Source organism: Oryza glaberrima, chromosome 6 (genome assembly GCF_000147395.1).
Source record: "Oryza glaberrima chromosome 6, OglaRS2, whole genome shotgun sequence".
Lineage (NCBI taxonomy): Eukaryota > Viridiplantae > Streptophyta > Magnoliopsida > Poales > Poaceae > Oryza > Oryza glaberrima.
The window spans coordinates 21,414,906-21,523,378 of record NC_068331.1 but is presented as its reverse complement, the minus strand read 5'-3'; the positions used below and the strand labels follow the sequence as shown (position 1 = coordinate 21,523,378).

The 108,473-nt window shown below is 41.2% G+C and overlaps 11 protein-coding genes across 13 annotated transcripts; 5 read left to right on the top strand and 6 right to left on the bottom strand.

Annotated features, from left to right (window-relative positions):
* Nucleotides 1-5,161: 5,161 nt before the first annotated feature.
* Nucleotides 5,162-7,960, bottom strand: LOC127777206 (putative receptor protein kinase ZmPK1). The gene has a single exon (XM_052303754.1). The coding sequence runs from the start codon at nucleotides 7,884-7,886 to the stop codon at nucleotides 5,409-5,411; it is 2,478 nt and encodes an 825-aa protein (XP_052159714.1). The 5' UTR covers nucleotides 7,887-7,960; the 3' UTR covers nucleotides 5,162-5,408.
* Nucleotides 7,961-9,777: 1,817 nt separating this feature from the next.
* LOC127776624 (serine/threonine-protein phosphatase PP2A-1 catalytic subunit) lies at nucleotides 9,778-15,918 on the bottom strand. The gene is made up of 6 exons (XM_052303106.1): nucleotides 15,433-15,918; nucleotides 14,381-14,495; nucleotides 12,327-12,435; nucleotides 12,146-12,223; nucleotides 10,847-11,038; nucleotides 9,778-10,242 (listed from the first exon to the last, which is right to left on the bottom strand). Exons 1-6 carry the CDS (start codon nucleotides 15,683-15,685, stop codon nucleotides 10,069-10,071), a joined length of 921 nt encoding a protein of 306 aa, XP_052159066.1. The 5' UTR covers nucleotides 15,686-15,918; the 3' UTR covers nucleotides 9,778-10,068.
* Nucleotides 15,919-21,144: 5,226 nt separating this feature from the next.
* Nucleotides 21,145-29,996, top strand: LOC127776548 (transcriptional elongation regulator MINIYO). The gene is made up of 10 exons (XM_052302960.1): nucleotides 21,145-21,608; nucleotides 21,703-22,528; nucleotides 22,617-22,729; nucleotides 22,999-23,186; nucleotides 24,909-25,014; nucleotides 25,092-25,352; nucleotides 26,037-26,225; nucleotides 26,638-28,920; nucleotides 29,216-29,419; nucleotides 29,532-29,996. Exons 1-10 carry the CDS (start codon nucleotides 21,351-21,353, stop codon nucleotides 29,685-29,687), a joined length of 4,584 nt encoding a protein of 1,527 aa, XP_052158920.1. The 5' UTR covers nucleotides 21,145-21,350; the 3' UTR covers nucleotides 29,688-29,996.
* A 14,167-nt stretch (nucleotides 29,997-44,163) lies between these two features.
* On the top strand, nucleotides 44,164-48,308 carry LOC127776581 (U-box domain-containing protein 34-like). 2 transcript variants are annotated; one of them, XM_052303006.1, is made up of 9 exons: nucleotides 44,164-44,563; nucleotides 44,658-44,782; nucleotides 44,881-44,996; nucleotides 45,650-45,771; nucleotides 45,861-46,186; nucleotides 46,278-46,391; nucleotides 46,577-47,005; nucleotides 47,124-47,873; nucleotides 47,955-48,308. In XM_052303006.1, exons 1-9 carry the CDS (start codon nucleotides 44,305-44,307, stop codon nucleotides 48,135-48,137), a joined length of 2,424 nt encoding a protein of 807 aa, XP_052158966.1. In that variant the 5' UTR covers nucleotides 44,164-44,304; the 3' UTR covers nucleotides 48,138-48,308. The 2 variants fall into 2 exon arrangements, with proteins under 2 accessions (XP_052158966.1, XP_052158967.1); XM_052303007.1 differs by having other exon boundaries at nucleotides 44,169-44,563; nucleotides 46,281-46,391.
* A 426-nt stretch (nucleotides 48,309-48,734) lies between these two features.
* On the bottom strand, nucleotides 48,735-52,851 carry LOC127776583 ((S)-coclaurine N-methyltransferase-like). Of its 2 annotated transcripts, XM_052303010.1 has the most exons (8): nucleotides 52,569-52,851; nucleotides 52,314-52,422; nucleotides 51,075-51,299; nucleotides 50,654-50,753; nucleotides 50,462-50,572; nucleotides 50,033-50,116; nucleotides 49,841-49,899; nucleotides 48,735-49,322 (listed from the first exon to the last, which is right to left on the bottom strand). In XM_052303010.1, exons 1-8 carry the CDS (start codon nucleotides 52,765-52,767, stop codon nucleotides 49,130-49,132), a joined length of 1,080 nt encoding a protein of 359 aa, XP_052158970.1. In that variant the 5' UTR covers nucleotides 52,768-52,851; the 3' UTR covers nucleotides 48,735-49,129. The 2 variants fall into 2 exon arrangements, with proteins under 2 accessions (XP_052158970.1, XP_052158971.1); XM_052303011.1 differs by lacking the exon at nucleotides 51,075-51,299.
* Nucleotides 52,852-57,665: 4,814 nt separating this feature from the next.
* On the bottom strand, nucleotides 57,666-59,321 carry LOC127776585 (uncharacterized). The gene has a single exon (XM_052303013.1). It carries the CDS (start codon nucleotides 58,716-58,718, stop codon nucleotides 57,666-57,668), a length of 1,053 nt encoding a protein of 350 aa, XP_052158973.1. The 5' UTR covers nucleotides 58,719-59,321.
* Nucleotides 59,322-60,542: 1,221 nt separating this feature from the next.
* LOC127776586 (1-aminocyclopropane-1-carboxylate oxidase 1) lies at nucleotides 60,543-64,000 on the top strand. Its single transcript, XM_052303014.1, has 3 exons — nucleotides 60,543-60,644; nucleotides 60,727-60,941; nucleotides 61,079-64,000. Exons 1-3 carry the CDS (start codon nucleotides 60,543-60,545, stop codon nucleotides 61,641-61,643), a joined length of 882 nt encoding a protein of 293 aa, XP_052158974.1. The 3' UTR covers nucleotides 61,644-64,000.
* On the bottom strand, nucleotides 60,809-65,473 carry LOC127776584 (uncharacterized). Its single transcript, XM_052303012.1, has 2 exons — nucleotides 63,933-65,473; nucleotides 60,809-60,952 (listed from the first exon to the last, which is right to left on the bottom strand). Exon 1 carries the CDS (start codon nucleotides 65,420-65,422, stop codon nucleotides 63,968-63,970), a length of 1,455 nt encoding a protein of 484 aa, XP_052158972.1. The 5' UTR covers nucleotides 65,423-65,473; the 3' UTR covers nucleotides 60,809-60,952; nucleotides 63,933-63,967.
* A 1,939-nt stretch (nucleotides 65,474-67,412) lies between these two features.
* On the bottom strand, nucleotides 67,413-74,193 carry LOC127776582 (beta-galactosidase 9). Its single transcript, XM_052303008.1, has 16 exons — nucleotides 73,715-74,193; nucleotides 73,530-73,625; nucleotides 73,306-73,418; nucleotides 73,125-73,191; nucleotides 72,946-73,038; nucleotides 72,699-72,842; nucleotides 71,865-71,953; nucleotides 71,452-71,557; nucleotides 71,261-71,348; nucleotides 71,045-71,163; nucleotides 70,229-70,563; nucleotides 69,410-69,519; nucleotides 69,164-69,273; nucleotides 68,930-69,040; nucleotides 68,139-68,443; nucleotides 67,413-68,046 (listed from the first exon to the last, which is right to left on the bottom strand). The coding sequence occupies exons 1-16, from the start codon at nucleotides 73,865-73,867 to the stop codon at nucleotides 67,938-67,940; spliced, it is 2,148 nt and encodes a 715-aa protein (XP_052158968.1). The 5' UTR covers nucleotides 73,868-74,193; the 3' UTR covers nucleotides 67,413-67,937.
* Nucleotides 74,194-95,063: 20,870 nt separating this feature from the next.
* LOC127775696 (tetraspanin-2-like) lies at nucleotides 95,064-97,843 on the top strand. The gene is made up of 2 exons (XM_052301981.1): nucleotides 95,064-95,785; nucleotides 97,158-97,843. The coding sequence occupies exons 1-2, from the start codon at nucleotides 95,276-95,278 to the stop codon at nucleotides 97,464-97,466; spliced, it is 819 nt and encodes a 272-aa protein (XP_052157941.1). The 5' UTR covers nucleotides 95,064-95,275; the 3' UTR covers nucleotides 97,467-97,843.
* A 2,324-nt stretch (nucleotides 97,844-100,167) lies between these two features.
* On the top strand, nucleotides 100,168-102,907 carry LOC127777676 (cytokinin dehydrogenase 10). The gene is made up of 4 exons (XM_052304286.1): nucleotides 100,168-100,859; nucleotides 101,018-101,424; nucleotides 101,820-102,085; nucleotides 102,544-102,907. Exons 1-4 carry the CDS (start codon nucleotides 100,178-100,180, stop codon nucleotides 102,905-102,907), a joined length of 1,719 nt encoding a protein of 572 aa, XP_052160246.1. The 5' UTR covers nucleotides 100,168-100,177.
* Nucleotides 102,908-108,473: the final 5,566 nt, after the last annotated feature.

The following is a 108,473-nucleotide window of genomic DNA, read 5'->3' as shown; positions in this document are numbered from 1 at the left end:
TCAGTTCATCACCCAGTCAGCCATTCAGCGAGCCAGTGTGCTCAGTCCAAGTCAGTGTGCAAGCTTCTTTGAAACCAGGAATACGACTTTAGAGCATCACCAACAGATTATCTATAATTTTCTCCTAAAAATTTATTTTTGGGTTTCCTAAATTGAAAATAGGAAGTGAAAAAACTCCTCCCTCCAACAGATAGCCTAAATTCAATCCCCAAAACTTAAAAGTGGGCCCTTCTGTTAAACTACCAAGAGAAAATTCCCTTTTTTTTCTTTCACGTGCAGAAAGATCGCTATCTCCCATGCGCGGGAACGAAGAAGAGAGGCGAGATTGGGTGATTGGGAGCGACTTTCGAGCCCACATATAAACGGAGCGAGGAACCGGGGGAAGGGAACTCCAAAACTCGGGTAGGAGAGTAGGGGATTTGTTGAAGCTGATTTTTGGACTAAAATCTCTCAAAATTAGTTTTGGGAATCATATAGGTAGACTGTTGGTGATGCTAGGAGTATGGAAGATTTCAAGTTGCACAGCAATGCCATGTTGCAAGTAATTTATGCATACATTTCCAACCTGCTTGGCATACACTGTATATGGCAAATGTGGCATGACCTGTCCTTGTCGATCAGGATCCGTTAATTTAGGCAGTAAGGTAACATCTGCAACATGGTGATGAATTCTGTACTACTACCATCATACCATGCTTCGTGGCTGCAAATGCACATATCGATCTCGCTTTTTCAAAGAAACTGACTTGTAAGTAAACAAGATAATTTTGCTTTCTTTTTTAAGGTTTGCTCCCAATGATTGGATTCAGAGGGAGTGCAAATTCAGCAGGTGAGGTCACCACGCCTGGTCACTCGTCAGCAATCTAACACATACTGTCAACGAAATATCGGTGCAGCCGACAGGTCACACATCTCCAGGAAACCAAAATGTACTACTGCGGTCAACCAAAAAAAAAATACTACTTCAGGAGTAGTGGATTACAGTGTATTGAGCGATGCATTGGTTTTCAACAAGCAGTTGTGACTTGTGATTCAATTTTTTGGTAGGTACCATTTTTTTTAAACCAATATTGAAGTTTTTATAGGAAGAACCTATGTAACTTTTGTTGTCCATAGGGATATGGTGTTGTCTCAGGTATATGATGGTGTTCTTTTCTCCTGAAGATGAAGATTAAGTTTTTCAACAAGAAGATTAAGTTTTTTAAGGTGGCGGCACGGCACGGTGGTGCAAGGCGGCGGCACGGCAACAACGGCGCAAGGCGGCAACGTGGCAGCGGTGGCGCACTCGGCTCGCCCAGCGGCGGCGGCGGCACGGCAATGACGTGGTGACAACTCGACTAAACTACGACACACTAAAAGAAAACCCTAAAAATAGGAGGGATTCCTCACCGGGAAGCAAAAACTGGGGAGGGGCGACGACGGTGGCGGCGGCGGTTCCAGCGGCAACACCCGGGATCGGCGACGACGCTAGAAGGAAACAAAAACGGGAACAACTTAGGTTGCTAGATTGATGATTGCAGAAGCAAATACATAAAAAAAACAGGGAGACGGAGTATCGGCGGCACTTGGCGGCGACTGGCGGTGGCCGGCAGCGGTGCGGCAGCGGGCTAGGGCGGCGCAGCAGCTAGGAGAGGAAAAAGAAAGAAAAACGGGGGGGAACACTTATATAGGGGAGGACTAGATTAGGAAAGGAGTAGTCCTAGAGGGAGTAGGACTAGGAGGGAGGGGAGGGTGTCGGACTCGGCAAAGGGAGGAGGCCACGCGCGCTGGAGAGGGGGAGGGGGAAGGCGCGGCCGGCTGGGGAGAAGGGGAGGGAAAAAAGGAAAAGGAGGAGACAAGGACTTCCTCAAAAAGGAAAAACAATGCGGTGTCGTTTTAGGAAAAGAACGGAAACGGCCCCTCGAACTGACACGGATATGGTTCGTCATGCAAAATGAAACCGTGGACTAAGAGGGGAATGAATTGGGCATAATTCACGACCAAAGGCAAAGGAAGGAGATTAATTTGACACTTTTTAACTTAGCAACATTGCCTCCGGTGATATGATATTTATTCTTTAAGTCTTGTTAATGATTTTCAGAGCAAAGAGAATTCGAAAAAAAATTCTCCCTGACAATTCCGATTATTAAATGCATAGTTAACTGCGGTTTTCTCCTAGTTAACCAAAGCAAATTCTTGAAGCCATTTATTAGTGATTTGAAACCTAAGGGAAGGGAAAACTCTAGGTGTGACACTTGTCGAGATCATCCCTAACCTCTGGCCATGTCGTGATCCCTTGTCACACCTTCCCACCCACGACTGCTCATTCAAACTTACGAGGACGTGATCACCGCCCACATCCCCTACCTTCTTAACCCACTCGCTCGCAACAGCTAGCCTTTCCACCCACTATCCTCACATCACCGCCATGTCACCTTATCCACCGCCTGCCTAACCTAGCCTTAACCCTGCCTCCCAAGGCTATGAAAGGGGCCCCTAGCCTCCTCTACTTTTTTCCACCCTCACCTCCTAAAACCAAGCTTCTAGACCTCTCCATCACTATGAAAGGTAAGCGCCGCTACCTCTTCCATTCTTTGACGACGTTTTGACGCCGTTAGGGATTGTAGCAACCGCCTTTATCCTCTCCATGTCCTTCATAGGTTCAGGTGTCCTCGACCATGGCTTTCCAAAGCCGACGACTGGTGGATGGAGCGTTGTCTTCGCCGGTGTCCCATGAGTCTTCTCTCCCCACTGAATTTTGACCGTCATTTCTCGCATTTCATGGCATCGCGGACCTCCTTAACCACCCTCCCCCCCCCCCCCCCCCCCACACCACCTTCACCTGGTCAAGGAGATTCTTGGGCACCCCTTCATTTTCACCAACCGCCAGCGAATCATTGTCAACGTCGCTTACCCGAAGCCCCTTGCCGCTTCGCGCCTCAACTGTTGGTTTCCTCTCTACGCACGTCGTTGTCTTCACCATTGTGCACTCAGCGAGGACACCATCCTATTCTGCTTCCTTTTTGCCACTCCCATCAGGCCATCACCATGTCGTATGGTCGCTACCGGCAATCATCAAGTCACACGTCGGCATTGCCAGATCCCGTTGGCTGGCGAGCCGACTCCTCCTCACCCCATCTGTCTGATCTGCCGTCCTCGTGGCTCATCCATGGCTGCCTATGTCAGTGCCATGGTGACACCACCTCAATGCACCTGACCACCATGCCCGCCATGTGCACTTTCGCATGGCAAGGACACATGACCATGCTGCACTGGTGATCTCGGGCTTCGATATGTGCTGGCAAATCCTGGTCACCGACCTCTCGTGGAATTTTTTTCGTATTTACATTTTTATTTTTTAATATTTACAGAAATATTATACCGGCGAAAATATTTACAAAAGTAGACCCTGCCGTCCTTGGGAGGGCGGCAGGGTGACGTGAGGGACGGACAAAGTGAAATAAAACACTAAAAAAATACAATTTTGGCCGGGTAAAAATTACATTTACCGCCTTGCAGCCCTTACAGAGGGCGGCAAGGGACCTCAGTGCAAAATGCGCACACCTTGCCGCCCTCCACTTGGGCGGCAGGGGACATTTTTGTAAATATTTTAGATGGTATAATATTTCTGTAAATATTAAAAAATAAAAAATAAAAAATGAAAGAAATTCCCTCTCGTGGACCACCTCGCAGGATTTGGTCCACGAGAACTGGCCTCCCTTCCTCGCTGACCGTGAGGCCCGCCTGTTGACGTCGTGTTCCCCACTACTGACATAGTAACCTTGTTATAATGCGTCATAAATCAGTTTATAACTTCAAATGATTACAATGGTTAAAATTTCTAAAATTTATAAATAATTCATTTTAACTCGGTATTGAACATTCAACATGCACATTTGCTCTAAAATTTTAAAGAATTCATTACAAATGTTCGATGTATTGTTTTATGTTGTCTTATGTACTGTTTTGTCTATGGGAGTATCTAAAAGTAAAAAAAACTTTCCGATGTAACTATAATATAATTGAAATGTAATTACATTGTAACCGTACTGTAACAATACTGTAACTACGATATAGCTTATATAAAACTTGTATTCATCTATGGTTTTGTTGGTTAGTAACGGGATATGTGTGGAAATTTCTTTCTAGCAATTTTTTTTCCTTCATGCATGAATCTCAAGGCAATCAAATGGCTACAAATTTGAATGTTCTAGGAGAAAAAAAAACTTACGAAAGTTTTGTAGCAATTCCGTTTGCATTTTTGCTTTGTTTGTCGCTTCCAACGCTCCGATTTAGTACGAGATTATCGAAGAAGTCCCAGGAGGCCAGCAAGGCAAGTTATATGCTCTAACCTTGATCATGTAGATCCCTTTTTTTTTTGAAACGTTTTATCCTTTACAAATAAATTTTCATGTTTTATAATTACGTATGGATATATCATATATAGGGACACCTATGTATAATTTTGGTTGCCACAGCAAAGGAATGATTTATTATAGGTGTTAATTAGCTTTAGGTGTCTTTGTTCCGCGGCCGGCGGCGGCCCACCTCCAGCAGATGCAGCAGCTCGCACGGCGCACGCCATTGTGGTCCGGCCGCGGCGGCGCGCGGCGCAAGGGCGGCGTCCGGAGACCACCCGATCCGCAGCTTCACCGCCCAAACACCGATGCTCCGCCCGCCTCCGCGTCCACCACTCGACAGGTATGACCCGTACTAGAGGATGGGGAACAGTGGCTTGGCTATTTCGCACTACCGCTTCCGTTCTTCCAACTGAACAATCTATATATTGGCAAGTGTTTTGGGTGATAATCGTCCGATCTGGAAAATGCTAGTAGTAGTACATGATCTATTATTGTTCAATTTATTGCACACAGCCACCGTTTGTACGTACTAAATATTAGTTGCTGCATCAGTCAAGGTTGCTATAGACGTAGTATTGGGCATTTTCTTTCCAAGATATCGAGGGTTGTAGTACTTATTATCTTGTTAAAATGTTGATTGGTTCATCCATATGTTTGGGATGGACAGCTTCTCCTCTCTATCCTATTACATGATTGAGCCCAGAACTGCTTTGGACATTCAATTTGTGGTGGTGCTGCGTCTGTTAGTTATGTACTAGCACAGAAGTTGATCTTAAATCTGCCCGTAGAAATAAGTGTAATAGGTGAAATTTTAATACATGTAAAACAAGTAATTATAAAATTATCTCTCAATATCAGCATTACACTTTTCACTGAAAGAGGCATGTCTATAAACATGTCACTTACATTCCCTTGTTCTGGGGCACATTTTCCAGCCTTCCAGTTATTGCTGGAGTTTTTACAACAGATATAACATGATTATTGTGTAAATATTACTAGTTACAGTAGTAGTTAGCTATTGCACAAATATAACTGCTTCTTTATCTGGACCTTCTTCTTGCATAGTCTTTAGTAACTTAGTGACGAAGGTCCGGTTGAATCCAGTTCCTCACTTCCTTCTATTGCAGGTGTGCTACTGATTTCGTCAACTGATACAAGCTTCTGCACCACATATTCCATGGTAGGTCTTCTGACTCTATCTTCTTCAAGGCATGAAACAGCTAGTTCCATCACCATTCTTGCTTGTGCGCTATTGAACTGGCCATTCAATCGGGTGTCAATGAAGTCGGCAATCCAAAACTCATCGTCGCCATCTGACTTAAGTTGCTCTGAGCATAGCCTGATTACCCTTCCCAGGGCCATTTTCACGTCCTCATCATCATTCTTTTCCAATTCTGAAACACGAACTCCTTTCAGCAATTCGAGAAGCACGACTCCGAAGCTGTACACATCTACCTTCGCTGTTATTGGCAGACTGTAAACCCATTCAGGTGCCAAATAACCTCTTGTTCCTCGGATCCGTGATATGTCTATGTTAGATCCATCTCTGTTCAGGAGCTTTGCAAGGCCAAAGTCGGCGATCTTCGGCTCCATATTCTCGCCCAACAATATATTTTCAGGTTTCATGTCGCAGTGGATGACCCACTCGGAACATTCATGATGAAGGTATGCCAATCCTTTTGCCACCCCAAGAGCAATATTAAATCTTTGCTTCCATCCAAGTAAGTTCTGTGAGCCCTCACTGCCAAACAAGATTTTGTCCAACGAACCATTCTCCACAAATTCTGAAACCAATATCCTGTGTGGACCGTCAGAACAGAATCCCCAAACCCTCACTAGATTTGTATGGTAAATCCTGCTGATCACACTCAATTCATGCTGGAATTCTTCTTCGCCTTCGTTTACGTCTACCAACTTTTTCACGGCCACTACCCTATTGTCTTTCAAGACTCCCTTGTATACGACGCCTGATGCTCCCCTTCCAAGCCCATCCTTAAATTTTCTAGTGGCCAACACCAACTCTCTGTAGGTGTACCTGCGAAAATGGTTAGCTATCATTTCGTATCCGGCCTCATCTGGCCATACTCCTCTGAGTTGTTTGGCCTCCCTCCTCAAAATAAACCATCCTAATATAACAAATAATACCTCCGCCAGAAATATCGCTGATAAGAACCCGTAGAAATACAAAAACTTCGATATGCTCTGCCCACTGTTAAGTGTATCCAAAAAATCTGCTATGGAAATGTTGTTTGTTGTATTACAGTTAGGGCCATATTTAGGACCAAGAGGCTGTGAATGGGGAAATGAGGACCTTGACACGTTTACTCCCTCAGGAAGCTTGAGATACATGGTACCAGTGCTGCCAAAGTTACTTAGTGTTACACCACCAAGAAGAACAGACTTTGGATAGCAATCACCAGTTCCTTCCCAGTAGGCGAAACCCTTACACCTGCAGTCATTCAAGCATATGTTCTTGCAGAATCCAAGAGGAACAAAACGATAAACACTTAGATCATACCCCAAGAAATCAGTATTGCGGAGTGCAACAAATTTCACCTTCTGTCCATCACAACTGAGGTTGACCTTTGGGCTGCAACCTTTGCTCCGGTCACTTGGGTCGATGATCTCGTAACCAGGGGCACAAGCACAGGCAGGAACAGGTGTATACACACATATTCCATTCTGACCACACAAACCGCGTACTTTGCAGAGCTGAGGAAATGCCATCCATGTCACTGACCATGTTCTGTCTACCTTATCAAGACTGTACAGCCTGAGATTGCCATCATAATCCAGTGTTAGTCTCCTCACTGTGCCAGGACCCCAATCGGCAGCTATGAATGTTGCATTATCACTTCCAAGGAAATGTCCCCAGCTGTCAAGAACCCCATTTGTGCTGCTGTTGAATGGACTTCTTAGCTTTGCCCAAATAGTCATACTAGGGTTTGGCCAGTAGATAAAAGATATGTTCTTCTCATCATCAAACAGTGAAAGTAAGTACTGATCATCGAAACGGAAACTGTAATGGCCAGGAACAAGTAACCTATTTGTAGACACAAGCTTTGTAGCAGCAGTGATGCTCTGAGTGGGTAACAATGTATCAGTAGGAGAATCAAAGCTTTGCCACAGAGTGTTACCACTTTCGCCCTTCACAACGAGGTTCCCGGTGTCCAAGAGCTGAGCTTGAGCATACTGGGTATCTGAAGAGCTAACGTTGTTAGCCCACACAATCTGGCCAGCATAATCTTTCAAAAACATACCACCATCGAATTTCAACTCAACTTTGGATCCCCAGGTGTACACAGGGTGGAGAGGATTTGCGCTCCAGACGACGGGGTTTTCGGTCAAGTTGGAGAACCAGATAGAGAAGGTGGAGGCATTGGGGGAGATTTTGTAGAAGCCACAGGTGAAAGTGCCATCCGGTGAATGGAGCACATCCTGTACAGACAGGGAGGAGCCTGGCTTGAGGAAATCTTGAGCTGAGATGCACAAAAGCAGGTGGATCAGAGTGAAGAGAAGGAGCAGAGAGGCAGAGCTTGCAACCATTTTTGGTGGAGATGCAGCTTTGGAGTTGATCTTTCAAGAGTTCTAAGAAACCACTGGCTAGTGGCCGCCAAGGGAAGTGCGCATCTTGGACCTGCAGGTTTGAACTTTAGTGGAAGATGCAGCCATTGAACAAGTATGCATATGTATTGCTTAAAGTTAGGGTGTGGGCCGTGTTACTGTCAGATGATCAGTTGATTATTGGAACCACTTGTGCTATATACTTCATAGAGTACTAGAATGGGGAAAAATATTTATTTAATTTTTGTGGTGATGCAATATGTGCGAGAGAGACTGTTGTTGTTACTTAAACCCCAATCATAAATATTTATTTACTCCCTCCGTTCCAAAATATATAAATTTCAAGGTTGTTTAACAAATACTACGGTTGAGTGTTGTTACTTAAACCCCAATCATGAATATTTATTTACTCCATCCATTCTAAAAAAAATATGAATTTCAAGGTTGTTTAACAAATACTACAGTTGAGGAAAATATTTCAGTGGTAGGCGACGTACCCGTCGACAGCGAGGCGCCTGTGGTAACTTCGTCAATCTCTCCAGGATTTGCCGGCCTAGTCTTCGAAGATGCTCATTGGGGTAGGGTTTGCGTGCGTGTGTTTATAGGGGTGAGTGCGCGTGCGTTGTGAGTGTCTGCGTTGTACTGTGTAATTCTCAAAAAAAAAGATTTAAATTCTATAAATGTTTATATGTCGGAATGGAGTGGGTATTAAAACTTTTTCTATCAACAGTTCGCATACCACAAATAAATAGGCATGCGTAGATTTAATATTATAAATCTGTTACTCCCTGTATCCCAGAATATAAGAATTTTTTGGGATGAACACGGTTATTAATAAAATATGTAAAATTAAATGTGAGAAGGGTGTGATTGGATGAGAAGTGAAGATAGGTGGAAAAATTGAATGGTCGAAGGTTATGATTGGTTGGGAAGAGAATGTCAGTGAAAAAGTTATTATATTTTAAGAAAAATTCTAAAAACTAAAAAATCGTTATATTTTCAAATGGAGGGAGTAGATTTTATGAACTTATTTTATATTTATGGTCAATGTTTGAATATTGTAACCGGAGTGTAATATATTGTGCAATTAGATGTTGAGGGAACGAGCATTTGTACTGTACTAGCGTTTTAAACAAATTATTCACCGAATTATTATCGCGGATTATATATTTTATTATTACAAGGATAAATTAAATATTTTAAAAATAAATTTCACAGAACAGAACTTTTTAAGAAGTACCCAGAGGTCCAGAGCTGCTGCTGCGAGGATCCTCTCAGTGACTCGATTCAGCGGGAGGGAGTGCAGGGCTTGTTTGGTTTGAGGCCTAAATTAGGCTTACCAATATTTGGCAATTTTTAGCAATTTCAATAGTGTTTAGTGTCTTTTTTTTTTTTTGAAGCCAAATTTTGGCATGCCTAAGAAAATAGACCATTTCAATAGTAAACTTAGACTATTTTGGCTTCAATCCAAATACAAATTTGTCTTACCAAAATTAATCATGCCAAAACTTGTCAAAATTTGGCACTGACGAAATTTGGTAAGACCTATTTATGCCACAAACCAAACCAACCCGCAGTGTTCTCAGCAGGTCAACACGCCAGGTCATCGGTCAGCCACCTAACATATTTTTGGGGGGTGGAGTTCAAAGATGCGAATGGTAAGCCAGCTGCATAATTCCTTGTAATAATGTACCTAATCCTCATCCGTATTCGCCTAACTCCTGTCGGGTGCCCCCACTGAAATGCCGCAGCAGCAGATCCACCACACAAACGACACTGGGATCTATTCCTTAATCATGAACTTCCAACAGCAGCTTCCCATATACAGCACATATACACCACCAGGCCATGCATCTTTTCGGGAGACCAAAAATTTATGTCACGAGACAACTCTATTGCAGCTTCCCATCTCTCTTGTCTCAGAATAATACAAAATGGAGGTACATAAAAAAAGAAAAAGGAAAAAAACAACGCCATGTACGTTTTAACATGTTCTATGGAAGTTCTGAGGAGCTGCAACAAAATTTCCAAACAAAGAATGAGAGGTACAGCTTGGCTCGAGGAGGGAACCCATTTTCTAAGGACGAAGATCTACATAAAACCAGACGCAGCAGAGAGGAACATCAACAGCGGGAGTCAAAAAAAAAAAAGATCAACGCCGCGATTACAAAAAGTAGTCGGGGGTCTTGCGCGTTGTGTCCGGCTCTATTTGCCGTGGGGCTGGATCGAACTGCAGGAAGTTCTGATCCATGTTCTCCCCGATTTCTAGAATTGCTGCCATGTTACCACAACGGTAACAGTAGTTTGGGGCGCTGAACACCGTGACAACGTTCTTATCCTGCATAACAATCATTGTCATTAAGTATCAAGCTTTTTGTTAGAATTTTCCAATTTGGTGCTCAAGTGCAGGTCACTGATGGTAAGGTAAGGTTCTATGTACATGCTCCTATGTGATGATACATAAAAACCAAACATATAGTAATAATACTAGGATCAACAACAAACCACATACTATACATCCAAACCAAGAAAAGTTCTGCTCATCTTATAGAACTGTATCAAGCATTGCATTCTTTATGTCCGCCATAGATTGTAAATATGTTATGCCTCCTAGATAATAATCATGCAATCACTATACAGCATAAACTATGCGGGGGAAGGGCCGAAGGGGTTGTCATTGTTTAACAGATCACTGAAGGGTTGAACAAGCTACTAAAACTTATATAATGCTAAGTTCAGGTACCATAACATCATAATGATTACTAGATTCAGCAATCAGCATCAGCATGCAACTATGAGTCTATAACTTAGCTAAAGCACCAGAAATTATTATGAATACCAAAATGGATTAGCCTAACATAGTAAGACCAATAATAATTATGTGAACAGAGCTCTCAGAGTGGGACGAATGAAAACAAGCAAATGGAACATTTTATACCAACCTGGCACCAATTGAAGCCTTCCATCACAAGTTGATGGGCCCTTGAAATAAGGGTAAGGCCATTAGTATGGTTGAATTGTTGTGCAATATCTTGCCCAAACGTGTATCCTGCCCCTCTTGGAGAAATTCCCCACCCACATCGATCGTCTGGGTCAGACCACAAAAGATCACACATGGGCCCTTCATGAGGGACCTATAACCATTAAAGAGAACAGGGTGCATAAGTCAAAAGATATGATTTCCATAAACTATAAATTATCAAGACAAAGTGTGCAAATACAGCACATATGTTCTACACAAAGATGGTCACTATTACGCACAATTGCTCAATGAGGGCCACCTTTAGTTACTAGTTTAAGCTATGTACCAACAATGGCACGAACCAACAAATTTGATATATAGGCATAGCAGGTACTAACACTAAACCAGCAAGCATAATATTATTTGTGAATGGTCATGGCGAGTGAGGTCCTGTTTAGTCTTACCAAATGCTTGGCCAACAATAAACTAAGAAATATCTGTAACTACTTAAAGCAAATTGTACAGGAATATTGATCTTTTAGTTTGTTTAATTTCTGAGCTCTTCTCCCATATCCCATTGCATCTTGTAAAAAATAACACACCATGGTACATCAGAAAATCGCGTAACTGTAACCTATTATTCCCTCCAGGTTGATAATAGTTATCGTTCTAGACAAGGCTGATGTCAAACTTTAAAATCTGACTATGAATAATTTCCAAAATATCTGTCTCAGAAATATGCAGACCATATGTATAGATTAGTCTTAAAAGGTACTTCAATAGAATCATATATTTGTTGATATTTCTATATATATTATAATAGAAAATAGTGGTCAAAGTTGTTTTTTCGAGACCATGTACTCGTCCAGAACTACAAGTATTATCAACCTGGAGGGGGTATATCAACCTTTGTATATCATTTGATCCTCACCCAGAACATTTTATGTATATTAATATAAAGTTATTGTGTGAGATCAACATATATGTGAAGAATGCCATTCGAGCCAAACGATGCAGATAAATTATTAGAGCACACCAAATCATCCAATGGCAAAGAATGGTATATGCTATCCTCTAATATGGGTTCAATTATTTAACACTCCTGGACCTGTTCTCGAGCTATCATGAATCTTCGAAGGAAGAAAAAGAACATGAGCATTACCTCCAGTTCAAAAGGAGGGTGCCTATGGACTATGGAGACATGGCAAGTAAAGATGATGGTGCAAAATGATGCATAATTAGATCACTAGCTCAAAGGTATGGGTGAAGTGTTGCATACCTCTTGTATGCGATCGAGGGCACGAATATTATCCAATGTATCCAGTGACGGCGAGAGACCGCCATGGAGGCAAAAGACCTACAAAATGAAATTTTTCCTCTTGTCAGGTATGCCATATACATGGACAAGCTGAGTTCAATGTCCATATTAATAGAACAAACATTTGGCAAAAAGAGCTAACCTGGTTTTCTACAAGAGCTGTGAGAGGCAAATAATCAAACAAGTCCGTGAAGTACTTCCAAACATTTGCATTTCCATACTTCCGTAAGCATTCGTCATAGAAGCCATACCTGTATCCAAACACTGCATGTCAAGAACACCCTAGCACAGTGGGTGTGCTTGCATTTTACAAAGTAGAATGCAGCAGAAGAAATTGGCAAAAGTTTATGTCATGACAAGAACATTATAAAGTAGGATTCTTGCTACATCAATCTTCAGACCCAGAGCAATCATAACTTTTTTACTTTAAGAAAGTTCATGGCAGCAAGTCAGCATAAAGTTGAGATCTATTCATCATATTCTAGGAATTTGGCTTAAACCTCCAGTAGATCATTGGCTGCCAATACCTAAACTTCTATGTGGGGTTGTTAGATCAGATTAGGGAGTCAGAAGCTGGGAGCCCTTGTAAATTATTTCTAAATAACTCTGCAACGCATAACCCAACTTACAAAGTCCCAAAACATACTTACGCAGCTAATTATTTCAAAATATAAATTGATGATCTTTATTACTAATTTGCATTATTTCTTTCTTTAGGTTTCTAACCAAAAAAAAGTCATGTAATTTACCAAACTTTATGATTTATAAAGCGACATCAACATTACATGATCTAATTCTTATGATATCATGCTAGCTAAAAACTACAGTACCAGATACCGTGTTGAGTCCAAGAAAAATAAATGTGTTTTGTTCCATGACCTCTTAATCAAGAGTGGTTAGGAGGGATGCCTTTGGCCATTTTGGATCACCAGTTCAGATAACAAATCACCTTTTGTTGTTTTCTCCATGAAATGGAATATTCAGAGTTCAGTTGGTGTCGTAGCCTGGAGCCCGAGTCAACCGAATAAGCCAGCAATTGGTGATTACTTTCCATGCCTTTTAAGAACAAGGAATTTGTTTCTTAAATGATTGTTTATTGTCATTGATATATCTGTTGAAATGCAAATCGTTGTTTAAATAGACTGCCTGCATAATAAGCAACCAGGTTGTTTTTTACGGGTGTTACGTTGCAAGAAATTATTTTAACTTTGTAAGTCTTTCTAAAAGTTTTTGCTGTTGAGGGTTGTCAGGCTCCTACAAAGTATAACGTTTTCATAGTCATGTGCACACATAACCACTAAAATAGGCGATCCGTGACTCTGCCACTGCATAATTTTAACAATTCATCAATGTTTGAATTCCTCTTTATAATCAACTTCAGATTACTATTTTAACTCAATCCACAATTCCATATCTAATAAGATGTAGACTGAGAATAGTGTTGAATTACATGGCATGAATTTCCATACCAAAACAAGAGACAGATTCCTTATTCAGCTTATAGGATTTCTGACGTTTGGCATGACACCATGCAGCCATTATGTTACCCCTATTAGAGGGTATTCAACCATATGGAAGAGTATCATCTATGAAAACTAGAAACAGGATGCAATCCTCCTGATTCTAAAATCGAACAAGTTGACTAACAAAATACCCAGGGGATAGGCCATGGGGTACAAGGAAACAATTGAATAACCAAATATTATAATGCCTGTGTCAGAATTTGCATCTTGCAGATATTATGTGGCCACAAAATCTAGTTCAACAAATATGCTAGTTTACCTTTGCAAGGATATTGCTATGCTCAATATCAAAACAATGTATTTATATAAGACAAGCTTTTGAATACAACTAATCAAGGAAGTTAAAGCTACTAAGGTCACAATGTTTTTCTTGCATGTTAACTAGTATTGCAAATAAAAAAGCGCACAAACCAAAAGATATCGAGACAATGTAATCGTGATCTTCCAACAGAAAAAAAAACTTTCACTCTAATTCATGCCCAACAAAAATATATTCTTTGTCTAAGGAGGCAGAAAAGATCAATTTCAAGCATAATCATTTGGTAAGATTTGCAGCATGGTCATATATGTTTTGCAAAAAATTGCAATATAGAGATACTGTGCTGAAAATTGGCAATTGGCAACTATTGAAGACAGTTCAGAGTTTTTTCATATCAGAGGAATAGAAACTCACACTTGGGTGATTTGTCTGCTCTCGTGATTTCCTCTCAATATTGTGATTCTGTCTCTATAACGGACTTTAAGAGCCACTAGTAATGTAACAGTCTCCACTGAATAGTAACCACGGTCTGCAGCAAGCGACAACAAAATCAATTCAACTACAAATAGAAGAAACAAATAAACACAATACAGGAAAAAGTAATTGTGATAGAAAAAAAGGCATATCATTCAATTGCTTATCTGAAAAGGCATTCCGTACAAATTGTCTAATCCTTAACTGAATGGTGCCCTGTTTGTCTGACATGTTGTATTGCATACAGATTTCAGATCAATACACATCATGAGCATGCAATGAATACACATAGACAACCATAGTCATGATGACCTCAAGTTTAAGAATGCTTGGCATGTACGATTAGCAAAACCAACACGGCAGCAGTGTAGCGGAACCAAGCGACAAGATCCTTGTATGTTAGTGTACCGGTGGCAACAAGCTATACATGCCATTTATGTTAAAAGTACATGCAAGCTCTCCGTTTCCATGCAACCTTGAAACATTTAAAATGAAGCAAACCAAAACCTTGGCTAACAGACATCTCATCAGTTCCCTAAGACAGTAAGACTCCATATAATCCAAGGAATAAACACTCCAAAGCCCAAGGACGTTCATCCCATCAAGAAAAAAAAAATCCGACATGCCTAATATGTCCAATAGCAATAAATACTCACATAAATTTCTACTTGATTAATATACCTAATCCAGACGAACAACATAAGAAAGGCTAGCACCAAAATTCTAGCGATCCATCGGACAACATAACAAGAACATGATCATCAATTCAGCACATTAATCAGACCAAAGCACTGCCTCAAAGCTCCCAAATCCGAACACCTCAGCACCTCAACACTGCATCAGGATCTAACGAATTCACCCCCTACCTCACACGCCCCATTTATACCAGATCGATTGGTCGAACCACCACGCCAAACCCGCAGATCGGCCCAAAAGGGGAACACACGCGTCCGAGGCCGGAGGCGAAGAGAGAGACGTAGCTAGAACTTTACCGACGTAGTCGCCCATGAAGAGGTAGTTGGTGTCGGGGGAGTTCCCGCCGATGCGGAAGAGCTCGATGAGGTCGTAGAACTGGCCGTGGATGTCGCCGCAGACGGTGACGGGGCACCGCACCGGCTGCACGTTCCACTCCTCCATGAGGATCGCCTTCGCCTGCTCGCACAGCGCCCTCACCTCCGCCTCCCCGAGGAACTTGCACTCCCGCAGCTGCGAGATCTGCCGGTCCAGATCCGCGTGCGACGGCATCGTCGCCTCCCCCCCTCCTCCCTCCTCCTCACCAGGGCGCCGCCGGCGAGCCCGCCGCAGGGGAGGTGGTGGCGGGGGGCGCGGCCGCTAGGGTTTGCGGGGGATCGGGGGAGGTGGCGATGCAGGGGGAGGTGCTCATGCCGCCATTTCTCTCTCTTTCTTCTGCGTCCGCGTGGTTGCTCGCGTCGCCTGTATAGGATGGGGGAAGGAAAATTGTTTCGTTTTTTTTTTTTTGGGGTGTTTGTTTTGGTTTTGGCTTTGATGGGGGTTCGGTGATTTGGATTGGGGCGAAAAGTATAAATAAATTTTTGCGAGTTGTTTAATTAATTCGGGGGGAAAGGTGGATTGGGGAGTACTTTCCAGGTGTGTAGAGATTAGAGAAAGACAGGATGTTTCGTGGAGGGGATGTCTGCGGGTGCTTTTCGTATATAGGCTGAGTTCGGAGGGGGCTCCTACGCACGAAAAATAGAGCAGTCCATCAACATGTGATTAATTAAGTATTAGCTAATTTTTTTAAAAATAGATTAATATGATTTTTTTAAGCAACTTTCGTATAGAAACTTTTAAAAAAACATACCGTTTAGCAGTTTGAAAAACGTGCGTGCGAAAAACGAGAGAGAGGGGATGGGAAAAGGTGCATGCGAACCATAATTGCTCAATTACCAGGGTTTGTTGGTTATTATGCTTTTATCATTTGCTATATGAAATCAGCCGCTATCAAAATTTAAATTTTATATTGATTTTAATGTTGTTTATTAAAGTTGTTCTTACATTTACTTTTAAATCGTTAAAGATATGTATATAAAAGTTTTACATGTTAATTATTTTTTATTCATAATTTTTTTCTAATACATCATGTGATATATTATCAGCATATGGCCAACTGATGCGATCATAGGCTCTAATTGTAGCTTACGGCATCTGCAAAGCTTTTGAAAGAAATTTAAGATAAGTGTTTTGATTTGTGGGAAATAAAAGTATATGTCAATATGTCATATGTCACTATATTTGTTGTGTTATAAATCTCTAGCTATAATTAGTGATTGGAAATTAGCCATGAGTCATGGCATATGGCTTGTACTAGTTTTCTTTCATTGTCTAATTGGGCATTGTTCACCAGGAATTTTTTGTAGGAAAATAATTTGTGGCTTTGAATATATTGCCTGGTCATTAGGCTAGTAGCTAATAGCATATTTGCATTAATAACTAGATTGAGACACATCAATTATAATGTTGGTTCAATACATTCAACAAATCATCGAGATAAAAAAATATCACAACATTTTCACATCATCATATAGAAAGTGTTGTGATATTAGCTAGTGGCAGTGTGGCACCAAATTACCAAAATTATAAAAGTGTTTCAGCCAAACCGCTTCTTCCTTATAACAATATAGAGCGGCCAAAAGAAACTCTATATTTTCTTCCACTACTCTAGTCCCTCTTGTCTCTTTCTTCGACCAACCGCTAGCATTGAGAAGGGTGTCAAAATCATATACAATGAAGCAACAATAATCTTTCTTTAGGGGAGCTCAAACACATGTTTAGGTGTGATGCCTTTTCTCAGGTTATTGATTATTTGCCATAGCTATTGCTCAACTAATCAATTTCACTACCAAGTACAAATGGTTGTTGTTTATTGGTTGAGTCAACATGCAAACAAGGAGATTGCGATATCAAATAGGCATTTCAATGCGATATCAAATAGGCATTTCAATTTGCTACATGACACTCAAAATTTGTGTAATTTGCTGAAAGACATCGTAAAAATGTGTCACAGCTAAAAAACACTCTTAAAAACTGGTAATTTACTGTATGACACTTTCGACTCGATTAGAGAGAGAAATTTTTCAAAAAGACAAGAATGCCTATAGGGTCTAAAGCTCTTGAGCTAAGATTGAAGTGAAAATGGAATATGATGTATGCTAGTGATGTACTTGGGGTGATGATAAATTTAGGGTGTGTTTGGATGAGAGGGTTTGGGTGGATAGGAGATGGCGGCCCATTTTTTGTGGCTGTTTGGTTGGTGGGCGGAAATGGGATAGGTCGGCCCGAAGAGGAATGTTCTTGTTAGATGCCGGATGGTGGGATTCGGGCGATTTGCCCGGATGCAGCCGCCCGAGCGCCCGCGCGAGCAGGGCGACGGGTCGCTTCACCCCCCTCACCGAGAGTTAGCAACGACCATGCGAGCGAATCGATGGTTGACGCAAGAGGAGAGGGCGGCAGCCAGCGTGAGTGGCGACAGCCGCGGTGGCGGAAGGCGAGGCCAGCGGCAGCGGGAGGGGAGGTTGATGGCGGCACGAGATGCGAACGCCGTGGGGCGGGAGGTGAGGTCGGCGACGGCACGAGATGCGAACGCGGCGGCGACGGCGGCAAGCGAGGTAGGCGGTGGCGTGAGATGAACGCGGCGGCAGCGGCGGCGGCGCGAGATGCGAGAGCCATGGTAGAGGAAGGCGAGGTCACGGCGGTGCCGAGAGGTGAGGTCGGCGACCAGGGCGGAAAAGGAGGCGATGGCGAGATGCGAGGCCCTTTTTTTTTCCTTTTTGTCCTTTTTATTTTTTTTTCTTTTTTTTCTCTATGTGGATTTGTAGTATATATATGAATTTGTGATTTGTTGGGTATTTTGTTGTTTGTAGTATATATGAATTTGATGGGGGTATACTCACCCTCTCTAAGTGAGAGGTGACCACACCTGCTCATCCACCTTACTCCTTTCAACCAAACAAAAAATTGGATCACCAAAACCACCTTCATTCCTCCAACCAAACAAGAAATTGAATCGTCATATCCATCCAACCAAATAAAAAACTGGATCGCCATATCCCACAAAATATGGACCGCCGCATCCCATCCACTCTTGACCATGAACCAAACACACCCTTAGAGTTGCATAATTTCTAAATTTTTACTCTCACGCGCATGTGTTGAAGCATGTGGTCCTAGGGGCATTATCGTCTTATTTTCAGTTTCTCTAGCAAATTTTCAGTTTCCTATAATGTCTTTTAGCCGTGATACGCCTTTTCGATGTGTATCAGTAAATTACACAAAATTGGATGTCCTATAGCAAAATTTGTCATAGTTTTATCACGTACAAAAACACAAGCTTCATCCTCAATAGAGTCACTATGTGAAAATAAGGTATGTTATGGTCCTTGTGATGTCCCAAAATGATGGTTCTTGTGAAAGAAAACAATGATTGGATGTCGATTGCCACTGCCACAATAACCTCACTAATCTTTCAGCCTAATCACATCATTACATGGTTCTTTAAATTCTCTTCATTTCTCAAGGCTTTAGCCTAGAGGAGATCCAACATTAAGGTAGGTTGCATCTCCTTTAACATGAGCTTCACCAATAAGTTATAATATACCACTATAATCCGTCCATTGTAACTATCACAAAACATGTGATGATCAACAACTTGGAGGTATGGCTAAATGGCTTGAGTCATTTGTTTGCTAATGGACACACAAGAATATTATTTCATGAGTTCGCAATCCCATTTCCTCTTGCACAGAATACTCCTTAGTACTTAATTTTTATTATTGATTGCTCGTCTTATTTTTGTTACATAGCCACCAAATTCCTAGCATAGATTGAGTTTTGGTCTAATATTAAAAGATGAGAGCTAAATAAGACTATTTCCCAATGACTTAAAAGGTTTTAAAAGTTGATAAAATTGCTAGGGTATAGTTTGTCAATATAATGTGAAAGGTATTGTGAAATGTACCATCACAGATCTATTTGACTAACATATCCTTATGTTTTTCCCTTTCTATTTTCTTCTTCATCACACTACTTATGTATCTAACTCTTTGCCTACTACTTGTTTTTCTTATCCTAGGATTCGTGGTCAGCTCCTCTTCTCGTTTTCCCTTCAACCCCCTCCCCCTTGTTTTTTTTATTCGTGGGGTCAACCACGTGCATAGATAAACTTGATCCGACAATTGGAGGTGGATAAGGTGGTGTTAGGAAGGCAAGTCACAACATTGATACCTGTGGTTAGCTCGAGTTGCGTCATAGGAGTCTTGAAGAGGTTGCTACGATACTAGAGCCTAGGAAAGAGGACAAGAAAGAAGACACAATTCGGTCAAATAAAGGCCACAACATATATCCGAAAATGTCATATTTGAATAACATGCATGAATGCTAAAACTTTATGATTACATATTATATACCTTCGTTTTCCAAGGTACAAGTCTAAACTTGTTTACTTACCAAACAAGTTTAGTTTATGCAATAGAAAAGTATCACATGCTGCTCAATTGTAACATGTTCCTACGCTACCAACTAACATAATAAACCAAAAATACAAAAAAAATCAGTTAAAGATTATAATACTATTTCCTCTGTTACAGATTATAAGGCATTATATCCCATCATGTGTTTTTTTATTATAAGATGTCCTATTCCAATTAAAATCACGCCAAATATCTTTATTCTAGAACTACCCTCCTGATTAAGATAGGAGCCAAAACATCTCTCATCTACCCAAGACTTATGTTGCGTCTTCCCAACTCATGTCTGTGTCTCCAAGACTCCCATCCTAGCTCCAACGTCCTTCAATCTTCTCCAAATCGCAGTACCAACTAGGGCACAACTAATTTGCCTCCTTTGCTAGGGACTCTTTGTCACGGTCAAGGAGTCCTGACGACAAGATCGTGTCTTTTCCTTCGTGACCGCATGACTGGTCAACTCCATCGCTTCGTCAAGGAGGTACCAACATGGGACGTCGTTTGATAGCGTGGCCCTCATTCCGCACGTAGGAGAACTCCCTCCATTTATCCGAGAGGACAGTACGTTGGTGGAGTATGCGGGCGCAACCCATCTCCGATGACGCTCAGGGAAGACATAGTGCTAGCGAAGTGTGTGGGGACAATCTGCGTGGGCTGTGGTGGCGCGTGAGCTGCTTTGCCAATGCCCCCGCAATGCGCGAACCGCTCTGTCCCCCATGACGTGTGTACTTCACAGCTCTGCCCCCCATGACGTGTGTACTTCACAACTCTGCCCCGCAATGCCTGTATTCTATCCTCTCACCGCAATGCATGTTTTCTATCCCCTCACCTACGTACTTCCTGCTTCCTCCGCGCCGTGTAGAGGATGAGAAATGACACATAATCATGGGCAGAGAGGGAAATTTAAGACCTTTCTTAATCCTTAATTTAAATTTCAATGCTCATAACAACTTATAATCTATAACCAATGAAAATAGTATACAATATAATATAATAACATATACAAAACTTAACGCACACAATAATAGGGTATGCTGTCTGTTTTCGAATCTATATGAAAAAATAATTTTGTACAACACGAGCTATCAGTATCAAACAAAAAGAAATATATACATGACAATTAAAATACATAAATCTAAAAGAAACAATTGAAATTCATATCGGCCTTGTTTTAAGCGGAGGCGGTGAAACGAGAAGATAGAAATTCAGAGCTCTTCTCACCTTTTCCTGCTTGACGGTTCGACCTCGCTTGCTTCACGCTTTCAGCCAAAAACACACTACAGCGGTGGCGGCGCGACTGCCGACTTGGCGATCATCGGCAAAAGCACCAAACCCAAATCAACCCCCCTCCTGCCCTCCTCCCCTTAAACCCTACCGTACTCCTCTCCTTCCCCATCGGCGAGCTCCCCTAACCAAAAACCCCACCGCGAATGGACGACGCGGCGGAGCGGAGGCGGCGGCAGCAGCAGCAGCCAGGCGCCGCCCACCCCGCGCGCCGCAAGGTCGTGGAGGAGCCCTTCGACCCCTCCCCTCCCCCCGCCGCTGCCGTGGCGCCGCCTTCCTCCCGCCTCGTCGGCGCCATCGTCGAGAAGGGCTTCTCCTCCGGCGCGGCCGCCGCCGCGCCCTCCTCCGCCCCGAGTCCCACCGTCCTCCCCTTCCCCGTCGCCCGCCACCGCTCCCACGGCCCCGTAAGCCGCCTCCGCCGTCCTCTATCTCGGAACCCTAGGTTTGATGTGGTGCTTTGGTTTTGTACTCCCTGACTGACTATCTGCTCTTCCGCAGCACTGGAAACCGGCGGCGAGGGATGCTGCCAAGGCGGAGGGTGAGGGCGAGGAGGAGGAAGGGATGGATGTGGACGAGACGGACTACCAGCCCGTGGCCGCGGCAGCTGGGCCCGTGAAGAGGAAGGAGAAGAAGGGCATGGATTTCAGCAGGTGGCGGGAGTTCGTCGCAGACGATGCGCCCCCGAAGCGAAGGCAGGCAAAGCCGTTGCAGCCGAAGAAACAGACTGCACAGAAAATTGACGCCGGGGTCGTGGCTGCAACGGCTGGTGGCGGCGCACAGGAGAAGCGCTCCAGGGGAATTGGTATGCAGCTGGAAATTGGAAATGGTAAGGAAGAATTGGGTGGAGCTGGTTTGATGTCTGATGTGGTGCCAAGGAAGCCGATGAAACATGTTGATGCTAGAGATGATGTGAGAAATGTGGAATTGCAAGGAGAGGGTATGGAATTGGATAGCGGGGAACCATCTCTTACCGCAGAGATTAATGCAGAGAACATGGCTAGGCTGGCAGGGATGTCAGCTGGGGAGATTGCAGAGGCACAGGCAGAGATCCTGAATAGGATGGACCCGGCATTGGTGGAGATGCTGAAACGACGGGGAAAGGAGAAGTCTGGGAGAAGGAAAGATGGGGGAAAGGGCAAGGGTGGGGAGATTTCAGGCCCAGGGAAGATCTCGAAGGCTATGCCTGGAGAATGGTTGTCAGCTGGTGAGCATAGTGGACACTCTTGGAAGGCATGGAGTGAGAGAGTAGAGCGGATCAGGTCTTGTAGGTTCACATTGGAAGGAGATATTTTGGGGTTTCAATCTTGTCAGGAGCAACAACATGGTAAATCATTTTTCTTTGCTCTTGTGTTGCTTTTAGCTTCTAGTGTTCTGGTACCCGTTACATGTCAACCTGGCTTTCCCACTTACAGGCAAGAAAGTACATGTGGAAACTGTAGGTGAGCGTGATTTTCTTCGAACGGAGGGAGATCCCACAGCTGTTGGGTACACAATTAATGAAGCAGTGGCACTTAGCAGGAGCATGGTTTGTTACTTTCTTTTGTTGTTCAGGGTGAAAAATGGACTTTACCCAATGCAATACAACATCTAGTTTCTCTTTAGTATTTTTAGAGATATTAACCTTTGCATGTGAATGGATTTTGTTGTGTTTTATTTTTTTTAAATCTCATATCATACATAACTGAGATACACCATCATCGCTTAATGTTTTTCTTACATCATTTCTAAAGTGCGCCTCCAAAATATTACAAGATAAATAAATGTAATGATTCAGTTTTTACGTTCAAACCATAGGTTCCTGGACAGCGCGTGCTTGCGCTTCAGCTCCTTGCTTCGATTCTTAATAGGGCCTTGCAGAACCTACATAAGACGGATCTAATTGATAACATTAAAGAATCGAATGGTGATGACAAGTTTAATGACTGGCAAGCGGTTTGGGCGTATGCCATCGGACCTGAACCTGAGTTGGTTCTCTCTCTAAGGTAAACTGGTTGTTTTCAAACTATAATAATAATTTTAATTTGGATTTGCTTATTCCATGCAAGAGTTTATTAGTTACCAAAGTGAAGAGTACTTAACTGAAATATACTGGACAATTCTATCAAGACTAAATAATCAAGTAACCTTAACACATGCTTTAGTGTCTGCACCTATGCTTAAAATTGTATGCCTGAAAATTTGGGCTGCCACATCTTGTATTTTAGTCATGAATTCATGACAGCAGGCAAGCATTAACAGCATAAGGTCATCTTGTCCATTAGCTATCAGTTAGCACTTGTAAGAAGATGTATCCAGTTAACTTAGGCCATGTCTTCCCCGCAAAAAAAAAAAATCTTAGGCCATGTCTACTGTAGGTGAAGCTAAGCTTGTCACATCACAGCCATGTGATACACAGGGTGGATAATTTTTCTTCTCTAGTGTGCTAGCATCGATTTTAGTTTTTGAGTGGACCCCACTAGAAATTTTAAAAACTGGCTTTCCTAGTGTATGCAAATAAAACATTTTGCTTCGCATCAAACCATCTATATGCATCGATTTTGTTCCTAGCATCTCCTCTTCTAGTGCCTAGAATCAATACTAAGCCTTCAAATCCGCTTGCTAGCATCGGTCATGGCGTGCACTAGACATGTCCTTATTGTCTTTCTTTTTGCAGTCACGTTGGCTGTTTCATGTATAATAAGTTAGGAAAATTCCATCTATAGCACAAAGTTTTCATAGGTACCAATAAATACCACAAATTTTTCAACCCTTCCAGAAATACCACACTGTGACACCACACATGCCAAAAATACCACAAAATTTTACAGAACTGAACGTATGACAAATTGAGCTATTACCATGGACAAAATTGCCCCTGGCCTTTCTTCAATCTGCATTCAGTAGTCTCCCTGTGATTCCACTCGTCTCCTCTCTCTCTCTCTCTCTCTCTCTCTCTCGGCGAGATGAAGTGAAGCTGGTGGCCACGAATTCTGGCGATGAAGCATGGTTCTACCTACAGTCCGTCCTCGAGGACTAGCGACCGCCGCCAGCCGCGGAGGCCGCCAGCACCGAGGCCGCTTAGGCGTTGGCTCTCGAGGTGAAGTCTTCCGCACTCCTCCCGTAACCGATGAAGGTCTGGCAACCATGGCCATGCCTCTGACCTGCTCTAGCGGGATCCAATCACTTGGTCTCACGGGTCTCGCTGATGCTCTTATTGCCGGCGGCCATTGCAACATCCACACATGCATCCGAATCATATGTCCCCAAATCCGAACGCCTAAATCCATTTCCTCCTTGTGTTATTCTCTTGGCCACAGAAAACACCTCGTTTTGGCAGGATTTGCTGCGAATCAAGCCAAATAATCCATTGCCTTAGTGGCAATCTGGGCATTTTCCTTGTAAAATGGCACTGTTCATCCCCGTCTTGTTCTGTTCTGAGTTGTGGTATTTCTGAATGGGTGGAAAAATCCGTGGTATTTTTAGGTACCAGTGAAAACTTTGTGCTATAGATGGAATTTTCCCTAATAAGTTATATTCTAAGAAAACTGCGATGCGACCTAATTAACTGTTTTCTATAGTTTTTTTTATTTAGTTCACTCATATGCCATCTAATTAGTCTCTTTGCTTATATGAGTTAATTGCACCAGTGTTAGACCTTAAAATGGCCTATGCTTTTTTCATTGTTTATTCTACTTATGTGTCATCACTAACTGGAATATCTGCAGGATGTCATTGGATGATAACCATGATTCTGTAGTTTTGAATTGTGCTAAAGTTATCAATGCTATGCTGAGCTATGAAATGAATGAGATGTATTTCGATGTTTTAGAGGTAACTTTACTAATTTATCTTCTAATTTATTTTCATTGAGAACTTTATCCTTAAATGGCTGATTTTCAACATTACAGAAAGTAGTATATCAAGGGAAGGATATCTGTACAGCTCCTGTTTTCCGTAGCAAACCTGATCAGAATGGGGGTTTTCTTGAAGGAGGTTTCTGGAAATACAACACAAAACCATCCAATATACTCCCACATTATGGTGAGAATGATGAGGAAGAAGGTGATGAGAAACATACCATTCAAGATGATGTGGTTGTGTCAGGTCAAGATGTTGCTGCTGGTCTTGTTAGAATGGGAATACTTCCACGGATCTGCTTCCTTTTGGAGGTGAGGGTCTGACCATCTGCTCTCCCTCATCCCCTATCTGCCATGTTTCTTCCAGAATCCCATTGCCATGCATGCACAATATGGGTGCATTAGGTCATCTTTTGGTTACTATATCCGTGAATTGTCTGGTTCCTAGATGTTCAATCCTGTCTAGTACTTGCCATCCATCCTTGAAATGGCAGTGAAATGCCTCCTTACCTGGTTGCCACATCACTTGTTTTCACCAGGAAATCTGGTTTGCAGCAGAATTTGTGGCTGGCTTTGATTGTTCTTTTACCATCGGAAAATTACAATTTTGATATTCAACAACCAAACTATGATAAATTGTGTATAACCTTTCATTCTTAGCAATATTATTTATTTCCTGAAGCTATGGGCCTTATCCATTTGCAGTTTTAAGTATTTTGTAGTTCTATGATATCATGTCATCTGATACCCGTAATCTTTCAAACTTCTTATCTGGTTATTGGACTATCTCGTAGATTGTTCTGTTCATCCTTGGTGCTCTTGCTTGTTGACTCTTTGTTTTATAGTGATAGCTTTATATTGCAGTTCTATTACTTCACTAGTAAACATCATTTGAGCTAGTTGGCTCTTCTTTTTATTTATGTTTTCATTTCCTATTCTACGAGAAAGTGATGGTCATGATTACGGATCTTAATGGTCAAGTTTTTGTTGATTCAGATGGACCCACATCCAATTCTAGAAGATAATCTTGTTTCAATTCTTTTGGGATTAGCGAGACACTCTCCACAATCTGCTGATGCTATCTTGAACTGTCCAAGGCTCGTTCAAAGTGTTGTTAAGTTGTTAGTCAAGCAAGGATCAATGGAAATTCACTCCTCGCAAATTAAAGGAGTCAATCTCTTGAAGGTAACTTCTGGTGATATAAACAATCTTTTATTATAGGAGTATGCTGATTTTGTGTAGTTTTTGAAGCTGCAGATTATTTATTATATAGTTTTTCTTCTATATCATTGGTTGATAATAACTTGATCTAGTTATCCTTCAGAAGGATTCCTTCTGCCAGTAATACCACTTGCAATTGCTGATTGTACATCTGAAATGGTTTCCTTTTGTTGGTAATTAGCTACCAACAGCATCATTATGAGTTTTTTTTTTGTTTGCTGCTTCTGATATCTTAACACATAGCAATTGTATTAGCACCATAGTCATAAGATTGAATGTTCAGATTATGCTAAAAAAATTCATTACTTCTATTTCTAAATTTGTCAAAGAATTTTTTTTTTTCACTAGCATCTAATTTCTTATTCCTTTTGCCTAGGTTTTGTCCAAGTACAACAGGCAAACATGCTTCAATTTTGTGAACAATGGAGTTTTTCATCAGGCTATGTGGCACTGGTACAGAAAAGCCTATACTCTCGAGGATTGGATAAGATCCGGAAAGGAACCCTGCAAGCTTACTTCAGCATTAATGGTTGAGCAGCTGCGGTTTTGGAGGACCTGTATCTCTTACGGGTTTTGTATAACGCATTTCACAGATTTCTTTCCTATTTTATGCCTGTGGCTTAGCCCTCCGATGTTTCAGAAGCTAAGTGAAAGCAATGTTGTAGCTGAATTTAGTTCCATTGCGACAGAGAGTTATCTTGTATTAGGAGCTCTGGCTCAAAGGCTTCCACTTCTTCATTCAGTTGAGCAGCTTAGCAAGCAAGACATGGGACTTTCTGGTATCCAAGTTGAGACATGGTCGTGGAGCCATGCAGTTCCAATGGTAGATTTGGCGCTGTCTTGGCTATGCCTGAATGATATTCCTTATGTGTGTTCGCTAATCAGTGGGCAAAGTAAGAATATACTAGAGGGAAGCTACTTTGCTTTGGTTATTTCTTCTGTGCTAGGCATGCTCGATTCAATACTAGAAAGGATATCTCCAGATAGTACACATGATGGTAAAAGTTACTGCTTGCCTTGGATACCTGACTTTGTACCCAAAATTGGCCTGGGAGTTATTACTAATGGATTTTTCAACTTCTTGGATGATAATGCTGTTGAACTTGAGCAACATACATCTTTCCATGGTTCATCGTTGGTGCAGGGCCTTTTTCATTTGAGATCCCAGGGTAATGTTGACACATCATTGTGTTCAATTAGCTGCTTCCAAAGGTTATTGCAGCTATCTTGCTCTATTGACAGAGTAATCCAGAACGCCACAACAAATTGTACAGAGCATCTCAAAGAATCAAAAACAGGGATAGCTGGCAGGATACTAGAACAAGGTATTTGCAGTTTCTGGCGTAATAACTTGTTGGACATGCTAACTTCATTGTTGCCAATGATTTCCTCACAGTGGTCCATATTACAAAACATAGAGATGTTTGGTAGAGGAGGACCAGCACCTGGTGTTGGTTTAGGTTGGGGAGCATATGGTGGAGGGTTTTGGTCTTTGAATTTCCTTCTTGCACAATTGGATTCACATTTTGTTCTAGAATTGATGAAAATTTTGTCCACGGGGCCAGAAGGCCTTGTCATTGTCAATAAAAGTGTGAATCCAATTGTGCAAGAAGGAAATAATGTGACTGATTCAGTTGCCATCACTTCAGAGAGAATCAGTTCTGTCCTCAGTGTATCTTTGATGGCAGGACCTGGGCAGATATCTACACTAGAGAAAGCCTTCGATATCCTCTTCCACCCTTCTGTTCTGAAGTTTCTCAAATCTTCAGTACTAGACTCACACATGAAATTAGCAAAAGCTTTTGAATGGGACATAACTGAAGATGAGTATCTCCATTTTAGCAGTGTACTGAATTCACATTTCAGATCCAGATGGTTGGTCATCAAGAAGAAGCATTCAGATGAATTTACAAGAAATAACAATGGCACAAATGTGCCAAAAATACCAGAGACATTGGAGACGATTCAAGAAGAAACAGAGTTAGCAGAAGCTGTAAATCCACCTTGCAGTGTGTTAGCTGTAGAGTGGGCACACCAGAGATTGCCCCTTCCTGTGCACTGGATTCTAAGTGCAGTCTGTTGCATTGATGATCCAAAAGCCAACCTATCAACCAGTTATGCTGTTGATGTTTCAAAAGCTGGTCTCTTCTTTCTTTTAGGTCTGGAAGCCATTTCAGCGGCTCCATGTCTTCATGCTCCTTTGGTTTGGAAGATGCATGCACTTTCTGCCTCTATCCGCAGTAGCATGGATTTGCTTCTAGAAGACAGAAGTAGGGATATTTTTCATGCTTTGCAAGAACTGTATGGCCTGCATTTGGATAGATTATGCCATAAATATGACAGTGCTCACTCTGTCAAGAAAGAAGGATCAGCCTCTGTGGACGAAGAAAAGGTGACCAGGACTGAAGTTCTCAGATTTCAGGAGAAAATCCATGCAAGCTATACTACTTTTGTTGAGAGCCTTATTGAGCAATTTGCAGCTGTCTCATATGGTGATGTTCTTTTTGGTCGACAAGTAGCCATTTATTTGCACCGGAGTGGTGAACCCACAATTCGGCTTGCGGCCTGGAACGCTCTGTCTAATGCTTATGTGCTTGAACTGTTACCTCCACCAGATAAATGCGTCGGTGATGTTCAAGGGTACTTGGAGCCTCTTGAGGTATTGTCTCTTTAGTTTCTTGTATGCTTGTCTTTTGGTTGGCATTTTGTAGTAACAATGTAAATTTGGGTCTAGAAGTTTGCTTTATACTACTGCTTTTGGGGTTGCACATTACATAGAGTATGCAAAGAATAAACAATGCATGCTATTTTTCTTAACTATTTGATTTCGGTACATACATGAGCACATGCCATGATTCTTTGTAAGCATGTTCCCACCTGCTTGTACTTTGTTGCATCTGTGTGATAAAACAGTTTCAAATTTTCTGATTATTATTTTCACAATAATTTTGTAGGATGACGAAGGAATTTTGGAGTCTTATGCCAAATCATGGACTTCTGGTGCCCTTGACAAAGCTTTTCAGCGGGATGCAATGTCTTTCACAGTAGCAAGGCATCACCTTTCTGGCTTCGTCTTCCAGTGCAGCGGTTCTGGCAAAGTGCGGAATAAGCTGGTTAAATCGCTTATCCGGTGCTATGCCCAGAAGCGCCATCACGAGGTAAATTCCCTCATGCTTTCCAGAATATTAGTGGTCTCTCCATGTGTTACTAGTATATATTTAATAATAAATCATGAGCCATCCTTGATGTTTGGAAAATTCTATACCACAGGATATGCTCAAGGGTTTTGTTCTACAAGGCATCGCGCAAGATTCACAACGTAATGATGAAGTTAGCCGACGATTTGAAATCATGAGGGATGCTTGTGAGATGAATTCTTCTCTTTTAGCTGAGGTTGAGAGACTGAAGACATCCATTGATAGATAAATGGCCCCAAAAGCATTTCACATGCACTCAGAGAAGGCACAATTTTTTTGGTGATTGTAAATAACATGTGTCAATGACAGATGGCTAGAGAATAGTTGCATTGTTCGAGTTTACTTTGCATTACAAACCAACCAAAGGAAAACATCAGTGTGTGTAGGCGTGCTCCCGGTTGTGGCTTGTGGGTTACACTTTAAAGGGCAATGAAACATAGACTGGTGTTACAGAGATGCTAACTCCAACCTTATGCTCCAGTATCCAACATTTCTTCCTCTCTTGTGTTCTTGAAAGAAGACATTTATTCATGGTGTTTATCTGTTAGCATGCCCATCTCATTTCATTCTGTTTGTATATACATGCTAACTCATTATCTAAAAAGAATTACACTCCCTCCGTTTCTAAATGTTTGACACTGTTGATTTTTTAGCACATATTTGACCGTTCGTCTTATTCAGAAATTTCGTGAAATATATAAAACTATATGTGTACATGAAAGTATATTTAACAATGAATCAAATGATAGGAAAAGAATTAATGATTACTTATTTTTTTTAAAAAAAAGATGAATCGTCAAACATGTTTAAAAAAGTCAATGACATCAAATAGGGAGTACATGCTAAATTGCATACATCGGTAACAGAATGCATCATACGTTTTTCTGTACAAGTTTATTCATGAGAGGAACGAGTTATGTGATGCAAGTTACGTAGAACTATCAAAGCATGGATACGTGCCAGCACTATACCTGTTTCTTTGCAAAAGAAAAGAAATAAATTGCCGTTATCACTTGCCGCATGTATCTCCGGCTGTCACTGCCAGTCTGCCCTGGAGCTTTACGAGCTGTTTAGTTGCTACCCTGAGCAACATGCCTGAAATTTCTGTGTGCCTGAGTGGCATATGAGAAGACAATGGATCTAGCCTGGTCAGGCAGCCGGAGTATATGCTTGTTGATTGGTTATTGCTGCCTGAGCAACAAATCTGCAGCCATTTTAAACCATACCATTGTTTGGTAAATTGATAAATATATTTAGATGTATTTAGTTTGTTATTAAATATTGGTCATGGCTACAGAATTTGATAACATCATATTTAGCCAATCTTACCAAAAACTTGTTAATGTTGCTAATTTACTAAATTTTTTTGGCAATGCCAAATTTTTGAAAAGGTTAAAGGTGGCTATAAAGTGAACAATCCCGCAACTACGGCTTTGATCATTGTACAGCTAAATGAAGTATTAATGGGACGTCACAAATCTTGGCACAAGTTGCATCTGAACCTCCAACTAAGATCCATATATTACTCTAACCTCCCATGCACAAGCACAAAATCTTGCGTACATAACGAGGATTGAAATCTTGAAAGAAAAAGCAGGAAAAAAAAAAGAGAACGCAACGGATGGAACGTATCCTATACACACAAGCTTTCCGTGCACACTCCATACACACCAACTAGAAAATATCACAAAAAATCTACAAACAATTGGACGCATACTTCCAATAATATTACATATATGTGTAAAATCTTATATCCAAATTCATTATATTTTAGCCGCAACAAAAAAGACAAAATTCTGACAGATTTTTGAATTTTGTCTTTTCCGTCACGACTAAAATATAATAAATTTGGATATGATACTTTGCATATATGTGTAATACTATTATAAGTAAATATTCAATTTTTTGTGACATTTGCTAATTGGTGTGCACGGAAAGCTTGTGTGCATAGGATATAGAGTCAAATAAATCCTAAATCCATGCATCCAGAAGCACAACCTTCTCGGGTAGCGACCAAACAGACCCTTACAAACCAATGTCCCAGTAAATACTTTTTTTTGGGGGGGGGGGGGGGGGGGGGGGGGGCAACCTAGATCTGCGGTTATCACCGTTCTAAGCTTTAGAGCAAGTACAATAGTACTTAACTACAAAATTATTTCTCCTAGGATACAAGCTCAAATAATGAAAGGAGGGGAGACTTTTTATTTTTAAGGGGATTTCTATTTGGTGCGCATGCAAGCTGGCACCCCTCCCGTGCCTTTTCATTTTTTTCGCGATTTTCTCCGATTTTGGCACCCTCTCCCGTAGATGCGTTTTTTCCTTTTTCTTTTTTTGTCTGATTTTTTTAATCTTCAGCACATGTTTTCAAATCTTGACTTGAAAGTTTTCAAATTTGGACTTGAAAGTATTCAATCTCGAGTTGAAAGTTTTTAAATCTGAATTGAAAGTTTTCAAAATTTGACTTCAAAGTCTAAATCTTGAGTCGAATGTTTTTAAATTTAACTTGAAAGTTCAAATTTCAAGTTGAAAATTTTTAAAAATATGAGTTTTGAAATTTTGAGTTGAAAGTTTAAAATTTTATGTATGGCTTTCAATTTTTCAATAGAAAGTTCTTTCACGTATAGATTTTTTTTAATCCGTTAGTAAAAAAAATCTTACGAAAAAAGGAAACTCTTACCTTAATTATCGTCATTATCTAAAACTAACTCGGTTAGTTATGCTAACTCCTCGCGGAAAACGCGTGGGCGAGCTATCTTTTCCGCCTAGCTAGACAGTGAGCTTAGACCCAATAGCGACTACTCCCTCGGTAAAAAATAAAACTCAATCTAGAATGGAATGTGTGTAATCCCTTCTAATACAACAAATCTAGATAAAGAGCTAGGGTTATTCAGATTCATTATACTAGGATAGGGTTATCCAGATTCGTTGTATTAGGAGGGGTCATATCCCCTTTTAGGTTGAGTTTTTCTGGACGGAGAAAGTACGTTCAATACTATCAACATGGAGGTAGACTTTGACGTCCAAGCTAAGGTACATATAACTATTGGTCGACTTTGTATAGGAGCCAACAAGTCAGACAATTACTTCCTCCGTGTTATATTATAAGACTTTCTAACATTGGCCATATTCATATAGATGTTGGTAAATCTAGACATATATATATATATATATATATATATATATATATATATATATATATATATATATATATATATATATATATATATATATATATATATATATATATATGTCTGTGTGTGTGTGTGTCTAGATTCATCAACATCTATATGAATATGAGCAATGCTAAAAAGTCTTATAAAATGAAACGGAGGGAGTAGTATATATAGTAGTATGTCCCAAGTCCCAACCGTAACGTATGCAGTACTAGGTAGGGGTGTAAGTGGGTAAACCGTGAACCCACTTATAGGTCAAAATAAACGGGTTCGCGGCTCATTTTGGTCTACAAGTGGATTTTATGGGTTAGCCACTTACACCCCTAGTAGTAGGCAGTAGCAGTAATTTATGCCCCCATTGGTTATGCTTATAAGCTAAACTTTAAAATTATAGTTAGTTTCGTAGTTTTTTCATCCAAATTTGTTTTACAATATTTGTTTTTTAGTAGCTAAAGATATGTATATAAAAATTTTGCCCAAACAAATATTTTTCATTGTTTAAAAAACTGTTCGGATAAGTAAATGAATCCGTGAAAAGCAGTGGCGGATCTAGAAATGTAGTTCGTTGGTGTCATAACGTGTCTATTGATGTCATAGCATACTAATCATATTTCGAATATAGTGTTATAATATATGGATAGGTAGTTTAAGCATAGGTTTTGTCAAAAGTTGTCGATGTCGCCTGACACCGATGGTATTACTATAGATCCCCTGGCGAAAAGATAGGACAATTAATCATCTCCAGTGGTGGATTGAAGAAATGATCGTGCCTGGAGCTGAGTAGGGCATAGTTGATGTGTTCTTAGCAAGTTTCTTTATAATATTATAGTTTCTTAAATATTATAGGTGCCCTTTTTTTAAGAAAACCAGCATCTATAATATATTATAGATGTTGGTTTCGTTAAAAAAACGGCACCTAAAAATTGAGCCAAACCGGCAAGAGGATGAGCCGAGCTAGCGGGGCCCACCACAAGGAGATAAGTCCACCAGCTCGACACCTCGATCCATCCAGATCGCTCTTCCTCTCGTGGTCGCTCGCTCTCCTTTCTCTCTTGGTCCCTCTCTCTCGCGTCTCTCTCCCTCCCCTCTCTCGCGGTGGCTGCCAGTGGAGGCGGCGGCGGCCGCGCCCTCCCCTCCGCTAGATCTGGCAGGAGGGGAGGCGGCGGGCTCCCGCGGCCAGCAGCTGCCCGATGGAGGCGGCACCCCTCGCCTCGTCTCCTTCTCCACCAGTGCCCCACCGCGGCTCTCCTCCTCTTCGCCATGGTGGGGTGCGGCCTCCTCTCCGCCACTGGCCGCCGTGACGGTGGGGACGGCTAGATTGACGACACGATGACGGGGAGGCCGGTGATTTCAGTGATTGTAATCTTTTTGTGATTGTGTTTGGACTTTTTTGTGATTATGTTTGGATTATTTTAATTGTGTTTAGTTCATTGGGACGATGTTGATATGTGATAATAATGATGGAAAGCTGGCTCGGTGCATCGACAAGCATCAAGCTCTTTTTTTTGGATTGTGGTGCCTCAAATGTACCGGTTCCTAAACCGGCACCTTAGAGAACACCACAAAAGTACTGACTAATAGGCGTCGGTTGAAAAAACTGGAATCTATGAGAGTTTCCGAACCGATACCTATAACTATTTCTGTAGTAGTTGCCCCACACTTATCTCCACCATGATCATCTTGATGAGACATGAGTTTACGTACGTGTGCTGTGCCAAGAAGAAACATCCTTAATTTTACATTTATCATGAGATTAAGAAATGTGAGCACACATGACTTGTTCTTTTCTTCTCGCCTGATACTGCGTGAAAAGAACTATTTCAAGCGAGACCGACCGATATCAGGGACCACCAGTTGTTTTGATCGCGAGTTGGACTCAAACCGGATAAATGCACGTCATCAGGGTCAAACGGACAATTAGGAAGATTATAGTATCCCTGAGCATGAACAACTATAGTAGAGCAGCGCACTTGTCTTTAATTTACCAGTTAGCCATACATTTCAGAGGGAAAAAGAACAATAATAATTTGGCTGTTCTAGAACAAACACTTGCAATAATTAGGTCGTCGGTCGATCTTTTCGGCACGTTCTCTGTCAGTCAGACAATATAATTTGTTCGTTAAGAACGAAAAGAAAAACAGCAGTCAATTTGACACGGAGAACAATCCTTTTTTTTTCCCTCTTTCCTTTAAACGAAAAACAGAAGAGGCTGAGACTGAGAGGGGACACGTAGTACGATCGAGCACGAAGCCACGAACAAGTTGCGAACGGAGTCAACAAAAAAAGTCAGAAACCACGAGTGATCTGGACTTGTGAAGGGGAAAGAGAGAGAGAGAGAGAGAAGGAGAGATGAAGATGATGCCTCAGACTCAAATACGTACGGGCGGTTTGAAGAAGATGCCGCCATCGCCAGGAGAGGAGAGGAGACATGCGCGTCTCAGCTAGCCTTGCCGGCTGTCAGCTGCCATGAACCACCGACACAAAGAGCAAGGAAACACACGCAGAGAAGCAGCATGTAGTTTCTCAAAAAAAAACAAAAAACAAAAAAAAACAGCTAGCATGCATTGGCACTAGTAATGTGGTGTTCGAAACCGATGAAAATAAAGACTAAGTTATCACTATTATTATCTTCGTCTCGTATAAACTGTAATTCTGGCTCTTAGGCTTTGTCTAACAAAAAATACAATTCTAATCACGTGAGACCTAGCAAATTGACTAATCTAAATATGTTTCCTTATGGTCTCCCAGCATTTCATTCCACAATCTTCCTTTTAATCTAAAAATGTTTCCTTAATTGTCTCAAACTTCCTTTAATCAATTTTATATATAGAATGTGTGCATCTATTGTGTTCATTAAATAAGATTATTGTGGTCATTTTCCAATCCTACTATTTTGTCCTAAATCAGATAGAAGTGTAATTTATATAGGACGAAGACAGTAGTAAATAATTAATTACTTTTAATTATTATAAACTTGAAAAATGAATATATTTGTATTTTAAAGCAACTTTCATATAGAAAATTTTTACACAAAACGTACAAAACGTACTATTCAATAGTTTGAAAAAAACGTGCGGTAGAATCTGCTAATCCTAAAGCTTCCCATAAGGAGAAGACAACTGCGCAGAGAGAGTATTCATTAGTCAATGTGCGTAACTTTCAGAATTCATTAGTACAAGACCTGGCAATTTTTTTTTTACCAGAAGACCTGGGAAATTCGCCCGCAGATCAATGGAAAGGGGGCCTCGTGGATTTTCCTCGTTTATCCCGAGGAAATGAAATACTCCCTTCGTCCCAAAATATAAGACGTCCTCCTTTCAAAAAAAATTAAACTTGATAACTTTTGACTAACAATCACACTAACCATATATATACTAAATATTATGCATGTTATATTACTAGATTCATATTTTAAAGTACTTTAATGTAATACTAATTTCATATTCGTTAGTAACATAATATGGAATAAATTAATGATCAAAGTATATCATTAAAGACTGTGTAAAAAATTGACTATCGATGTTTGGTTTTGTGGGGTCCTTTTTTATTTATTTAGAGAGTGTTTTAGATTCAGGGGTGTAAAGTTTTGGCGTGTCACATCGGATATTATGTAGGGTGTCACATGGGGTGTTCGGGCACTAATAAAAAAATTAATTATAGAATCCGTCAGTAAGCCGCGAGATGAATTTATTAAGCCTAATTAATCCTTCACTAGCAATGTTTAATATAGCATCACATTGTTAAATCATGGAGAAATTAGGATTAAAAGATTCGTCTCGCAAATTAGTTGCAATCTATTTAATTAGTTATTTTTTACCCTATATTTAATACTTCATGTAGGTGTTTAAACGTTCGATTTGATAAGGGTGTAAAATTTTGAGGTGGGATCTAAACAGAGCCTACAGGAACTCATATATACATGTTCCATCACCGTACATTTTATCACATGGCTAGCTTTTCATACCCCTGTCACGTATAACCATGGGTGTGTTTAGTTCACGCCAAATTTGGAGGTTTGATTGAAATTCGAATGATGTGACGGAAAAGTTGAAAGTTTGTGTGTGTAGAAAAGTTTTGATGTGATGGAAAAGTTGAAAACTAAACCAGGCCCATGTAAGAATATATAAGCTCTACCTCCTCCGTTTCATATTATAACTAGCTTTGACTTTTTTATCAAACTTTTTTAGTTTGACTAAATTTATAGAAAAATTTAACAACATCTATAATACCAAATTAGTTTCATTAAAACTATAATTTAATATATTTTGATAATATGTTTGCTTTATGTTGAAAATATTACGATATTTTTCTCAGATTTCAAGACAACATTCATGAAAGCTATACTACTTTTTGTTGATAGCCTTATTGAGCAATTTGCAGCTAGCTGTTCCCATATGGAGACATCAATTACTTGCATCGGAGTGTTGAATCCACAATTCGCCTTGTGGCTTGGAATGCACTACTGTCTAATGCTTATGTGCTTGAACTGTTATTAATTACCTCCTCTGGAAAAATGCATTGGTGACGTCCAAGGATACTTAACCTCTTGAGGTATTTGTTTCTTAAGTTTTTTCATTGCTTTGTCTTTTCGGTGGCGTTTTTGGTAGTATAATTAACTGCGTAAATTTCGGTTTAGAAGTTTGCTTGATTTATACCTCTTTTGGGCTTGCACATTACACACCTCTAGGATATACACACCTGCATGCTATTTTCCTGAACTGCATGCCTTGATTCTTTGTATGCTTGTTCCCATCTTCATGTGTGTACTTTCCTGCATGCGTCTGTGATAAAACAGTTTCATATTTTGCAATTCTTATTTTCACATTAAATTTGTAGGGCGACGAAGAAATTTTGGAGTCATATATATGCCAAATCATGGACTTCTGATGTCCTTGACAAAGCTTTTCAGCAGGATTCTATGTCATTCACAATAGCAAGTCATATGGCTTCGTTTTCCAGTGCAGCGGTTCTATCAAAGTGCGAAATAAGCTGGTTAAATCGCTTATCCCGGCGCTATGCCCAGAAGCGTCATCGATCATGAGGTAAATGCTCTCCTGCTTTCAGGAATATATTACTTGTATATCTTTGTGTTGTATTTCTTAAATCATGTGTCATCCTTGATGTTCGGAAAAAAAAAATCATACCGCAGGACGTGCTCAAAGGTTTTGTTCTGCAAATTGCACAAGATTCACAATGTAGTGATGAAGTTAGCTGAAGATTTGAAATCTTGAAGAATTCTAGCTTGCGAGATGCATGAATTCTTCTCTTTTAGGTGAGAATCCAGAGATTAAAGACATCGATTGATCGATCGATAAATGGCCCAATTAAAAACGTTTCACATGCGCTAAGGCGCAAAAGTCTTGGCGATCGTACATAACATAATATGTGCCAACGACAAATTAAACAACTAGAGAATCATAGTTGCGGTTGACGAGTACAAACCTGGCGCTACAAATAAAACTGACAACAACATGCTGAAGGCCTAGCTAGAACTGTTACATGGACGCTTGCCCATTTCGCCCCATCAGAATTATGGATTTGTGGATTACATTTTGAGGACAAGAACCATCAATTGGTGTCGCTGATGGTAATCCTGATGCAGTACCGAACACTTTTTCTTGTTTTTGAAAAATTGTCGTCTCGTCTGTTAGCATGCCTGTCTCATTTCATTCTGTTTATATAGTACGGAGTATATGTTGAATGCATCATCAGTTTTTTTTGCATGTTTATATTCATGAGATGATGAAAGAGTTATGTGATGTAACTTCACATCACATGATCACATCGAACTAGAGAATGAATGCGTGCCACCACTACACCATTTTTAATTTTGCAAAAGAAAACAAACAAGTTCTGCCATTATCATTTGTAGTATGAACTACGTACTAGTATAACTCCATATATAGGTACTACTCCACTATGCTCGGTTCTCGCCGGTCTGAAGCTTCACAGATCGATCAACGTCACAGTTGTCACCTTGGAAAGTTCAAGCAGAATGGGACCAAATTGGCAAGTAGATCAGCGAGAGGCATCGGGGAAGATGGCTGGGTACTTCTTCACCAACTTCCATGTGGACGATCACTACCAACTTCTTCTGCAAACACAAGCAGTTTCATCTCATATGCTGCTACTACTCCTCCAATGCAATGTCATGAACCCAATTTTTATGGCTATGGCCTGTGAGTCCTGACCAATCATGAGCCCGGGACATGATTGATTACTCCTAATTAATTCATGATTCACTACTCCAGCCCGGGAGTAGACCGTGAGCTAGACCCAGCAGCGACTAGTACGGGTACCACGTACTACGTTTTGAGCAGCGCGTCAACATGGAGACTGACTTTGACGTCAAACCAAGCTATACCTAACTACTGGTCGGCGTTGTCGCCATTAACCCCATGGAGCCAACCAGACAGCTAGCTAACTATGTACGAATCAATAGTAATCCATCCATCAAACATATTTCTAGGTTGTTTAACATCAATTGAGATTGCTGAAAAAAAAACTTATTAAATAAGAGATGAATATAGGTGAGTTTTGTTTTTGGGAGAGAGAGGTGGGAGTTTAGTTGGGAGAGAATAAATAGTAGTGTAGAAATGCTTACATTCTTGAGTAAAATTTAAATGCTTTAAATGTTTATATTGTTGGACGGAGGGACGTAATACTCTCTCCTTTCACAATATTTATATTACTGCGTAGAAAAGAACTACATATTTCATTCGAGACCGACTGGATACTGCTAGGACCATGTTGGACTCGGAACAGTTATTTTGATCGCGAGTTGGACTCAAACCGGACAATTGAGCCAAATGACTGCACTGCACTCTACTAGAGAGTTTCATATTGACTAGTAGATCAGCCCGTACATCGCCGCACTTGTCATTAATTAGCAACCGAGATGAGGAAAAAAAAAGAGTTTTCATTTCGCATTTCTAGAACATACCCTTCCAATAATTAAATCCATCGATCTTTTCGCGACATGCTCTCTGTCAGACAAAATACAATCTGTTCGTCAAGGGGAAATTTAAAAGAAAAAAAACACCAGTCATATTCAGTCAATTTGATCATATCAAAGAACAATCCTTAAGAAAAAAAAAAGAACCGAAGAAGAGGGGGACACACGAGCAGGAACAAGCTACGAACGGAGTCAGCAAAATTTTTTTTTTAAAAAAAATCAGAAGATCAAAGTCAGAAACCACGAGTGAGGCAAGGGCGATGCGCCGCCTTTACACACGTCGTAGCCTAAGGCTGTGTTTAGTTCACGGTGAAGTTGGAAGTTTGGTTGAAAATTAAAACGATGTGATTGAAAGTTTGTGTGTATGATAGGTTGATGTGATAGAAAAAGTTGAAAGTTTGAATACAAATTTTGGATCTAAACACAACCTAATTCCCTTGCCGGCCGTCTGCTGCCATGCGCCACCGCCACAAAGAGCAATGAGCACACATGCACACGGGTAGGGTGAAAAACGGCTTGAAAACCAGCTTACTGTTTCAAATTCGTTTCCGGAAAGTTTTTGACTAATTCCAGTTTCAAACGGATAGTAGTATTACCATACTCGTTTCCAAGAAGAAAAAAAATATTCTAAATTTGTTTCCGTTTTTGAAACTTTCTGAAAAAATATTCAGACCCGCACTTTTTGTTTCCGGAAAAAAAAAAGCCGAAAACTGAATACTATCCGAACCATTTTTATCCCTACACACATCGGAGCAAAGTGCAGCATGCATGGCACTGGTATGATCGAGCGGTCAATTCTGAAGCTTCCGATGAGGAGAAGACAACTGCAGATAGAGAGAATTCATTGGTCAATGCATATAGCTTTCAGAATTAATGTTCTTGTACACGCTACACGACACGGGGAAATTCGCCCGCAGATTGATCGAAATTAAGCCCTTTGTGGATTTTTCCAATGGAAATGAGACACTACTATTTTGCTTCCGATCTTGACTACGGATGTTTGGTTTTCGGGGGTCTTTGTTGTTTATACGAGAACGACCTATACACAAACTTGTTCGATCAACTGTCTTTTTACCATATGGCTTTTCATATATATACCCGCTGTCACGTATAACCATGTGAGAATTTATAGCTAGATTGGTCATGACCATATAATAAGGTCTATAAAGTGCTTCTAGTCATCTTATTCCCATAAATTTACTTGAGTATAGAGTATTATACATGCATGTAATAGGTTGAGACAAGCATATTTGATACTCCCTCCATCTTAAAATATAAGACTCAACCACTCATAACAAAAAAAACAAGAAAACATTTAATCACCTTCTTAATTGGATCACCTTGATGCATGCGAGTAATGTGATTGGGTGGTTTGATGGTATAGGATTTAAGACAAATCAATTCTATTGGACCAAGAGGTGCTAGTTAATGTATGCATGCATGCACGTCTTATATTAGAGATATGAGAGAAAAGTGGTTGAGCATTATATTTTGGAATGGAGGGAGTATATAGATCCCCACTTCGTATAGCCATTCCCATCATTGATATGAGAAATGTCGTTGTGCAAAAGATAGGATATATCATTTATGTGATGCATAATATTCAATCCATTAGAAAGATTACTAATGTTAACCACATGCTAAGGGAAGAGGAAAGTAAAGATGGACCTCCAACATCCAAAGTTTGATAAAAATTTAGGATGGGTTTTATTTACTAAAAGGAAAAAAAAGTCCAAATACACCCCTAAACTTTGATGGAAGTTCATTTATCACCTAAACTTTAAAACCGGACATTTTAAAACCGGACATTTAGATCCTTAAACTTTACAATACCATTTATATAGCCCTCTAATATAGCTTTGCATAGTATTTTTTTTCTAATTTGTATTATACAGTAGATGAGTTTGATCACATGACATGACATAGGCATTGGATATATGTGTTAAAATCTTCACTTAAATATTTCTTTTTACCTCATGTTCACTCTCACTTAGAAAGATGTAGGTAGGATTAGGATTCTTGTGATTGGTTGAGAAGAGGCAGTGAGGAAAATTGAATGGTGGAAGGTTATGATGCTGGAAAAATTGAATGCTGAAGAGAATGTTGATGGAAAAATTGTTATATTTTAGGATAAATTTTTACGCTATAAGTTGTTATATTTTGGGATAAAATTTGAACATTATAAGTGCTTATATTTTGGGGCGAAGGGAGTACTGTTGATTATATATAAAAACATTATATTAGTTATTCAAAGCCACCCATTTAAGCTTTCAAATACACAAACCACCAATCAAAACTATCTCAGGATAATATGTGCCGACGGGAGATACCACGGATCATAATCTGAGGGTATTGAGGTACGTTGGTACGAGGATCTACACAATAGGCCCCTTTCTAAGGTAATAGCCCTAATCCAGTTTATATGGTATTATAGAAGAAAACATTGTGGTACAAAAGAGAACAATTGAACTCCGAGATTACCGACGAGATCATTGGTGAATAGGCTTCAAGTCGTCCGGATTGCGTCTGTGATGGTGGGTGTCTTGCACTAAGATTCGATGCCTTGTATCTTCCTGGGGGTATGCATTTGTACCTCATATCACCTTTGTCTCCCAATAGAACTCGGAGACGTCGGACCTCGTACAATATGACACACTCCTTATCCTCTCTAAGTAGTACTCTAATACTTTCCACCCTTAAAGAATATTTCCATACGGACTCATTGATTTCCTTATCTTAAATACGAGTCCTTTCCGTATACTTGAGGATATATCGTATCCGTATATTTCATGATTTCTAGGAGAGAGGGTATGTCTTATCGGTAACCCTGACAGTATGAACGGTATTTTTAAGTTTAGTGCGTTAGATGTCTGGTTTTAATGTTAAAGGTGCTTGATGTACTTCCATCAAAAGTTTAGTGGTTGTTTGGACTTTTTTCCTTATGTATATATCCACACACTAACACCTGTTTACAACATGGATCTCTCTCTTTTTTTCTCTTAAAGGATGAAGATATCTTTTCTGTTAGTCAAGTGTAAGGCTATGCTTTCAATAAATATGAAGTTTTGCTCTGTATTAGCAACTTATATTTTAGGCATTTTTGAATGTTATAATTTTAATTATGAGATTTTCATATAAACTACTCCATCCGTTTTATAATGTAAGACTTTTTAGCATTGCTCACATTCATATAAATATTAATGAATCTATATATACATATATGTCTAGATTCATTAATATCTATATAAATATAGGTAATGCTAGAAAGACTTATATTATGAAGCAAAGGAAGTATTTCAATTCCTAAGAAGTTTTTTCTAATGTAAAGAATGTCTTACTATCCCCTTCACAGCACTTCCTATTTTTCTTAACGGCGGGCCTGGCAGAAAAGAAAAATACGACCTATACGAAACTCTCATATTGACGGGCCTAGCAGAAAAGAAAAATACAAGGCAACTATAATCAGATGTCGAATCATAATTAAAACCCCGAATGGTATTTTACCATATGTACAAAAATATTTAAGATGTTTTATCACCCAATAAAAATTATTTTAGCAAAAAAAAATGATTTAAGATGTCTCATACTCAGTAAAAAAATATTTCAGAAAAATGATTTAAAATGTTTCATTGCTCAATAAAAAATGTTTAATCACTTGGTGAACAATGAAAACCTGATTGCAACATCAGGAACCTAATACGTGCAATATCCAAGGAAACGTTAAAGTGCAACAGAGTGAAAAAAAAAAGAGAACAAAGAGTAAAACCTCTTTTTTTCATAAAAATATTACCATATGATATTTTGTTATAAAGATTTAAGAAATAAAAGTATAAACCACCTCAATTGTCACTCTTGTTTTCAAACCCCCAAAGGTTAATTTGTTGTAAATGCCCACTCACTCAAACTTGTCCACGTATGTGAATAGCCGAATCAGTCCATCTCCGTCAATGTGTATAAGCAGCATGGGGAACATAGCTCAATTGTAGTCGATTGTTGTTTTTGATCGCTGTCGTCCCTACACCCTCATGCTGTTCGTGATCATCTTCCCGCTTCGAGCTACGCCGAGAATCTAACTAGAGTAGGATGCATTGAAAACCAAGTGTGACCTTTTGACATGCCTTATGAAAGTTCTTTTTGAATGTGAAAATTTCACCAGGTTTTCATACATAAACTATTTCAATTCTCATGAAATTTATAAAAAAAATCTTCATTCTAAAGGCCTTACTAGCCTCTTCCTAATACTATCATTTTTATTTCTTTACTACTTTAAACACACAGAGTCGTTCTTCTCCCATCTCCTCCTATCTGTTTATATCAGCCTAGCCAGAAAAATCTGGCGAGCCTGATGGATAATAAAAGCATCATATATCCACACGTGGTTAAACATTCCAGTTCCAGTGAGCAGCGAGCCAGCGACTTCGCCGCCAGTCAAACAACAACAAGAGTGTGGGTCCCACCCCCACACAGCCGTTGAGCCGCCCCCGCCTCGCGCGCGAAAAAAAAAAAAAAAAAAACGAGCGTTAGTTTATCACTCGACTCGTCCTCGTCCTCGTCCCACCCGAAGAAAGCTGCGCGAAGCCGTTGCTTCGCTTGCTTCCCTTCCCCCGCGGTTTATTTATTTCGTCGCGGTTGACTCGCTCCCCTTCCCCCCCTCCCCCCTCGCCACCCACCTCCGCCTCCGCCGCCGTCGAGTGGTTGGCGCCGCCGACGAAGAGCATATGGCCTCGTCTTCCTCCTCCTCCTCGTCGTCGCTCGCCTCCTCCTCGGGTGGAGGCGACGCTGCTTCTGCTTCTGCTTCTGCCTCTGCTGCTGCGGCGGCGGGCGCGATCGTCGTGGCGGTGGCGGTGCGCGGGGACGGGCGCGCCAGCCGCCGCGCGGCGAGGTGGGCGGCCGCCAACCTCGCCGCCCACGGCGCCGGGGCCGGGCGCGTCGCGCTCGTCCACGTCATCCCCCCCGTCTCCTTCGTCCCCTCCCCCTGTAAGCCCTCTCCTCCTCCTTCCTCCTCCTCCTCGTCGTCGCCGTCGTCGATTCGGTTCGAGCTGATGGGTTTTTCTCTGCGTGGCGCGCGCAGCGGGGGAGAGGGTGCCGGTGGAGAAGATGGACGCGGAGACGGTGGAGATGTACGCGGAGGACCGCCGCGCGCGGGCGCAGGAGGAGGTCTTCCTCCCCCTGCGCCGCCTCTTCGCCCGCACAACCGTAAGTCTCCTCCTCCTCCTCCTCGAAAATCTCCGCCGATTTTGCTCGATCCGCGCCTCAAAATTCGAGCTCCCCCTCCTCCTCCTCCTCCCCTGCAGGTGGAGACGGTGATTCTGGAGGAGCCGAGCGTCACGGCGGCGCTGGTCAGGTACGCGGCGGACTCCGGCGTCCGCAACCTCGTGGTTGGATCCACCTCCCTCAACTGGTTCAAAAGGTATACTAGATTAATTGCTTTTTTTTTGAAAAATATAATCCTCTTCACTTTGTTTTGGGTGACAAATCTCCTTTCCCAACTACTAGTAAAGGTTAGAATTTCGCTTTTGAGAATTCAACTACCAATGATAGATTGATAGGGATAAGGGGGATTTTTGTTCTTACCTGTATAGCTTTATTCCCCCCAAAGTATAAAAATAACTGGAAAGTGCATACTAGATATGCTGTGTATATGGGACAAAAAAGTTTTTCAGAAAAAAAAAAGGAAGATTGAGCCCCTTTTTGGGATGGTGTCACTTGTTCTGAGTAAAGGTGATAGGTGTGTGCACGTACATATATCTTGATTAAACTTTCCTTTTTCTGTTGACATTCGTTTCTTTTTTTCTCGCATTTATGCCTTTTGAGTAATTAGGACCCAGGAAGCCACAGATATTGGTAAGAGCCAGCGCAACTAACATCAGTTTGTCTTCATGATGCTGATAAATAGATTAGTCACTTTAGCTGGTTAATGCGGGGAATTTTTATCTTCATTATTTGTCAACTTTAAACTCATAAGCAAAATTAATGAGCATCTCTGTAAATGTAAATCGATTTCTGGCCACTTTTGCCAAATCCACTGTTGTTGTTAAATGGTATTGCTGTTACCTTTTTCAGGATATTACGGCTCCGAGATGTGCCCTCTACTGTCCTGAAAGCTATGCCATGTTCGTGCAATGTATTTGTTGTGTCCAGGCACAGATTGACTATTAAGTTTGCAAATCAGGCTCGAACAAGCAGTATGTTTTGCCCATATTCTCTACTATTTCTTTTGGGAAATGCAATGGTGAGGCACTCATTTTGCCTTAAACCTTTCTATTTTTTGCAGAGTCAAGCGCTTGTGTAAGGACTCAGTCAATCAGTCATAAATCATTTTCCCGAATACAGAAGAACTGGCTGCTAGACAAACAATCTTTGCATGACCACCCTGAGGATGGAACACCAAAATCTTCTGGCGATACGAGTTATGCAGGCTCTCATACCTGCAGCTCTCGTAGCACTTCTACTAATGCTGGTAAAAGTTCAGGAAGTCATGGAAGAAGCCTTTTTGGAAGCTTAGGGCGAAAAACACCGGGCAGAGATGTGAACACGGATCCCGATGCTATTGGCCGATTGAAGGAAATCCCTTATGTTGCCTTGAGCTCAATTGATGAGGTCAGACCTGTTTCCAGCCTTGAAAATATTCTGACTAGTGTTGGCTTTCATAAGCTTCCATAAGTTGTATTAATTGTGATTCAATTCTTAGCAGGATCTGCAGTCTCAACCAGTAGATGAAGTAGCAAAACTGAGAAAGGAATTGCAGGATACGTTAGTGATGTATGATAAAGCTTGTGAAGATCTCGTCCATGCCAAGAAAAAGGTTAGTGATGTGTGATAAAGCTTGTGATGATCTAACCAAGATAAGGTTAAGTTCTTTTGGCTGCTGTTTGGCTTGAGTTACTGTGACCAGTTTTTTACATTACTAGGTACATGAAGATATCTATATTCATATATTAAAAGTGAATGTTTTAATTAGTTTTTTTCCATGTTACTCTGATGTTTCAGATTAAGGTTCTTTCTAGTGAGTGTACTGAGGAAGCGAAGAAGGTGCAAGATGCACTACATAGGGAGGAATTGTTGAAGCAGAAGGTTGCAGATGAGAAGACCAGACATCTAGAAGCTGTTACAGAAGTTGAGATGGCAAAAACTTTGTTCGCTCAGGAGGCTTTTTCCAAGCATAAGGCTGAAATAGTAGCTGATATGGTGACTGCTGAGAAGACAAAGGTTATGGATGCTCTTTTGTCAACTGGCAAAAGTTGCAGGCGGTACTCAAAACGTGAAATACAGCTTGCCACCGATAACTTCTCCGATGCAAAGAAGATTGGTGAGGGGGGCTATGGGAATGTGTACAGGTGTACCCTTGATCATACTGAAGTAGCTGTCAAGGTTATTCAGCAAGATTCCAGTGACAAGATTGATGAGTTCTTGAGAGAGGTATCCTAACCTATCTTTTTCTAATCTTCATCATAACTGATGGATGACTTTCTTGGCTAGGCAATAAAGTTGTTACTGGCGCTTAGAATTACTTATTTGGTTATCTGATATTATGTAGGTCGAGATCCTCAGCCAACTTCACCATCCCAACTTAGTTCTTCTGCTTGGTTTCTGCCCTGAAATTGGATGCCTCGTGTATGAATACATGGAGAATGGAAGTCTAGAAGATCAACTTATTAACAACAAAGGTCAGCAATCACTACATTGGTTCCTGCGCATCCAAATCATCTTTGAGGTGGCTTGTGGGCTTGCTTTCTTGCATGCAACGAAACCAGAGCCCATTGTCCATCGTGACCTGAAGCCTGGAAACATATTGCTCGACAAGAACTACGTCAGCAAAATTGGCGATGTAGGTCTTGCCAAGCTCATATCAGATATTGTGCCGGAAGGGCTCACAGAGTACAGAGATACTGCAGTTGCCGGCACACTGTATTACATGGATCCGGAATACCAGTTAACTGGGACAATTCGTCCGAAATCTGATGTTTATGCTCTGGGGATCATCATTCTTCAACTACTGACTGGCAAGCGCCCACACGGGCTGATACTTAGTGCAGAAGAAGCGATAAAAAAAGACTCAATTTCCGATGTTCTTGACAGTTCTCAGATTGATTGGCCAATCGCTGAGGCAGAGATCTTGGCAAAATTGGCGGTGCGGTGTACAGCTTTAAAATGTAGAGACAGGCCTAGCCTTGAATCGGAGGTGCTGCCAGAGATTGAGAGCATTCTGAGCAGAATTACTGCTTCTCCCACATTAAGAAGTCCAAACGCAGCTGTGCCGAGCCACTTCATCTGCCCAATATTGCAGGTAAAATTTGCTAACTAGTTGAGTGCGCCAGTTCTGATTATCTCCCTAGACTAAATAGAAACAATGACAATTTTGATGCAGGAGGTAATGGATGACCCTTATGTTGCTGCTGATGGGCACACCTACGAGCACAGGGCAATAAAAGCTTGGCTCAAGAAACACAAGACATCCCCTGTCACAAAACAAAGGCTCCAATATTTATCCATAATTCCCAACCATTCCTTGCGTGTGGCGATACAACAATGGAAATCGCAGTCATCTTGATGTAGTCATGGGATTTACTACTTTCTTTGTGGCTTATGCAGTTTGGGTTAGTTAGAATTTTTATGTTCCACTGAGATAGCTGTACATCATGGTAGCACAGGGACATGGTTTTGTTAGCTTAAGGGTTGGTCACGTTCAGAGAAGCCTAAAGCCTAACATGGCTTCTTGCTATTCAAAGACTTAAAACAGCTGCTGAATTCAATCCCCCCCCCCCCCCTAATGCTAGTGTGGTTTGGTGGCAACCAAAATCCTTTTCTTTTAGTTCTTTGTATGCTGTTAATTAATTGTTCAGCTCTGGTCTAAAAAATAATTGTTCAGTATCTTTGTTCCTCAGGAACACAATCAACAGTGGCAAAAATGAAGAAGTCCATGGGTCGCTGTTTCGCTGGAAATAGCACAGCAAAAGCATCTCACCACTAGATACCGTTGAATGCAAGAAAATTGAAATGTTCATAGAGGTATATAGAAAGCAAGATCCCTACAAATTGAATGCAAGAAAATGAAATGTTCGTAGGGGTACATGGAAAGCAAAGATTCTCTTGCTGTAACCCTGAAGTAGTCAGTGTCCAAGGTGTCGGCACGATCTGACAAAATCCGTAAATCACAACGATCTATATCCTTGTTCACTCAGGAAAACCATCAACATTGACCAAAAAAAAAATGAAGGAAAAGAACTACAGTTTATTGGAAACGAAACAACACAGCAAAGCATCTCACTACTTGCAATTTAACGCAATAAAAATGAAAATGTTCATAGAGGTCATGCAAAGCACGATTCCTGAATCATCAAGTGAGGTCTGAAAAGGGATTGAATGCTTCTGAATTACTCCCTTTGTCCTACAAAAAATCAACCTACTATTGGAGGTGATATTTCCTAATACAACGAATCTGAACAGAAGGTTGCCTAGATTCGTTATACTAGGGAATGTCACCTCCAATACCAAGTTGGTTTTTTACGGGATGGAGGGAGTACTTGGCTCTAGGGGTGACTTCTACTTCTTCCGGAACAAGAAATGCGCAACCATCCACTCATCGCCATTGTTGTATCCAAAAAGCTCGGCGACTGAGATGAAGAACGTGCGCCAGTAAGCTATCCATTTGGTAGCTGATTCCTTCCCGTAAGTTTTCTCAAATATTGGCCTTATGGACGTGATGTTTTTGTCCATACGTTTCAGCCACTCCTCGCTGCAGGAAAAGCAACACCAAACATTTTCAGATACAATCCAAATAAGTCAATTAGCATGCAACATGCTTGATTTACTTATAAGATTAAGCTCGATTATTTTCATTGCCTGAAATTGTATATGAAAAGGTAACATTTTTCGTTATTTTTCTGTACTGGAAATGGTCGATGGTCTTTGGTTTATACCGGTAGCGAAATGCAGACTGAGAAATCCTCCACAGTTACTTACTTCACAGTCCACTGAAAATCATAAGAGTATTTTTTTCGAGTCCTTTTGGGAGGTATTGAAAAGTACAGGTATAATCTAGTGCAAATAAAGATGCTAATTTTACCCTCAACACTTGATGATTAACATTAGACTTTGCCTCTGCTTCTCAATATCTTGACTCATCATTTTGCTCTAAATCAAAATGTAGATTCTAAAATGTATTCTTCATTACTCCCTAATTAATTAAGTAATTCATATTAGAATGCCTGGGGTACTACTATACTTGGATGCTTTGAGATTTCAGAAAGGTACCTAGTTCTGGCATAATGCGTGCCACTGACAAGCCAATGATTGGCAATAGATACATCGTCCTGCAAGAAGAAGAATAAATTGACAAACATGGAGTTAAATTGATCAACAGTCAGCCAATAATTAATTTTGTAGCTAGCTGCATAAGGGCAGTAATGTAAAGCCTTAAATATTATGCTGTGTTAGAATCCTAACCTGAAAGTAAAGGAGGAGGTTTGCTGATGGCATTGTTCCTCCAGTGAAGAAATACCTTGTTATCCAATCATCTTCATTGTTGTCCTGTTGAATGTATGAGGTAATAATTCGTATGAAAACTACAGATAAATTTAAAGCATGATAATATGCAATCATACTATTTTTTTCTGCAGATATGCATAAGATTTACTTCCTATAATGTTGGTGATGATTATAATTAATGAATAATGTTTCCCAAGGAACTCATATTACAATCACTAAGAAACAGGAACCAGGAGCTTCATTTCAGTTGAAGCCTATAAGCTGTTTTGAATTTAAATATGTCATACTTCAGACAACACAAATACAGATACATGTACACAGGAAAGATATTTATGATGAAGCCAAGACAAGATGACCGGTGAAAAAAGTTATGGAATATTTAGTGACCTCAAAGTGGTATGCAAATGTTTTGTGGCAGAAGTAGTGAACAAACAATAAGCTGTCCTCTTTCATCCATCTGGATAACTTCTTAAGAAGTGCCTTATAGTTTTTCATGTGCTGCATAAAAAGATAGGCCATCACAAAATCTCCTTTGCCTTGAATAGAAAAACTATAAGAAGACACCAAATTTATTTGTACCTCAAACATTTCTATGGAAATGATCCTGTCAAAAGATCGCTCCATCTCAAACTTGCTGATGTCTGCCACAATTATCTCGACATTTGATAGTTCATTTTCCCTAAATGGAAATATCACAATTATCACAACATACGAACGCACTCATGTGACCTTTCCTCATCATAGGCGTACCCGGAGGGTGGTCCCAAGAACAAAAAAAAATACGTAGCCAAAGGGCCACGTATGTAAATAAATAAAAAATTGAAAGAGAAAAGAAACTCCATTATTAATATAAAATGATGCATATTTGATCAATTTTATACTCAAACTGTATATTGTCTTGTTATATTTATGTTGTTTAAAAACATTATGTAAGTAGGACCACCATAGCTAAAATACTGGATACTCCGCTAGTCCTTATCATTGAAACCACTGCACTTACCTACACTGCTCTTCTATAAAAGCCTTCTGTGTTGTCGAGTTGCAAATCCCTGTTATACTACACTTGCTATATTTCTTCGCTATGTACAGAGAAAGGGATCCCCAACCACACCCGACATCAAGAATGGTTTGGCCATCCTGTAATTGTGCCCTCTCACAATATAGCTCCAGCATTGCAACCTCGGCATCTTCAAGGGTGCTCGATTCGTCAGGGAAGTAACATGAGCTGGTAAATTCAATGCACACATGCTATGAATCAATGAAGCCATAAGGTTCAAGTGGAATAAGCAAAATGCACAGGCTAGATCTTCTCCTAGTGCAAAATAGTGAAGGCTCCAGCAATTCTCAAAATAATAATAAAAAAAAGAGTGAAGGTTTCAACCTTGGAACTAAACTTTATTCCTTTCTATAAACTGCCTGAATGCCTTATTATAACAAGGCAATCAAGTATTCCCTCCGTCATAAAAAGAATGCAATCATAGCATTAAAAAGACAATAATAGGAAGGAAAATAACTTAGATGCCCCTCATTTAATCAGGAGTGGGAGGATGGTAGGGGTAAGACAGGAAGAAATTTAAATGAGGAAAATAATACTCTAGAATTGCATTCATTTTGATACAATTCCTTTTGATAAAATTTGGATGTTAAACTCAGTTTCTAATCATGGAAAGTTGGAAGCAATTACAATAACACTTTACCTAAGAATCGGCAACCCAAAAACTAATCAAAACAGTGGGAGGTGGATTTTCATCCCTCGAGGGGATATTCCCTCGTTTTGAACATGTCACCCCAAAAAATCATCAAACAATTAGAAAAAAAATGATAAGATAGATTTGTTAAGTGTAGTAGTGTGTCAAGGGTACTAAAGTAATTTCTCATATCTTGTACGCAATATATTGCCCTTTGGGCTAGCTCAATGGATAAGATTCAATACCCATTTTCTCTCTTCCTCACTAAAGATAACAAGATCAATATATGATATATCACTTCATAAACATGCAAATTCAATTTCAACTGATACAAGTAGAAAAAAATAACAAAATTTAGTGTGAGTAGAAAAAAAAAATAACACTTCAGATTGAATTTGAATTTGCATATTTGTGGAATGGCATACATCATATTGATTTATTATATCATTTTTTTTAAAAAATAATAACTATTTAAATGACCTGTCAAAATGATGCAATAGTTTCCCAAAGTAGTGAACTTTGTACTATTATGCATGAAGCACGGCACAAACCTGTACTTGAGATTCCTTCCAAGAACCAGCTTGAAAAATGTCGTGGGCAACTCGTAGTGCTGGTCTTTAGCTTTCTCCGTCTCGATTGCGATGGGCATCTCTTCTAGAGCTGCACCACAAATTAAACCATGTGAAAATCACAGTCAGTAATACGATGAAAAGAAGAGAGAAGCCAAACTTCACCCCCCCCAAATTAAGTTTCCACCTTTTAATTTACTCTACGCTACACCAAGAATCTGTTCATCCAAAACTTACCGTGGGCGAAGAGGAGGAGGTGGTGGAGGTGGAGCGGCGCGGAGGAGGAGGAGGAGGGGAGGTAGCCGAGGCGGAGGCGCTGCGCGAGCAGCAGCCGCGTCAGGCGCCGGGTGACCGCGTCGGGGAGGGCGTTGCGCTCCAGCGCCGCCAGCGCCGCGCGCGTCGCCGCCAGGTACGCCGCCCGCGCCGCCATCGCCATTGTCGGCGGCCCAGATGTGCCTTGCTGCGTCGCTTCTGTTTAGTTGGAACTTGGAAGGAAGGATAGCATTAGCCCCCCGGTGTGGCTCGTATGGACGAGGAACGAGACACGTCGGCTCCCGCGACGGAATATATCTTTCCCGTTTCGTAAACCCTGCCAAATTCTTTCCTTTTTCCGCAGGGCGTGTGTACGTGTCTAACGTCTGATGGCGTTTTTTCTCGGCTAATTGGAGCGTACTTTCCCGACAAGCCCACCGGAGATCCATGCAACCAGCGAGAGATGTTTTAATTTTTTTTTCCGTGGTTTTCTCATTCACACGCGCTTGATTTTTTTTTCATAATTTTTTTCTCGCGTGAATTTTTTTAATCACGTGCACACGTTCAACTTAAATTTTGATTCAAAAAATTTTAAAATTTAGTTAAAAATTTTGAGTTTGAAAGTTTTTTAAATTGAGTTGAAAGTTTCAAATCCGAGTTAGAAAATTTTTAAATCTGGGTTAAAAATTTCAAATATTGGTTTGAAAGTTTTTAAATCTAACTTGAAATAATTTTTAAACTTCTTGACTTAAAAGTATTAAAGATTTCAAATCTGAGTTGAAAGTTTTTAAAAAATGAAAGTACTCAAATCTAAGTTGAACGTTTTAAATCTTAATTTGAAAGTTTTCACATCTTTAAATCTGAGTTGATTTCTTTCCAAATCTAAGTTGAAAGTTTTATTTCTATATTTTTTTCAAAAAATATTAACAATTATCATTAGTGCTAATTAATGTCATCAATGCTAATAACGCTATTAATGCTGGGCTGCAAAGGGAGGGTGCGTAGAGGGAGGGGACGCAACAGCGCCAATTAGGCAACCAGCACACACATGCCTATTAGAAGCCCCTGTCTGATGGTGCCAAAAGATTAGATTATCTTTGGTGTCTTCTCCCGGCACACTGCTCTGACATATATTAGAAACCGCTTACTTATTTAATTAGTTATATCTTAAGTATTTATTAAAATTTAAATGGGTTCTTCATTAAATTGTTCATCCGATTTATGGTTTAATTACATTGTTGCATTCGTTATAATAAAATATTTAAAGAAAATCGTGCGTTGTTTAAAATTGTTTCATCATTGATAAAAAAATTTCAACTTTGCTTATCAATTTTTAGAGAGATGCAACATTCAGAAAAATTATTGACTGCAACACCAACAACCACCGCATGAAACATTGGATACTAACTAGTGAAACATTTAAAAAGACATATAAAATATACAACATATTTAAAAATAATAATTAATTTTATTGAAACATTTTTATACAACATATGAAACATCAAATTATAATTATTGAAACATCATAAAATAACTATTGAAACATCCAAATAACATCACATACAACATTTATAAATAAAGTAGTAAGACACTAAAAACACTTATTGAAACATACATATAAAAATGTGTGCAATATTGAAAAATTATATTGTAGAAATCATCAAAATATAATCAAACGGATCTTGATTTAATTGTAATGAGTACAACAATATAATCGGATCATACATCAACCGGATAAGTAATTTAGAAGAAAAATGTTTGAAGATTAGAAAGAAGTTCGTACATGCCTATACATCAAAATTATTCTTGGACATTTGTGGCTTGATTGGACATTCGACTGTAAGTATTCTCGGAATTAACATTGCTAAAATTTTACCTAGGTATTATTTGGTTACCAATGTTGCACTTAGTATCGAACCAAGCTTAGAATTTGTTCAATACTAAACTATTTAGCACTACACTAAATAACTTGGCTATATATGAAATCATCTTAGCTCAACTGTTTAGGTTTCTAGTGGTGGAATATGTCACCTGGTTTAAGTTATATACTTGACACATATGCTCATATTAACGATCAATTATTCTTTCAGTAGGCTATGTGCTACTTGACAGTGAGAGGTTTGTTGTAACTTCGTTAATATCAAAGATATGTTGGCCAGTCTCCTGGAGATGCTTGTACTTACTGTCAATTATACTTCTAGTAATAGACGATGTACCTTGTGATAGTGAGGCACCTGTTGTTACTTTATTGATCTCAAGATATGCTGGTCTAGTCTCTCATATATGTTTTTTATTTATGGTTAATTATTTTTTCAATGGTAGATAACTTACCCTCGACAATGATGCACATTTTGTTACTTCATCAATCTCAAGATATGATACTCAAGTCTCTCGGAGGTGCTTATATGAGTATGGTGTGTGTATACGTTCATAGGGATGAGTGTGTGTACGTATATATGAGCGGATGCTTTTGTATTGTGCCAGCTCTGTAACTATAAGCCAAATAGATAGTAAGTTTTTGGCTCGTTGAGTTTGGGCATAAAACAAACAAACCTAAGAATTGAAGAATGTTACAGTAGAACGTTCATGCTAGTGTTGTTTTAGTCAGTGGCGGAGCCAGCGGTGAAAACCTATGGGGTCATATCTGTAAAATTCTTTAAGTTTTATATGGTTGCAATGTAAATATCAATAGTTTTTGGACTATTTTGCAAAAACCTGTGAGGTCAGCTGACCTCACAGGTTACACCAAGTTCTGCCACTGGTTTTAAGTTCCGTCTCTTTCCATAAAATCACAATGGCTATTGGTGCGTGCACTCAAATCTCTAAATCTTAAATCATTAATAAATAAAAATAATATTTAAAATGTGGAAGTTATATTAAGTAGATTTTTATATACAAAACATTTTATGTAGTTATATTTTTAATCATTTTAATAAATATAATTTAAAAGTAATGATAAAACATTTGTATTAGAGGTGTACCTTTTATTTTATTCGTGTTCTAGTGGTTTCATTTGGTATGGAGGTAGAGATTGTTACGAGAATAAACAATTTCTTGGCTTCTTAGAGCAAGATGAACCGGATCCCGCGGAAGAAAGCAGACATTGTTACGAGATTAAAGGATTTCTTGGCTTCTTTTAATAATAGGAACCGAATCCAAAAAAAAAAGTAGAGATCATTATGAGAATTAAAGAATTTCTTGGCTTTTTTGAGCTAGAGAAACCCGGTCACAAATACTTAGAGTTTAGTTATTTAAAAAACCTGTCACAAAGCTTCCTAGATCAAGAGGAACCAGATCTGGCAAGGCGAACATGGCGAATTGCCAACCAAAAGGTGATGACATGATGGAGAAAAAATTCTTCACACGGAGATTCAGGTGGCATTTGGATCCAGCGACTAAACTTTAGTCCCTATCATATTAGATGAATTTGAAGTATTAAACATAAACTACTTATAAAACTAATTGCATAAATGAGAGCTAATTCGCGTGATAAATTTTTTAAGCCTAATTAATCCATAATTAGCGCATGTTTACTTAGCATCACAAAGGCTAATCATAAATTAATTAGGCTCAATAGATTCGTCTCGCGAATTAGTCCAGAGTTATAGAATGGGTTTTATTAATAGTCTACGTTTAATATTTATAATTAGTGTCCAAACATCCGATGTAATAGGGACTAAAATGTTTTAGTTCCATCTAAACAGGGTCTCAATCGTTCAAATCCAAAGTCTTTACACGAAAACGTACCCAAAATAAAGTACAAACAATTTTCGGAGAGTGAAAACATATAATATGTGCGAGAAAGTTAATTGGCCACGCTCATGGAAACCAACTCGCACATGATTTTTAGGCACACCAGGCCCATGCGGTGCTAAAAAATATGCAGTGTAAACCACATACATGAAACTATTGTTGTATCTAAAAATAAACATATAATAGTTGTATATTTTTTAATTCAACAGTAGTTTTCAGGTTTCCACTATATATATGATTTGCACTAGATATTTTCTCCAGTTGCACGTAGAGACATACGCATGCCCACATATGTACGTAGTTTGTTTTGGCTAAAAAAATTACCCAGTTTATTTCTCCGTCCAAATCAACTCAGATTTGAAAAACAAAATAAAGAGTAAACTTTCTACTGGGATTTAAAATTTTCAACACAAAATTAAAAAAAAATTATCCAAATTTGAGTTGAAAATTTTTAGCTCAAAATTCAAAAACGTTCAACTCAAATTCTGAAATCTTTCCTCTACAAATTTAAAACTTTCAACTATTGTTGTAAATTTTTTTAACTAAATTATTTATGTATTTTTTAGAACAAAATAGCGCTAAGCACTCTCATTAACGTTAATTCTACTTAAAAAAATGATATGCTGCTTGTTGCATGTTTTTAGGTGGCGGAATGATACATACGGGTCATTTTTCGGCTGATATTCGAACATAATTGCGTTGAAGAGTGGCATGAGTACTTTGGAGATTGACACGGATAATAGGACAATTAATCATATCTCCTACTCTCTCCTTCACAAAATATAAGCATTTTTAGAATATTATCAATTCAAACATTTTTAATTTTGACTATTAATAGAAAAAATAAAAAAGATCAATCATATAAAATTGATGTTACTAGATTTATCATTAACAAACTATCATAATTTACAACTCTTTTTAGGAATACAGAAGAAAAACATACGTTTATAAAACATGCACGCAGAGCCCTATAAACACGCACACATCCTATCTCTATAAACACCTTCAGAAGATTGGACCGGCATATATTGAGTTTAGGATTATAGTTATACCCCACATCTTTTGGCAATCAATCTAAAGGTTAAAGTCACAACAACTGTTTTTTTAAGCTCAAAATCATCCCAAACTCTATTCCAAAATGATACTTAATTTTTTTTCCTCTATGGAACAATGGTTTGGCACTCTTTGGAATGCGCAGTCACGAAAACAGAATCAAACATTGGTCGACATGGGCAATACGACAATGGCCAGGAAACAAAATCCTCCTGCCCAACCGCGAGCTGCGCGCGCGGCGTCGTGCGCGCGTCGCGCGCCCCGGGAACGGCAAAGCTACGCGCTCTGCGCCGCCTCGAGGAAGGCGTTGAACTCCGCCCTCGCCCTCGCCAGCCGCGGCGTCACGCACGGCGAGGTCGGGCACGACGCCGCCGCAGCAGCCGCGGCCGTCGAGAACCTCACGTGCCGCTGCGACGACGACGCCGACGGCCTCGCCGGCTCCTGCCGCGACGACGCCGACTTCTTGAGGATCCCCCTCGGCTCGCCGTGGTCGAACACGAACGCCATCTTCACCGGCGCCTCCGTGTCGTCGGCGCAGCTGCTCTTCGCCACCTCCTGCGCCAAGTGCTCCGCCGGCGCCATCGGTGGCGGCGGGCTCCACGACCCGCACTCGAACCTCTCCAGCGACGCCAGCCGCGACACGCTGCTGCTCCGCCGCGGCCTCGCGCCGACCGACTGCTGCCTCTGCATGCTCGACACCACCGCCGCCGCCGCCGCCGCGGAGGACTTCTTCTTGGAGAAGCCCGGGATGAACATGCACAGCGCGCCGCAGTTGAAGCCCTCGTCCTCACCGGCGGCGATCGCCTTGGGCGCCTCGGCGTCGCCCTCGTCGTCGTGCGGCACCATGGACCTCCCCTCGGCGCGGGACGCGCTCCGCGCCAGCACCGGGGCGGCGGCGCCCGGCGCGGCGACGTAGTGGGCGAGCGCGACGGAGTGCTGCCGCGCGAGGGCGCGCATCGCCGCCGTGGGGCTGGGCGTCGCCGCTGCGGGTTTGTCGGTCTCGGCGGCGCCGTGGACCGGGGAGGAGGTCGCCGAGCACGGGAGGCTGGCGGCGACGAAGGTGGGCCGCCGGAGCGGCGGCAGCATCGGCGACGACGACCGCACCACCACCTCCGTGAGCACGGACGGCGCCGACAGCGGCGAGTCCTCGTCGGCCACCATGCCCAGGTGGCGCAGCGACACGGGGTCCACTGGTATCTGCCTCTCCTTGTCCATGGCGGCGCCCATCGTCGGCGTCTCGCCGCCGTCACCGCTCTTCACCGGCGCCGCCGCTTCGCCGGCGGCGAGGTCGAGATCATCGTCGCGCGGATGCATCTGCATGGTGGGCATGATCGTGTTCTACGTGGTGCATGAATTGATCGACGGGGGTGGCGGTGGCGCGCGCTTAAAAGAAAAGGGGTTTTGACTTTGGGTGGAGTAGTGGGGAGCATGAAGAGATTGAAGAGGCGTCAGGTAATGGACTTAGTGCCGGATTGGTGGTGCCTTAGTGGCTCAGATCAACATATTTCTCATTTCTTTTCATTTGTGTCAGCAACTTAGCATTTTCTAAATGTCAAACAAAATAGTATTCTCCAGGGAATTGCATTACCTATTTCTATATTCTACTAGCAGTTTGTAACCACTGAAACATAAAATTCTATTAATTCATCATCGTACTAAGTCCAAAACAACTTTAAAAAAAACTTTCATGCTGAATTTTCTCTGAAAAATACTCCCTCAATTCTATAATAATCTTATTTTTGGATCCTCCCATTTATCCCAAAATAAGGTTTTTTAAGTAACAATTACATCGGAATTTGTGAAATTCGTGAATGCATTGAGATTTGATGATGTAGGAGTATTTTACTCCCCCCGTCCTAAAATATAAATATTTTTGGACTTGGCACAATCTTCGAGATGCTATTTTGACCAACAATATATATTAAAATAAGATGTTTTAAAAAAAAAGAGTTGCATATTATGATAGTTTGTTTAATGATAAATCTAGTTACGTCAATTTTACATGATTGATCTTTTTTATTTTTTTTGCTATTAATAGTCAAAGTTAAAAATGTTTGATTTGACACTACGCTAAAAATGTTTATATTTTGGGACGGAGAGAGTAGTTTTTTTGGTTTTGTATTGGTATATGTGTGATAAATAAAACATATACTTATTTTGGGACAGTTGGAAGTACATCGTCAAATTTGTAAATTGTAGCGAAATGATTCACATCCCACGGGCCAAATTCTCTTGGGCCCTCGGTATTCAACAGTCCATCAAAGAGAGGCAACCATCCAAGGCCCGCCCCGAGACGAGGCCTGATAGGTAGAGGACAAAACAGAAGCTACAACTTCGTGAGACCAATGCCAAAGCAACAATGCATTTCTTTTAGATGAATGCAGCTATTAATTGATCAGCAAGGAACTATCTACTTAATAACAATTGTGTAAAGATGAATCAATCTACCAGAATATTTTCCAACAAGTGTGGCATAAAAATTAAAAAACTGCGAACATGATCTAGCAAATCCCTGAGAAAATCTAGGCTTGTTTAAAGTTTAAACACAAGGAATGCAATGGATTTTGCCTGAGATTTGACTCTGCATACAGGGTTCATGCATTGAATTGTAAAGTCAACTATCATATTATGATTATTGTGGCCTGAGAGATCTCATACCTGAGATTTTACTCCTTCCAGTATGTGCCGCGCGGTAACACCATCACCACGATTCAAGGCGGCTGAACTGCAAAGGCTGAACCACTGAAGGCAACTAGATATCTCAATGATTAGATTATTACCATCATCATTCATTTTTATATAGAAGTAAAACAGGATTGACAACTCATGTATAGTTCACAAGTCAACCATAATGATGATGAGTTTTGAAGGATACTAGGCAAGTTATCTTAGCTAAACCACATGGGAATAGTGAAATGTACTTGGACAGGACTTACATATGCCTCCTATCAAAGCAAAGCCTCCTTCCTATTCAAACCGCATCATGTTTCAAAATCAAGGATAAGAAATTCCTAATAATCCCATCACCTATCCAGGCCATTATAAATACCTATCTTACTGCAGCTGTAGCACATCAACTTTGAGAAGAGTAACACATTTTTGGTTGAAGAGTAACACATTTGGTTGAAGCACTATATTCCAGTGTTCCAGGAAATGGAAATCCCAGTGATAAAGATGGATGAGCTGCATGGAGAGAAGAGGTCAGAGACACTTCAGCTACTCCATGATGCCTGTGCTCAATGGGGTTTCTTTTGGGTAAGCAAGAGATATAATATTGTCGCCTTCATAGAAGAATTCCTTTCTACCACAACTAATATGAATTCCTTTTGTATGTTAGCTTGAGAACCATGGGATCAACGAGGATCTCATGTACAAAATCAAGGGATTGGTGAACAAACAATATGAGCAAAGCATGGAGAAGAACTTCTACAATTCTGAGACGGCAAAGAACCTAGGTCCTGATAATGTTGTCTCAAATGTTGACTGGGAGTGCAGTTTTATGTATCGTCACCAGCCAGAATCGAACATTCATGATATTCCTGAGCTGGTCCGGTGAGTTTCATCTGTAAATTGCAACCAAACATATTAGTTATATTGACATGAATCACAGTAGTTGTCTCCAGTAAATGTCAAAACTTACAAATCAGAATTTTTCAAGGCATTCTAATAAAATGCAATGAATCATGCAGTACCACTCTTCCTGAATATGCTGAAGAAGTAATCAAGTTGGCAGAGCGGCTAGCAGAAGTTATGAGTGAGAACCTTGGGCTTGACAAGGATTACTTGAAGAAAGCGTTTTCTAATCCTTCCGTAGGCATAAAGGCGGCCAAGTACCCTAGGTGCAGTCATCCCGAATTTGTGATGGGGCTCCGCGGACACACTGACGCTGGGGGAATCATACTTCTACTCCAAGATGACTTGGTCCCTGGTTTGGAGTTCTTGAAAGATGGTAGATGGATGCCAATACCACCAACACAAGGCAATCGAATTTTCGTAAACCTTGGAGATCAGGTTGAAGTGATAAGCAATGGAATATATAAGAGCATTTGCCATCAGGTAGTACCCAATAAGAACGGGAGCCGCCTATCTATCGCAACATTCTACAACCCAGGTCCTGATGCTATAGTCTTCCCAGCTCAAAAGCTTACGTATCCTAGTCAATACCGTTTCAAAGACTACCTCGAATTTTACTCCACTACGAAGTTCACTGACAAAGTATCAAGGTTCCAAACTACAAAGATGATATTTAAGTGACCGACATGTCAAAGGCTACATACAATCTGTATGGTGTACCTTCCTAGAGGAAAAGTCAAGTGGTCCTTATAAAAAGTATTAGCTGTACTGCCAAGTCTTTATTTTCATTAGAGAATAAAGTGCTTGCTTTAACTTTATCTATTGTAACTTATACATTAATATCAAATGTATGGATTTCAAATTTCCGTGTCTGAAGAAAATAGCATAAGATCTGTGGCAAAAAACAGTTGGCGGTGATAAAAATTATGTGGTTATACTATGTTAATATGCTACGACCACTGAAGACTTAATACGCTAGATTTACTTCATTGTCTTACTGTGATGATATTGTTTTATGACTTATCATATGCCACATGTTAAATATGTGAAATATGACAGTTACACAGCAAGGACTATGAAGCATGTTTATACAAGAAATCATGCCATTGTCAGCTGATTCATTCAAGAACGAAGAAGTGACAAAGAAGGTGTGCCTATGGCAGAGAATTATGGCATAACAGAGATTGGTCTCCTGGTCCCACTTGTCATACACTCATTTCTTTGCAAAGATATACCACAACCCCTGGTGAACAAATTGTCCACCAGAAAATGTGTGATATGCCATACTTATCAAACAAAGAGCTGCTTTACGAAAAATCCTCCACTGGTAGAAAGACCATGCAAATATGATAATTTGATCGTCTTGTTAAAGAAATAGATTTCCAAAGATAGGCTCCTTCTATAGATAGATGGAAGTGTATTAAAAATAAAAAAGATAAGAATAGCTATACCCTCACAATCGTAACCACCCGTGTAATCCATACCGCAGTTTGATGGCTATATAAACAAAGATATGCTGCCTCGAGAGGTGAGAACGCTTCCACCAAAATTTACATGGTACCAAAGCGACCTCCTAATAGATATATCTATTTGCCATGAGCGCATCATCTTCATCTACTCCAGCTAGTGCCTTGCCGTTTGGTGTACCAGTGACAGAGAAGCTAGGGAAGAGCAATTATTTGCTATGGAAGGCACAAGTCCTTCCTACCATGAGGGGAGCCCAAATGTTCGGCTACCTCGACGGCACCATCGTCACCCCATTGAAGGAGAAGCTAGGGAAGAGCAATTATTTGCTATGGAAGGCACAAGTCCTTCCTACCATGAGGGGAGCCCAAATGTTCGGCTACCTTGACGGCACCATCGTCACCCCATTGAAGGAGATCGGCGTAAAAGAGGGTGAAATGATCACCCAGGCGCCAAATCCGGCATACACCTAGTGGATGGCCTCAGATCAACAAGGCCTAGGCTATCTCATGTCGTCCCTCACGTGTGACATTGTGAGACAGGTGGTGTATGTAACAATGATGACAAAGGTATGGAAGGCGCTCGAGGATGTTTTCCTTGAAACCCATGCACATGCGGGCAACATCTAGATTGCACTATCTACTACAAAGAAAATTAACATGTCAATCAATGAATATATCACTAAGATGAAGGCTTTAGGAGAGGAGATTGCAGCTACTGGAAAGCCGACAACACGATGTCTTCTTCATAAAGAGGCTTTCCAGTAGCGGCAATCTCATCTCCTAGAGCTCTCATCTTAGTGATCTTAGTGATATATTCATTGATTGACATGTTACTTCTTTGTAGTAAATAGTGCAATCTAGGTGTTGACCGCCTATGCACGAGTTTTCAAGGAAAACATATTGTTCAACGCCTTCCATACCCGCGTCGTCATTGTTACATACACCACCTGTGTCACGATGTCGCGTGACGGACAGCATCAGATAGCCCATGACTTGTTGATCCGAGGCTATCTATACGTACACCAGATTTGGCGCCTAGGTGATCATGTCACCCTCTTTTACGCCGATCTCCTACAACGGGACGACAATGGTGCCGTCGAGGTAGCCGAACATTTGGGCTCCCCGCTCCCCTCAAGGCAAGAAGGACTTGTGCCTTCCCTAGCAAATAATTGCTCTTTCCTAGCTTCTCTGTCACCGGTACACCAAAAGTTGAGGCACCGGCTGGAGCAAACGGAGAGGATGTGCTCATGGCTAATAGATGTATCTATGAGGAGAATACTGTGATACTTTAAATTTCATGACAGAACCATTGCTTTTGAGTGATATATAACAGATTTGTATTCCACATGTGAACACAAATAAAATTTCCTACAGTACTTCAATTGCCATATTATATACGAACTTCCATGGTTTCTTGAAATAAAAACATATCCATTTCAAAACTCAAATAAAACAGTTCATTCATGAAATCACATATTTCAGATAATCTGAAATGTACACTCACCAGATGTTCACCTTTGAAGTTTCTAAGGAAGCATTTCAATTTGCCGTTCGCAGTTTTGCTAATATAGCTTTAGTCAGGAAAGTGTCAGTTTTCTCAGCAGCTCTCTCTAGCAAAACGCTGTGAATCTTAGATACGCGCCAACATTTCGAGATGAAGCAGAGCAGAAAATTACCAAATTTCAGTGATCTTGGGAGCTTTGATGCCATCTCATCAATCACAGACACTAGATTTTCGGTGCTGCTTGATGTCAAGCAAATGTCTTGATTCAGTATGCTGTACAACAGTGCAAAGAGGGATTCTGTCCAAACCAAATTACTACTGATGTTGCTCCGGTGCTCAGGCATACAAACTGGCCTCCACTCTCTCTCATCCCCTGAAAGCAATCTATGGCAGAAGGCAGTGACATGCAACGGATGCATGCAATCCTTGACAATTCGTGTGAGCACATCGCACTGAGGAACATTTAGCCCTTCCTTTCTAAGAACCAGCGGTAAAAGGATAGCCTCCAGTGCAGCAGCTGGGTGGCGCTTGCAGAGATCCAATGCAGCAGAAAGAAGAACTGATGAAACTGGTCTTTGAATTTCGAGTAACTTCGGCAAGAAAAGAGAACACAGCATAAGCGCTGGGCCTTTTCTATGCATTCCATCTCCGTCGAGCACTAAACTGGAAAGCAGAACCCTCACAGTATCATCATCAGCTTTCCATGGTTGAACTATGCTAAGAACAGCCTCAGCATTCCCAGACTCGACACAAAGCTGCTGCAAATCTTTCGCCACACGCTGGGCTACCAAAATTGATTCTGCCATCAAAATCTCCTTCTGTAGAGCCAGCGCCCTCTGCACGGACAGAGTCCCAAGAGCAGCCGGTTGTGATGGAGATGGAACACACTTAGCCTCCTGCATCTCCGAATCCTCGTCTTTCTCCAACACCAAGGAATCCAAACCAACTCTATCGAAACCATACCGACCGCTACAAACACCAACCTTGACGCTGTGCCGATCAAGAGGTAGCCATGGAAGTGCAGGACGTGTCCTCGCCGCTGCTTCTTTAAGCCACTGCGGCGGCTCGTGGAACCCATCAAGAAATTCCCCAGGTGCATCAATGCCACCTCCCTGCGGCAATCCGTCGAGCAGGTGGCGGGCGCCGCGACGGGCCCAGAGGCCGTACCTGCCAGACGGCTCGGAGAGGATGCGCGTAGCGAGCGAGCGCGCGAGCGCCGAGTCGAGGAGGCCGGCGGAGGAGGCGAGGAAGGAGAGCGCCTGCGACTGGGCGAGCGGCGGCAGGGTCTGGAAGAGGATGGCGGGGGGATCGGAGGCCGGGAGCGTGGGCGCCGGGGAGAGGAGGAGGCGGAGGAGGGCCGCGGCAGGAGGAGGCGCGGTGGGGCAGTGCACGTCGTCGTCGCCGGATGAGGAGGAGGAGGAGGAGAAGGCGGCGGCGTTGGGGGCCGGAGAGGCGAGGAGGTAGCGGAACAGCGGCAGCCATTGCTCCATCGTCGAGGTGGTTGCGCGGGAGCGTGGCGGTTTCCCGCGTTTTTGTTTCGAGGCAAAAGTGAGAAAAAAGAAAGAATAAAATGGGAAATTTTCTGGAGTGCGGCCGTGTTTGGCGTGGGCTAAATACTGGCCCATCCTGGATAACCATGTTTGGATGGGCCCATAAATGTATATGGGCCTGGTTTTCGGTCTGTTCAAACAAATCTGAATGGGCTGTAATTTGTACCCGGCCCATCTCATCATATCTTAATCTTAGTAGGCCCCACAGAACAGAAACATCACTGTCCGGCTCAAGTACGCTATGAACAGTAATACCGTTTGTTTAGGACAGAGAAGCATGATAGTGATTGGGATGTAAGGTAGGGATAATCTAATTCTTATAATAAGGTTGGGTTAATCTAAACCGTTAATTTGATTGGACTTGCACTGTCAGTTCAGTCTGGACAGCAACATTAGTGGCACGGGCACAGTGGCAGCATGCAACGATGCAATGCTGAATGCATTCCTTGAGGATAAATAAAACGAGAGGAAACAACAAATGGCGACGAAACGACATTACTCTGACAGGCGAGCTGGAACGAACATGCTCTTGCTGTTGCTTCTACAGTAGTACTACTATTTCCACGAGCGTCTCCAAATCGAATGGAGCGTCCTAAACGAATCATCATCAATTCATCATCATCCATCAGAAGAATCCATGGAAGCAATCACACGAAGAGCACAGCAATCACCAACCAGAAAACACCCCCCTTTTCCCTGTTCGCACCAACCGCCAGAATTAATTATTGCCTGGGCTAGCTGCAAAGATCGATCGATTGGTCAGCTCCATCGAACCTCCTCTAATTGCGGGGGCTATGCGTGCAATATCATATAGAAAATGCATTCATTCATTCATTCATGCATGCATGCAAATGCAAGCAGTGGAGATTGTTGACATGGTTGTTGGGTGAAGAAGAATTGAGGGAAGAAAGGAACTGGTCACCAACTGATCATGATATATCTTTGCTGGATCGTCACATAAATCTGTTGGTTGTTATTGCTTCAATATTCCGTCATTTTCTTGATGGTTGCACTTAAGCTAGGGGAGGAGCTGCTGATCGGTGACACTGGCAGTGAGCAGTGGCAGTTTCTGCATCGATCTTGGCCGTACGTCCAGCTGTTTTGCTCTTGTACTGACTTGCCAACTAACAGAAACAACTCAACAAAAGTTCTCTCTCTTTTTCTCACACCCCTCCGAATTTTCATGTCTCTAGATTTTATGAAAGTTGATTGAGCTCTCATAATTTCACATGTAGGACTTAGTTTTCCATCACCATCAAAATCTGTTTAGTTCGCGAAAAGAAAACATTTGGATATCACATTTGATGTTTGACCAGATGTCGGAAGGGGTTTTCGGACATGAATGAAAAAACTAATTTCATAACTCACCTTCAAACCGCGAGATGACTAATTAGGCTCAAAAGATTTGTCTCGCGATTTTTCACCTAACTTTGTAATTAGTTTTTCTTTTAATTTTGTATTTAATGCTCTATACATATGTTCAAGGATTTAATGTGATGTTTTTGGGGAAAAATTTTTGGGACCTAAACCAGCCCTCAGTAGTCAGTAGTACTACAGTCTACAGATGGTGAAGAACCAGATAGACTGCATTCGAATTATTCCTCGGCACTTTTCCCTTATCGTTTTTGGACCAAACATATTTCCTCCCTCCTGACATTTTTGAAGTTTTACAGAGAGAATAATGTCACCTAAAAATTCTGAATATATCGTGGCTGAATTTTGCTCTGCCTGTACCTTTGATGCTTTCAAAATAGATCTCTGATTGTACTAGAACAGTACTGACCAAACTCAAACTTTTTCCCAACTTCTGCTGTCTATGCTCCGTACATGCAGTTGTGCAGCTATCACACTGTTAGCCCATGTGTGTATTAATTTAGACGTATAAATCTCACCATTTAATTACTGGGAAGGACAAAGAAAACTTGCAATATAGTACAAAAGAATAATTATTCCCTCTTGGTATAAATCAGGTGACAATAATTTATCATTCATAATTCTAAGTGCTGTTCCCATTTACAACTCAACGTTGCAAATTTTCTCATAGAACTGAAGAAAATTGGAGAGAGAGAGAGAGTAAAGCGATCCAAGGCTCCAAGCACCTGTGCACTGATCTCAAAGCCATCATCCACGGCTCAGAATAAATAACTAGTAAAATAATAAATAATCGACGGCGACCGTACACCGGCCGCCGGCAGCCGTGACCGGAGCCGCAGTTCCTGCAGCCGCTCCGGCGTACGGCCGGCCAGCGCGGCAGCCATCAATAAATAACAGTACTCTACCAGTTCATATACGTATACGTATGTACGTATACCCAGCTGTATCCGTATCTACGCCGTATGTATAGATAATTGCTATACGCCCCCACTTTCCTTCGCTCCCAAATCCCCAATTCTGCAATTCCCCCTGCTAAATTATCCACAATTCAAATCATCTCCACTTCAATTCTTCCTCCTGTTCATGTCGTCCTCGTCATCAACGTGACCCCGGACAAGTCGCCGCCGAACTCTTCCAGCAGCACCACCAGGTTCCCGCTAGGATTCAGCCATGATCTTGGGACATGGTACCTGATTAAAATTTTCAGGCAAACAAGAACAGAAATTCGATCAAATCCAGCTCAAAATTTAACCGTTTTGAGTAAATTTATTTAATAATTTACCATCTCTGGGAAGCGTCGCCGCAGTTGGCCTGGCACTTCTTCTCGGAGTAGGTGCCGGCGTAGCTGCAGCCGCCGCAGTTGCCGGAGGCCTTGTAGGACCAGTAGCGGCCGATGAGGTGGCCGTTCACCCACGCCTGGCCCTTCCCCATGCTGCCGAGGTCCAGCGCCACCGGCGCGCCGCCGGCCGGCGCGTTGAAGTAGGCCCTGTGCCACGTCACCGGCTGCTTGCCGGCGGCGCCGCCCCACTCCACGGAGGAGCTCCCGCTGACGGAGTGCACCCCCAGCTTCTCCCCCTTCAGGCCAATCTAAGCATATAGATGCAGCAGAGATGATCATCAGTTTATACATTTCTTCTAATCTAATAAATCATATGTATTTTTTCTATCATATTAGTTTCTGATCATTGGATGTAGTTAAGTAGGATGGGCATTGTTAGACCTAATAATCGGAAACGATTTAGTACCGTAAGGTACTGGTACCTCGAGATACTTTTTATTGGACCGAAGCAAATCCCATCATATTAACTACTTGTAGTAATTTTTTTTTACTGATAGCAAAACTCATAAATTAGTGGTTGAGATTATTTTTACTGTGATAATAAAAAATACTATCAATAAAGACCACCGTGATTAGTAAAGTAGTACTCCCTCCGTTCCATAATGTAAGCCATTCTAGTATTTTCCACATTCATATTGATGCTAATGAATCTAGATAATATCTATGAATCTAGATACTAGATATTATCTAGATTTATTAGCATCAATATGAATGAGGGAAGTACAGTACTGTACCTGGTATGTCCATTTCTGTTTGCTGAGGTCTCTCTTCCCCTCGTTGAGGCCGGACAGCGTCACCGGGCCGAGCACGCCGATGTTCCACGTCTCATAATGCGTGCCGACGTTCTGCACAAATCACGGCCAAGATTGAAAAATTATAATCTGAATTCTGAACATGAAAAGTCTGAAATCTGAATGACAAATCTTGAATCATCTGAATATCATGACTGATCGATGAGATGAGCTCACCGGGAGGCCGACGGCGGAGCTGAGGATGGAGATCTTGTTGCTGCCCTGCCACATCTTGACGTACCCACTGTACGTCAGCTTCGGCCCGTCGTAGCCACCATACGCATTGCCTGCGACACCATCGAAATTCATTCATTCATCAGTGAATCATCAGTGAACCGATCTCAAGATCAATGTTGGTTAATTTGTCTGAATGTCTGATCATCATCATCATCATCATCAAGAAGAAATTTCAGTGAGAGTTACCGAAGTATTGCCCGTTGACGAACACCTGCACGCTGTGCCCGGCGGAGTAGACGGTCAGCTGCGGCCACTGGCCGGACTTCAAGAACTGCTCGCCGGAGTCGATGTTGACACTGCCAACACACACAATTAATTAGCAAGTAATATTCAGGAGGAATTTTATAGTCACTTGAGGTACCAAAACTTTGCAGTAAAATTTTTTAGTACTTTAAGTTACTTATAGTACTCCCTCCATTTCAAAATGTTTGACACAGTTGACTTTTTAGCACGTGTTTGACCGTTCGTCTTATTCAAAAAATTTATAAAATATGTAAAACTATATGTGTACATGAAAATATATTTAACAATGAATCAAATGATATGAAAAGAATAAATAATTACTTAAATTTTTTGAATAAGACGAATGGATCAAACACATACTAAAAAGTCAACGGTGTCAAACATTTTGAAACGGAGGGTGTATCTAGAGATATCAAATTTTACACTAGAAAATAGAGAAATTTTACGATCCTTTAGAAAGTACCTCGAGGTACCTAAGCTTTGCACTAAATTTTCTGGTGCCTTAAGATACTTTGTACCTGAGATAAAAATATGTTACCTCTAGGTATCTTATCAAGAATGGTAAAATTACCCGATCTTCAGAGGTCAGGACTAAGGCTGTAAGTGGATCAGCCGCGAACCCACTTATAGGTCAAAATAAGCGGGTCCGCGGCTTATTTAAGCCTATAAGTGAGTTTCGCGGGTTAGCCACTTACCCCCTAGTCAGGACCTGATCGGAGAAGAATTTTCAGGTTTTGGTTTGGTTGGCATCAGATCACTTACTAGGTGGTGTACCACAGGTAGTCGGACTTGTCCCACGTCATGCTGAGCTGCTCGACGAGGCCGTCCTTGGTGAAGGCCGTCTCGTCCAGCGAGTTGGTGGCCTCGCCGTACGACTGCCAGGTGAACCCGCCCGCCGGGTTCATCTTCGCCGGCGACGACGCCGCCGTCACCGTCGCGGTGTTGTACACGGCGGTCCTGCAGTCCGGCAGCACGCTGATGGACCACGCCGGGAGGTCGTACCGCCGCCCGTTGAACGCCACCCTCGCCGCCGCGCTCGTGTGGAAGTTGGACAGGAACGCCGCGCAGTCGCCGCTGCTCGACCTGAACACGTATGCCTGAAAAAGAATGCAGGAAAAGAATGATCACGGCCATGAACTTGCAGGCTAAAGAAATTTTACGGTTCTTAATATGTACTCCCTCCTTTTCAGATTATAAGTCGCTATACTCCTCCAAATTTAATTAAGTTGGTAGAAAAAAAGTAGTACCATTTTCAACCTAAGATAAATATATTATAAAAATATATTTAATTATTAATTTAATAAAACTAATTTGGTGTTGTAAATATTATTATATTTGTCTACAAACTTAGAGCTATTTGACTTTGACCAAAGTCATAACGACTTATAATCTAAAGCGGGGAAGTATCAAGAAGTACCAAAATTTTTAATACAAGTTTTGATACCTTATAATATTGGAGGTACTGAGAGTTACCAAAATTTATATTAGAAAATATGGTAGCTCGCAATACTTTCTCAAGTACGGTAAAATGCTGGTTAAGTCTGAAATTTTGCAGAAAAAAATTGTGATGAGATGGACCTTCTCGTAGTTGCCGATGTTCTGGACGGTCGGGTCGCCGGCAACGAGCGCCGGCTCGGCCTGCTTGATGGCCTTGTGAAGGTTCGTCAGGTGACCCCATTTGGGCTGCCGAAGCAGACCTGAAACACAGAACACACAACTCTTCAGACGTCCACAAATTCAGACAAAACTGAAAATACAGCTGAAATCTCACGCAAATGCGCAACAAACTGCTACCGTATTCATCGATCGGCGCATCATAATCGTAGCTCGTCGCGATGAACGGACCGCCAGCTGTCCGGTCAAAGTTGGTGCCGCCATGGTACTGAACATAACACATGATGTTTGCACATCAAACAAGTCAACAACTGGTGTGACCAAAATTTGAGAGCCATGTGGGTTCAGGTAAGGTGCTGCACTGCACTGACCATGTAGTAGTTGATGAAGGAGCCGCCCTTCTGGATGAACCTCGCCACGGCGAACGCCAGATCCTCCACTGGCCGCTGCGGCACCGTGCCACCGAAAGCCGTAAACCTTAAACACAAGAAAAATATCATATTTGATTACGATTCAGATTCTGTTATTTTAAAGATTTTGATCCATGAATTCAGTTTTAGATCAGTTTTGTTGGACTGGGGCTCCCATCGGATGGCCTAAACAACCAAAGAATAAGCCAAAATTTAAATTTTTAAACTTAATTTTAAGATATTTTCAACGTAGTTTATTTTTTAGCATTGACTGTTAAGTCACCAAGAACACACATATAAAAATTTTACCTACAAATTCATTTTTATTTCCTAATAAGCCGAAAAAGCTAAACGATGGTAGCCTGGATTATTACCAGCCGCTCCAGGCCTCTGTCCACATGGAAGGCTTGTTCTTGGAGTTGGGGGTGAAGTCGTCGCAGTAGAATCCATTGCAGGTGTTGATCTGTGTGGCCATCCATGGCGCAAGGCAAGAATTAACAGAGGATATAACAAAGAATATGTTCAAAAAAAGATATATCTTTTTTTGGGAAATAAAGTGTAGCACAAATTGCAGGGCATGTATAATTGTTTGGCACCAAGAAGCAAAGTTGGCAGCCTTGCTGGAAAGGAATGCTGCTGGTAGTGATGTCCTAACGAAAGCATATGGGCTAGGCGCCAACAAAGTGGAGTGGTTAATGCAAATTTATTAGCTATTTTAAGTTTTTTAACCCAACTTAAAAAATGAAATTTTTACTGTTTATTAATACGGTACAAAGAGGTACCCTTAAAAGTTAGAGAAATTTTATGTTTCATAAGAAAAGTAATTGTAATTATCAAAATTTTAATACCTCGAGATAAGTATCTCCCTTTACTTTCTCAAGAGAGCAATTTTTTACGGTACTTGATGAGATACCATAAGGTACCAAAAATTTAGTGTAAAATTTGGTACCTTATAGTACCTAGATACTAAATTTATAGTAGAAAAAGTGGTACCTCATGATATTTCCTCAGTAACTGTAAAAATTGCTCTTCTTAAGATTGATAAAATAATATACCCTAAAAGTTAAAAGTGGTACCAAGGACCATAAAGTCACTCAACTTGGTTACATTTTTGTAAAAACTCCAGTTTTTTTTGACACAATTGCAGTGAGAAATGAGAAGTAAAAAATAAAAAAAAAAGAGAAGGAAAGTGACCGTTTAAAAATTACCACGGGGTCAGGGGCGTCGTCCTGCTTGCACATGATCCAGGGCACGCCGGCGTTGGTGGCGACGGCCATCTTCGCCGCCCAGTCGACGTACGACTTCGCGCCGCTGCCCATCACCGACTCCATCGGTCCGTACTCGTTCTCCACCTGCGCCAATGCGCGGCTCAAATTCAATTTCATTCCCATCGCGTTGCAGGGAATCAGGATGCTCCGAGCTGAAAGATTGTGTTTTCTGGTTGATTATTTTTACCTGGGCGAGGATGATCGGTCCGCCCTGCCACTCGAACAGCCCTTCCGATTTCATCATCGACACGATCTTCTCCACGAACGTCTGCATCGCCGCCTGCGTAATCCAAATTTTTTTTTTTAAAAAAAACAGAGTAAAACAGAGTATCCAAATTTTCTCTGTTAATTTGTCACCAGTATTACCTTGAATGGGCCATTGTCAGTCCTGAAGCTGATGCCCGGGACGTACTTGAGCCAGACAGGAAACCCACTGCAAAATCCAAAACCGAAACAAAATTTCTTAGAAATCCAAAAAAGAAGAAGCTCTGAATTTCGACGAATGCTGCTGCTAGTGTTTGGTTCGTTTGGGATTCGGATTTCTCACCCGTAGTTCCACTCGGCGCAGACGTAGGGGCCGATGCGGAGGTTGACGTAGAGCCCAGCCTGCTTCACCAGCTTCACGAACCTCACCAGGTCGTACCTGTCGCTGAAGTAGTACTGCCATGGAATCCATCCATCCATGGCGATCGAACGATTTCAGTTAACTTTTTCTTTCTCCATTTTTGGTGTTGGTTTCAGACTTTCAGTTTGCAAGAACATACTACATACCTGTCCCTGCACTGGCTCGTGGCCGTTCCAGAAGACGTAGGTCTGGATCACGTCGAGGCCGCCGTCCTTGGCCTTCTGGATCAGGTCCGGCCACATCTGCCGCCGCCGCCATGGAAACGGGAGGAATTTGGTCAGGCGAGCGAGCTATGAACTGCTTGGGTAGCTTGTTGGATAGGGTACTGTACCTCGGGGGTGCTGCGAGGGTAGTGGATGGAGCCGGAGATGAGGATGCGGCGCTGGCCATTGATGGTGAGCGACCTGTGGTCGTAGGTGACGGCGGCATTGGCCACGGCGGCGGTGGCGACGAGCAGGAGGAAGGCGACGGCGCCGCCGGACATGGTGGCTGGCGCGCGCGCGTCCGCCGGCCGGTGGCCGAGCTCGAAGCGCGTAGAAAGCTTGGGTTTCTTGGAGAGATGCCAATGGAGGAAGAAGAAGGAGAAGGAGAAGGAGAGGAGTGGGAGAGGAGAGAAGCGGTGGTGGTGGTGGGGGGCTTTTTATACGAGTTCTTGATTTCGGTGTTGGCTTCTTCTCAACTTATATTATCTGTGCTTTTTTCTTCTCATTTAAATTTAATTTCTTGGTTTGATTGTTTTCCCTCGCTTTTGGATTACCGCCATTCTGTTCACCATTGGAGGGGGAAGAGAGAGAGAGAGAGCAAGGCGTGAGGAGTGAAATGGTGAAAGCGTGAAGCAGAAGAAGCAGGGGAGGAAGAAGAAGTCTGCATGGGAGGAGTTTTTGGCTGATGCTGCTGAAAGGGAGCCCTGGGGTTGGAGGAGACGTGTGGGGCCCACTGTTCATGTCTTTTATCAAATTATTTTTGGCTTTCTAAATTTCTGTCTTATACATATATAGGGGGGGGGGGGGGTTGCTTTTCTTTCTTTTTCATTTTTTTCTCCTTCTACTTTCGTGTAATCTTTGCATTTTCCACGCTGGATTTGCCAGGGGTGTAACACGTCAGCCCAGCTTGATCCTATGATGTTGTTTACCTGCTTATGTCCTCCCTTGTGTAAAAGGGTTAGCTCGGGAGTTTTGGATATGTTTGTGAGAAAGGTTACAGGGTGGAAGCTAACGCGAACAATATTGTGTAAAAGAGTTAGCTCGGGAGTTTGGATACATTTGCGATTAGAGGTTTTGGATGGATGACAACGCCGACAATAAGAAAGGGTAGCGACATCATGACCGATGGAGCAATTTGCTACAAGTTACGTCTAAGATAAAGATTATGTTTGGAATTATGATCGTCTGAAAATTCGTCCGATAAAATCTCTAGTTCTTTGAAAATTCACTATTTTAAGATCGCCGTCTAAAAGGCACCTGAGGTTGTTCGATATCGATAATTGCATAGAGAAAAAACTTGAATGATAAAGAGGGGAAACATGGCAGAAGCGTCAAAAATCTCATTGATAATTGTACAGAAATCATGCCATCCATTCAGCAGTGCCTTTTACTTCCAAGTGAAAATGCATGACAAATTGACAATATAGCATATGCCATCGGTGCATCCTAGTCCCAGTCATCCCAATTATAAGTCCGGATGAACATTGTTCATGAGCGTTTGATGAATTTTGGTGGTTGATGAAGCGGTTACACTCACTTTTCGGCTGTAGCCGTTCATGGAAAGCATTCAAGATTGATGGTCAGAAAAGTCTAATACTTATGCAGGAGTGGATATGAAGGAACCCCAGGTTTAGTCGCTTATGGTTAAAGACAGAACAATTCTGGAAGAAGTTAATTGTAGCAGCATTGGGGGGGGGGGGGGGGGGGGGGGAATTAGGTACTCAATGCTAGCAATCCTAAACCGAGTTTGGATATATCTTGATATAGAACCTGGTTTATTTCCTATATATATAAAAAAAGCTACCCCTCCGAGTTGATAATACTTGTCGTTTTGGACAAGGACACGGTCTCAAAAAAACAACTTTAACCATTATTTTCTATTATAATATGTATAAAAGTGCTAACAAATATATGATTTTATTAAAGTACTTTTTAAGACGAATCTATACATGTAGTCATCATATTTAAAAGACAAATATTTTAAAAATGTTTTATAATCAAAGATTCTAAAGTTTGACCTCACTCTTGTCTACAACGACAAGTATTATCAGCCCGGAGGGAATAGATATGGAAAGAGGAGTTTTCAAATCGATGGTTCTAAGAAGAGAGGTGAACGCGTGCGCCAATATCTGACCAAGTTGGGAACATGAGTGGACACAATGCATATGGATGGTTATATTAAAATGACTAACTTAATAATATTAAAATGGTGGTTAATTCAGTTTGGGAAATACCATATACGAAATGCATTGTATATATATATTTTTTTACTTGAGCAAAGGCTAAAATGTTATATTCCATTATCTAATATATATATATATATATATATATATATATATATATATATATATATATATATTACATAATGAGAAATACAGTATATACCCCATGTCAAAATGTGATGATGTTTCGTAGTCGCACAAAATCAGTCATTTTTCCGACGAATAGTTAAAGCAGAAATGCCTAATTCTCTTCATCCAAAGCTTAGCCTTTTTTTAAGGTAAAAGTTGTGCTTCTTAAAGGTGTAGCAACTCGTAACTAACCCCATGACTTTTTGCAAATTGTGAGAGGTGAAACTGAGCTTTCAGATAAGGCATAAAAAAAAATGCGAAGCTACATGCCTATAGCTTCAACGCATGCAATGCAGTTCCGTTATTTTCGAAATCCTCAGAGAGATCGCCATGATTGAAATGCATCGATCCAGTTTCAATGCAAAAGGACTGCACGGTGAATGCGTGTGCGTGTTGCCACGAGCTGCACACGTGGCAGGTTTTGGGAGTGGACACGTGTCACAGCTCCCGGACAAGAGTGACAATCAGCTTAATTATCAGCCTAGCCGAAGATGACAGTTCAACATACACATAATACAAATGAGAAACGGTATAAAGCCTCTTTTTTCATAGTTATGAAAACATAGGCTATGCAGGATTACTGTATCAGGAATATTAGTAAAGTTGTAATTACATGACTCCACTAATTAGGAGTTAAATTTTAACGAAACACTCAACTTTATTTTTGTGGGTCTGTTTGACACAGCTCCAGCTTCACCTCTCCTAGAACTGGAGTCCAGCCAAACAGTTTCAGTTCCACTTAAAATAAAAGCGGAGCTAGGTGGAGTGCTATCCTCTTTTTTCATAGTTATGAAAACATAGGCTATGCAGGATTACTGTATCGGGAATATCAGTAAAGTTGTAATTACATGACTCCACTAGTTAGGAGTTAAATTTTGACGAAACACTCAGCTTTATTTCTGTGGGCTTGTTTGGCACAGCTCCAGCTTCACCTCTCCTAGAACTGAAGTCCAGCCAAACAGTTTCAGCTCCACTTAAAATGAAAGCGGAGCTAGGTGGAGTGCTATCATAAAATGAACTAGAGAGGTGAAGCTGAGTTTAAGCTACTTCACAACTCCACTTCAGACTCTACCCTTAGGCCATTCCCAACCCAAAACACTAGACATGGTTTCCATAAACTTCACATCATCAAGAAACTAGGACTAGACACTACTCTTCCAATGCAAACGCTACTATTCCATACTTAAATTTAATGCTCTTTATCTCACATGATATCTTGGATGTTGTGTAGAAACCATGTCTCATGCAAGACATGGTGTCTTTCTCTTTCCTCATTTATTCACTTGCCACATCATTTTTCATCCTAGGTGACAGCTTATTTAATACTATGGACACCATTCTAGTCATTGGGTTGAGAATAGTCTTAGAGGTAAATTTAGAAGTTAGAAGCTTTACCAAACATACTTGTCTCTATTTATTGGATGGTGTGTGTGATGATTTGCATGTGAGAATGTCTTTCGTGTAACCCCAAAAAAAAAAAAAGAAATAATCAGACAACAAGATTCAAGCATGCAAAATGGCTGCTAGCTACACGCAAGGTGATTATTCTCTGGTAGTCTGGTACTGAACAGGACACTGGTCTGATGATTGGCATCAGTGCACCATTCGATTATTCCCTGCATGCGATTTCTTATACCTTACTAATCTTCTAGCTACATGGCTCGAGACAGTGTTTAGTCATAAATTAATCAAAGAGGACAATCATCATCTTATCGACGGTTGCAGCTTTTATCTTTTATTAAGTAGCACATAAACAATGATCAGTCCTACATAGCTTCGTAGCATCATCTTTGTCTTTCTGAAAGTAATAGTGTAATAGTAGTGCCGATATATAATGTAGTACATCCTTTTAAGCGTCAGAATGTATCACTGTAATGAATGTACCAAGTCCATACTCCCTCCATTTTACTCATTTTAAAATATAAGGCATATTTGATTTCGTTGCGACAAGACTTTATCAATAATGGTTCTATTATCATATTATTTATATGATACAAAAGTATAATCATAAGTAACTACTTTTGAATACAAATCCAATAAATTCAATTTTGTGTCACAAAAATTATATCCTAATAGAATAATGGTTGAGCAAACCTTGTCGCGATGAAACAAAATATACCTTATTTTTTAAAACGGATGGATTATCGAAATATGGAGTGTGGGGTGACTAATATTGTGATTAAATTGGCAAGTTAGTGGTTAAGACCATCTTTTCGACCTCTCCATTGCGAGTGACAATGATAGGGTGTCAACGAATTGTCATCACCAATTCAAAATCATAATTTGATTCTCTTATTATCATGACCCTGAACAAGATCTCTCAACAACCAAAAGCTCATCACTCACTCACAAAGCTAGCTGCACCGACAATGCATGCTACGCGGAGGTTAGAGAAAGAATTCATGGGCCAATTAACTAGTTGGGGGTGTGATTAATCCCCATTGCATGACATCTCATCAAAAAAATTAAATCCCCAACGACTATGCATATGCTGAACTGCACTGGCTAAAGCTAGCTCATCAGTTATTAGTCATTACCGTTCATGCACCGAATTAAAGAAATTAAAAAGTTGATTAGCTTGACAGGCAGTTATATATATGTAGGCCCCAATTAATTTTCATTAGGCCAAGAGTGGCCACCACATTAGTGAGGACCAGTTAATACCAGCATTTTTGAACTAAAGTTATAGAGCCCACATTAGAAGATACGCAAATCGAGCAGTTCTGATTAACTGGCGGTTACACTCTAGATTCCCCATGTGAGAATGGTCACATTTTCTTAAAAAAACAATGTTAAAAAAAATGCGGTAGTCGACAGACAAAAGGTCGCTAGAGTAAAGCTCTGTTATTTACAGGTGATTGGACATATTATTATAAATAATTGTTTATATATATGAATCAAATATTATATATTATAAATCTAAAAGCAACTAAGAACAAATTATCTAAGCAATATTGATGTGGAAAGTTTGTTGATAAACTTATAGTTTGAGAAACGTGATATATACGCATAATCCCATAAGTCCATAATTGAAAAGACTGTGTTCTAACTTTCTTTCATACATTATCTCCCAGAGTAACTAGAGATCATTCACTTTGTTAGTGTAATGTAATACATGGAGTACGTGCTTGTGACATCATTTGCCTCATTGGAATGATTAGCTATGCATGGATATGTAAAACAAAACATTTTAGTACTGTAGAGCCAGCTACTAGATCATGCATGAGACAAGACTTTCTCTAGACAACAAAAGAGAACATAATAAAAAGAAGACAATGAGACAAGATGGCAAATTGCATAATTAGGAGAAAAACAAGACAAAGTGACAGCTAACAATGGATCGTGACAACAGTACCACTCAACTAAATAGTAATATTTAGCCGACTAATTAAAATAAATTAAACCATTAATCCCCATTTTTGTAATCCAAGCTTTATATTATTGTTTTCGCTGCTGCTGTAGAAGTTAAACTGTTTCCTATGAAATATCCTTTTTAAATGGAACATAGCTAAAGAGTGTTTTCATGTGCAGATTGCTGGATTTTTTTCATATTTTATCCCCTTTTAAAAACTTATTTTTTCAAATAGAACCATAGAAGAACTTATTCTAGAAATAGGCTCTTTTCTCACACCAAGGTCATTGAGGTTGCAGTTCAACGTCATTAGCACCAACACCCTCGTTCCTCTATAAAAGCTAAGTTACTGAAGTGAAGGGGTCGGCGCCAATGTGTCGACCCTTTCACAGCAATAACTTTTCTTTCACAGCAAAGCGAGAGTGTCGGCGCCAATAATGACCTCGTCACCAGGGTATCTGGTGTCGAGGAAACAGCATATTCTTAGAATAAAGTTTCTAAGAATCTATTTATAAAATAAGTTTTCAAAACAGACTAAAATGTAAAAAATTCAGGTATAGATGGTGTCATATGAGGTTTGGCTTGCCATGTTTGGAGATTTTCTGGGGCCCAAAATAACAGCCAATACCAGCACAAGCCAAACAATGAAGTACCTCATGAGTTAGGCCTACCCTAACAACTCCAACTCATCAGTGACCAGTCATCACTTATCACCTACACATACATGGCCGTGATAAGATTAAGGTGGTGTTTGGATCCAGAGACTTAACTTTAGTATCTGTATTTAGACACTAATTTAGAGTATTAAACATAGACTACTTACAAAACTAATTACATAAATGAAAGCTAATTTGCGAGACAAATTTTTAAAGCCTAATTAATCCATAATTAGAGAATGTTTACTGTAGCATCACATAGGCTAATCATGGATTAATTAGGCTCAATAGATTCGTCTCGTAAATTAGTCCAAGATTATGGATGGGTTTTTATTAATAGTCTACATTTAATATTTATAATAAATGTCCAAACATCCGATGTGATAGGGACTTAAAAGTTTTAGTCCCATCTAAACAGGGTCTAAGATCTAATCTACAGTGTCAGTACATGTATGGACAACCTATGAACCTAAGTACAACTAATGAAGAATTATGCTTTGCTGATACGTAGTACCTCTTTTATTTTCCTTGGGAAAATAATCAAAGGACTAATATTCTGAAAAAAAAGAATAATAAAATTAAATGAAATGACAACTGTTATAGGATTAGCCAAGAGAGGACGCAACCTGAAAATTTGGCAAAAGGCATCAAGAAATTGATGAGTCTGCAGCTAAGAGTGCCAGGAAGGAATGCTTAAAATTCAAGCCTTTGGTCATGGAGAGGCCTGGGACCAAGCTGTTTCTTTGTGCATGATGCATGCCGATAATGATGTGTATCTCTTTTCATATCTTCCATAAAAAATAAAAGATATCTCCATAAGGAAATTCTTTATGGTGAGAAATGATGCAGAAATATATGCTTGATTTTTATCACTAGGAATCCTCTGCAATGCTCAATGCCCCTGAATTTCTCAAACATCAAGGATCTGAATCAGTTCAGACTGAAACCACCTTTGGGTGTACTGCCTCTCAACAATACTAATCCTTCTGTAGTTCTGTCAATATCAAAGTATCAGGTCTCTATCAAATATAATCAAACTGTTAATTCCGTTGGACAGGTGATGGATAATGTCATGGGAGACAGACCAACTTCTTTGGATTAATTGACAACTCCAGTGACAAGAACTAATCCTGTTTCACAGCATGAAGTCATGTGCTAGGCACCAAAAGTCTAAAGTTCTTGCTTGATCAGTAAGCCTACTGACCAAGCCTCTAAAAAGAAGCATTAATTCATCAACCTGGCTGAGAGTGCGATCCATCATCTTTCTGATGGCCAGAGTTTGCTCTGCAAAAAGAAAAAAAAATGAAAATGAAAATGAAAATGACTTATGTTATTTCAATATAGAAAGTCTAAATACAAGATATAACTATAGCAATTAATTAGTTACCAAGACTTTCAGGGTAAAGCTATCAATCGAGATTAACATACCAAATTAAAATATGATTGCAGTTTAGTGATGAACATTGTGAAAATACCACTACCATGAAAGCACATGGTGGTGATATAAATTACACAAACATGAACCACTGCAGGTTTTTGGTGGCATTAACAAAGAGGGTAAGAATACTGATAGCACACCTAACAACAGCACTATACTTGTTGGCAATCTTGTTTCTTTTGTTTATTCATTAGGGAGCATCTTGCACTCTCTCCCTCTCTCTACCAAATACTAATTACCCTTGATGACCTTGGTCGAGTCTTGACACCATTTTCAAGTCAATAATTGAATCTTCAAGTCAATAATTGAATCATACCCTCCCTTTAGCCATATATCTTTCTCATCCATAGTTATGCACTGATCAAGATAACTGGGCAATAGTACTCACAAACTTTTGATCTTGTACTAGAGATGGACATAATGCTCTAATAATTATATTAAATGACAGCACAAAATTTTCAATCTGAGTAGCTTGTAAAGTTTTGAAGACAGTATCAGCACAAAATTTTAAAAAATAAAAGGAGGACATATTCCCTTCTTTTCATTTTCTCATAGCCAACAACCCCATGCTACAAGTGGTCTGGATGCAATGTCCACTGGCACTCGAGTAGATTATATGAAAGCAATTGACCCAATAAATATCAACCTCTAGTTGGAACAAAAGCAACAGCAAGTAATAGACTAACAGTAACAAGAGAATGAAAAAAGAAAATCAGATCCTCCATTTTATCTGATGAACAGAATAAAAAATCTGAAGTTTGTACGTTCCTATCTTTCTCACTGAAAGATGCCAAAATACTCAGAAAGTGACGGTGAAAACTAGTAACCAAGACGCAGCTATGCAACGTTGCTATCCTTTTTATTTTATGAAAATAGTACTTCTTATGCTTTTAGCTGATGAAATCTACAAAGAATCATGCACCTTACAACCGCAGTGATCTAATCCAGATCTAATATGTTTATCTCTCCAGACCTAAGGCCTGGAGAAGTTCAAGATCAGAACGGTTCTTCATGACTGGTATATATCCTATACAAAACATAGGTGCCAAAATAAGAGATGCAAGATGCAAACCTTATCACAATGATCTCAAACTTGTCACTAGCATATTTAATTAGAATTATAGCAAATGGACCAAGACAATCCCCTGCAAAATATTTGTTACACCTCGAAAGCAAAAGAAAGGCATGTTCAACTAATATCCATCAAGTGCAATTGAGCTACAACATACTATTTTACAGTTCAGTAAGGTAAAAAAGAAGTTCAGTTAGTAAAAAAAAAAAGTTCAGTGCGGTAAAAAAAAGGAATTCAGTGAGGTGAAAATTTTCTTACCATTACCCTTTTTCTTTTCTTACCTGCAATCTCATTTATCATCATTTCAAACCATAACCTGCTGCAGTACAGTATTACAGAGAGAGAGTCTGTTAAAAAAAGGATAACGATGGGGAATATGGATATATATTATGTCACACCAAAAAAGCAACCCATTTGACCTGTAAAAGTATTACGTGCAAGTTATACATATGCTCATCCTATCTCCTGAAAATACTGAGCTAACCCCATCTTCCTTGCTTCCTTCTTGTTACCCTCTCGTGCACCTTTTGCTTAGCTTCCTCTTTTGCTTAGCTTCCTCTGACAAGTAAAACAAAAGGGTGTTATTTCTAGTTCCTAGGAGACATGGTAGCTCTAAGCCTGACAAATAAACCAATCAAGTAATCTAATCCAACCACTCAAATCTTGCATCACAACTAGCAAAACATGTACTACTCAATACAATATCACACAATATTGACTACAGATCACATCTCTTATGACTAGATCCACTAAGACTGCTCTGACGACAAATTTCAACACCCAAGACCCTCTTATCCAATGCGCCAGTACGCAACAACTGCACCTAGTTTTTTAATGTAGCAGCACATGCTCAGGCACAAAATGATAGGGGCAGCTAGGCAAAGAATACACACACACAAGGATGTGTTGATCTTGGATAACACATCTGCTTCATACAGCTAGCAGCTTTCCACACGCAATTTCCTTATCCAGAGTTCTGATCTTCAGTTACTTCCTCACAGCTCCATCCTACTGGGAATTCTTATCACTCTCTGTCCTTATCTGTCAAAATAGCCATTGCATTGCATAATGCCAGAAATCCAATCAGTAATACTAACAGTAAGGTGACAATTAATCAGCAAAGGTTTTAACTGAAACATATGGTAGATGAACATATTTCTGCTCAAAGATAATTGGACTGAGAAATCTAAACCACCACCCTGAACCTATTGTAGCACTCCAGCTGCCAGGATCTCTGCATTCTAAGCCACGTTTTAATGCCAATCACAATCGTTGTTCCAAGAAACAAACATCAGAACTACAGCAATATGACACCAACAATGCACAAGGAAGCTGGCTTGATTGATGGTTTAATAGCCAGAGCTCCCCCTAATACTGACACCAAAAACAAGTGAAGCTTCGACTTCAGACTTTGATACCTAGAAATTTAGCTGGTTCAAACAAGACCAGCCCTTCGTACCAGTTGCATACTGACAACATGTTAGCATCTGAAAACAGAAAAAAGAAATCCCGCCTGTTAGTGGTGGTTTGCTCACTGCTTTCAAGATGAGCGCTTCCTTCATCCGGCATTTTTGTCGACAATCTATGAATTGGTGCATCCATGGCCTAATTCATGATCTGCCCTTCAACATGCCATCAACGATGCCATCGTAGGGAACAACGAATTCAGCTCCAAAGAGGGCAGTGTAGCAACGTGATACCACCAAAATGCAGCAATGACCTTATACATAGAACACAGCTCACTACTCTGTGCTTAAGGCCCATCCAACCATATAATGTTAGTTGTTGCTGAACAATGGAAGCACCTAAGGAAGATGGAATCTGACAGGGATATTTGCCGGGTGGATAAAAAAGTGCAGATCTCAAGGACCACAGTATAAGGAAACATAAAGGCACCAGGCATGTCTTCCTTGTGCTATATAATCATGAACAAATGCGTGAAAAATCTGCAAAATGTAAGCCTGCACTGCAGAATCGAAGTGTATCCTGAACGCCACATTGGTCTGAGTAGATCATGAATCATGATGGATTGGGTGTCATGGAATTACTTTTTTATATTTCTTTACTTCTATGCTGTTACTCTTTTAGGTACAAGAGATTCAGTGAAATACATTTAGGAAATTAAAAAGCAATCTTGCTGGATGAGATTGACACTTCAGCTACTACATTACAAGCCTACCATTATGGTACTGGTGGTCCATCTCAGAGTTGTCACGGCACACCGTACGGACGGTGATTGTGACTAGTATCAGGTCAATGATAAAACTGATAACTAACCCATTTCAGTACATGAGGACACATGAACAGGGATAATAAGGCACAGAAACATGCTTTTGCGTCCTTGAATTCTCAACACTCGTGTTTGATCAAACAGTCCCACATATAATGGAGAACTTGTCACCTAGGCATTTAATTTAAGGGCATTTATCTCCTCTTATCCTATTTGTTGAGAAAATGCATGTAATGTAACCACAGTGTTAGCTTTGATTAATGATAGTGACATGGAAAATAGTTACTGCAATCTTATCTTAGAAATCCCGCGCAATCTTATCTGACAAATATGAGTGCTGGGTGTTGAACACAAACTTCAACATCATCGCAAGGATTTGCATGGAGAATGACGGCTGATATTTGACCATGAAAGGAAAATTTGCCACCAGATACCTTAAACCACAAGACTTTCACCACTACCACGCCCAAACTTGACCGCGGCTATACGACACAGTTAGACATGGAATGCATGGAAAAATGACCAACATGATCGACCGGACAATTCTATTATTTTATGATTCTGTATTCTGACCAACATGGATTTTCGTTTGAACGCTTCCCAAAGTCCTAAACTGTGTATTTTGTGCAAAAAAAGTACTATATATTTTTTTCCTGGAATACTTTTCTAAAGCAACTTTTCAACTTTGTAGTGGTTAATTCATCTGTTTATACCCTCAAAAAAGCTATAACAAAAATAAGATAATCCATCAATTTCAGCTATCCCAAACGAGGCCGGAAAGCAATAAAATTACGAAATTGAAATTTGCTGGTGTGCGATATTATGTACTACAAACTTACAGACTACCTTTGACATAACATTAGATCTGAATCTCCTGAGAAGGTCTCCCTTTGACATACCTTTGACATTCTTTCTCCTCTGCTGTACATTGATTGATCTCACTCCACTATGGCTCATTTCAGCACTTATCCAATTGTATGTGCAACAAGAGACTATCTGAAGGTAGTTAAGTTCCTACGATCACTCACTGGTCAGTGGTGCTCCTCATCTCGAAATTACTACGACTATCCCCATGGTGAAAATTATTGTAGTAGTAGCAACTAGCAATGCAGGTCTAGTACAGTACAGTACACTACAGTTTCTTTCCTGAGTACACTACAGGGCCAACCAAATTGCATACCAAAATAAACGCTGATGTGAAGCGACCTACGGATCGAGATTGCGCGTTGAGCGAGACACAGAGAGAGAGAGAGAGAGAGAGAGAGAGAGAGAGAGAGAGAGAGAGAGAGAGTGGTGAGGAGATTTGAGGAAGGAGAGGATCGTCACCGAGGAAGCGGCGCGGAGTAGTCGGCGGAGCACGCCGCCGGCGGGCGCCCGGAGATGCTCGGCCGCCGCGCCGCCGGTAGTTGGCGAGGTGGGGTGGGGGGGAAGGGCGATCGCGGCGGCCGCGGTTCATCTCCTCGCTGGTTGGGCCATGAAGTTGGTGGGCCAGATTCGTTGGTGGCCACTACGTGGGCCGATTTAACTCGGAGGCCGAATTCGTTGATTGGCGTTAGGTTGGCTAAATTCAGATGTGGGCTGAATTCGTCAACGGGAACAAGGTTGTCTGAATTCACTTGCGGGCCGAATTCGTTGCCGAGAATTAAGTGGGACGAATTCACTCGTGGGCACGTTCGGGTGTACTCTTTCCCAACTTATATACTCTCTCGTTTTACACGCGTACACTTTCTAAAACTGCTACACACGGTAGATTTTTTTCAAGAAAAATTACATGAAAGTAGCTTTTTTTTTTCTTAAGCCAACATTTAATTAATCATACGCTAACGAGACATACCGTTTTACGTGCATAGGGATTAGTTTCAAACACCTAATACCGAACACAGCCGGCACGGCGAAAATTATCTGGGTAGATTCAGTTCTAAAAGCAGAATTTGTTGATGGGAATTATGTAGGCCGAGTTTAGCAATTAGCGTTGGATCAATTCCGTTGAGGGGAATTAAGTGGATAATTCACTTGCAGGCTAAGCATTTCAACGAGAAATAAATGGGTCAGACTCAGTTGTGGGCCAGCTTCTCGGTTCAACAAATAAATAAAGTCAGCACCTAATGCGCGAATAACCGCACGCGTCCGTCCCGTATATATGTACACACTTTATGCACGTATACCTGGTGTTAGGATCACTGGTGGAGAAAGCCTTTTTACTCCCGGTTGGTAACCCTTCTATAGTCCCGGTTTTCCAACCGAGAGTATAAATCCGGGACTAAAGATCGCTATCTTAGTCCCGGTTAAAAAAAAATTCGGGACTAACAATCGATCTTTAGTGAAAAAAGAGAGAAATCTTTAATCCCGGTTGATAACACCAACCGGGACTAAAGAGAGAGTAGCATCATCTTTTGCCAGATTTAATCTCTATATTTTCTCCCGAATCTAGTGCGATGTATATCCCTAAATCAATCCTCAAATCCCCAATTCAAAGTATCATCCCAAATCTTAAGTTACTTATAAACATAAATCAAATATATCACAAATCCTAAAAAAATACACTCAACACAAATACATCACAAATCCTAAAAAATACACACAAATCAAATACATCACAGATTATACATCTCATATCCATGCAATGAATCACACAATTACACATCTCATCGATCACAAATTATCAAAAAAAAAAAAGAAAAGAGGCTGGCCGGCAAACGAGAGGGCACGGCCGCCGCCGCGCGCGGCACCGCCGCCCCGCCGGCCGCTGCCGCCGGCCACCGGATGAGAAGTGAGGAGATGGGAAGTGAGGAGGGGGAGGAGAGGGGAGGAGGAGTTAGATCTGTGAAGAGGAAGGGGAAGGGATCTGTGAAGTATAGGAGAGGATAAGGGATAGGGATTATATACTACGTATTAAACTTTAGTCTCGGTTGGTAATACTAATCGGGACTAAAGATCAATATAATTTTTAGTCCCGGTTAGTATTATCAACCGGGACTATAAAGATGATCTGTAGTTACCGGGACTAAAGATCCTCGCCCTCTTGACAGACTACTGACACTAGAAGAACCGGGAGTAAAGATGATTTTTAGTCCCGGTTGGTGTGTTACCAACCGGGACTAAAGATCATAAAGTAGCTGTGGTGTTTTTAACTGGGAGTAAAGATCATTTTTATTCCCGGTTTTTATTGCAACCGGGACTATTGTGGATTTTAGTCGACCGACCAAAGATAGTTTCTCCACCAGTGGATCTGTCGTTGCTGCCATGGAGGATTTGATCCAAGAACGGCGCAGTGTGTTTAACTATCGCAGGTAATTGAAAACAAATGATGTTATGCGCTGTGTTGAGAATTTTTTGATTTGCAGTTGCAAGGAGAAACAGGACAGGGAGCAAAACCAAGTCAACCCTGCAAGTTGTTTGCAACACAAGTAACATCTGCAAGCGTGATGCGTGCGTATCACTGAATCATCCTCCCTACTAGCAACCTGCAAAACCAGATGCATATCAAAAGAATTCAATGAGCCAAGTTTATTTTCTCTCAAAAAGAGAGAAAGAAAACGAGCGCTTGTTTACTAGGACGAGCAAAGTTTGGGTACTTCGGTAAGCTGTAGCCTGTAGCAGGCTAAACACATGAAGCTTACGCCCAGATTTCGTCCATGTATTTAAGTTTTGACACTCTATTATATGTAAAAGTACATAATTGAGGATAGTCATATATTAGATAATCGTCAGTAGTTTCCTTGGCCTTAATCACTAACTGGTCAGCAATATAAACATTTTATATATGTATTCTTAGTGACTAAAAATCAACTCTAAAAATTAAGTTTTAAATCCAAACTCATCCAAACACTTATTATATATTGTAAAAATAGTGAAAATTATTGTAAAAATACAGGTTCAGTTCAGTACATAACTATTAATTAATCTTTCCTGAACATAGAGCCAAGAGCAATCTACACATCAAAACGGCACGCTGAGATTGTTGACCCGAAATGCATGCACGAATCCATCAAACTTGGAAGCTGCCACAACTGCATAATTATGCCGTTATTTCGTCAGAGCACCAGGCAAAGATGCGGATGGAACAATAATCAGGCTGTGTTTAGTTGGATTCAAAGTTTGGATTTTGGTTAAAATTAAAAATGATGTGATTAAAAAGTTGTGTGTGTATGACAAGTTAATGTGATAGAAAAGGACTAAAGTTTATATCTAAACTTAGATGGCTCACATGAATGCAAGAGGAGTGTCAGGTCCTGAAATGAATCTGACAAATGAGGAGATCGAGGGAGGAGCGGCTCGGTCACCGAAAGAAGCAGGGAATGAAGGCGATCGTCGCTGCCGTGTTCTTTGATGGGCTAATGGGCTAATTTGATTCAAAGGCCGAATTCCTCTGTTGGCAATATGTGGGCCAAATCCGTTTGACTGAAACGAATTAAGTGGGCTTAACTTGGTGATAGGAAACAGGAATAAGTTCATCTAAGGTCCGTAGACTTGTCAACGAATTTGATTTGCGTCCTTCAACCGAAAAACCAGATACAACGGGTCCCTCAACTATTAAAATCGGTGCAACATAAGTCCCAAGACGGTTTGGAAGGCGGTTTTGGCTGACGTGACGCCTACATGGATCCTTTGACTAGGTATTCGTCCCATGTGACATTGACATGGCGCTTACGTGGTAATTCGATCGCGAAAAAATAGTAAAAAACCAATGACCCACATGTCAGCTACACACAAAATAATTTTTAAAAATGGTGGGGTCCACATGGGTCCCACATGTCATCCTCACTCCCTCATCTCTCTATCCCCTCTCTTCATCATCTCTTCCTGAGCGGCGGACAGGCAGGTAGGCGGTGAGGAGAACGGTAGAGCAGGCGAGCGAGTTAGGCGGTGGGTGGATGTAGGAGGTTGGGTGGGGGTGGCGACGGCTCCTGCCGCCCCCCTGTGCCGCCATAGCTGTGGGGTATCGAGTCCGAGGCGGGCTCCGGCGGCCGCACACCACCATGCGATGTGTGCCGAACCGAAGGAGGAGGGGCTCCTACAACAGCAAAGAAATTAACCATACATCATCAGCATCAACATCCTTGAGAAGGTACATCTTGGCCGCCTTTGCCGCTGCATCGGCCTTCGCCGCATCCGCCATCGGCAAACAAATTAACCACCACCGAACGCAACGGATCCCCTCCCCTTGACGGAATAGACATGGATTGGTGAGGCCAGTGAAAATCAGGGTTGGATCCAGGAGGGAACGGGATGAGCTGGACACACCTTGTCATTGGAGCTCGCGTTGTGGGACGCCGCTACCACTGATGAGCAGCCATCTGCGTCGGCGTGCTCTGCATAGCTCCTCTTTCCTCCGTTGCGCCCGCCGCCGCTTCGCCCTGCCTGCCTATTCCGCTCGCCGTGCTCTGCATCTCTCTTCACCTATCTCTCTCTCCCTCCCCTATGTTCGCGCGGCGGATGGTGAGGAGCGGCGGCCAGCGAAGGATGGTGAGGAGGACGGCATCGGAAACGAGGGCTAGTGGCGTCCCTTAATCCTCCACTTCGTGCCCCCTCCTAGATCAACATTGAGCATGGCCTTCTTCGCCACCGCACAACCGAGGATTGGAGCCACGTCTTCCTCGCCGCGAGCTTGAGCTTGCCAGCCCGTCGGCGGGAAGACGGCAGTGGCGAACGACGAGGAGCTTTCAGAAACCAACCTCGTCGCCGGCAGTTCATGAGGGCAGGCACCTGCCCTAGAGGTCACCGGAGTCGACGCCGCCATCTTCTCCTCGACTCGGCCGCCGTTGTGCCAGGTTGAGCTCCGCTAGCATGCGCGTCTCCCTCCCTGGCGCCCAACGCCAACGGCGACCCCTCTTGCTCCACCCTCTCCTTCTCCGCTGCCACCTCTCCCGGTCGGTCGGCATCGCCAAGGTCACGAAAGTGAAACATTTCGGTGAGAAATAATTGGGTTAAATTCAGTAGTGGGCTTACCTCTCGGTTCGACAAATAAAGCGAAACCATGACCGCACAGCCACCACTGTTGCAGCCTTTGTTGATGGGAATTATGTAGGCCAAGTTTAGCGTTGGTTCGATTTCATCGATGGGAATTAAGTGGGCAGAATTCACTTGCAGGCTAAACATTTCAGTAGAAATAAATGGGTTAAATTCAGTTGTGGGCTGACCTCTCGGTTCGACAAATAAAGCGAAACCATGACCGCACAACCACAACTGTTGCAACCTTGCAGGTGTATTTGGTGCGGAGCGCTAATGCGTGACTAACAACATGCATCCATCCCGTCACATATATATGTACAAACTTTATGTACGTATATCTGGTGCTGGGATATGTCGTTGCTGCCATGGAGGATTCCATCCAAGAACGGCGCGGCGTATTTAACTATCGCAAGTAATTGAAAACATATGATGTTATGCGTTGGGTTGAGAATTGTAACCATGACCGCATAGAGCGCTAATGCGCGACTAACCATATCCGTCTGTTCCATATATATGTACAATGTACGTATAAACTTTGTATTTATATGTATAAAGTTTGTGCTTATATAAAACTTTATATCTATATGTATCAACTTTGTTTCTATACCTATATATGTATAAATGTTTTATTTATGTGTATATACATATGTATTATAAAACTATATATACAAACTTTATATTCAGACGTATGAAGTTTATAATATAAATTCTATATTTATACATACACGTACACACTTTGGATGTAAAAATCTATATGTATATGTATACTTCTACGTATAGACGTGCAAGAATAAAAAAGTTCCAACAAAAGCCTCCCCCACCTGAAAACCTGATCGCCGATTAACGTTTTCGGGCGTTGGTGAAGGAAGTGTGCAGAGTGCGCGTCCATGACCCTGGTGCTGGGATCTGTTGTTGCTGCAATGGAGGATTCGATCCAAGAATGGTGCAGCGTGTTTTAACTATCGCATGTAATTGAAAACAAATGATGTTATGCGTTGTGTTGAGTATTCTTCGATTTGCATTTGTAAGGAGAAGAAGGACGGAGAAGAACTGAAATTTTGATCTACAGCTACGGCCCGGTTTGATTAAAATTATTAAACGGAATATTGTCACGGATCACTTGCCTTATTAAAAGGACAAATTGGAAATATAAAGAGTGTATTGGATCTATAGAATATACAGGTGTACCAGTATGAAATGATCGAACTGCTGAATTGATAAAACTCGCGAGTGGTGATGAGGTGACAATGGAGAGGGAACTGAAGAGGTGGAGGGTTTGTTTGCGTGCGTAGAACTGAGTCCGAACCAGATTTGTGATCATGCGCTGCGGGTTGGGTTTTGAATATGCACGGACGACATGCGCGCGACATTAACTGTCGGATTACATAAAAATGGCCGGATAAAGGAATGCTTTAACAAAAACGACCGCGGTGCCTCCATTCTCCGGCGTGCGACAGACAAAGACGTACAGACAATGGACAACGGGCAAACAGGTGATTGGAAGCAACTTTCATTTTTTTTTTTTATAAACGTTAGTAGAGATATGCAATGCAAGTTTCGGATTGTGCCAACAGTAATAGTGTTAGTAAATTGTTATGATGCAAAAAATGGGCACATATACCTAGCTAGTACACAAAAAAAAACGTGTAGATGAAACGCACATAGATACATATAAGATAGATGCACTGAAAATTTAAATTATAAAGCAATTTTATTCAACCAGAGGAGAAAATAAAAAAGGGTGTACAGTACATCCTCTCATACCTCCCCAATAACAGAGGAAATAAACGAAACATTGCAGTTAACAACAAAAAAACTCTCATGAAATAGAGGAAATTAAGAACAACTAAGAGAACACTTTCCAATGAGAGAAAATAAAAACCATTTTAGGGGTTCGCTGCATTAGGATTTGGCATGCAGATATCGACGTTAGAAGGCAAACTAGAACAGACAAACCCTTGCTCACAACAGTTGCTTTGCTCGGCAATTGGCGACGAACGTTATTATGGACACACGGCATCCACGAAGGAACGCAGCCTTCAGTGTAGGATTCTTCAGTATAGGCTCTAAAAAACTGGGCAGCCGATGGAGTAGCAACCAACCACAGCTGCAGGAGCATCGTCACGGCGAGCACCTTGCATATTGCCACTTTCTTGCTACCCTCCATCTCTCTCTCTCTCTCTCTCTCGTTTGATCTGTTTGTCGTTAACGACTTCACTGCCAATCTGCCATTTCCAGTCCTCATGCATCCTTCTTATAGCTGGCCTCTGAGGATGAGAAGAAAAAAAAGATCGGATTCCATTTCAGCAGAAAGGAAAAATAAAGACTGCGTAGCAAAGCTCCCTATTACTCTCTTTGTTTTAAAATATAACATAAATATTTATAGGATTCAAATTTTCTACTACGGTATAGACAAATGCTGCACTTATTTGATTATTTCCATGATTCTCATCATTTCAATGATTGCAAACCTGATCGGATGCTTGGAAAGGGAATATAAACAATTCAAAATTAGGAAATTGATAACTGAAACAACTAAAATATAAATCGTTTGACCTGATCTTAGTCTTTGATTAACAACCTATAAATCCTTATATTTTTGAACAAGAGAATATTTGACAAAAAAACCCCTCAAAATCATACGAATTATAGACCATTGGATCGCTTTAAGATTCATGCGATACTCCCCCAATCCCAAACTCTCCTCTCCTCCCTCCTCACTCCCGATGCCGCTACTTCTCTGCCTCCTCCTCTTACACCACCGTTGCACCACGCTACTGTGCAGCCTTCTTGGCGCTCGGAGGGGCCATTCATGCTAGCAAGGCCTGCCAAACCCCCCCCCCCCCCCCCCTCACGCCTCTCCTCCTCCTCAAGTTGGTGGTGGCAAGGTGCCCTCACCCCCGCTATCTTCCTCATCTTCATCTAGTGGCTTCCCGTCCAACAGAGATGGCACCATCATATATATATATATATATATATATATATATATATATATATATATATATATATATATATATATATATATATATATATATATATATATATATATATATATATATATATATATATATATATATATATATATATATATATATATATCTTATTTTGTGGTTAGAGTATGATTTTGTAATCCGATGACCTTTTATGCACCTTTTTTTGGATCGGTTTTCTTAAAAGAGATGGGCCTCCCCGGCACGAAATGTCACGGTCGGTGACGATCTGGTCTTGGGCTCCGGCCATTGCAACCCGGCCGACGTCGCGGACGACGCGGCAAAAGCACCGGCACGTGGCCCCCTCCTCGTCTGCGGCCGCCTACCGAGACGACGCACGGAAGCAGCCATGGCGATCCGCGCTACTCCCCATTGGGCGAGCGGCGCGTGTCACCGGCATCACGTAATCACACGAGACCTCGCGGCGGCCGGCACACGGCTACAATCTCCCGTAACCCGCGACAATTTTGAAGCGTTTCCAAACCAACCCAATTTTCCTTGCTGCTTTCTCAATTTCAAAATAAATAAATCTCTATCTCCATCTTTATCTCTACTATTATAAAAACTAAAGATAGTTTTACCGGTACTTTAGTATAAATCGGCTTTTAAGTTCGTTTTTGGAAATACATATCTATATTAGAGTTGGCTTTTAAATTCGTTCGCTTTTGGAAATACAGAATTCGTCGTATAAGAAATCTCATTAAAAAAAGTCACACGCTATCTAGAGACGATCCTAACTACAGCTCATGATTTTCTAAAATAATATATCCAAGCGAATTCTCACAGTAAATTTTACCTCTTAATTAAACTGTATAACAATAATAAGATTAAAATAACCTTCACCCGTTGCAACATACGGACATCTTTTCTAGTATTTTTAAAAATTGAAGATGTTTTTGCTGGTACTTTTGTACGTCATTTGTGTTTGAGTCGGTTTTCAAGTTCGTTCGCTTTTAGAAATATAGATTTGTATTTGAGTCAGGTTTTTAAGTTTGTTCGCTTTCGGAAATACAGGAGCGATAGTATAAATAATCTCTACTATTATAAAAATTTAAGATGGTTTTGCTAGTATTTGATACGTCATTCGTGTATGAGTCGATTTTTAAGTTTGTTCGCTTTTAGAATTACATATCTGTATTTAAGTTAGGTTTTAAATTCGTTCGCTTTTAAAAATACAGGAGCATATATGCTAACTTGAGATGATCGGACTCGTAATTACAGCTCATGATTTTCTAAAAATATATATATATATCTAAGTGAATTCTCATAGTGAATTTCATCTTAACTAAACCATATAACAACAATAAAAATTAAAATAACCTTCACTCGTTATAACACACGGGTATTTTTTTTAGTTTTATATAAAATGTGTCACATGATAATAGTAGTACTAACCTGATTCATTTATCTATTTTGAATTCTTTCGCCGCGTGCAAAGCGTACGTGCGTTCCCTCTCCATCCACTCTGCTGCAGCAGCCAAGAAGAAATTTCTAGTCAGCAGCAAAGCTCTCACCTTTCTCCTCCTCCCAAACACAACAGCCACAACAACAACAAAAAGCTCTCACCTTTCACACTCGCATCACACACGCTCTCTCACTCTCACTCTCACTTCACTCAGCTCGAGCCACAGCCGAGAGAGAGCCATCCATGGCGGTGAGCAACAACATCACGGCGTGCGTCAACTTCCTGGCGCTGGTGTGCGCCGTCCCGGTGGTGGCCACGGGCGTCTGGTTCGCCTCCAAGCAGGGCGACGACTGCGCCCGCGTCGCGCGCTGGCCGCTCGCTATCCTCGGCGCCGCCCTCCTCCTCGTCGCCCTCGCCGGCTTCGCCGGCGCCTACTGGAACCGCCGGGGCCTCCTCGCCGCCTACCTCTTCGCCATGGCCGCGCTCATCACCCTCCTCCTCGCCCTCCTCGTCTTCGCCTTCGCCGTCACCCGCCCCTCCGGCGCCTACCCCGCCTTCGCCCGCGCCTACGACGACTACCGCCTCGACGGCTACTCCACCTGGCTGCGGGACCGCGTCGCCGGCGACCCTCGCCGGTGGGAGGGGATCAGGGCTTGCCTCGCCGCCTCCGACACCTGCAGGAAGCTGGCGCAGGAGAGCGTCTTCTTCATCACCCCCGAGCAGTTCTACCAATCACACCTCACCCCGCTCCAGGTAATCAGTAATCCTCAATTAATTCATCGATTTAACCATACATCACACCGATTACTAGGGTGTGTTTAGTTCACGCTAAAATTGGAAGTTTGGTTGAAATTGGAATGATGTGACGGAAAAGTTGGAAGTTTGTTAGTGTAGGAAAGTTTTGATGTGATGGAAAAATTGGAAGGTTGAAGAAAAAGTTTGGAACTAAACTCGGCCCTAATCGCATTGCTTAATTAATCAATCGACTTAGTTTAACATGACCAATGTGACTGCTAGCTAGTAGCTAGTACAATCGATCTCTATTAGTAGTACAGTTGCTAGGTAGCACTGGTTGGCAACAAGAGGAATCAAGGAACAATTTTTGTGGGGTCTAAGAATAAAGTAGGGTTAAATTATCCCCAAATGTTGCAGCACATTGCAGTTCTTTTATGAGTGTGCAAATCGTCTAAAGAGAAAAGGTGAGGGATCCATGGATGGAAAGGTGGTGATTTGTGTGGAAATTTCACTGTGGGGGTACTTCCATTATTATCCATGGTACCAACCTTTGCTCAAGAGAAAGAACACTGATGAAACCATGAAACTGAACAAGATTTGCTGGTAATTAAGGTTGTGGTTATGTGAATTGTTGATCTTAATGGTCTCGTTCTAGCTTAGGTGACATGGGCATATGGGCCGGCACATGGGGGCATGTACTTAATTAACTGATTTTCTTAATATTAGTTTTCTATGGTTGGCATTTCGATGTTCTGTAGATGAATCTTCTCCTGTGTAGCATTAGCAATGGAGGTTCAGATAAGTGCAAACCAAGCATGGCTCGGTGTGCAAGATCATTTTGGAAAAGAAATGGCTCAATGTGCTGGGCCATGTCACCTGATCCAGTTCACATTTTTGTCTCCTTGTGTAACTGCTATCCTTGGACTCTCTCTCTCTCTCAAAGAGAGAGAGAAAAATCCTTGGACTAGTATCTTGGATTTTGCACATCTTCAGGTTTCCGAGAAAAAAATCATTGTTCAGTAGATCAGAACACAATTAATGCAGTTCAGCTAGCTGACATCAAAATGTCCTGACTTCGTTCCATGAATTTAGGATATCCTGATCTCATTCCAAATTCTGGAATGTTTACATTGTTACTCCTCAGTAGTACCTTTTTGTTCATTTACGGTTCAGCCAAAGATAAAAGATATGATCTCGAATGCTTACGTTTGACCATTGCTTAATTTTGTATCTTCAATGCTGGCAAAATAACTGGAATAAATATAATAATATCGAGGTAGTTTTGACGATGGATTTACCATTCCATTTTCCAAGCAGAAACCTGAATATTTATGCAAATGAGTGGCCATATATCTGAGGCACAATGAACTTGATCGTGAGCATTCTGCAGTCCGGCTGCTGCAAGCCGCCGACGGTGTGCGGGTACGCGTACGTGAGCCCGACGGTGTGGGTGAACCCGGCGAACCCGGCTGCGGACGCGGACTGCGCCGCGTGGGGGAACGACCCGTCGCAGCTCTGCTACGAGTGCAGCTCCTGCAAGGCCGGGATGCTGGGCACCCTGCGGGAGCAGTGGCGCAGGGCCAACGTCGCCCTCGTCATCGCCACCGTCGCGCTCATCTTCTTCTACGTCATCGGCTGCAGCGCCTTCAAGAACGCGCAGACCGAGGACCTCTTCCGCCGCTACAAGTGGCGCAACTGATCGGCGCTGCTGTCTGATGATCAATCAGCTCCTCGCCGGTGCCGGTTTGCTTAACTTCTTGCTCTTGGCTCTTGCTACATAGTATCAGTATTATATCTGTTGATTAATTTTACAGTGCATTGTTCTGTTCTGAAGATTACTGGATGCTGCTAGTTTGTTTTGTTGATCTAGTGAGTACAATCTACGGGCTGGTTTCAAAGCTTAGCCAAATGTATATGTGTTGCCGGCTTGTGTTGTTGGCACGGGTTGTCATATTTGTCATGGTCGTACCTACCGTCAGACTGAGTACTCTTTTGCTGTATTATTGATATAGGCCGTGTTTAGTTCTTTGGCCAATTTATTTTTTAAGTATACGTACACACATTTGAAGTATTAAACGTAGACTAATGACAACAAATTACAGATTCCGCTTATAAACTGCGAGACGAATATATTAAGCCTAATTAATCCATCATTAGCAAATGTTTAATGTAGCATCACATTGTCAAATCATGACGCAATTAGGCTCAAAAGATTCGTCTCGCAATTTACATGCAAACTATGCAATTGGTTTTTTTTCGTCTACATTTAATGCTCTATGCATGTGTTCAAAAATTTGATGTGACATTTTTGGCCAAAAATTTTTGGGATCTGAACACACCCACAAGCTAAAAAACTAACACAAGTTTCAGACATCGTACAAAATGAACTATTGAAGGCATCTGCTACTTGGTACTACAAGTAAAAAACTAACACAAGTTTCAGCCACTGTACTAAATAATCTGGTTCATATGCATCAATCGCCTGATTAGTTCGAGCGATCGATTTGGCAGTGAATTGTTAGGTTAGTGTACTACACGTGTAATGGCCTGATGACCTGACGGTTGCAGAGTCTGTGACATACTTCCTTTTTTTTGTTTGCGGACATGTCTGATGACTTTGGAGATATAAAAATCACAATGCATAAGTTGTTGCAGAAGTTCCAGTCTTAGACAAGTTTCATTGCAGCGTTCGATTTTAAGCTTCTTTTACTAACTGATGAAGGAGACCTGTTCTCAGGTTTAGCACGGAGTCATCTTGTCCGGATTCAGGGCACGTAGTTTTGGACCCAGTGTAATACAGAGTAGTTTTTTTGAAGTTCTTCTCATAAAAATTTTGTAAAATTTAACAGTACATGAGGGAAAAAAAAAAGGAGAGGTACAGCCATTGACTTGTATAGCTTAAAACTTTAGAAAGTCGGCGTGTTCATTTATTTATCTGGTGATGCTTCTTCAATGGTAGCATTACCTGTGTTGGAGATTTGAAATTGACCTTTTTGTAAGAACAAATGAGAGGCAGGTGGTAGATGGCCACCTCCAGTTCGTGGAGTTTATGTAGGAAGTTGACAAATCTCGAGCTCTGATTTGTTTGAATACAACAAGTAGGCCTTAGCTTGATAATCATGCTACCAGTACAATAATATATATCTATCCTGCTACCCTGTTGAAAAATCCTCTGTTATCTAATTACGCCGTCCTAAGCTGACCGCAGGAACTCAAAATTATACTACACTTTGCACCACTTACCATCCAAAAGATATCATATGCTGAGAAAAAAATAAAGAAAATTGTGTACTATAAAATAAAAATCCATTAAATAATTCATGCTTTCTGAAGAGAAGAGTAAACCCTTATATTAAATAGAAGATTTAACTAAAAGTCCAATTTGAAGTACAAGGGGGCAAATACATATAAACTACACCTTTCAATTTGTTTCATTTTTTTAATGTTTATTTTATCCAACCTCTACATGGATGCAACCACTAGGGGAGCCAAATTTTATCTAGTTACAACAACAATTTTGAGTGCCTCTTTAGGTTGCGGATACACTAAAACCACATGAATTGGGGTGACATGGGATTTAGATCTATTATGGTTTTATTATGCCTCTCATCATCTCTGCTTGTTACCTTATTAGTCGCAACTCGGAAACATAAATTTGGAGTTGATTTTAGGTTTTTTTAAATCATAATAGCATTGGCTTATATACTGTTAATAACACAGAGATGAAAGTTTTATCCATAAATTATATTTTGTCAAACAATTAGAGCCTACCACTGCACTACACGCAATCCAAACCACCTATTTGTTGATCTAACGGTTCAAATGGGCAATAATTCGTATATCTGGTCTCATAAGTTGATGTAAAATGTAAATAGAAGTACTCCCACTGAAATTTGAAAAAGCATGGTAATCCCATTTGAAAAAGTATTCCATCATATGGTATCACAAAGAGTACCATGCTTTATGACACCCAACAACAATATTTTGACTTGGGCTAGGAAAGCAGCACTTAAGTATGTTGTATGTATCTCATGTTTCATATATTGAAACAACAAAACTGATTTCCATGCCGGCAAAACTAGAAAAATGCGGTCACGATTTTGTATTGATGATAATCATTGTGGTCATCCATAGAGTCAAGCCAAGGCCAATGAGGTGGTGACCAAGTTTTCTAATCTCCTATCCAGACTCATCCACCCAACCAAACACACCCTAAAGTTTATTAGGAAGAATTGTTTGTTGGGCAGAAGTCAAATCCTTTGCAACATTCAAATCCTAAAAAATACAAAAATGAGTGGAAGCACTCCACTCTTGCGCTGATTTTTTATCAGCTCATGCTGCAACACTATAAATACCAAGGATAGGTGTTGTCCTGCAACATTATAAACTCTGAGATCGATCCCTCAACTCATGCAAGCAGTGTACTCAAATTCAAGCTACACAACTTACAATATCCCAACCCTTTGTTACAACAGCATGATGCCCAGAGCTCAGTTAACCACATTTCTCATCGTCACTAGCTTCCTCTCTACTGTCACCTATCTCGGGGCACCGGTGCATGGTGGCGTCCTCACTAGTTACGATGTTTCTTCTTTGGATATCATGTCCAAAATCCACACTGAACATGACGCGACTACCAAGGCATCATCGGACTTTGGCCATATTGTACATGCTACACCAAACGGGGTATTTCGTCCTACCTTCCCTGCTGACATCGCTGCCCTAATCCGCTTATCACTCTCCCAGCCGACACCCTTCACCGTGGCACCACGAGGCAAGGGCCACTCCTCTCGAGGACAGGCCTTCGCCCCGGGCGGCATTGTTGTTGACATGTCGGCTCTCGGTGATCACGGTCACCATACCAGTCACCGTATCGACGTGTCGGTTGATAGGATGTATGTGGATGCCGGTGGCGAGCAGCTATGGATTGACGTGCTCCACACTGCCCTCAAGCATGGTCTCACGCCACGTGTATGGACCGACTACCTCCGCATCACCGTCGGTGGCACGCTCTCCAACGCCGGCATCGGTGGGCAGGCATTCCGGCATGGGCCACAGATCTCCAACGTCCACGAACTTGATGTGGTGACAGGTACAATTTTAGTTTGGTCTTTCTTATAATCTGAGATCTGATAGAGTGATGGGTGATGACTAGTGTAGTCCACGTTGCTTATACATACATTATGTTAATTATTGTCCACGGGCACAGAGAGCACAATTAACTAATCAACAAAAATGTTGTGGTTGCAGGAATGGGTGAGATGATCACTTGCTCACCAGAGGTGAACTCGGCCCTGTTCTTCGCAGTGCTAGGTGGGTTGGGTCAGTTTGGGGTCATAACCCGGGCCAGAATCAGACTTGAACCGGCTCCGAAAAGAGTCAAATGGGTTCGAATCGCTTACTCAGATGTTCACCCATTTACTACCGACCAAGAGTTGCTTATCTCGAAACGGGCTAGCGGATCCGGGTTCGATTATGTTGAGGGCCAGGTCCAGCTCAATTGGACCTTGACCCAAGGCCGCAGGTCGTCTTCCTTCTTCTCTGCAACCGACCTTGCTCGGCTCGCTGGGCTTGCCATTGATACTGGATCCGTAGCGATCTATTACATTGAGGGAGCAATGTACTATGACGATAACACCGCCGCTTCCGTGGATCAGGTATATATGAAAACCACAATCCATTAACTCATTTTGCAAGTAATTCAGTAATTACATTTTTGTTGCTTCGTTCATTTTCAATGATTTATCAGTAGTTGACCAAATGATGAGCCATAGAAAAATGAACGAAGTAACAAAAAAAATTTATGAATAAACCTTTGATATTTATATTCTTATCGAGTTAAGAGCCGATACTAGAAAATAAACTACTTTCATAAAAAAAAATCAAAATCACCGGTAAATTTAAGTTTTGAATGCAGTTGATAAACCAAGAAGCAAACGACGGAGCTGAATTTGATTTTTATAGGGTGTGTTTTTCTTTCCTTTGTTACAAAGGTGCTAAGTTAGCGTGATAATTTGTGATTTGAACTCGAAAATAAACCTTATTTTTGCAGAAACTTGATGCGCTACTGGAGGAGCTGAGCTTCGTCCGGGGCTTCGTGTTCGTCAGGGACGCATCGTACGTGGAGTTCCTTGACCGGGTTGGGCGGGAGGAGCAGAATCTCCGGTCAGCCGGCGCCTGGGACGTGCCCCACCCATGGCTCAACCTCTTCGTCCCCAGGTCTCGCATCCTCCACTTCGACGCCGCCGTCTTCAAGGGCATCCTCCGCAACGCCAACCCCGTCGGCCTCATACTCATGTACCCCATGAATAAGGACATGTACGTTCAATTCGCCGCCGCCATTAACGTGCATGTCTCGAGCTCAAGGAGCTCGTCCAACGCACAAGAAATTTCCTTTTATTTTTAGAACCTTTTAATTTATTTTTTAGTTTTTAAAAATATTTTTTTCTAAAACTAAAACTTATTTTCAGCACAAACCTTTTGGCCATATCAGTATCATAATATTATCAGTGTCCCCCCAAAAAAAATATTATCAGTGTTATTTGGTTATACTTAAACTGACAGTGGTATCTTGTCACGGTATTTTACCTAGTGTGATAGGATAAAATTGTCACGGCCACCATAGGTAGGGTGCCAATGCTGTTTTGTCACGTGAGGTGGATCGGCGAGATTAAAATGTTTAAAAGTGTTTATTTTTGAAATTAAAAATTAAAAAGGTTTATAGTTGAATTTTTTCCACGCACAAGCTGATTGATCGTGATGATGTATAAACGCAGGTGGGATGACAGGATGACGGCGATGACGCCGGACGAGGACGTGTTCTACGCCGTCGGGCTACTGAGGTCGGCGGTGGCCGGTGGCAGCGGCGGCGACGTGGAGCAGCTGGAGAGGGAGAACGCGGCGGTGCTGGAGCTCTGCGACCTCGCCGGCGGCGGCATCGGGTGCAGGCAGTACCTGCCGCACCACGCGTCGCGGGACGGGTGGAGGCGCCACTTCGGCGCGAAATGGGGCAGGGTCGCCGACCTCAAGGCCCGGTACGACCCGCGGGCCATCCTGTCGCCGGGTCAGGGCATCTTTCCGCCGCCGCCGCCGCCATCGCCGCCGCCGGCGGCGGCCGGCGAACCTATTACTGCAAGCTAGCGCACATACAGCGTCCTCCTGAGTCCTGACTCTTGCTGCACTGCACGTAGATTCAGCTAGTGATTGGTAATGTTCAGAACATTCAGAGTAAATAGGATTAGTAGTTTGGACCGGAAGAATTAAGATCGTCGATTCGAAGGAGTGGCGAAATTTTTAGGCGTTTGATTTTGGTCTTTAGTCTGTTTTGATTTGATTTTCCTCAGTTTTCTTGGAACTGTAGGAGGTTAATTTGCGAGGGTGCTGAATGGTTTGGTTTGTAAAATAGTCCATATTCCTAGCTTGTGTTTGTTTTTTGTAAAATAGTACTGGTACATATACGTGCATTCATGTAAGCAGTGTTGCACGCAGGTCAAATAGTTTGCTTTAAAATACTGCAAAGAAAATTAGAGGGATTATTTAAAAGAAGCTATGTGGTTATGCTGACTTATTGGTTTGTTTAGTGTCAGTTGAATTATAATATTGAAGGGTTACGATATTACCTTTAGTAAACATCAGTTAGTTTATATATATGTATTTGCAAAACTCAGGCATTCTAAACTTCAGCTAACTGAATATTTGTGTATTGACATTTAATGGATGCGTGCAAAATGCACTAGATTTGATAAAATTACATAGTTCTCTGTGAGGTTATATAGCTTGGAGAAGGAAAAAAAAAACTTTTCCAGAGGGGTTCATTTAAGGCTTTATCGAATGATTACTCGAGGTAAGAAAAACATGCGTTTCCTCTCATCGAAATATAGACTAAAGAGAGATTGCCAGCGTTTGTGGATTAGTCGAATAAAGGCTGCAAAGCTGTGCACTCAACTGTATCGTCTTTGAAACATGAAACAAATTGTTATCATAATATATTTTGAATGAACTACTAAACAACATCCACATTAAATCAATCTGCCATACCACGAACATTTACGCTACGCACGAAGAAAGCATATTTTGTATTGAAAATGTAATCAAAATATTAAAAAACAAAAATGGCAAAGCCTTTGCCTACCTTCAAAAAAAATATTTATAAAAAGTAAAAAGAGGATAAAAATGTGATTCATTAAAGTTTTCCTTTTCTTCTCCGTAGCATTTTAAGTAATCTTTCTTTAATGGCGAGCATAAAAAAACCGAGTAAATTGCATCGTCGGTACTCGAACTGAAGAACCTTGATACTAAACCAAGTTTCGATAACTTCTTCAGCTTTCATTTCCTCCGTCTTCAAAATCGCAGAGTTAATTCAAAAGTCCTGTTAGGTCACATATGCAAGGTTGCCATGAGTAAGGTTGGGAGACCGAAGGCAGTTTTCCGTGCACCGGACACGTAGCTTACCGAATCAGTTGTTGACATTGATAACAAGGATCTAATGAATTATGAGTTTAATAGATCCTCTTTAGCAGAAAGACATATATTCCTTGCTCATCACTTATTCCTAAACCTCGTATGGGGCTAATCGTTTTCATTTACCATCTCAGTGAAAATCCTTTTCGTTCCGCTTAGCCCTCGCGTGGTTGAAGGAGATGCTGCTGCTGGATGGAATGCTTCCGTTCCGGGGCGCCATGATCCTTCTATCAGGAATAATCGAGGGAGGGCCTGATTGACAGACGGCTCCGAAGTAGCAGGGGCCTGATTGACAGATGGCTCCGAAGTAGCCATTACAAAGATTTTTCATGTCATTCCCATTTAGGTTCGATTCGGATCCCTCTGTTGTTTCCCTTTCCTCCCGAACCTTTTTCTCGAAATGATAAAGAATCTGGTACACTCGAATTGTATTATTTAAGTGCTTATTGCTTGCCAAAAATCCTACTTCTACCACCTGACCGAAGGAGATAGACAGGAAGGGAAGACGGTCATACAAAGGCCGAATAAAGCTCTCTTGAAGCTGCATCTGAATAGACCTCTTGTCAGGTGGATGCAATCTAGTGCACAAACTTGTAAAATGCTCGTTTTGGTGCACGAACTTGTGTGGCGCGTGTGGGGGAAGTAAAAAAGGACACTATATGACTAATCTTATTAATTTAGGGGCTGATTCGGATACTATGTAAACATATATATGAGAAGGTTACCATTAGACATACACCTATTTAATAAAATATAGAATGAGATTTAGTGATAGTAGAAAAAGATTAAAAATATTGAGCACTAATATAAGGGTTAGAAACATATGAAATTCATCATTTCAATGATGAAGGATAAAGTAGAGACTAAATTTATAAATATTGCATGTCTTATTACAGGTATACACGTCACATTCTAATCAACATCAGCTTCATAAAATTAACATTGCCAAGTTATTTTGGTCCTCGTTCGCACAAACTAGACAAGTTCGTGTATTGAAACGACCATTTTATAAGTTTATGTACTAAATTGCACCCACCTAACAAGTTTGTGTATCACCAATGCAATTTACTCGAAAAAAAACTTTTCCTCAAGTCCATAAGTATTTGAGCTCGTTGATCAAAACAATACGTCTTGTATTTAACTTGGGTGTATTTGTATCTAAAGGATAAATATATCAAATATACTATAATTAGATGACACATTATATGAACTTTGTATGTCTGATGTGAGTCGTTCAAAAAAAACACATTCCAATGTCCAAGGCCGTCCATAATAGGGGAGGAGGGGGAGCAGTGTGGCCACACTGGGTCTCCCCAACTTATAGGGCACCACCGACCCCGTAAGAGTCGTAAGTAGCGATACAGAAGCCTCTGTATTTCAAAATACGATACACGTGATTGCCACCGTGATGAGTATGTAAGGCCAGTAGCGATTCCATCTGTCTGTTTTCGTCTTTGCTAATGAAAATTGGGAGATGAGTTATTTTCTTTAAAAATAATGAGTAGCGATCTTATTATTTGCCATTGACTCTGGTCTGTCGATGCTGCACCGACCAGGCGGGCACCATTCCCCGGCCGGCCAGCCGCTCCACGACCTACCCCGCAAGAGTGCAGCTAGCTGTGCGAGAATATCATATCGAATCTGCTCATCTCCATATGACGTAGGAGGTAATTAAGCAGCAGCAACACTACATTGCCATCGTTGCCAATTGCCATATGTTTTGTTAGTGACAGACAACTTTTGGTTTCATCAGTTTTAATTTCTAGGCCTTTGTTCGGAGTTTGATCTTGCACGAAGCGGTGTTCGGCGCGTGTTGTCGACTAACTTACCGTGTTCATCCGTGGTCTAACTAATCAGTAGTATTTCGTAGCTTTTTAATTTACTAACATGTTTCCCACTCACTAATATACTGATTTTTTTTCAGTTCCCACACATCAATATCATATTACATAATTTGATAATATGATATTTATAGTAGTAATTCACTAATATACTTATTCAAATTGTTTTTGCAAATATAAAAAATTTATAGCATGCTTAAAGATTATTTGATAATAAATAAAGTCAAAATAAAATAAATGATAATTATATAATTTTGGAAATACTACTATAAATACTACTGCTCAAACCAAACCAGCCCTTAATAACTTTGTAAATACTACTGCTCAAACTTATAGTTAGGGTGTGTTTAGTTCACGTCAAAATTGAAAGTTTGGTTGAAATTAGAACGATGTGATGGAAAAGTCGAAAGTTTGTGTGTAGGAAAGTTTTGATGTGATGAAAAAGTTGAAAGTTTGAAGAAAAAGTTTGGATCTAAACTCGGCCTTAACATTGTCCGTTCGTCGCGATATTCCCAACGTACATAAACTTCCAACTTTTTTTTTTCCAAACTCCCAACTTTCTTCATACTTCCAACTTTTTTCAGGAACTAAACACACCCGAAGATAGGAGATCCGAACATCCTCCCCAAAATCACTGCACCGCTCGCCTCTAACTTTATTCAAATAAAGACAAAAGGATCGTAATCCCATATAGCTGGAGTTGGAAAGGGGATAATAAATTCATCCATTTTACATCACTATAACAAGTCTAAATCTAAAATACAACAAGCATTTAATAAAAAAGTTATGCATGAAATCTGACTAAAATAGAAGATACAATAACGCATATACCAATTCCTATTATACTCATTGTTGGGTTTTAACCCTAAATTATTATTAGGTTTAACTTTTATTTTTGGTGTCGCTCATAATCTATAACGAGGCTAAGGATAGGAATATAATGGACTCTATTTTCATATATGTATTATATATGTTACTTCTATACCGTTAGACTTTTATAAATCATATCATCAACCATGATCGTACATTTCAGTTATACGAGTTTATAATATGATAATATCTGGCACATATATGTTAGCCACATGCAGGGGCGGATCTAACGTCTACACCCACAAAACCCATGGATACCCCCTAAGCCCCCTGTAACACCCTGAAAATTCGACCGACAAAATCAAAACTCTAAAAATGCGGACTTTTAAAAACTTTTTAAATTAGTTGCATCATGCCGATCTTATTCGCCTATTTTATTTGGATTTGATCTCGAAGTTTATTAATCGCGAGTAAAGAATAGTTAATTAGGAATAAACCTTAAAAAACACATTGGTAAAATAAATATAAATTAAAATAAAGATTAGGTGTGGATAGGAATAAATAAAATATTATCGCCACCATATTTGTATCAATTAAATTTAAATGCGATGGAATAAGAATTAACCCTAATTAAAAATTCAAATAACCTAATTAAAAATTCAAATAAATTATATAAAAATAAAAATGGGTAATATTAATTTTGAGTGAATTCATTAGTTGGAATAACACAAATGTTGAGTAAAATTCATGGATGCAAAGATTAGGAATTATAGAATCAAATTTATACGGGAAATAAACTAAAATCGGAATAAATAAAAAAAATGCACTGTTCATTATGGCGAAGGTGTTCGATCACGTTCCTAGCCCTAACCCCTCCCCTGCCGCACGCGCCGCTCGCCCGCGCGCCGCCCGCCCGCCGCGCCGCCGTCGCCATCGTCGCCGTCGCGTCGCCGTCGGCCTCGCGCCCCGCGCCCGCGCATCCCATCGCCGTCGCGTCGCCGCCTCGCGCCGCACGCCGCCTCGAGCCCCGTGCCGCCCCTGCCGCGCCGCGCCCCCGAGCCCCGTGCCGCCCCTGCCGCGCCGTGCCACCGTCGCCGTCGCCGTCGCCATCGCCTTGCGCCGCTGCCGCGCTGCCCGTTCATCGCGCCGAGCCCCGTGCCGTCGCGCGCGTCGTGTCGCCCTTCCGTCACGCCGCTCGCTCGCCGCCCGCGCGTCGCCGTCATCTCGAGCACCGCGCCGCCGCGTCGCCGTCCCATCGCCGCGCGCCGTCGCTGTGGCCGCGTCGAGCCCCGCGCCGCCATCACGTCGCCGCCCGCGCGTCGCCGTCGTCCCGCTCGTGCGCCGCCGTCGCGTCAAGCCGCCGCCCCTCCCCCTCTCCTTCTTCCCCCTCCTCTCTATAAGTACCCCCCTCTCTCCATTCTCCCCCACTCCATTCCCTCCTCCTCTCCCTCTTCCCCTCCCCCACGCGCCGCCATCGTCGTGCCGCCGCGCCGCCACCTTCGAAGCCGCCGCGCCGTCGCCCCGGAGCCGCCGCGCCGTGCGCCGCCGTCGCCGTCGTCGCCACCGACCGTCGCTGTCGGTAAGCCGCCGCCTTT

What these genes read in the sequence shown, in the direction of transcription:
- LOC127777206 (XM_052303754.1), bottom strand. Translation starts at nt 7,886, where the DNA reads ATGGTTGCAAGCTCTGCCTCTCTGCTCCTTCTCTTCACTCTGATCCAC.
- LOC127776624 (XM_052303106.1), bottom strand. Translation starts at nt 15,685, where the DNA reads ATGCCGTCGCACGCGGATCTGGACCGGCAGATCTCGCAGCTGCGGGAG. An exon ending in CTTCATGGGCGACTACGTCG is followed by an intron (nt 14,496 to 15,432) that starts GTAAAGTTCTAG and finishes CGCTTGCTGCAG; the next exon opens with ACCGTGGTTACTATTCAGTG. An exon ending in AAGGCTTCAATTGGTGCCAG is followed by an intron (nt 10,243 to 10,846) that starts GTTGGTATAAAA and finishes ATTGTTATGCAG; the next exon opens with GATAAGAACGTTGTCACGGT.
- LOC127776548 (XM_052302960.1), top strand. Translation starts at nt 21,351, where the DNA reads ATGGACGACGCGGCGGAGCGGAGGCGGCGGCAGCAGCAGCAGCCAGGC. An exon ending in TGGCACTTAGCAGGAGCATG is followed by an intron (nt 22,730 to 22,998) that starts GTTTGTTACTTT and finishes TTCAAACCATAG; the next exon opens with GTTCCTGGACAGCGCGTGCT. An exon ending in GAGTTGGTTCTCTCTCTAAG is followed by an intron (nt 23,187 to 24,908) that starts GTAAACTGGTTG and finishes GAATATCTGCAG; the next exon opens with GATGTCATTGGATGATAACC.
- LOC127776581 (XM_052303006.1), top strand. Translation starts at nt 44,305, where the DNA reads ATGGCCTCGTCTTCCTCCTCCTCCTCGTCGTCGCTCGCCTCCTCCTCG. An exon ending in GCCTCTTCGCCCGCACAACC is followed by an intron (nt 44,783 to 44,880) that starts GTAAGTCTCCTC and finishes CCTCCCCTGCAG; the next exon opens with GTGGAGACGGTGATTCTGGA. An exon ending in TCCCTCAACTGGTTCAAAAG is followed by an intron (nt 44,997 to 45,649) that starts GTATACTAGATT and finishes TACCTTTTTCAG; the next exon opens with GATATTACGGCTCCGAGATG.
- LOC127776583 (XM_052303010.1), bottom strand. Translation starts at nt 52,767, where the DNA reads ATGGCGATGGCGGCGCGGGCGGCGTACCTGGCGGCGACGCGCGCGGCG. An exon ending in GGAAGGAATCTCAAGTACAG is followed by an intron (nt 51,300 to 52,313) that starts GTTTGTGCCGTG and finishes TGAATTTACCAG; the next exon opens with CTCATGTTACTTCCCTGACG. An exon ending in ACCTCCTCCTTTACTTTCAG is followed by an intron (nt 49,900 to 50,032) that starts GTTAGGATTCTA and finishes TTCTTCTTGCAG; the next exon opens with GACGATGTATCTATTGCCAA.
- LOC127776585 (XM_052303013.1), bottom strand. Translation starts at nt 58,718, where the DNA reads ATGCCCACCATGCAGATGCATCCGCGCGACGATGATCTCGACCTCGCC.
- LOC127776586 (XM_052303014.1), top strand. Translation starts at nt 60,543, where the DNA reads ATGGAAATCCCAGTGATAAAGATGGATGAGCTGCATGGAGAGAAGAGG. An exon ending in CTCAATGGGGTTTCTTTTGG is followed by an intron (nt 60,645 to 60,726) that starts GTAAGCAAGAGA and finishes TTTGTATGTTAG; the next exon opens with CTTGAGAACCATGGGATCAA. An exon ending in GATATTCCTGAGCTGGTCCG is followed by an intron (nt 60,942 to 61,078) that starts GTGAGTTTCATC and finishes TGAATCATGCAG; the next exon opens with TACCACTCTTCCTGAATATG.
- LOC127776584 (XM_052303012.1), bottom strand. Translation starts at nt 65,422, where the DNA reads ATGGAGCAATGGCTGCCGCTGTTCCGCTACCTCCTCGCCTCTCCGGCC.
- LOC127776582 (XM_052303008.1), bottom strand. Translation starts at nt 73,867, where the DNA reads ATGTCCGGCGGCGCCGTCGCCTTCCTCCTGCTCGTCGCCACCGCCGCC. An exon ending in ACAGAGGCCTGGAGCGGCTG is followed by an intron (nt 71,558 to 71,864) that starts GTAATAATCCAG and finishes CTTGTGTTTAAG; the next exon opens with GTTTACGGCTTTCGGTGGCA. An exon ending in GGCGACGCTTCCCAGAGATG is followed by an intron (nt 68,047 to 68,138) that starts GTAAATTATTAA and finishes AATTTTAATCAG; the next exon opens with GTACCATGTCCCAAGATCAT.
- LOC127775696 (XM_052301981.1), top strand. Translation starts at nt 95,276, where the DNA reads ATGGCGGTGAGCAACAACATCACGGCGTGCGTCAACTTCCTGGCGCTG. An exon ending in CACACCTCACCCCGCTCCAG is followed by an intron (nt 95,786 to 97,157) that starts GTAATCAGTAAT and finishes AGCATTCTGCAG; the next exon opens with TCCGGCTGCTGCAAGCCGCC.
- LOC127777676 (XM_052304286.1), top strand. Translation starts at nt 100,178, where the DNA reads ATGCAAGCAGTGTACTCAAATTCAAGCTACACAACTTACAATATCCCA. An exon ending in CGAACTTGATGTGGTGACAG is followed by an intron (nt 100,860 to 101,017) that starts GTACAATTTTAG and finishes TTGTGGTTGCAG; the next exon opens with GAATGGGTGAGATGATCACT. An exon ending in TACCCCATGAATAAGGACAT is followed by an intron (nt 102,086 to 102,543) that starts GTACGTTCAATT and finishes GTATAAACGCAG; the next exon opens with GTGGGATGACAGGATGACGG.